Source organism: Hirundo rustica, chromosome 8 (genome assembly GCF_015227805.2).
Source record: "Hirundo rustica isolate bHirRus1 chromosome 8, bHirRus1.pri.v3, whole genome shotgun sequence".
Classification (NCBI taxonomy): Eukaryota; Metazoa; Chordata; class Aves; order Passeriformes; family Hirundinidae; genus Hirundo; species Hirundo rustica.
Window position 1 is genome coordinate 20,243,919 of NC_053457.1, and position 144,179 is coordinate 20,388,097.

At 40.4% G+C, this 144,179-nt stretch overlaps 3 protein-coding genes across 13 annotated transcripts; all 3 read right to left on the bottom strand.

The window, feature by feature from the left end:
• Positions 1-120: 120 nt before the first annotated feature.
• On the bottom strand, positions 121-3,245 carry LOC120755820 (cytochrome P450 26A1). Its single transcript, XM_040071306.1, has 7 exons — positions 2,996-3,245; positions 2,574-2,798; positions 2,196-2,483; positions 1,925-2,074; positions 1,457-1,591; positions 1,107-1,259; positions 121-927 (listed from the first exon to the last, which is right to left on the bottom strand). The coding sequence occupies exons 1-7, from the start codon at positions 3,182-3,184 to the stop codon at positions 586-588; spliced, it is 1,482 nt and encodes a 493-aa protein (XP_039927240.1). The 5' UTR covers positions 3,185-3,245; the 3' UTR covers positions 121-585.
• Positions 3,246-6,163: 2,918 nt separating this feature from the next.
• On the bottom strand, positions 6,164-14,171 carry LOC120755885 (cytochrome P450 26C1). Its single transcript, XM_040071485.1, has 6 exons — positions 13,980-14,171; positions 13,680-13,904; positions 13,275-13,550; positions 11,494-11,649; positions 7,546-8,052; positions 6,164-7,275 (listed from the first exon to the last, which is right to left on the bottom strand). The coding sequence occupies exons 1-6, from the start codon at positions 14,169-14,171 to the stop codon at positions 6,913-6,915; spliced, it is 1,719 nt and encodes a 572-aa protein (XP_039927419.1). The 3' UTR covers positions 6,164-6,912.
• A 717-nt stretch (positions 14,172-14,888) lies between these two features.
• On the bottom strand, positions 14,889-104,321 carry EXOC6 (exocyst complex component 6). 11 transcript variants are annotated; one of them, XM_040070594.2, is made up of 24 exons: positions 104,116-104,321; positions 83,254-83,425; positions 81,917-81,964; positions 81,711-81,801; positions 80,767-80,812; positions 73,395-73,599; positions 72,170-72,325; positions 71,439-71,507; positions 68,015-68,098; positions 67,875-67,921; positions 67,370-67,490; positions 65,399-65,470; positions 64,706-64,803; positions 63,501-63,606; positions 61,531-61,637; positions 60,387-60,498; positions 59,457-59,591; positions 56,245-56,424; positions 53,098-53,127; positions 47,420-47,561; positions 39,432-39,505; positions 16,839-16,951; positions 16,487-16,498; positions 14,889-16,024 (listed from the first exon to the last, which is right to left on the bottom strand). In XM_040070594.2, exons 1-24 carry the CDS (start codon positions 104,235-104,237, stop codon positions 15,892-15,894), a joined length of 2,475 nt encoding a protein of 824 aa, XP_039926528.1. In that variant the 5' UTR covers positions 104,238-104,321; the 3' UTR covers positions 14,889-15,891. The 11 variants fall into 11 exon arrangements, with proteins under 11 accessions (XP_039926528.1, XP_039926527.1, XP_039926532.1 ...); XM_040070593.2 differs by having other exon boundaries at positions 61,531-61,640; positions 104,116-104,320; XM_040070598.2 differs by lacking the exon at positions 104,116-104,321 and adding an exon at positions 101,942-102,073 and having other exon boundaries at positions 61,531-61,640.
• Between the last annotated feature and the right edge of the window lie 39,858 nt (positions 104,322-144,179).

The window sequence follows — 144,179 nt, forward strand, 5'->3', positions numbered from 1 at the left end:
GGAGAGTTATGAACATGAAAATAGGAAATCCACAAAAGCAGATCAGACTTTACATCAAAACCCTAGAGCCACATCCATTCAGTTACTCTCTAACATACACACAGATCTTCATACAGAGAATCATCAAAAATAAACTTTATTATCAAACTTAAAATTCACACATTAAACATACAATCTAGACACAAATAATACTGAAAACATTCTCAAACAATAACCATTTCAGGTAATTTGGATGAGTAGCTAGTTGCCATTGTTTTGATTGCTTTTTGAGTATTTCTTAATACATACGTCATCCTGAAATGTCTTCAAATGCTTAGCTGGCCAGCTCTCAATGATATTTTTAAATAGGGGAAAACTTATTTCTATAGAAATAACATTATCTAATTATGAATCAGAGACCCATAATTGTAGTGCTTGGGGAAAAAAAAAAAAAATATCATAGCCTCTTGAAATATTTAGAAGACATAAATAACTATTGTACATTTACAAGTTTTAAATATTTAAAGGCCTTTGTTACTATAAAAAAGTTACTATGTACATATTAAATGCTATACAGAAATCCAGTCGGAGGCGAGCGTTGAGCTCTCAGATTTGGCCGCTGAAACCTATGAATTTGGTAGGCAGATTGTCCACAGGGTACACGATGGGGCCCGTTTTCATTGTAGGAGGTCCATTCAGCAGCTGCCAGTCACAGCTCCGAGCCAACTCCACCGTAAATATTTTTAGAAGGACTTTTGCAAACTCTTTGCCCACGCAGCTCCTCAAGCCCCCACCAAAAGGAATGAAACTGAACCTAGAGGAATCCTCTGGAGATGGAGACATGAAGCGGTCTGGGTTAAACTCTTCCTTGTTGGTAAAGAGATCTGCCACGTCATGGGTATCACAGATACTGTAAATAACATTCCAGCCTTTAGGGATCTGGTAACCCTATAAAAAAGAACAGAAAGGAGATGTGGAGCACCTTGCTGTGTTAAATAATGCGAAGTGACAAGACACATCAGTGCACCCCACCTCCCCTCCTGGCTTCCTGCAGGTCACTCTAAGGCAGACAGGCTACCTGAACACAAAATACTTTGCAGCTGCAGTTATTCCAAAACCTTGCTTACATTTAGCTCAAGGGTCTTGAGTGCAATCCGAAATCCTCCGGGAACAGGCGGGCTCAGCCTAAGGGTCTCTTTGATGACACAGCCTGTGTACTTCAGCTGCTCCAAGACCTCCATGTCCAGCTGCTTCTCTTGGTTGGAACTGCACAGTAACCCCTAGAAAGGAGAATGCTGCCATGACGTTCATGAACCACACAGCCAGGGCTCCTGGCACTGCAAAGGAGCTACCCCTCAGCTACGAGCAGTATTTTCCTGCCACCCCTAAAAGTAGGGCAACCCCTGGGTTAGCTGTCCTGGGGGTACCTTCCTCCCACTGCCCCCTCCTATGAAATGCCCCTGGGGAAGACACACACCTTCACCTGCAGTTCTTTCCTCACTTTCTGCAGGACTTCATGGTGGAGCCCTAGGAAGGCGATCAGCGACGTGGCAGCACTAGCAGTGGTTTCATGGCCCCCGAAGAGCAGCTCTGTGGCAGACTCCTTCAACTCCTTACACAAAGGAAAGAAGAGGCACAAGCCAGGCTTGAACACAGTAAGTCTGCCAGGCTCACTCTACCGCTGCAATGCTGTGCATTGCTCCCAAACTGGAACAGACACCCAGGGGCCAGGATGGGGGCTTGGTGGTGCTTATGCTCCCTGTGGACACGTCTCCCCATCCAACAGCCTGACTGCAGCCTCGGCACCCTAGTGCTCAACACGAGCTGGTTTATTTCATGGAGAGACAGAGCATCTCCTGCTCTTCCCTTTTGTCCCCACGAGGCAAGTGTAATGCTCTCAGACGGCCTGAGGGAAAGAGATTAATCCAGCCGTGGGGAACCTTACCTGCATATTGAGCTGCTCCCCGTTACCCTGTGTGTGTTCCATCAGCAGCTGCAGCGCATCCTTGTAGCCGCCCTCAGGCTCCTTGCGGGCCATCTTGGCACGGATGTTCTCCTCGATCTTGGCATGGATGATGTTGCGTGCCCGCAAGCCCTGACCAAGCGGGAGGGAGAGCGGCGTGGGTCTTGGGCCGTACTCTCATCCCTCCCCCGCGACTCCCCGGTGCCCCGGCCGCAGGGGCTCCTCTCTCCTCCCGGCCCGCCGTGAGCCTTACCCGGTAGAGCCCGCTGAACGGCACATCGATGGGCAGGGAGAAGAGGTTGCGGATCATCTCCTCGAAGGCCTCGACCAGCTGCCGCTCGCCGTCGGGGCTGGCCTGGCGGGGCTGAAAGCCCAGCAGGATCCTCATGGCAATGCGAAACATGAGGCGCTTCACCTCGGGGTACACGAGCAGGCAGGGCCCGGCGGCGCGCAGCCACCGCGCCAGGCAGGCGCTCACCTCCTCCTGGATGACGGGCACGTAGTGCTGCAGGGCGTCCCGGGAGAAGGCGCGCATGATCACCTGCCCGGGGGGACAGCAGCAACGGGACACAGGCTCAGCCGCCGCGCCCGGGGCGGCCGCGCCCGCTCCCCGCCCGCCTTCGGGCCGTACCTTTTTGCGGTGCTTGTGCTGCCCGTTGTGGAGGTTGGAGAGGCAGCCCGAGCCCAGGATGGTCCGCACCGAGGCGGGCCACTGCACGGAGACGAGCCGGTGCTCGCCCAGCAGGATGTGCCGCACGTTCTCGGCGCCCATCACCCGTACCGTGGGCCGCCCAAAGAGGTGAGTCTTGTAGATGAAGCCGTATTTCCTGCGTTTCATCTGCAGAAATTTCCGCCTCTAGACGGTGGATGAGAGGAGGGAAATGATAAAATAAATTTTAGAAAGGATAAGAGGAAGAGGCAGGGAGAGCAGTTTTTTCCCACCTGGGCACGGGAGCCTGTCAAAGTCACGGCTCATCTCCCTCCCCTGCAGCCGGAGGAGCTCTGGCTCCAGACGGGCGCCTCTCCGCTCCCCGCGCCATCGCCTCGCCTTACCTGCAGCACCAGCTGCAGCGTCTCCCCGAAGAAGGGGAGCCCCATGGTGCCCGGGGGCAGCGGGAGCGGGCAGCTGGGGTCGCGGCTGCTCACGCAGTACAGGTCCCAGAGTTTCACGGCGGCCAGAAAGAGTAGCAGGGGCAGCAAGAAGGTGCACAGGGCGCTGGCGACTAGGGCGGAGAAACCCATGACTGGGGAGCGACTCCCTGCCGGCCCCCCGGGAGCTCTGAGTGCGCGGGCTGGGCTCGCCGCGGGCCGCCTTTTATACCCTTCCCAGGTTGCTGCCCACCCCTACCTTGGTCCGATAAATTAGTTCACCCAAAGTTCATCTTTAATTGCGGATTGCGGCCTAGCTCCTCCCCCCGAAATCTTTAACTATTTGCTTTGCGTAGTGCATCCTACCCGTCGCAGACCTCTGCCGGGGAAGGAAAGGTGCTGTCGGGGGCGGCGGCGGCGGCTCCGGGCTCGCTGACCCTGCTCGGCGAGTGGGCTGCGGGACGTCCCCGACAGCTGACAGCCGATGGTCGGCAGCCACCGCCTCCTCGTCCTCGGATTTACCGCCGATGCTCGTTGGAGACCAGCGGTCGCACGCAGGAATTCCCGCGCCGGTACCCGGCGGCCCGGCTGTCCAGAGACATCTACCCGCGGCGCTCCGGCTCTGCGGAGCTCCTTCGCCTGTCCGCCTCCGCCGTCGGTGGGGAAGGGCGAGGTATTGGCCGGACCCGGGAGACGCCGGGCCGGGACCGTGGGGTGGCCGGAGCGGAGGATGCCCCGTGCTGGGGCAGCCCGGAGACCCTCTGAGCAGAGCCGCAGCTGTGTCCGGCGCATCGGTGGCGCAGCCTCCGCTGTCCCCTGGTTCACCTCGAAAGGCACGGCTTGTATTTCTGCCGGCCGGGGAGGAAGGAGCCGCCGGCAGCAGTCCGTCTCAGCCTCCCGACGCAGGTTCAAGCGCGGGTCACGGAGGGAAAAGGAGGTGAGCGCGGAAAGGGAACACCAAACCCGCCGTGCCCAGCTCCTCTCCCCGGGTTCCGCTGCCCGCCCTGGCCGGAGGCTCTCCGGCATCCCGTCGGGGCTGCCGCCTTCGGGAAGAGGCGCTCGGCTCGGCCGGGCAGCCGCGGCGCAGAGGGGCTCGGCGCTGCGGGGCGGGCGGGCACCGGCGCTGCTCCCCGGGCGGGAGCGGCGGCTGCGGGCAGAGAAGCGGGGCTGCGGGACGGCTGCGCTGGCCGGGGCTGCTGCTGGATGCCGGCGCAGGAGCCGCCGGCCGCTGGGGAAGGGGAAGGGGCGCCCGGGGCTGACCGCGGCCGCGGAGCTCCCTGCCGGCCACGGCTGCTGCCAATGCATGTTTTTTTTTTCTTTACGGTTTTTATCTTTTCCCTAGACGTTACTTTTTCTTGTTACTTTTGCTTTCTTGTTCCCAGACGAGCTCAATAAACGCTGGAAGTTTCGTGTGCGTGTCTGTGTAGGGGAGAGGGAAATGTCACTTTTAATTATTATTTTTCTAACAATCAACGGATCGTACGGAGCGGGGCTGCCCGCCTCCGCAGCCCCTTGCCCAGGAGGGAACCCCCCGGAGGTGCTCCCCCGGCCCCGGGAGCCCCTCGGGGTTCGCCGCGGGCCCGGGCGGCGCTGGCCGGGAGCGGCGGCCGCGTCCTGACCCGGCGCTCTCCCCTTGCCGGGCGCTGACCTGCTTGTGACCTACAACACGGACCGTGACATCTGCGTGAACCCGGCCGGCAACCGCGCCAAGTTCACTGTCTATCAAAATAACGAGATACGGTGGCCTGAGCACCGATAATTGCCACAGGAAGGCTTTATTATCTCCCCAGCTGTGTATTCCCCAGCCATCGGCTTGAAAAGAATCAAATGGTAAAGAGTGAAAGGGATAATTAAAAACATCTTGGAAGGGGGTCAAGAAATTAACAGCCTAATACGAACAAACTTTGATTACAAGTAACAATTATTACACTTCATTTGTAAATGCTCGTGTTTATCTGCAAACAAAATCAGTTTATCAGTTTCTTTTTTTTTTTTTCCCTTTTTTTTTTTTTTTTTTTTTTTTTTTTTTTTTTTTTTTTAACTAGATTCATGTTACATTTTTCAGCGGGCTTGTTGACGCTCAGGGTAATTTTTAAGTGCGCTGCTGGAGGAGCCCTGACCTTCCTGCACCGGGTGCTGGACGCTGCAGGCCCAGCCCTGCCCGAGCCCTGCCCGCGGTGAGACCCTGACTCGCCTGCGGTCTCAGCCAGCCAGTAGCTCCTGCTAATTAAAGTTAGTCATTGCCACTTGCAGCCACCATCTAGTGATTTCACCTCCGATAGGCAAAAAGATTCACCTTTCAGGACAAGGTCAGGAGGGCCAGAGGCGCTGGTTCACCACAGGGTCGACTTGCCAATAGCACTTAACTCAGCCCTGCAGTTCAACTTCTTCCAGATTTGACCTGTCACATTTGGGAGCCAGGTTTCTGCCCGAGGTAGTGAGGTGGTCACTGCACAGCCCTCTGACAGTTAATGCCAGCACATGCCCTGCTGCAGGGCCCCGGCACGACAGGCAAGGGGGACTGGCCAGGGCAAGGCCCTAGCACTGAAGCAGGATGATGATAGTTTCAGGAGACTGGAGAGCTCCCCAGAGCCTTTTCCAAAGGGACACTGTCTTCGTGCCGTGTTTTGGCCCTCACAGGTCAAGCTGGTTCTTCAGACAGAGCACATGACGCCACCAGGCATGGAATGCTCTGGAGGGATGAGGAGGATTATTTTCTCACTGCATTCACACAGAATACATGACAGTGGGGAGCAGAAGTGAAGCTGAAAGAAATGTATAAACACGTCCTTATGGATCAAGGGCCTGAGCCCAGCTCTGTTCTCAGTACACAAACAACAGGACTCACTCCATTTTATTTTATATGGGAGAGAAATACCCTGGGGAGGAACTCAAAAGCCATCTAAAAGGGTGCCCCCAGCACCCACATTTAGCCTCAGGTACCACCTCCTGGACAGACACATGGAGCTGCTGTCCTAACCCTTTCCCTGGCAGAGCTGGGCTGACAGAGGTGACAGAGTCAGTCTGGTCACCCCCAGATACCACGGGGCCTGTGTCGCCTTGCAAATCTCCTCTGCAATGTGAACAGCATCAGGAACAAGGGACTTTCTACATATTCAGAAATGTCTGTTTTCTAAACATTTGCTCTCCAAAGCCCCCTCCCCTGCTTCAGTCCAATCCCATGGGAAGGCTGTGGCTGGGGAGAGTATCCTGGGGGGACCTCAGAGGGGGCTTCATGGCAGTCCCCAAGCACCAGCACAGTGCTTAAGCACAACGTACACAGCTACTACTAGAGGGTGAATGAGAGATATCCTCTTTGTGCCACCTCTAAAGGGAAGTGCATGAATGAGGTTAAATATTTACAATTAAAGCGACTTTACACCCTATTATTCTAGCTAGAGTTGATGCCATGGATTGGGCAACTCTGCCTTGTGTTTTCCTGCAGAGCCCCACAACTTCCCTCTTTTTTCATCTAAAAAGCTACAGTATGCAGGATGTTTGTCCTGCCTCTCCTAAAACACACCTACAGGAGATAACTCTGGGAGTCTTAGCTGTGGGTCTGGGAATTTTGCTCCCCTTCCCTGGTAGCTGTGGGCCTGTATGGGGCAGGGGCTGACTGACTCCCCACGGCACATGCACCCTGCCAGCAGCTCCAGCAGGTTTTGCCCCAGTGCTCCGGAGTGGGACTCTGCAGAACACCCTACTGCAGCACCCTGCACACCCTACCAGCCTGTACACCACGAGGGGAAAAACAGAAAGACCTTCAGGGTTTTGTTGGGCAGTGTCCCAGCAGCACACCCAGCCTGGGGCAGCAGAGTCCTGCTCCCGGCAGCTGCGGAGGGGCATCGGCTCCAGGGCTGGGGAAGCAGCGCGCCCCTGGCTCAGGCCTCGTGGCCTTGGCTGGGCTGCAGCGGGTGGAAGTAGAGCTGCAGCCCGTCATTGACAGGGTGCACGATGGGCACGGTCTGCATGGTGGGGTAGCCAGGGGTGGCCAGCTCCCAGCGGGCCGTGCTGACCAGCTCAATGGCCAGCAGCTTGAGGATGGCCTGCGCCAGCTCCTTCCCGATGCAGCTGCGTGCCCCTCCGCCGAAGGGGATGTAGTGGAACCGGCCCGCAGCCTCCGGCCGGCCGGCGCCGAAGCGGTCTGGGTCAAAGCTGCTGGGGGGGCTCTGGTAGACAGCAGCTGTCTCATGTGTGTCACGGATGCTGTACATGACGCTCCAGCCTTTGGGGATCTGGTAGCCCTGGGGAAGGGAGAGAAGAGGGAGGAGAGGACTGTTACATACCCGTGCCACTGGAGGGGGAGCAGAGGGTGCCTATGGACAGCCCCACTGCACTGTCACCTGCTCTACGTCTCCTTTTCTCCCCAGCCCAGCTGGGACCCACAGGGGTTGCAGGGTGACACTTCCCTCAAGCTACACTGCCAAGCACCACCACTGTGCTGGACACAGGGTGCTTGCACACAACGGCAGGCAGCAGCTCTTTAGTGGCCTGCTGGAGCGCCAGGCACTTACATCGAGCTCAAAGGTCTGCAGCGCCGTCCTGTAGCCTCCGGAGACTGGGGGCAGCACCCGCAGCACCTCCTTAACCACACAGTCCAGGTAGCGCAGGCGGCTCAGCTTCTCCAGGCTGATGTCTGAGATGCAGCGACAGCTTTGCCCCGATGGAGCCGGGAGCTGGGGGCCAGTGCAGGGGCTGCTCCGGGGGACAGTGGACTCCAGCAGGGCACCCGACTGGAGGGAATCTTCCTCCACCGGGGCCAGGGGCTGGCTCTGGTCCTTGTGAATGCCTTTGGCTGTGAAGTGGGAAAGTGATTTCTCTCTGTCCTGGCTCTGGATGGTCAGGGTGTCCAGGCAGGGTCCTGCAGGGCAGCACTCACTCTGCTGGTACAACTCATGGGACATCAACTCCTGCCTTATTTTTTCAATCACTGAGGGGTGCTTCAATAGCAGGAGGATCAGAGAGGTGCTAGCGCTAGCCGTGGTGAAAAAAGCAGCAAATATGAGCTCAATTGCTGATTCCTGGGAGAGGAATGAAAATGACAAGTTTGAATAACATTTCAAAGCGATTGTGTCTCAGACTGTTCTCACCTTTTGCAGGTTTTTCCCCTGTGCAGGGGGCCCTGGCCCCCACTCTGCTCTCCCCAGACCTGCACCCATCCTGGATTGGCAGGGATTAAAGCGTTTCTGTATGAACAGGAAGACATCCACTTGCTAAATGACTGATGCAGAACCACAGCTGGGATGAGTACACATTACCTCCAGTCCAGCTCTTCTAAGATTTCCTCACAAGATTTACCAATTTTAAGGCAGCACTTTAGCATGCATTATAGCACATTGAGTGAAGTCCATTTCAAGTATTATGCTTTTTATCTTCATCTGCCAATTCCCCTTTGCACCCAGCTCTTACTTTTCTGCCCAGGCAGTGGTTACGGGCAGTGGTTTATGCATAAATTCTAGATGTGCTGGCAGCTAAAATGGGTTGCATTTGATCCATCTCCAGTTATGATTGATCTTATCTGGGAAGAGACTCAAGGCAAGAGTCAAAAGCTTAAAGGCCTCTCTGCTAGAGCAGATCAGGCTGGGAAGTGCTGTAGCCAGCAAGGAGCACACAAAGGACTTGCTTGCTTTTCAAGCTGTACGGTCTGAAACACAGCAGAGTTCCCAATAGCTCCATGGCAGGTGTATCCATAACAAGATAGGAAGTTAACCAGACAGATGTATGGACCACAGCATGGTCAAATCTGTAATATGTACCTTGTCCAAGGTCAGGGGCCTCCTCACAGCCTCCCAGCCTTTGTGGGACTGTCTGTAGGTTCTATATGGAACAGCACATACCAGGCTGCTTGGTGTTTGCAGCACCCTCTGATCAACTTTTGCAAGTGATTTTCCAAAAGTTAAGGGTTGCCCCGAGCTGGTTCATGGCATGACACATCTCTGACAGCAAACGTAATGCTCAAACCTACAGCACCATCTGAAGGTGCCAGTGGCTCCATAGCACAGGGCTGGGGGTGCTGAGGCCAGAGACAAATGCCAAGGAGAAACAAGGAGTACCAGGAGCTGCCCCCCTGGGACCTGACTGGTATTACAGAGCACTAATTGCTCCAGCCCCGGGGCAAAGAGGAGCAAAATCCCCCAGGGACACAGAGCAGTTTCCTTTCACATGAGTGTGTCTGGACTTTGAATTGTTCTGACACAACCGGTTCTAGAGAGGTGAAGCCACAAACACAGAGAACACTTGAAGACTGAAGGTACTTGGATTCAAGTCTGATAAAGTTAAGGATAATGTAACGAAGATGACACTTTGCTGCCATCCCTAGTGCCATATATTGGCTGGACTGGATGCTTTGGCAAAGTGCAGCTCTCAAGGGCATCTTTCAGCTGAAATAAAACCCCTGGAACAACAGATCCCTGTCAACCCCTATCACACCTCCTGCAGGCATTAGCAGGAATTTTTACATTCACAAGGTAGATGAAAAGAAACCTCTCAGTTCCACCACATGCAGTTAAACCCCAAGACATTTCAATAGCATGCAAGGAATTTAGGGCAAACTCTTAGGTTTGAAATAACAGCCCTAAAGCTCTTTGCATCAACCTCTGACAGTGCTGCTGCAGAAGTTGTGTCACATCTGCTGTCACAACTTTCCCCTCCTGCTTCTACAAAGCTAACAGAACCAGTGACTGGAAGGCAGGATATTCCCAAGCTTCTTCACCAGTATTGTCCCTGTCCTGGGAGGCAGAACAGGCAGCATTACACCCAGCCAGCGACGGCGTTATTATGCAGGATGGGTTTTTTTAAATCTTCCCAAGGTTTAAAATATTTTAAAACAGTATTGCTGGCAAAGCAATATCTTTTTAATGACATTTCAAGGGCCCTGGTGAGCTTATGGCAGCAGTACAAGCCACAGCGTATTTAGGAAATTTTCTGGGAAAACTGTCTTTCCAGATCATTTGAAAAAAAAGCAGATTAGTGACTAGTTTGTGCCAGTGTCTGGAGGGTCTCTCAAAGACAGATATATCCACAACTCTGAGACAGCTTTGGACTTTTTATCCAATTATACGGTTTCATTAAATGAGACCTCTACTACTGTTTTATTAAGGTAGAAAATATTTCCACAATTGCAAGCATAGGCAGTTCAGTTTGCAAGTAATTTTGTTAAAAACAGACATTTTCTAACCATAAAGGTACAGAACAATACATGAATATATTTTAATTTGAATCAGCTGGCCCAAGGTCGCTGCCATGTCACTCAGTCCACATTACATTTAATATCTCCTTATTCCATTTGTGGTCAGAGCCAGGGACATGATGAGAGAATGTGAAATTATTCTTGCATAATATTAAAGTGACTATTAACAGAGATTAATTAATCTTAATCGCATATTGAATCTGCCAATTATTTTAAAAAGTTAAATTATAACTAAACATTGGTAGAATAAATAATATAATAAATAATTATTTAAAAATGTATTTAGGGATATATGCTGGTTCTAATTATATCTAATAGTTACTCAAATTTTTTCAAATATTTTAGATTTAGAAACTGCATTTTTACGAAATATTTATAAAACATTAGTCTTTTGATAGTTATCCTGAAATATTTAAATAAACAGTAAAACTACCTTTAAACTATATTCAAATACTTTAAAATCATATCCAGCTGCTGTACCCATGTAAAACTGCTTCAAAACTTGTCATATAAATGCAATGTCATCCATCATTCACTGATACTAAGTGACGTGAAACTATGAATGATGCAGTACTAATGGCAATTCTTTTTCCCAAGATCTTTGGCAAAATACTTGTCACATTCACTCGGTGGCTTTGGCTCAGCAATGACTACTGGGCTCATCCCCGTGTCACAGTCCTACATCATATTTCATCATAGCAATCCACCAGCTACATGATCTGATGAATGAGGAGGTGATACGGAATGACCTGGAATCTATCGCTCCATCCCTGGACCATTCTGATTTATCACCTCAGAAATTTCTGGACTCACAGCCGTGATGAGTCCAGTGATGTGATCTACACCCTGCCCTAGGCTGGGAGCAGGGCTGTATTTGAGAAGCACACAAATAGCTCTAAACATTTCCAAGAGAGTGTCCTGGAGGTTACTGAGTGCACAGAAGTGCAGAGCCTTAATGCAGCCTCCTAACCCCACCACATCCTACATCAGGCTGAAGGCTGGTGGCCGTGAAGAGGAAAGGTAGAAGGGGCGTTTATTCCCTTTTAAAAGGGTCCCTTCTAATGCAAAGGGACACAAGACTACAAGAGCAAGAGCGTGCTGAGTGCAGGCTCCCTCGTTCCTGCAGGAGCTGGTGTCCTCACCGCAGGTAAGAGGGGGCAGGAGCCAGCAGCTGGTGCTGGTCCCCACACAAGCCTCCTCCTGGCCCTCAGCCCACGTCTCTCAAGCAGCCACCGAGTCAGGAGCGGCGCTGCAAGGCAGAGGTTCTCCTTACCTTTAGCTCCTGCATGGTGAATTCTTTGCCGTGCTCCTTGGCACTGTTCATTATGAAATCCAGAGCATCACTGTGGTCTTCTGGGTTGTTTCTCTGCAGTTTTTCCTGTATAGCCTTCTCCATAAACTTATGTAGCATGTCCCGTGCTTTGATTCCCTGTGAGAGGCACACAGAGTTCAGGAGAACCTTAGGAACTGCCCCCCTCTCTAGAGAGACCAGGGAACCCAAGTGTAGCAATCCTTAAAACCAGGACCTGTAACAGCAAGAACTGTTTAATCTGCTGCCCAGCCCCAGAGCCTTGCGAGAGGCAGCAGTCTGGGGGGGAAAAGCTGCACATTCTGTTGCCTTGCTGTTGCAAATCAAATGCAACAAGTCCCAAGAAACTCTCTGGGAGGAAAAGACAGCAGTAAACCCATGCTACCAAGTTCAGAGGCATCTGCACTGAGCAAACCTACAGTTGTGTCAGGTCCAAAAGAAGCTTATCCCAAGGGACAAGAAAAGGTAACAATAAAACTGAGTCCAGACAGCGAGGCACAAATGCTTTTACAAGGGTATAGTGGATAAAGACACATTAATCACAGTCAGCTCATCTTCAGGTGTGTTGCACTCCAGGGCAGCAGAATATCCACGTAAGATCTCAGCAAGTCAAGTGATCAGCAATGCCTTTGCAAAGTGGGATGGATGAAGTCACAGTATACAACTCTCTACAAAAATATCTCCTGCAAAATCCAGAAGGGCCAGAAATTTGAAATTAAATAAGGTCATGGCCAGATGTTGGGAAGAAGATACAAAGGCTTAGATTTGAGGTGAGAAGGATTGGACAAAGTAAACAGAGCAGGGAGTGAGGAGAAATGGAACCTAAAGGCAAGTTGAAGATGTTGGTTTGGGACCAGACAGGCTCTGGCTGACATGAAAGAGGGATAGGGCAGGAGGGATGAAAGCTCATACTGGTAACAACCTGCAAAGGGAAACTGGACGGTGAAAACACAAACTTTGATGAAGAATAGCAGGAAGGCGGGGGGACAACTGGGACTGGCTGGGTAAGGTGATCCAACAGGGCAGAGCTCACAGTGGAAATAAGAGATGAGGGAAGACCTGGCTGAAGTGTACAGGAGACTGCAGCTGTGGTAAGGGTGGAGAAACCAAAGCCAGAGGAGGGAGGAATGTGAGAGGAAGAATGGTAGACAGGACCTACACCTAGAGCAGGAGTGTGGAGAAGCAGGCAAAGAGGAGCAGAATAGCAGGAAAGAAACTGTAGGTTGAAAGAGGCAGAGGAGACTGTCCCTCTCCCTGGGTTGTCTCTGGGCTGCTGGGCTACAAGGGACCGAGGACCATAAGAAGGTTTTGAGTTCTCAGCCTGCCTGAGTTGCAGAAGGGGTGCTAAGCTGAGGTGTGCTGTGTCCACCTGCCTTTGTGCTTATGCCCACAGACCCCTCTGCCGTGGGCTGACATGCGTTCAGATGGGATAAGATGCGGCAGGGTCAGACAGGATGGACTCACCAGAGGCAACATACGGGATGGGAAAAAGAGGAGCCCTGTGCTGTACAATGAACTGGATCCAGTGCCCAGAGGTGTTGGAAGCCAGCCAGGAGCAGGTGAGAAGTGCAGAGAGAAGGGGAAATGGCTGGGGTAGGTAAGACACCGAGCCCTCAGATCTAGAACGGGGGTGTTGCAGATGTCTTGGCCCATCAGATATGTCCCTTGTGGGCCTAGGGACAGGGGGTCTGTGCCGCCAGGGCCCAGGCCCACAAGGGCAGAGGAAGCAGCGCAGGCGGCAGTACCTTGCGCAGCCCACTGAAGGGTATGTTGAGGGGCAGGGAGAAGAGGTTCTCCACCAGTTGTTCAAAAGTTTTGGCCAGATCCTTGAATTGCTTTTCCTCCAGGCGGAGCCCCAGCAGAATCCGAGCTGCAATGCGGAAAGTTAAGGTTTTAGCGGAGGAATAAACTGCGATAGAGCCTGGCTCCATGCACCAGCCCCGCAGCTCCCAGCTCACAACCTTCTGGATCCGCGGCAGGTAGCTCTCCAGGGCGGCACGGCTGAAGACTCTGGCCAGGATCTAGGAGGAGAAGGGGGGAAGAGAGGCAGGTAGTTAAAGCAGGTGGTGCACACATGTCACCGATGCCCAGGCCTGGGCTGGAGGTGCCGCCTGGGCTGCGTGCCCCGTCGGGGTGGCTGTGGGGCTCACCTTGCGGCGCTGGCGGTGCAGGTCACCAGAGGAGCTGAGCAGAGTATGGGAGCCCAGGATGATGTGGGTGCTTTGGGGCCACTGAGAGCTGACCAGCGTGTGTTCACCCAGCAGGATCTTGCGGATATTCTCAGCGCCTGTCACCCGCACCACCGGCCGGCCCAGGAGGTGGGTCTTGAAGACGTTTCCGTACCTCTCCCTCCGAGAGCTGTGGAAGCGGTGGCCCTGGGGACGAGCTGCGGGTGAGCCCGTGGCTCCCACCAGCCCCTTCCCACCCCGCCCCGTCCCCCGGCGCCTTACCTGGAGCAGCCAGTGCAGAGTCTCCCCGAAGAAGGGCCAGCCCATGGAGCCCTTGGGCAGGGGCAGGGCGCTGGCGCGGTCCCGGCTGAGGCTCCAGCGCAGCGCCCACAGGTGCCGGCACAGGGCGACCAGCAGAGCCGGGGCCAGCAGCACCAGCGCCGCCGCCTCGGGCCAGGAGAGGCCGGCCGGCATCCTCCCGCGGCGGCGGGGACGGGGCGGGCGGCGGCTGTCGGGCACGGGGGGCCGGCGCCCCGCCACTCGGCTGCGGGCGCTGCGCGACGGGCCCTGCCGGCTGCTGCCCGCCCGGCCCCGCTCGCCTCCTGCTGCCGGTTCGCCCCTCGGCCACATTTATATAGATATTGGCCACTTACGCCCGATCCACCTTCGGAGATGACGTATCCGCTGCATATTTAAGCAGCGCGGCCAAGTGCGGTGATTGGCGCGGCAGGGCCGGGGACAGCGGCCGAGGGGCTCGGGGCGGCGGCGGGGCAGCCCCCCGGCCGGGGGCCCGGCGCCCCCTCCCGCCCCGCTCAGCCCCTCGGGGCGCCCCAGCCGGAGGCGGGACGGCCGCCCCTGGGAGCGGGGGACCCCGCTCTCCGCCCCGCCGGGAGCTCCCGGCGCCCCCTCGGGCCGGCCTGCCCAGGTAGCGAGTCCCGTCCCGGGCTCCCCCGGCCAGAGAGCAACCCAGCCCCGTTCCGCAGCCCCCACCGCCCCCGGCTTCCCGGCCTGCAGCGGCGGTCGGGGCCGGCCCGCAGCGCTGCCGGCCCGCAGCCCGCCGTCGGGGCCGCGCGGATCCCCGGCCGCCTTCCCCGGCGGTAAATTAATTAGCAATGAGTCGCGACCTGCACAGGTCCCGCGAAACCGGCTCCGATGTGCGTTCCGGTGTGTGAAATTAAACAGGAATAGGGGTGAGGTTTACATTACTGTATTTAGACCGTCAATAACTTAAAAATACAGCGAAAATGTACATTATTTTTACACGTTCCATTTGGTTTGAATTTGTTAGACATTCTCTTAAGTGTCTAAAACAGCCAGGGGGGGACGGTGCAAAGAGACCGACAGTCGGACAAAATGCTAATCGCTGGGATGGGGCTGGCAGGAGAAAGCGCAAACTAACAAACAGATGCGGCACGAAACCAACAGCGGCAAACCTATTCCTTACTGCAGCGTGGGATAAAGAACCCGAGATCTTACAAAAGTACAGTTAGAAATAGTAACCCTGAGGAACAAAACCAAAACGAAACAACATGTCACATTATAAAGAACTCAAATGGTTATTTACATTCACAACCTCAAGATTAAATCCTTTTGGAGAACAAAGCCTGCAAGTCCTAATGCTAAATTAGATATCAAGTCTAGTTCTCAGGTAGTTTTCAAAGGTACTAAATATCAGAAGACTTTTTCATACCTCCAGACTACAAAACCTGGTATACAAAATTATGTCCAATCACTTTAAGGCTAATATACATTTAATGCAGGAAAACAATAGGTGGCATCCGAAACACAAGTATCTCAATGCTTCAAAACATTAAATTAAGATTCAACCAGAAAACGGCAACTAAGGGATCATTTCTCAAATAATTCCTACTTGGAGCAAAATTCTGGACACCATATCTGCATATATTTAAATAACATATTTACAGTTTAGCTGTTCCATGTACAATACGATTGCGCTGGTTTTTATTGTACAACCTTATTTTTCACCATTTGTTTACAATATACAAAATAGTATCCGATCCATTAAAAATACATACAAAGAATTGTTTGTTGAAGACTACATGTACAATCCATCTACTGCATTTTTCTGTCTCTCCATCAAACAAAAGTCCTAACTGGTATCACCATTTGCTTAGTAGAAATAGTGGCTAAGAAACACCTCTTGTTGTGATGAGATACTGTCGATTTAAGAGGCCTATGTGTGTTGGGACATACCATTCACTAAACTCCTAAGCTGCTTTACTACAGTCTCTATTAGCTTCTGCTTGTCACGGTCATTCTTCCTGAACTGAGCAAAAATGTTGTTCTTTTTGCTGGAGTCTTTCATTCTAGAGAAATAAAAAAGCAAAGGACAAACACGTTAGAAACATAAACTGAAAAGGAAAAATCCAACTATTCAGATCAGTTTACTACTGTTCCTCTTTTGATCTTTCTGCTAATAAGAACTGAAAGACTACAAAACCTGTTCACTATGTGTTCTTAAACTACTGCAATGTAGAATTCGTTTTAACAAATACTACCTCACAAATAACCTGTAAGTATTAAGCAAATACCCCTTCAGCAGGACCCTGATCCTACCAATTGCCTTAGGAGAGAAGTGAGTCAGAAAACCCGTTAGTATCATCTCCTTCCATGGTAAATTCAGACTCGGCAAATGGGTAAGTTTCGTTCACCGTCAGTAACGGGCATCTATATGGCTGATTTCCCGTATCAACGGATATAAAAACGAAATTCGGGAAATTAAGTAAGTTACAGAAACAATATTTTGTAACAACACAGGCGATACGTACCCTCTGTGAACTCTGCAAAAGACATTTTCATCGCGGGCAGGAGAGGAGAGAAAACATTGTTAGAAAGCGTAATGAAACCGCAACTGTTTTGATGCGGTTTTTACAAGCAGGTTGGTACCGGACCGCCCTGCTCACCCTGCCCGCCCGCCAGGCCGGCCGAAACGCTCGCACGGGCTTCAGCACGGCCACAGCTCAGCCTCTCCTTTCCCTAGAGCAGCAATTCGGGCGGCCGCTGGTTGGGCAGTCGGCTGCTCCCGCGGCCCCGGCCCCGCCGCTCCCGGCAGGGCGGCCCCGGCTCCGGCGCCGCTTCGCATCCCCGCGCCGGCAGCTGCGGCCCCGGCCCCGCACTTACTTCTCCAGGAGCGTGAGGGCCGTGCTGGGGTTGACCCGCAGGTACTTGGAGGTGGCCTGCCCGTAGTCAGCCAGGTAGGTGGACCAGTCCCACACCATGAAGAGGTCCAGGAGCTGCAGGGAAGAGGCGGGTGAGGGAGTGCGGGGCGGCTCTGCGGAGAGAGGCCGGGCGCAGCCCCTCGGCGAGCCCCGCCAACACCCCCCCTTCACCTGCCCATTTCTTTCTTTAACGGCTCTCACCTCCCTCAGTGTGCAGGGAGGCGGCTGCGCAGGTTCGGCCCCAGGAGGGGATGCTAATGGCTTCACGCTTTAGTATTTGGGAACTTGTTTTACCGTGGGGAGCAAGACAGGGATGCTCCTGTCTGCTGCTTCTCACAGCAATTTAAACGAGAGGGTCAGGTAGTCTCAACGAAGCGAATTTAACACCTCCTGGCCGCACTCTCCATTGTGACCGATCCCTGAAATTCAGCACTAAGCCCTGGGCACACTTCTGGCCCAAACGAATCCAAACACTTAAGTGGAGGAACAAAAAGTCTCCAAGCACAGTCCTACGCTTGGCTGCAGTTTCAAATCAGGTCTTTGACTCATGATCTCAGAGCTGCTGTTCAAAAAAAAAAAAAAAAAAAAAAAACCAGCCCGCTTTTACAATCAGATGCAATGCCGAACCTCCAGCAGCCAGCACCATCGTAGCCCTCAAAGCCTAATTCCCCCTCCACCATCACGGGGTGCAGGCCAGGCACCGCTGGGCACCCTGCCCAGGCTGCCAGGGGCCAGGGCACAGGCAGCCCCGCTCGGGGATGCCTTTCCCACGGCTACCTGCGGGCCAGCGGGCCCCACTGCCATTGACGTCAATGGCGGGGCGCCCCAGCTTCCCCCTGCGTCTGGGGCCTGGCCTTGTCCTGCTGCTGAGGGCTAACGAGGGCTCGTTCTCAGGCTGTCCCGTTTAGCCAAACCTACTGTTAAAATAAGCGTTGGGAACCACTAACAACACTTTGCCCCAGCGTGCAGTGCCTGTGGCTGCTCCGCTGAGCCGGGTCCTCAGTGTAACCCAGAGCCCTGCTTCCCTGGAGACCCGCTGAATCAGTAACGTTGGAAAGGTGGGCTGGAACAGGATTTTGTGTAACAAAACCACTTAAAAAATGTAACGGACTACTGCAAGTCACACCATTTTGCTATTTCAAGTAAGAGCCCTGCTCACTTCAAACATTTGCTTCCGCTAAGCCAGACCAGAGCTGTTACAGCTGGGACACAACAGTAGCAGCCCCTGCTCCCACAAGCAGAGCTGCAGCAGGCGCTTGCTCCTCTGACTTCTCAGGCTACATTAAGAGGAGGGCTGCACCCCAGAGAACCTTGCCTTACTCAAACTTCTCAGCCTGATAAACTGTTAGAGGTGTCCAGTAATGCTCATGCCCAAAATCATAACACCAAACTATTTACAGAATAAAAGGATAGATCCAGTCTTCCCAGCTTCAAATTTCTATGCTTTTTTGCAAAATTTTCCACTTCCAAAGCACTCTCTTATGTTACTTTCAAATATAGTGTCTAATTTAAGTACATAATTTTCTAATTAATTACTCCTTCCTTATTTGTAGTATAGTCTTTTAGGACTAGGTAGCAACATTTCCTGGCATTATAATGGACCTCAGACACACCTACTGCTCTGTCATCCCAAAGACCTTCAGGGATTCTTACAAACCTCAGTGACACTTAGATTTTACATTTAACTATCTCATAGGGGTGAAAGGATCTAAAACCCAAGGAGGCTCCGCTGATTAGATTTCCATGATGACCACCAAGGTCAAATTCAAGCAGTTCTTTCCCACAAAGCCCTTTTTCAAGATGGATGCCACCAATTTTACTGAGTTGATGAGAATATGCCTTCAGTCACCAAGCAAACAGACTTGGGAAGGCTTGATAACTCAGAAATTGGCATCAGTTGTCAAACTCACAGCCTCAGTTGCTAGTGCATGTTGTTCACTCGTTATTACCTGTGTTACACAGTTTGTGGTGTCCTCACAGTCCTTACAGAGGTTATTTTAAAGCAAAACCAAAAGAGTGGAAAGATAGGACAGGCAGATGCACAAGACAAGCTGTGAGGATAAAGTTGACAGGAACCCAAACTATATAATTTGGTCATTAATAACTTACTGCTGCTTACAGTGCTATTTGTCATGGGCTCATGGGACATGGTCCTTAAGGATGGACCAAGGTTTCTGCAGTTGTATTCAGTGAGTCAGAGGTGAAAGATTTCATTTCTTATCCCTATTCTACCATTGAAATTGAGGATTCTGGGTAAATCCTAAACAACCTGCTAGTAATGTGCAGACCAAAGCCATTGATGACTGACACAATTACAGTGCTGACAAGTTCAAAGAAACTTCCCTGACAATACTGCATGAGTGAGTTTCATACATGCTTTCAATGGTTGACTCAACTGACTGTGCCACGGCTCTGGGAAATCTCAGTGACAGTGATGGCTGGAAGATTACACCTCATTTGTCACCTGGCCAAACACAGGTATGCTGTAGGGCTCTAAACAGACCATGAAGTCTGTTGTTTTTCAACACGAGGTAAAAAAAAAGTCACACAGAACATGAAGCATATTCTGTGCACTCTAAGGCAGTCCCGGCCCTAAAGAGTGAAGACCCAAAGAGATGACACTATTGTCAAGGGGACTGTACCCAGAGCTTCCTCCCTGCTCCATGCATGACCGAAGAGCTGCATGCAACCAACTTCATGCTAATAAATCTCTGAAGTTCAAGCAGCTGTCATCATATGTGGCAGGTAGCTCAAAGGCCCAGACACACAATCAAATGACACATGCCACTTAGTCACAGCCCCCTTCCCTCCTTTTGTGCATCTGTTCAGTGGCTGCAGTGTGACAATCATGTCCTGGCTCTGGATTAAATATGGCAGGGAGTTGCAGACACTGCTGGAGACCAGACTGCTGCTGTGCACGATTACACACTGAGCATTTTGTCCCATTCACAGCTGCAGTTCTGCACCGTGGCATACTGCTGTATGCAGTGGGCTTTGACAGCAAGTACTGCATGCTGTGGGGTCAAGAGCAAGAGCTGCAAGAGCTCCTGCAGCGAGAGCTGCCTGGTGTGCAGCTCTTGGGACCTGTGTCCTGGCCATTCCTATCACCTGCATCTGCCTTGGCACCCGGGCTCGGTGGATGCCCAGCCCATGCAAGGCGCCGTGTGACGGGAGCAGGTTGGCAAGCAGCCAGTGGCAGAGAGGACAGTCTAGCAGAAATGACTCACTGGCCCCAGGACCACCACATGGGTGGTGGGAAATAACTTCAATCCACTCATGCAAAGCTTCACTTGAGCACAACACCAAATTTACCTTCACTCCCGCAGCAACAAGGCAGAGGTGTTAACTCACCAATCTTTCAATTTTTGCAGCTCTGTTCCTTTCCGATTTTTGTCATCTTTTGCTACACAAATGTGTGCCCTATTTAAATTAATCATTTTAATTCCTCTCCCTGATACAGAAAAAGTGGGACTGTCTTTGCCACAGGCAGATGATGTACATGAAGCGCAGGACAGTTTGCTAGTTCCATAACAGTAGTTTTTACTGCAGCATCTAGGATCAAAAATTATTAAAGGCCAAGTTAAAGCAACTACTACTATTTTATCTATTAAAGCTTTCACCATTACTGAGACAATAACTGAAACTGAGATGTATTGTCTAATAAGGAATGCTCCACACTGGCATACACTGTCAAAAGATAAATATGGGCAAACAGTAGATCCTGGCAATAAGTATTTCCCAGCCTCAAAAATCAGTCAGAGCCTCAGAGTGTATCACATCATACTGGTGCTACTGGCTGCGACTCCTTCAAGGTTAGATTGTGCACAGCTTGCCTCGAAATTACAATAAGAAAAATGTTTATTTTGCACATGCATCTTTCCTAAGTTCACATGTACTTCAGACAGAAAGGCAGTCTCTCCCTCACTGCTCAGAATCTGGAGGCAGCACAGCCTATTTTGGCTGTTAGAAAGCTACTCAGCCCCACCTAAGGAGCCACCCAAGGGTGTTCAGTCAGAAGCAGCTTATCATGCAGCCAAAACACACTGTGAAGCACTGAATAAACTAAATATATGTACTCTGCTACCCAGGAACAATGGCACTGCTGTGCTCTTTATCCCATAATAACCATGAAAAATAAGAATAAGCTCAGACAGGCAATACTACACCCGAGTATTTTATAATGAAGCAGAATACGCTTCCCTAGGAGCAAGGAGCAATTATTCCCTTCTGGCTAGGAACAATTTGCAGAGATGTGTGCGTGTCTGAGTCATTGTGGAAAAAAAAAACAAAAAACAACAAGGAACAAGAGGGGGAAAAAAAAGAACAAGATTTAGCCTTTCCTGTACACCACACGGGAACATCATATTTATTGTACACTTACTTCCATTTACAAAATACAAGAAACAGTCTACACTTCCACCTTATTTGAGGATTTTGCCTCTTCTAAAGGTGTGCTATAAAGGGAACCTTTATCCAACATCTTGGAACCATGAGGGCTGATCATCATAGAACAGCATGTTTCTTATAATGTAGGTGGAACAGTGTTGCTTTCCCAAACCATTATATTATTAGTCACATGTATACTTCTAACATTATAGGTAACTTAAGCCTCTGGTTGCTGTACTGCACTTTTATTTTGAATTACGTTCTACAGCGCTTTGATTTTGTAATTTTCCCTTCATGTGCAGGTATTTTCTAAATGCCTTTTATGACTAACATTAGGTGTCTCTAGAAATAAAAATCACTTGGAAAAGAAAAGTACTTTTGTAAAAGATTATAGTAATTTCTCACATTATACAGATAACACTGCTATTTTTAATTGGAAGACTTCTCTTCTAAAAGATACTAAACTATGTTTTGGTTAAAAGAGGCTGTACTGTTAAGACCTTGCTAGCTAACAGGATCAGTTAACAAAAAAACATTATAATACTGATGCTATGAGGGGAAAAGACCTTAAACCTTTAGGGACAGAATTCTGATTTCAAATAGGGTACTTTTACCTATTCTTCAAAGTTAGTACTCTACCGTTTTCCCAGTATCTAGGTGATATGGCCGTGTTTGAATAGAAATTACTCTTCATCATTGCTCACTAAAGCTTTGTATTGTATTACCAAAAGTTCAGAGCAGCTCAGCCATAGTCCTGTATTTAGGCCATCTTGTAATTACGTGAGAATTTCGTGCACTGGGAACTGCAGAAATCGACCATCCGGCCTTTTCAATGCCATTTGAGCCTCTTGTCACATCCTCAGATATCATACAGATGCCCTTTCCTTTTTACTTTTGGGCAACTGTCAGGAATAATCTTGGAAGAGAATGCAACTTTGGGAACTAGCTATGCACAGAGTGAACACAGCAACAGACAGAAGGAGGAGACATGAGCTTTGCAGCTGGAAATGGGGACAAGTGTCCATTAGACACTGTGCTGGTTATACTACAAAAATCCCAATTGTAAATGATCAAGGTGGCTTAGTGCAAGTTGGAATGGTGCAAGCTGGAATCTCCTCTGAAGCAGCACGAGCATCAGCAAATAGCTTTGGTTGTACAAACGACAGCAGTGATTCAGGAGCTGGAGATAAAACTGAGTTGTACACTTAATTTCCTACCTACCTTTCGGTAAAGTCAAATATTCCACCCAAAGAAAAGTAATTCTTTTAATATATCACTGTCAGTTATGTCACTTCTGGCCCACTCTCCTTGCTCACAATCTGAATATTTCTTATGCTAAACATTTTATTAACCCCTAATCACCCAGTTACTTCTGGACTTGATTGCATATGTAATTACCTTTTGTCAGGTACAATTTGCCTGATAAACATGTCAGAACACTTGCTGCTTAGTCTGTTGAAACAGATAAATGCTGTCTTTCCACAGCCTTGGGGCATAATTAACAGGGAAAAAAAAAAGGCAGTTATAAAAACACACAGAAGCTGATTCAGTGAGGCAGGAGTTCACAGCGTGCAGCCCGCCAAGACCCATTGCCCGGCCCGCTACGCTTGCCTGAGCTCTTATTGAGTTCCAGCCTGCTGTGACAGGGCAAAGGGGGCAGCCCTCAAAAACTGAGATTTAAAGTAGGTTTCCACGTGAACTTCAAAAAGGAGTGGGATGATGCCTGTTTCCAAAAAAACTAAAAAAGAAAAAAAAAAAAAACAACAACAACACAGTGAAGCAGCAGATAATGAAATTGGTAGAGTCCCCGTCATCATTATGCGTTATACGCTCAAGCAGATTCTCTGGGATGGCATCAGGAATGGAAAAACTTAAAGAAGGCAGAGGAAAGGAAAAAAAAAAAAAAATCAGGAAAAGCAAGCCGCTCAGGATTAACTAAAAATGCTTTGTGGCATCCTTGGGCTCAATTGCTTCTGATTTCTGCCCTGTAGTGTTTGCAGGTTATGTACCCATGCGCTACGGGGAGTGCGAAAAAAGAAATCCTTACCTGACCTCTGGATAACCCAAACAGGAGATTAGCCCATTTCCAAGCAAAGCAGGTTGTCACACTGTTAGGCCAATTGCTTCTATTGACACTTTGCATAAACATCTTACACAGGGTGATCAGAAAGGACTGTTATGCCATTAATGCTCTTTTTATTTTTTTATACCTAAGTCTTACAGAATAAAGGCCTTTCTGAGTAAGGGATAACAAAAGGGTCAAAAGGTCACAAACATTCTTTTAAGTAGGCAAAAATCGGGGAAGTTTAGATTCATTGAAAAGTGCAAATTGGAATTTTTTTGCATCTTGAAACATTCCAGCACACCCAGCTTTTTCTAATTTCGCTTCTAGTAAATTCACTATCTACTTAATTGTGCGTTTTTACTTTTACTTTTAAATAAGAAAAATGCTGAAGTCTTCATTTTAGGAAATAGCAAGCCATCTAACCTTCTCAGCTAATCGGTAATCTAAACAGACATTACCACTGAAATCCTTGTGAGGATCAGTGTGAAAATACATACAACTTTTTCTTGAAGTGGGATGACTGAACAGTCTCTCATGTACAGTTTTCACATAATTTACACAGCATGTGGTTTGCACTGTGTACAGCAAAATATTCTATATTTTCTTTTGTTTTGCCTTTGCTTTGATCAGAGATGGAAACAATCTCCCTTTAATAGTATAAAAGCCACCTGCTGGGCATCACAGACTACAGCTAATTGGTAAATTCTTTGAAATTTTGATATAATGGATTTTGACCTCTTTAATTAAAAAAAACCCAAAGCCTAGAATACGGTGAACTCTTCTGGGAAATGAATAGTGCCAAGCATATACAACTGCAAGCTACACCCAATCTTTTCTTACGAAAGAACACAGAAGTAACATTACAATTTTTTTCCTTGAGGATGCGTGGCTTTTGGCCAAGGGGAAAAAAAAAAAAAAAAAAAAAAAAAAAAAAAAGAGGCTCTTGCTAGCTAGGTATCTTTTAAGTCAGTAAGATTAAGAAAGAGCAAACACATGAATATTTCAATTATTACTTTGTTATTGGGCTTTGGGAGCTAAAAAGCACCAAACATGAAGGAGACTTTTTCCTTTTAAACACAGTAAATTCACAAAAGCCACTCACAAATATTCCAGTCCTCAACATTTTCTGCTCCAAGGAGCTCACACTGTACCAACCCATCCCACCTTGTTTTAAGAAGGGCAAATGGGTTTCAGGACCCAAAAGGAAGCCTGTCAACCAAAATCGTTGCTGTTTCATAATCTCTGACATAATGTTAACCTTTCAGTGGAGCTATAATCTCATTGCTTTGGGAATTCTGAGGCAGCACTGTCTTTCTTTTGTTAAAACACTTATTTATATTCTGCCCAGCATAATGGAGCCATGGTCCATGACTGGGACTCATAGGCACTTCAGCAACACAGCTACACAACAAGAACAACACTTTTAAAATCTTTGCTTAGGTTTCATGCACAAGTATACATGAATACATCTTACACAGGTATACACTTATTTCCAATAAAAACCATCTGCATGACTATGAAGATAACACCATCATTATTCACCAAGTTATGCTCCTGTTAATTAAAGCATGCGCACCATGAAAGCACTTACTAAACTGGAAAACAAAACATAAAGGACCAGGATCAAAACCAAAACTGGACAAAGACAAGTCTTGTTTACTCTGAACATTTCTTGGTTGCAAAGGAACAACAGAACTACTTAAAATATAGATACCTAACTCCAGCCTGAAAGACAAAAAGACAGTTTACTAACTGTAGAAGGACACCGTACCAACCAAACACAATTATCACTTAATCAGTAGGTGTTCATTACTGCTGACAAACATCTTGTTAGTCTGGTTAGCAAGTCTGCCTGCCACTTGCCAAAATATTTTATTTAGACCTGGTGACTTATTTTGCGAATGTGGTGAATTTCTGAATCCCCCCTACTGATCACATAACTGGAATACTGCACATTGGTCTTGTATTTCAAAGTGTACATTGATCTCTTGATCTGTGAACGTCTCCCTGTAGTTTATGCTATTTTTCTCAATTGGTACAACAAATGGATTTTCAAAGTGATGTTATGGGGACTTAGCTATGCAATTCCCATTAGTGTCAATGGGGGTCGCAGGCTAAATTCCTAGACAATGCTTTGAAAACTGAGCCCTGGATTTTCAAAGGAAGGACAGTCTGTGTTAGAAAGGCAGTGTCTTTCAGTTTTTAAGCCACTGCATTAAAACTTGCCTTTTCCTTTTAAGCACCATGCATTTAGAAACTGTGTCTAAACTTGGGACATTGAAATGTTCGCAAGAATGAAACCATTTTGTATTTTAATGCTACCATCTGTTTCAAATTTAGAAGTGAAATTGTATCTGTCACTATCTTGAATGTTAGGATACAGTCTTCAACACATTCATAAATGTACAACGTATAATGTTATGACAGCTGAACCACTGGGATTTGTTGCTATGCTAAGAAAAAACAGAAGTTATTTGTATTCATATATATTTTCTAAGAAAAAATCCTTGCAAAGGGCAGAATTCTCTCCTAAAATTTGGACCTTGTGGTACACTTTGAGAGATGCCTGGTCTTGTTACATTCATGATTTTTTTTTTAATTCTTTGGCACTTCAAAATGAACTTAGACCTGCCTATAAAAGAGAATGCTTTCTGTTGAAGTCACGTGAACAAGCTTGTTGCTGTTACCATAACCAGAAAAACACTCACAATGTATAATTTTTACAAATCCCATTAAAACTTCAAGCAGCCCAAGATGCAACATCTGAAGACACAGAAAAGTAGTTTCTGAGACAAATATAAATAACTAGGCCCTATGAAACACACAATATAGCAACAAGTAATACCTCTTCAAAGAAGATTTGTTTAATTACAGTGAAAATGTTTATTATGAAGTGTGTTGTTCTTCATCATTAAAGGATAAGCTGGACTAGTAGCAAAAGAACCATCTTTTGAGTCTAGAAGCAGGGAAGAGTTTGAAAAGCAGGAGCCTGGCAGACAATCAGGCTCCAGAGGGCACGGGCTCGGGCCAAATTGCTCCTGTCAAGCGTGTTAGTCCGTACACAAAGTCCCTTTAGACAAAGCATAAAACTATGTCAATGGCAAAATTTGTGTGGATTAAAATTGTGTATTATGCAATGGTCAGGTCATTCACCTTTTTTTCTGGTTTTGAGCTCCTGACACAGAGGTGTACACACTCAAACCGTACCAGGGGTGACAAGTGCAGCCCCCCAGAACAAGCCATCTGCCCCTCACCTGAACCAGACTTTGAAAACTCAATTTCAACTGTTAAAATTATGAAGCTTTTAATATAGCACAGTTTAATCTCAACTGACATTTTCACTTGGCTTCTGGTTGTTTTTTAAACGTGTTTGCCAGTAGTACTTCAATACTGACATCCACCAAAAACAAATTTTATATTTTAGTTTATTTAATCTTTCAAAATTTCTATAGGCACTTCTTTTTCACTTGCACTAACACAACAGGTTGCTTTAAACTATTCACTCGTCTATGAAATAATGCCATAAACAGCACATGATGAGGCACAGTGTCCTAAAATAAGCTTCTTGGGGATTAAAACTGTCTCTAAATTTGTCTCAATCCTCCCTGTAAAAATCCATCTGAGATGATTCACTATAAAAATGTTGTCAAAAAAGTTCAAAATCTAAAGCTAAATCTGAGCCACCTTCTCTGGTTTAGAGGTGGGTCTAATTTAAATTAATCTAATTTGGTGTAACTAGAAAAAAATTCAAACACAAAACACATTCACTTCCACATCCATACTGTGTTCTGGAATTGAACACTCTTGTCCCATCTGTCACATTTAATATTTAGCACTATTCATAAGAGTAACTCCAGATGCCTGTAGTCTCACAAGCATGTATATACACCATACCACAAGAAGTCATTATCTGACAAAAGCTGGTTTTAACTACCCCAAAACTGTCCTTGTATACACACACATCTAATCTAGACAGTCAGGCTGCTGTACCCTAGAACTAATCACCTGCAGTGGTCTGCCCAAGTATACAACTCCAAGTTTAAATTTCAGTCCAGTTACTTCTAGGATTGAAGGAAGGAGCTCTAGATACACAGCCCTGGTGTGCAAATGCAAACTGATGCCTATGGGAGGACAAGTGAGCAAGGCACAGCTCCACGGCATCAGCTTTGTGCTTACAGGGGAAGAGAAGACTTCAGCTCTTTGTGTGAAGCTGCAGCTCCGGAGCAGACCCAGGACACTGCCAATGAGGGCACTGCTGGGACCTAGGGATTCAGTGAACGGAGTGTTTCCCTCTCCCAACTTTCCAGTCATTTCTTGCCATATTCTGACTTGGACAAAAAAACAGAGAAAATTTTATCTATGAAATATGCTGAAATTACATTGCTACAGAGATTGAGTCAACTTAACAGGAGGATTTACATCAGGTCTGTAAGGCTTATAAGCACTCTTGAATCTGCAGCAATTGGTCTCCACAGAAGTCCATGATCTGCAGTGTGTACTACGAATCATACTATTTCTACTGAGATTACCTGAGGTTCTACAGCAAGTAAGGGGAAATAGCTTGGCTCAACACAACAGAGTATTTATTTTTTAATTGACAACTTTCTTTTGGTTTAGTTTCTTTTAGCATTTGTGCGTTTCTTAAAAGTTGCACATCTAAAATAAAAAATTACAGCCACAATGTGCCATATTCTTCTCTCAGGCAGCCATCAAAACACTTAGAATTTTATATACAAGGTGTCTCTCTGACAAGCTCCTGCAGGAAGCAGATACAGATGCAGCAACTGCCCAATAAAGTATATCAGCTGATCTTGGGTGCTGAGACAGAATACGTGAAAAGCCACTGCAATTCAAGACAGAACAGGCCACAAAACAGCATAATTCTGTTTGCATCCAGAAACAAAAATCCAGTGCAACCCATAAGGCACAGATACTTACAGATGTGGCCATCCTGAGTTTACTGTAAACAGATAGTTACTTCTTTCAAAGTAGTGCACTCAGGGTATGGCTGCACAACCACCCTTTATAGCAGATGAAGTTACATCCCTTAGGGAAAGCTATGCTAGACCTGAGAACCTCTGGACAAGGAATTCCACAATCAGTAGCTCAGGAATGTAAATAGAGACAAGTTAAAAGGAAAGCCAAAATCACTAGGAAAAAACTTTCATATTCTTTCACAGACAACCTTCACTTTCCTCTTCAGCTACAAGAAAATATTTACTTCCCTATTTATATCTGTCAAATGACTCTCAAAACGTTTTAGCAAATACTGTAGCCCATATAAACTCCTGGTTTTGTTTTGTTAACTTGTCTGGAAAACTTGGTTTAACAAAGGCTTCCAAGCTCAGCAAGTTGCAACCTGGATACCTCAGAATTTCCTTTTTAACTGGGTTTTTGCGAAAGATCTTTCTTCTTTGGCTGCTGTTCGCAAACATATTAGGAAAAACCCCATTTTGCTTAAAGGCAATAATCCAATAAAATTTCTTATCCAAGAAATACATCTTCAAGAAATTATTCTGCTTAGAAGATGGTCTTCTCCCCTTACAGTATGCCTTTTCTCCTCAATTCTATAGACTGTATTTTCTTTAAATGTTTTATCTAAAAAATTATTTCTTATGATTTCCCTGGAAGAACAAGTAAATACAAATTATTTTATATGTCATTTGCAATAATTACTCTTCACATTTTAGCTCCAACGGATCCCAGTACACATGGAACTTTTGCCGAGTGATGATGGCAAAATTCAGCCTGTAATGCCTCCTGCAATTTGAAAACATCTTCCCTTGATTTTACTTGCCACTTTGAAATGTTATCCCTTTCTAGCGAGTAATCCTGTGCTAGATTCTTTTGCTTCTTAAATGAACATTATTGTCACCCTTTATTGACTGACCAGATCTATTATCACATGTAAGCAGTGTTAATCCTCTAGTAATTAACACCCTTATTAAAGTAATTTTAACTCAAAGAAGTTTAAATCGCATTATTGGTTTTATTTAATTAAGCTATGAGGGCTGTTTTACAGTGTCATTTGAGTTTTCAGCTTGTGTCTTTTCTACCAGTTTCGCAGGTGCCCCCTGCAGCCGCCACACCCTGACACACACAAGCCACGACCACCACCACCCCACCCCACACAGCTACCAGAGCATTTCTGTCTAGGGGTTATTCAGCACTATTCCGTTGCACTGTGAACTTCTTCAACTATTCTGCAAGACGTAGACACTTTATTAAACATTTCACCATTCCCAGAACTATCATTTGGATGTGGAATGATAGTATCACATTCAATAGGACTCAATATCTTGTTCGTACCTCAAGAGACACTTTTAATGTCCTTTTCATACATCCTAAGCAAGGGCAAACATTTTTCTTTAAACTTCAGACAGGCGAAAAGAAACAGAATCTGAATGCACTGAGTTGTGCCACTTACAACTACCAATTTTTCTGTTACTTTGAAAATAAGTCAGGTTTTAAAATTGTGGTTTCTCGTGTGTGCGTCCCGCATGTTGCTTTCTATGGGAAAATATCTGATTGCCTACATTTTCTTGCAGATCTCAGGTAAGCTACTCAACTGACACATTTGACACAGGGTCAAAGGATGAGAACTGTCTTCTGGTTTAACTGCATCAAGTTACACTGTGCACTCTGGAAGAGTGTGGGCTAATTATGTGTCCTTCTGAACGATTTCCTGGAGGCACACTACTGAAACTGGGAAAGCTTGAGTTCTCCTGGGAATAAGGCAACCTGATGGTCTTACGGACTTTATACACCATTAACTGTGTACTGGAAGTCTTTCTTTTCTTTGAATAGAAACATCTCTTCAAATTTCTACTGTTTAAAAAAGAAATGTTCTTACTGGGTCTCAGCATAAACCATGGAAAATTATAAACACAGAAAGAAAAGGTTAAGAATAATAAAGTACATTTACAGACAAAAATTGCCTTTTTATCTTTTTTCTTCCTCATCCCATATTTTTATGTTCTTCCTTTCTCCCCATCAATTAGTGCTTCCATCTATTCACATTCTGATTTATTTCTACATTTCTATTATTACTCACTCTTTACTCACACTTCTTGTAATCACAAGGTCTTTTAAGCTGCACTGTTCCTTTGCTACTAATGCTCTAGAGAAAATCCTCTGCAACAAGGACACAATCTATATGTGAATCTTCCATGTGAACTTTGTTATTTCAATATTCTTTAAAATAGCACAATTTTTAAAAGGATAAAGTGCTCTGAACCTGACATGTCCATGAGTGCCATACATGTTAACATATATGATAAGATGTGCCTAAGAACATGCTGGTTCAGTCATATTGCTTACAGTACAACTAGTGCACTTCATTCAGAAACCAGTTATAACATACCAGGATGAAATTAAATTATTTCTTTTGCCAGCTATTGGTATCTTTGTATTAACTTTATCTCCCAATTTCACTGATTGGCAGAAGGTGGTCTAGCTAGACAGAGTAATATTTTTTAATTTGTATTTCTGCCGTTCTAAGACAGTTAACTGCAGATCAGTGTCACATTATGGTACATCCTATAAAAAGACTTTTGAACATATGACCTTCTTTCCCAAGATACTATGACCAAATAAATAAATATTCATTAACTACATTTCACCAATTCAAGTCATTGCCTTACTATGTCCATGCAATTCCTTCCTTGTGTTGGTACTGTTCTGAAGCAGAGAAAAAGTCTTGTTTTCCTGATGTAAAAGATTCCTTTGATTTTACTGGATTTTATATTTGCCCTGCAGTGACTTCCAAAAATGAGATGGACTTTCTTTTTCACAGAATAAACTAGCAAAAGGAAAAAAATGGGGGATTCTGTCTGCTGCATGTGATTGACAGATAATTTAGAAAATGAATGGAACCTAAGTATGCTGATTGACGCAACTGAAAAAATACTGCAGGCAAATCTGTAGGGTTAAAGGCTTAGTAGTGCTGCTCAGTACATACTACATACCAGTGGTACTACCAATTTATGTAAGACTGGAGAATGTAAGTGATTTGGGGGCAGAAATTACTTAATACACGAACACAGCTACCAGTTCCATGGCTCCCCAATGGGAGGCCAGATATTAGAAATGTTAAGAGAATACAAATAACATGTAACTTGAAGGAAACCAATAGTTTTCTTCTCTTGTGTTGCTCAGTTAACAATCCTTATACATTACTCACGGGAACCACACATATTGCTCACAGAATTCAGAGGAAGTACTGGAGAGATAGGGACTCCAAAACTGAGCTCCATCCATCAGCTCAGGGCTACAGAAGGACCCAGACACAATGGTGGAGATCTTGCAGCAACTGGCTGGCAGCAGGAAAACAGAAGCTTGATATAATGCATGCACAGACTTTGGGAAGTTGTGCACCCAGATCTTTCTTCCTTGCACACGCATCATTTCTTACATGACAAAGGCAAGGACTGAATGGGAGCAAAACCGCTAGCAGAAGAATAACTCAAGAGAATCTTCACTGCATTGAATAACTTTCACTCAATGGAATGTGTATCAGTGACCCAAAGGGTAAGTAGGATTTTACAAATATAATAGACGCATAGATCAACTTGTAATTCAAGGAAGATATTTGTTAATTGACAAATTATCTGGAAGTGAACTTTCTGAAACTTTCCTACCAACAGATCCTTCTGCAAAAGAATAAAACCTTCTCCAGATAAAGTTTATTTAGTGCCTTCTCTCACAATGTCATTGGAAATGGCTGCTTCACAAAGTGTTCCACAGGATGACAGTTATTAAAGAAATTTAGTGTCATGCCCAAGAAAACGGAAGCCTTTGGGTTCTAACATTTTGTGCACAGTATTCTTGGGATTTCACTTCAATTACCAAGGATAAAATTTAATTCCATTTAGGTCCCAGTTTTATAGGAATTTCCTCTGTAACTATTGGATGAGCTTTCTTGAACGGAAAGGTTTTCCAGAGATATGAAGTTTCCATCATAACAGTTCTGTAGGTTTTGAATTAATTGATTAACTATTTCTAAACTGTGTCTTGCAAAAGTAATGATGACCAAGAAGAGCTTAAAGCTGATTAAATGTGACATTTGGGAGTATTCAGACAGGGATTCAGATATGTCCATCTAAATAGTCTTGACAGCAGCTTTTGCCAACCTTTTTTTTTTTTTTTTTTTTTTCTTCTCTCTCTCTCTCTCTTCATATCTGCTTTGATCAACCTCTCCAGTGAAACTTTTAGTGATTTCCATTATGGTAGCATTTAGAAGATGAAACTTCCCTGCACAGTTCTAAGTCAAGTGTTTCACCTGCACAAATGAGATCAATTAATGTGATTTCCTGTCTCAGTTACCAAAATTCAAAATTCACCTAAAAACAACAAAAAATGCCCTAAGGCTTATGTTCTTATTCAAAGACTGTTATCGGCAAGTCTCTAAGTCAAGCTGAGTCAATGCTCCACAAGTTCTGTGTAGTTTCTAAATACACAGTACAGATTTCTCGTTGGCTCATTTAGTTCTTGTATCTACCTTGTTAAGTAAGAGAACTCAGAATTGTATCCTGTAAATTAACTAGCTTAAAGGAACAAAAAGGAATTTTCTATTTTTCATAACTTCCATGATTTAGGTACCTATGCCATTCTTTACTGTTGATTAAGAGATAGCATTCTGTTTATGCTATACACCTTTACACCTCAAAGCCTTTTGTGTACAATATACTGTATTTTCATTTGCAGAAACTGCTAAGGTTTTTTCCAAAAATAGAATGGGGTATCTTGTGGCCATATGTATATAATTTTTAAGTGAGGTATTGATAGAGCTAGTAAAGTGAAGTAACAGCATTTGTACATTGAGGTTTTCAAGACTGTTTTCAAGAACGCCCCCTCACTGTTAGTACACCATGATCTAGTGCAAAAACCTAGTATATGATCAGCATTATTTACACTTCTCTGCTGAAAAAGGGGCATTTAGATGAATTGGATACAATCTGGTTTGCACTGAATTTAATGAATGATTTAATGTCCCAAAGAATACACAGACACTGAATACCCAGCATGTGTGCTTTTAGTTTCTGGCACTAACAGAGTAGGAATACTTACTACCAGGAAATTACTAACTTGCCATTCTGCTTTGATTCTGCAAATCCTTATCAAGATGGTGAATCCGAAGCCATGCTTGTTTTTGACCCCCTGCTGCTAATTTCTGTGCATTTGTTTCCCAAGTTTCCTAATTCTTACCAGCTGGCAGGAAGATCCCATCCTAGTAATGAGCCAGCTTGCTTCTGTGTACAGAGCACTGATTGAGATCTTCCTCACAAATATCTATACCCACAGCTTGTGATCTGAGCCTACTGTGATTAACTACAGGCCTTGCAGAACCTAGCTGAGAAGGAGAAACCAAAAGGAAGAGATTCCATTGGGGAATATAAGTACTTGCAACAAGTTGCCACATTTGCGTGAAGAATTCCTGTTTACTTAGAAGAATATAGTACTCAGAAGAAATATTTTGTCTTCCCTGCAAGCCAGGTAACACACATTTTGCTTGCAGCCATACTCAAATAGCTGTGTCATTTTAAACCCAGAGATGCATATGTATGTTACCACTGTATGATGCAAATACATGAGATATTGAACCTCGACTTGTGCCTGTTCCGCTAAGAGTGTGTCTCAAGCCTTCCTTAGTGCCAAGTCAACTTATGGAGAAGGGAAAGCCCAGAAAGAATTGCCTTCCTCCTCCAGCAAAGTGAGGATCCATCCTCTGAAATCCAGGAAGATGCAACTCCTGTTTTGTTGCTGTCTGAAACCTGAGCTCCTTTCTTTAGCCAAATAAGCAGCATTGCACTGAAAACTAGAGAAGCACAAATCCCATTACATAGCACCCTGAGGCTGGGCTTCATGTTACAGACGTAACATGCTCCTCTGCTTGTTCACAGAAGCTGGGGAGTGCAAAACAGGGAGAAAGGGATCAGTAGGCATTGTGAAAGAGCCTCTGTGAAGATGAAAGTCTCAGCAACCATTTCCCTCAGGAAGCAAAAGATGAAATGCCCTATACTACTTTCTAATTAAAAATTCAAACTGTTGCCTTATGAAAAAAAGTCTTACTTTTATCTTCAAACTCTTTAGCTTTTAAGACTTATTCCTAAAAATATTGTTGGGGATTTCTCCCTCTTGAAAACTTCTGATGCTTTTTAAGTTCAAGACTCCTTCTCAGAACAGAGGCTGGGGTGGGTATACTCCACTAATTCCAAAGCCTAGGCACTCTGTGGGCTGCCTGCCTGTAAAGGCAGCCAGAGCACAACCTTAGAGCCTTCAGCTTCCAAGAGTTACAACAAACAGGTTTGGCAACAGGCTGCAACTTCTTCTCTGAGGTCTACTGAAGGGCTCAAGAGCATTCTCCACAGGGAATACAGATGGCAAGAGCTTTGGCAGGCTGCACGTTTGGGAATCGGAGACAAGCCAGAGCTGAAATGTAGTTACTACCACAGGAAATTAATTCAAATTAAACACTGCAAATATAACAGTGGGGAAGGCTGAACTGTCACCCTGCCTTCAGTGGCAGAAAATCCTGTGCCTGGGTTTGAAGCCCAATGGTCTGTTACACAGTCCCTACTTACAAGGAGTTACTTCTGAGTTATCAGATGGACAATGCTATGTCCCAGTGATGAATGGGAAGAAAGAAAAGGGCTATGTTAAGTAGTAATAAAAATTTCCTCTTTCAAATAAATTTACACTACATTTGTTGCATGGAACACTACAGTTCACAAAGGCTAGTAATAATTTCTCACCAGAAAACACATTAAAATATAAATGGACAAGCAACCCAATAAACTATCAATTATTCAGAATTAGAAGAAAATGTATTATACCTCTAAATATCAGTTATCAATTTGCAGATGGAATACATATTGTGTACTACCAACAACTTCAGTTCATAGAAGAGACACATGCTTATTTATACACATCATAAACAAGAGTCTGACAAAAAAAAAATCTTCTAATGTTCCTATGATAAATTACTCTCTATATTAGTCATATTGATTGCTTTATGACTTTGTGTCCAATATATCTCTAACACTGAGAAAATACAAACATAAACTGCTGAAAATCTAGAATTTCCCCCCGTGCTTAAGCAGAACTTATGGACACCAGTGATCACAGCCCTTGGTCTCCCATCTGAAGGACACCACCATCAGACTGTAAACTGTTTGCCATGTGAGTGGAGATATTGCTACTGTGCTTGCCTGACTCTGGAGTTACCAACAGCATGTGATTATTTTCACTTGAGACTGCTGCCCTTTGCAGGGCCAACACTGACAGCAGCTGGAGGGTGTTAACAACATGTACTTAAGTGCCAAAAGAACACAGATAAGACACAGTTCTCCTCAACCCAGGAAAATAAGGAAATTCCACAAATCATCAAGCTAGCTGAGCACTTGTTTGAGATGAGACAGTAGAGAAAGAAGCCCCTAAGCAGTGCTGACGGTAGAGAGAAACATCAGGAACAACTTGTCATGTCAAAAGTGAAACAAAGTCAAGCTATGTTGGCAGCTTAGTTATATCTCTGCAGGAAATTATTTGATTTCAAGAACAGGTATTTGTTAGCACCCACTTGGTTAAGAATCAGGACATTTGGCCTAGGACAGCAACTGCTGAACTCTCAGCCTACCACACCGTTATCGTTCTTGTCCACTACATACTACACTGGCTCTTCAAAGAATAACACACAAATTATAATACGTCTTATTCTCACAGTACTTAAGTGTACAGGACACAAAAGAAATTACCTCACATTCCAAAACTCTGTAACCCTAGTCTTTAGGGACTAAAGAACAGATCATAACCAGGAAAAAACTAATTCATGTCAGAGGTTGTGCTTCCTCCTCAGAGACGATTCAAGTAGGACAAACTAAGACCTGTTTACTTTAGAAGGTTAATTCCAATTGACCTAAGATTGGAATTGGTAGCAAAATCCCCAAAGTTTATTCCCCCTCACTTTGGATCACTGCACTATTTACCCAGGTTCCCTGTGCAGACAGTAGCAAGAAACGATTGTCAGAGATCAATGCAAGTTGCAGGAGAGCTGGGTCACCTTCACAAGATGCCAGAGAGCAGTCTCTGTAAAGCAGCACATGCCACTTTGATAATTGGCTTGCTGAGATGGCCCCTCAATGGCTTTAAGTGGGGTCAGAGGGTGCGCATAGGTGTGACCTCAGGTCATATGCTAAGGCAAGTGGCATAAGGCATGACACAATCACTGCAGCTGCACAGAACCATGAATCTGCCCTAATTTTCTACCTGCTAAACTAGTTGGAACTGCAAGTTTCTTTCTAGATGATCAAGTGTGATCAGCTAACCCCACCAAGCCACCTGTGTAAGACGCTGAGCTACAGTGGTTATGGAAGTAGCACAAAAATCTTTAATGACTAGGGTTTCTTCAGATTATAAAGATCTTTAAAGAGCATGGTAAGTATGTCAAAAGCCTAAGTGGAGAATAGTATAAAGAGAGAGAGGTGGCTCAAACAGGATACTGGTAAGTGCTTGCTCCTTTGTGATTTCTGTCCTCTTAGAGCTTCCTGCTACTAACTACTGTTGTCTTCTTAGACACAACTCTCTTTCTCATGCCAGCTGTTTCTGTTTGCTCTTCTATGTCTGCGGAAGGAAGAAGGAAAGTGGGCTTGCTGGGGACAACATGCTGCCTACACATTGTCCTCAGGGAAAGACAGAGGATCAAGAACTATTAGGCTGAAAATACCTATGAAAATTCTTTTCAAAGCTGCTCCTCCCTACATGGTAATCATTCAAGTGTAGCTCCTCTCTGTCTTCCAAGCTGGCTCCCTGTGACTTGACTTCGTTAGTAAAACATGCTATAATATCCTACTGCCCAACCCTCATTAATCTTACACACTGCACTAGTACAGCACAGAGTGAGTAGCTGTTGTTGAGATAACTGGCTTCCATTAGCAACCATGTGATTGGCAGGACGATAAAGTCTTTTCCCTTGCAGGTCAGCTGCTTTTTAAGAAGAGGGCAATCCTGCTGATCCATCTTTTAGCTACAGTCTCTCACTGAGTCCCAAATCTCCTGCCTTTTAGCTTTGATACGGTTCAAGCTTTCCCCCTTGTATCAGCCCCTACCTGTCATCAGCTCCTCTGTACCAAACAGCCAATATCAGGAGTTTGACCTCAGGGCACAGTCCGGGTGGGCAGGTAAAACCTGACCACTGGACCTACTTCCTTATCTTTCATATCCTGCAATTCATGAAGAAGTATCAAATTCAAACTAAAAAACAGAAGCATGACCTTTTATAAGAACCTTCTGAAAAAGGCTCTGTTGCCTTTCTAAGTATTCTTGAAAAGAACTGTCATCTACCCTATCAAGACAGAAATGGATCACAAATAAGGAGAAGAGGGAAAGCACTGAAAATACTAACTAAATGGTAGAAGTTTTTGATGTGTGCCTGCAATACCTTTTGGTGATGCACACAAAAATATAGTAAAAACCAAACAAAAGATGCTAGAACTGTTCTACATCTGCAAGCTCCATTTGCAACCCAGTAAGAGAGTTGCCCAAACTTTTCCTGTTTATAAAAAATACTAAGTCAATTAAATTCACATGACATACAGAGAATCCTCTACAAAGTGCTTGAGAGAATTCTAAATATAAGTTGCTAACGTAAGCTAAGAGCTATCATAAACAACATAATACCTATTTAAGTCACATAATCCCCAGTTAGTGCTCAAAACACACGAAAATCTTTATTTCCTGTAGCAAGTATGTACAAACTCTGCCCTCTTGCATAGCTGGAAATCATGTTTTCCCTTGAAACAAACCTAGGCTCTGCAAGGATTCCACTTAGGTGGATGACAGAAATGGTGTCAAAAAAAATCTCAACATCCTTTCCCTTCAACTGAAATGATCTAAGTAGAAATTGGAAGATATTTAGTCTCTTTTAACACTGACAATAAAAAAAGTGTTTAAAAGAATCCAAACGGGGAAGGCTGATAGTCAAGGCAAGACTTGAGGCATGAACAAATCTCGTAGCCATAATCCTGTGTCCTTCTCACATAGTATACACTTATCCCACTGTAGATATTGTTCATTATTATATTACTGTGAGAACCTAACAGAGAACCCTACCTTTTAATTTTTTCATTCAAAAAGACAGTTAAATCAAGTCCTTTCTAACTACCAGGAAAAATCTAAATACTTTTGCCTCAAGGATCTTCCCCTCTGAAATGCCCTTTAATAATCTTGCAGTAAAAAAACCTACTAAATTATTAAAAGCAAAAATAATCTTAGTATATAGATAATTCGGTATAGAATTCTTTCTACTTCTTCTCATTTTTTAATGACTTTGATAGGCCCATAATGGTGCTGAAAAAATATCACCAATATCTGCAGAAGGCTACAGATCCTCCATGCGCAGTTAATGATTCATTTCACTATTTAAATAATACTTACAATTTTGTGAAATAATAAATCCTTTGTAAAAGCTAACTTCAAGCATGAAAAGGTTTTGAAGACCGTTTGTTACGGTGGTTATCAAGTCCAAATTTACAAAGATTTTAGTAGATTTTAGTCTCGGAAAACCTTCCTTTTGGCAAGATCTGTGGAAAAGTGCTTCCAATATTACAGCATTTAAAATTAAATTAAATTTTATGCAGGATAAAGATCATCTGGTTGGAATAAAGCTGCATTCCAACAGTTTAAAAGAATTCTAGGTAACAAATTCAGGGAAGGAAATCTTAAATAACATGATGCCTGATTCTGCTACCCAGAGAGTAGTTTTGTAGACAGGAGCAAATGCTCAGAATGGAATCAGACCAGCACACACTTGGCTAACACTTCTCTTGCAAAAAGGTGTCACAGGATCTTCACAAAATTGTCAGGACCAAAATTCAAACCAATAGTTCTGTAACATTACTACCAGTAGCACAGTGCCCCCTAACCACACACTGGAGAAACAATTTTATGCTACATTACAGGGAATAGTGCCACTAACAACACTTCAAATAACTGCTTTTCACAACTAATTACGTGGGAATGCAAAAACATGAAAGGTTCTTGAATTTAATAACTTCAGCATTGGTCAGAAGGGGAAATTAGTAGGATAAAAAACACCAACTAGTGTCTTACTTGTCTGAGGTCGATGAAAGCTAACTGCAGGGTGTCTCCCTGGAATCCTGGCACAGGCTCAGAACTAGCAAACACTGCAAAAAAAAAGGTTAAAATATTACCGATGTAGATTTTTTTTTTTTGGTAATCTAACAGAAAAATCAAGCTCTATGCAATATGCAATATAAATGCTAGGTAGCATAGTTTCATAGGAATAGTTTAATAACTCACAGTGATTAAACCCAAACAAACCAACAAATAACCTTTTGATAGTTTTTCCAATAATTCTAAAGAATATTACTTTTAGGAGTATTATTAGAAATTTTGCTTAAAATTCTAACCCAGTAGTAACGTTATGACCACAGAAACCAAGATATCTTTTAGCCTGAGGTGCATGATTAATGAAGAATTTCAAAGTAATACCAATGCCATGGCTGTCAATATATTTTCAAGCATCTGCCTTTGTTACAGCATCCATGCTATAAAACCTCCACCTCCAGCCAAAGAGCATTAAAGAACAAACAGTAAGGAGTTAGCTTTATGGGCAGAAAGCCCTATGTGCCATGGTCAGAGCACAGCTGAAATGTCTGCTCATGTCTTTTAGCCTGCTTATCAGTAATGAACTTCTGCTCATTTTGAACCCAAAATTGGCTGTCAAAATCGGCAGGCAAAAATACATTCGTAATACAAAAAGTGGCAACACGGTAAGTGAAAGAAAGCTATTTATTTAAATCGGGAAAAGATCAGTAGTTGTTAAACTTAAAAATAAATACACTCTTTGTTGTTATTATCCCAGTCACAAGTTAATAACAAAGACAAACAACCACTGCCTCACATCCCCACTCAGATTAGATATCTTATTTCAAAAGAACTTAAGAGTATTTTTCTTATGCCCTTCAGGTAGAGCTCCCAACAAAACAAAGTAGATACTACTGCAACTGCTTTAGAGAAGCACCATCTGAGGCAGTAAAAGGTAGTATTTTTTTCCAAGTTTGAGAAACAGGTCATTCAGTGGTAGAGGAAACAAAACATACGTATCCAATTTCCAGACCCAGTGCTAAACTCTACCGTTCTTAATACTAACATTTAGAAGTAATATTAAATCCTTAATATATTGGTCTAAAGGGCTAGTTAGAAAATGTGGATTATGTGGAGGTAAAATCCAGAAAACCCCTGGTGTCTGAGCTAACACGATGGTAAAATAATGGCCTCGAACATCTACTTCTGAATGTATGGTTTCAATTTAAAGCAGACTAATGAATTCAGATCAACTATTTCACAAGTCTAAAAATGACAGTACGGAACACAATTTTAGATAAAGACTCTTACTTAAGTGGTACAAGAAACTACTAGGACCATCTCAGAATACTTAAAAATAGCTTAGTAATAGATGGATATACTATTAGAGTAGCAGTTTTACCAGCAGAAGCAGAATTTATTACCTGTATTACACTAGTGCAAAAGTTATTTTTTGAGAGTCAGGTAATAGGAGAATGAATTCAACTGTAATACAACATTATTCTTTATCAACTAAAGAAATAAAAAACAGCAATCAAATGCCTTAGGGAGACTTTATAAGTAACACCAACTTTCTAGAGATATTTTCAGGAAATTGTAACTGACCCACAAACATGTCTTTAAAAATGAAAACAAGGAAACAAACAAACGAACAAAAAAACACAGTAGAAAGAAACATACCTTAAACTCAGTATTTTATAGGGAGAGTTTTCTCATAATAAACTCTTTAAATTAGCCTGTACAATCACCAAGCTGCAGAATTATTACAAAGATGCCTAAGCCTAGGAACCTTGGGCACCTTTCTCAACAACCTGGGCTAAAGACCTGTGTCTACATGGCTGTCTTCTGGAGGTATTTCATGGCCACTAGGAACATCATTTTTAGAGGACAGCAAAGCTGGGCTCTGAGGTCAGCCAAACCCAGGGTTTAAAATGGAACACCACACTCCAGCAGGGAACCCTAAGCAAAGCTCCACAGCAAAGAAGAGATACATGAGCTGTGAGCCACGGCAGCACATTAATAAGGAGGGTACACATCACAGTCAGAAGGGGTCTTTTCTACACCCCTTAAACCAGAAATACCCAGCAGATCATCTGATTTGATCCTAACTTTCTGTTTATACACAGTACACCGCAACCAACTTCCCCCACGAGAATCTCAGCTCTTGCAGCCACTGCACAATTGTAGCTAGCACTGGGAGAAAGAAGATCAATGGCAAAAAAAGGGTTACAGAACTGAAAAGCAAATAGAACTGAAAAGTGTGATCTTCAGAAAATCTTTTCAGCTAGCTTTTGGCACTTTATACTTCAGGAGAGATCCTCCTACAGCAGAATACTCTTACATGCCACAGGGCAAATATTTGCATCTTTTCTGTGCTCATCAGGCAAAGAGAGTTTGGAATTTATCCTAATACATTAAATAATGCAGAATAATTTTGTTTCTCCAAGTAATGCCTACTAGTATTGCAGCTATAGAACAAGAAGTACACGATGTACCAAACTTAATTGTTGTATAAGCTTTGTTCTCTTAAACTACAGTTTTATATTATGAATGCATTTACAACATTAGGGACACTCATTATAGCGCATTTATTCTCACATTCAGAACACTCTGACAGGTGACTACAATAGAATTTGTTTCATTATTATAATTTCATGAGTTCAGAGGGCAAAAAGATAATCTACTTATGGTAACAATCAGACAGTTCCCTCTCTGCCCTCAGTGCAGGGCTTTTAAGTTTTGCTAACAATTTTACAAAGCTAATTAAATATTTTCTACTGCACAGCATATTAGGAAGATATAAGAACAGGATTAACATTCTTAATGTCTTTGTCCTAAGGGCCCTTTTCTAGATAGTAATGAAACACTGTCATATATACATCTTTTAAAATATTCACCCCCTGCAATCATTCTGGGCTTAAAGAGGATTTGCAGGGGTAGGGGACTGGTTGGTTGTTTGGCTTAACACACATAAAAGAATTCTGGAATTTTATAATACAGGAGAATTAAATGCAAAGATCACTATTAAACTGTCACTCTTAGGGGCAAACAACTTGCTGTTTGGCAGTTTGAATCAGAAACTCAAATGTTTGGGAAAATCAGTTGTAAATACACATTATATGAATCTGGTATTCGCAAAGTTTTTGTTAACATCTTCTCTTCCTCCGTGTATATAGAACAAGAACAACATAGGTCCTAAGTATGTAAAGTCTCAACATCCTGTAACAAGCAGTTTAGGAATATAAGTAAGATAGGATCGAACGAAACAAATACATAATAATACAAAAACAGGCTGGCAGGTAACACATAAATTATAATGGTGAATACAAATGTTGCAAAGATTACTTCAGTCCATTTTCTTTCGAATATTTTGCTTTGATCTTATAATTACGTTATATACAGGATATATGAGAATTGGCATATATAAAATGTAAGTATTAAAATGAGATCTTAAGATAAAGGCTGTATCTACTAAATGGAATTTAAGACATCTTTAACTGTAAATTGCACTGAATTTCTCCACAATTCTAGATTTATTAACAGGTCTCTTAATTTCGTTATCTCAAAATCCCATCTTTTAGACATCATCTGGTTGTGCCTCTCTGTCGGTCTGGGAATTCAGTACCTAATTCCTGACCAACAGTTTTGCCGCGGAAGAAATTAAAAACCAGAGTCCAGACTTTGAATCAAAAGCTAAATCAGGACAGTTGAACTCCCGTCCTATAGCGCTGATTCTCAGGCAGGACAGCAAAGCTAGAGGAGTATTTTTCAAGGAGGAGCAGAGAATCAGGTGACTATCTCAGCTGCCTCAGCCACTTCGCAGCCCTGCTGGATGCTCCAGCTGTTCAAACACGCCTGCAGGGAGCCTTGCGGAGGGAGCTGCAGCTGGCCAGCAGCAGCCCCAGCGCCAGCGAGGTGAGGGCCGGCCGCTGCCTCTCCCGCCCGTGCTGCCACTGTGACGGGCAGATGAAGGATGGGAAGTTAACCTGACTGCCCAGACCGGAGAGGAGGCAGGTACAGCCAGGGGCCTCCAGAGAAGAACACAGCGCCCTTTCAAGGAGAAACAGGAGCCGGCTTCCTCAGCTTCTGGCACGCGCACCTGGAGACTACTTCTGTGCGTGCTCAGCAGAGAACGCTCGGTCAGGATGGCACCTGCCCTTGGATACTGCCGCTCTCCTCGCAGCGGGATAAAGGAGGCACTGCCAGGAAGCCGTACACAGGGCTGATCAGGAAAATACAGAGCATCCCGCTTCGCATTAACTCTCCACTAAACCTCGCTTGTTCATAGGCAAGGCCCAAAACCTTTTCACCCTTCCACACCCGGGTGAAGAAGGAAGGATGCCTACTCACCCATATTTCATTCTGTTAACTAATCCTGCCTCACAATTCATCTATGTTAAAACACATTAAAAAACGCAAAACATTTTGCTCTTCTGACAATTACAACCTCAGACAAGTTCTAATTCCTTAATCAGAAGCTGATTAAGGAATCAGATCTGGATCTAAGTAGATCTGGATGGTGCACCTGAAAAGCTCATTTTTTATTATGTATATCTTTCTTCCTGTAACGTGAGATACAGTAACCCACATTTGAATTTCATCTTCAAGAAACAGCAAACACCCACTTCCCAACCCATTTCCTTCCTTGGGGAAGCAAAAGATAATACTCAAGCAAAAGACTGCTCTTTGGATTTTATTCAATGGGACTTAGCACATTATATTTTCTGAACAGTGCTTCAGGAATCTCAGTCACCCTAGTGGAAATAACCACTAAGAAAGAATGGTACGAAATACAGGGGTGAAACACTGCTCCAGGTTATAAAATTTGCAGAAAAAGTAGAGAAATACTTTGATTAGAAAAGAACAAACTGAAATCAAACTGAAATCTTCTGGGAATGTTTGGAAGGAAACAAAAAACATGCTAGAAGAAAAGCAAGATGATGATGATTTCTTTTTTTCCCCCTTAAAAATCATGAGATAAGACCACCTTGATGCTAATATTATTGTTGCGCAAAAATATCAGGTATTTCCAGATTTTCTGCTCTGCTTTTTGAAGCTAGCTATTATAGGTACGCCACTGTATGAAAATTTAGTGTAGGACAACAAAAATCACAGCTCACCACTAGACCACTTCCTTCCCTTGCACCTTCCTTTCTTGGAAGTCCACTTATCACTCTATCTATCCTCTGCCACTAAGAAGAGCACTTACAGTTACTGACTTTAACAGATTGCTGGATTCTTGTTTGCACTGTTGATTGTTTTTTAACAGAAAAGAAAAAACCTAGAAATTTGTCATATTTTTTCTGATTTTATTTAGATCTCTCCATATCAGAAAGAATAAAATTAAAATGTTAAAGATCAGGAAAAAAATCTACAATATTGGCAAGAATTTTTAAAAGTTTACCTTCAGATATTACTAACTTTCGACATCTCATCTAAATTCTTAGCTCAAAATTCATCTGAGTATACTCTATTGTAAGTAAAATGTCAAACCCATTAATACAATACAGTACAAAACTCCCAACAGTTGTGAATTATTTGCACACTCTAAGCACTAATTGAAATGTCACTGTCGTATCCATTAATCCCAAAGCATCAAAGAATCAAGCTGGGGGAGGGTGATGAGCAAGAACATAAATCACAGGCATCACAGTGAGGCCTGGAATGTGCCTGTGATGGACCTTATGAATGAAACCACATCAGCAAAGCAGTCTGAGCAAAATCTTGTGTCACTCCTTTATTCCACAGACTGCAAATGTGGTTTGTTGCAACACACTATTCTGACAAGTTTCCATAATCATATCTAAACTACTCAAAGGGTTTCCATGCAAAACCAGGGGTTTTTTTCTAACATGCTTTAAAAGCTTTTTAAAAAGGAAGAAATAAAGTTCATTCTATTAGAACTTGTACAGCCCATGCTAGAAATTACAGTGGTGGAAGAATGCATTTTCAGTTTTTTAAGTTATTTGCTTTCTGAAACTTTCTTATTTTGGCCAAAGTTTTGGTATGCCCTGTCCATATACTCAGAATGACAGCTACTTATGAAAAATCATGTCATCTTACAGTTACATTATTTCATTATTTTAAAATAACAAAATGTTATCATTTTAGATGAAATAAAACTCAACTAAGATTTCTTCACTGATTAAAGTTTCTGCTGTGCATCAACCAAAGATGGTAGACAGAATGGTAATAGGAATTAGGATGACACTACTTAGGGCACGTATCAGCCTCTGCCTGAGAAGAGAAAGGTCTGAAAACAACCCAAAGACCAGATGACAGCTAGAAACAGTGGAACTTCTTCCTTCTTTGCTGTGAAAATACTGTTCATACTGTGAAAGTCACCTGCAAGACATGCCTTTTATCCCCTGTACTGCCAGAGATCCCAGGGTGAAACAGGGCATTGGTAATCTACAGAGAGTAGTGAAGTACTGTGTTGTTCACAGCTGCTATTTTAAATATTAGAAACAGAGTAATACTGTAATGGCCAAGTTCTCATCACTGTTACACTATTTCTTCAGAAGACACATGATGGCTTAGTGGTTGCATTAATTCAGCTTGTTAAGATGATTGATTACAATGTCAGTATTATGAATACTGTATAATTTCTCTTGTAACAACTGGTATCTTTTTTACATCTAGGAAACTACACAAAAGCACAAACACACTCCTACATACCTACCTGAAAAGTACACTATTAAATTTGCAACATCAAGTATACTGAAAGTAAGAAAAGTCCAGCCGTGATCTGTTTGGTTAACTTGTACAATCACAGGATTTTAATGTCACGATCACAAATATTCTATCAGTTCAACCCTGATAGTCCTGTCAGTTTGTTCTGTGCTGAAAGGCTTTAAGGCTGGACAAGTGAGGCTCTGTCAGAAAGATGCCTGCTCTACTTGTTACTGAGTTCAGCTGGAATGTAACAAATGAGGCAGGAGAAGGAGAGACAGGTATATGGTTAAAATGTCAAAAATGCTCCTTAAGTCTGTCTCTGGTCTCTCACAAGAACCTTTGTGATGCTAACCAAATTCCTTGAAATTAAATTTTCAGTTTCCCATAGGTCACTTCTACTGGAGTAATCATCAATTTTTTTCATGTATCCAGACTAAAAGCCTCAGGATATGACATGTATAACTGCCCCATTTTACAGGTGTCACCAAAATCATTGAGATCTATGCCTCAAACACATAACAGGAAAGATATTTTGAAGAAAAAAAACCCAAAACAAAAACAAAACAAACAAAAAACCCCCATCAAAACAGAGCATAGAAACCTGAAAATACACACTGGAAAAAATGCCTAGTGAGCCTTTCCACTGTATCTCAGTCATCAACTATAAAACCAGTCCTTACACCTGTTCATGGAACTTCCTTTCCACAGATTAACAGCACACCCTGAACCACGAGCTCCATGCAAAACATGAGGTAATCAATCCCTCAGTGCTGTACTGAACCACTTTATACAATAATTCTGATACCATGTTTTAAACAGTGACAATAAAACAACAGCTGATGTTTACTAAGTGAGTACTATTATTCTGCACAGTAAGGCAGTAGCAGTTCTAGGAGAGAGGAAATCCTATGTAACAGCATATTTAAAATTTGTATCATAATCGATGAACTCAAGGGGAAACATTAAAATTTCACAGACATTTGACCTTTTTTCTTAACCATTAAAACATAATATTTACGTAATAGTTCTGGGTGATTTTGTACTAAATCTTTACTGGGTATAGTGATTATGATCCCATTAGGAGTAACAACAAAGCATGTTTCAATTTAGATATTTTAGTTAAAAGAAAAGTTTCATTAAAAAATTCCCAGGAATGCCAACACACTCATGAATATTTTACAAGAAGATGCACTGTAAAATTCTTTTTTTAATAAAAGACAAAGTTTTAGTAGATTATGGAAAAGGATCACTATGTAGCTTACACTAAATAAATTTTTTCAATGTTAAGACCAATACAGATGGGAATATATACTTACATTCACACTGTATGACATCTAAATTAAACTGCTGAATTGCTCCCATGCTTATTTGTTTTAATTCACTGTCCAGTAGCATCTGCATTAGGGACATTGAAAGATGCTGGCAGGCTGACATGCAAGCTGTCTGGGCCACTTTTCCCTAGTAGAAAAAGCAACAAGTTTTACAATAGAAACAAATGATACGCCACTAAAGGACTGCTCATCTGATTTGATTTTAATATACATTCCTAGTCTTAAGATTAGAAGAAGAGAGATCACACTTCCTGTTATTTCTTTGAGCTGTTAGATTTGTTTCTATTAGATCAGAGAACTAGATTAAATAGATGTTAAAGCAATTATTGATATTTCTTCCAGCAATACAACAGTCTTCATGAATACAAGGACATTTCCAAAACAGTGACAATTCAATGCTGAAGCATATGAAAAGCTTTGTGGAGTTATTTAAATATTTTTAACCCAAACAGAATGAAAGCAAGAATGTAATGAAAATCAACAGCCTGCATATTTTAACAACAGCGAATTAAAAAAAAAAAAAAAAACCAAACCAACTTTATATAAACCAAAATGACTGTAATTGGTTGGGGCATTTCTCGTAAGAGAAATTGTGCTAATTGTTGGTAGCTTAACTGCTCAGATTCCATCTCAAAGTTTGTTGCTAAATTATTTTAAAAATTCAAGCTTATCCATCATCTCGGGTGCTTAATAAATCAGTGCTGTCAGTAATCAACTACTTACAAAATGAAATGTAGCCCTCTGCTGTACAAAATCGAAATAATTTCCCAATCACAGTCTAGCTGGCAATATTGCTCTGTATCATCTACATGTAATTGAGACATTTTCCCAACATGAGATCAAAAAACAAAACACAGAGTCAGACATGAACCTGAATAAATGCTTTAAAATTTAGTATCGAAAAATTTAAAGATAACAAAATTCTACCTTAAAGTTAAGAAAACCACTTGAGACCAGATACCAAACCAGATGGCACCATTCTATTCACAGCACTGCCGTCTTTGAAAACAGAGTGATCCTAGGTTTCAAATGCAACTATATGCATCTCTGCAGTTTAATGTACTGAAACCACTCTTTTCAACTGACGTGTACGTTACAATGATATTGAAACAAAGGGAGCAACACGTTACACAAAAGAAATCATAACATAACAGAGCTACTGGAGCACACACCACTATTGTTTTACTTCTATCCATCAGTACAGTGATGTCACCTGTTTCTCTAAAGTAATGGTTCCCCAACTGTTTTCCGCAAAGTCAGGTTCATCAGTTTACTCTCGACTCCCAGAAACACACAGAAGTAATGAACAATTACAATGGACAGCTCACCATCCCAAAAAGTTTGGAAAGTTCTGCCCCAGCATCTGAAGGGCCAGATCCTGCCCTTAGCAAGTCAACTTGCTAAGATGATTAAACTTTCATGTGCAGAAAATTTTCATAACAGAAAGCAAATTTGGCCCCAAGTATTTCATGCTTTAAAAATCCATTATTTGTTAAAAGGTAATAAAATATAGTAAATACAATATGGAAAGCCTTCAACTCTCCTCACGTTCACACTGAGACATTAAATGGCTGTTGCTAATTCTTTTTTAGCATAAGGATACCTTGAACTGTAAGGAGCTTTTTATCTAAAATGACATGTCAGTTTCTTAATTGAAAATCTCAGAAAAGCAAATAACATATTTGAGCAAAATAGATGAACTGACAACAAAGAATGTAAGAAACAATGCAAGAACAGCATGCTTAAAAGTCTCCCAAACCCAACAGCAATTATACTGGGAGACATGCAGCTCTATTCCCCAAGCAGAACAATATCAATATGAATGGGGGAACAAGAAGAAAAAAGAATAGGCAAAAAAGGAAGGAAAAAGAGAGGTGAGAAGGGGACTAAATGGGCCACAGTTCATGTAATTACAGTGTAGTGCGTTTGAAATACTTAATGGAAATGTCATTTTGATTTAATGGAACAACTAGTGCATCTCTGTTTAATGTACTGCTCCATCAAATCAGCTCCATGTCCTATTTATGCTGCCACTATAATGTAATAGAAGTTCATCCAGATTAATAGGTTGTCATGAAAAATTTTAACATTCAGTTTATTTCATATAGAAACGTGACTCCTCTGTTATCTTAAATAAATGACAGAATTTTATATTTCTAACAAGCATGTGTATTAATTGTTACAATCTGGCAAATATCAATAGCACTGGAGCACAAGATAATGGTTACAATACAGAAATGACACAGCTAAAGCCACTCGGACTTTAAATAAGTATCAATACATGTACATTTAATGTGGGTTTTAAAGTTTCATAGAATGGAAACATCCTAACATATAAATTATTTCCAACTATGTAACTTGAACTACAGGCTTATTGTTCAAATGACACATCAACAAATACTACAAGTTTACTATGCACAGTTGATACTTAATAAAAATTACTTAATGTTCTCAAATTTAGAGAAAAAATAAAGCTATGCAGTTCTATCAAAACAATGAATTTTAGCTAAGAGACATATGAAATATAGTATTATCCTCTTCAAAATTCAGTGCTTCCCAGTTCAAAATACACTGGATGTATGATACCCAGAAAAGAATGAAATTAACATTTGTGTTTGAAAAATAGGATCTAGTTAAAAATTCATGTCCAAATTTGCAACAGTATCAGCAACTCCTTGCCAATTCTTCACAAAGTATTTTGAAGAGGAAACATAAGGATTCATAAACATAGCAATAACATTTATTTTTCAGGATTGAACAAGTGTCAGTAAATTTTAAAACAGTCTTGATGTTGGTTAATTTTGTTTTTTAAAATTACTATTATTATTTAAGGGAGTGGGGGTGGCCATGGTTATCTAGCAATTAAATACCTATATTCAACAGCAGCAGAGATTCAGCAGGCTTCTCACATTCGCCCCAGTTGCCTCCCATTTGGAGACACTACTATTGTCTCTGCTGTGCCTATGCTAATTGCTCCTATCTACAAAACCTATTCTTCCACTCAATCAGTGTAAAGTTTAGGAAACAAGGACCCTATTCTATACACAAAAACACCTGCTAACAGTGTTAAAGGCAACTGTTTTTTCACCCAGCCTTCACATTTTGCTGAAATACAAGTTTGTAAAAAGAGAAAACCCTTAGACAAACTTCTTATATTTCAAAGGAGCTTGTAAAGAGAATCTGCTGACATATTAAATCCTTTTTTATAGGACCCAAAAGCTTTTCTCCTAAGAACAATTGTAGTAAAGAGACATTTGGCTCCTAGGAAATTCCCAAAGGGTCAGCCATATGCATCCTTCCACGGCACCTTCGCGGTGCTGCTTTCTAAAACCCATGCTAGCTGTCTCAAAAGCAGCTTTCATCATTCACTATGGTGTCAGTCAATATGATTTATGGACTGCATTCAACAAAGTCAAAGCATATAGAATGAGAAATATGACTACAATCTGCTAATTTGTTTTGTATTGAGCCACTTAGGAGTCAAAGACCTGATGTCAGGCTGAGACCAGCAACACAATTAACCAGCCAGTGACAGATTCATCCATCCTCCCTGCCAGGCTGTGCCAATCAAAGACAGCATGAAGCAGCAGTTGCAGAAGTCAGTAAGAAAACCCATTCTCTAAGTAGCCTGTGGAGGCTGTTGATTGACAGTTTTTGAATATAGCTGCAGAAAATCACCACCCCTTCACCCTCACTGCAAGCTGTGAAATGAGGAATTTGCTGCCAATCACGCAAACAATAAAATAACACAAACTGCCGTCCTCAGCATAAAAAGAAAATAACAAAACTTATCCGTTAAATCTAAGATGTTAAGGTGAAGAATTGATTTAGCAATATGAAATAACATCAGGTTATTCTTTCTGAAAATGCAAGTAAGTTAAACATACAGATTTTATCACTCAAAGTTAAAAAGTCCAACTTTTGAACTATTGATAGAATACAAGCATACTAAAAACACGAATGGAATTTTTAAGAATCAATTTTACTTCCAGTCTCTGCCCTAAATGTTAGTGAAACAATTAAAAAGACCTAACTGAAAGTAATTCGCAACAGTCTCTTTTCAATGGCCACTCTTTTCCAACTCTGTTTTGACACATACCTATATATTTTATCAATATCTTGTATAGGCCTATATCTTTGTATGGGCACATATCTAGAATAAAATTTCAGCTAATTCTAAACTTAGATTAAAACCACTTACATATAAACTCACTATAATTTCCAGTTAACTTATCTGAAAATACAAGGTAACATTTCCCCCTAACTGTTCAAATAGAACTAATTTATTTCATGATATTAATACCTTTATAAAGAAATTTTAATTTGCTTTTTGATTCAAAGCATCTAATGGCACTATAAACCTCAAGATTAACCTAAAATCGGACATAAACATAATCTCCAAAGACTAAATTCTTGTGAATTCAGAAAAAGAGCCATTAAAAAAATGCACGGCTTTCCAATTATAACCTTCCAAAAGCCACACAGCTTCTTTGTTCTACAAGCTGAAATTCTGCTAGTCCTCCATCACAAAATAACAGCAGCCTGAGACTTATACATTACTAACAGGAAATATTTCTACACAAAACACAGAGCTCAGGACACCTAATAGCTTGACAGTTCACCAGGATGCTGAGTATTCAAACGATGGAGGTGTCGATTGGAATGAACCAACACTGTCATCTAGTCCAACCTTCTATCTGGAGCACTGTTGCCAAAACTACTTCAGGTCCATTGACCTTTTTTCCTGTGGAACCTTCAAAGTAACTGAGGATGGGAATTCAGCAGCCTCTTTGTGCAATCTCCTTCTACACTGCACCGCTCTCTTCAAGCACACCTTCCTCCTAATATTAAAGCTCCACCTCCCAAGCTTCTACCTGTGACCACAGCCATGTCTGAATTTGTCAGTCCAACCAAGAAGTTTGGCTCCATTAGTTTTGTATTTGTCCTCCAGGAGGTTGTAGGCTGCCACTGGATCTCACCTCAGCCTTCTCTTTAACAGAATAAATACACCTCCCTACACCTCCACTTGTGCTCTAGGCTCCTAACAACTGCTAGATCCATTCTCTAGGTTTTAATAATTTTATTAATATTAAACTCATCATTTTCATTATCACTGCAATGCCAAATCAAAATAAATTCCTCATATGAATAAAATTACAACCTGAATATAATCAGGGGATGGGAGAATTCTTAAATGCAATTCATCAGCTTCTTAAATTTTTTTTTAAAACGCAAATAACACCTGCACACACATTCCCTTGACCCCAGACAAATGTATCAGAGGAACGATGGAACGTTCACTGATTCTTTATTCAGCTCTACCACTCTATCCTAATTCTGTATGCATGTCTCATAGCTGTATTTTGATACCTGACCTCTCTTTCAAGAGGTCTCAGTCTCTAAATTACCTCATTTGGGATGCAAGGCACAGCCCATCAACCTTCTGCAAGGTTTTTAGGACTCCTGCTGTTTGTCCCAGTGTATGAAAGCCCAATGTTAGTCATTAACCTGATCCCTACATGCATCCACACAAGGTACGCAGCAAGTTATCAACAAAAGAGAAAGGCCTTTTTATTAAATGATTAAAAATTGAAGCAATAAGCCTGCAGGCAGTTAATAGTTTTTCTGTTCACATGCTTTTTCTTCATCTTGCATCTACTTACCGACATAGCTGCATGGTCATTGTTGTTATGCTGAGAAGGAAACCAGTAAGGCAATCAAAAAAAAAAAAAATTAAGATGCACTGTAAATTTCAAAAAAAAAAAAAAAAAAAAAAAAAAAAAAAAAAAAAAAAAAAGGAATAAAAAAATTGGTAGCAATAAAAGATAAGAAAAAGCTTACAAAAAGAACTATTACAGCTACACGAGAGTAATTTTTTTAAAAACCTCTTTACTTATATAGTATTTTGATGAAATGTAACAAAGAGATTATAACTTAAATAATACTAATTAGGCAATAATATATTTTTCTGTTATAAGGAACTGTATACCAAAATATCAAAGTAGCAAACTTCAAATGACAGTGTCCATTGAAACACCTTTCCATAAACTTTTCTTTTCAAGAAAGAATATACTCCAAAAGTCTTAGGTTAAAAAAGAAATGCCATGTTTACCATTATGGCTTACAGAGGCTATCTGTATGTTATTAACATACTTTGTTCAAGCAAGACTTAAAATGGCTCAGAATAGAAAGAATCTAAATATAACACGACCCATTAATAAATTTTAACATAAAACTTATAACTGTAGGGTTGAAGAAAGCTGCTTTCTTTTCCAAATTTGCTTTTCAAGTACAGTAAACACAGAGGAGAAAACTAACATGCAAAACTTGAGAGGGAAAAAATACTTTGGAGACACAAGACATTTCCAACGATTCAACAGAGATACTAGACCCCAACTAACTTTGTGTGCAGATTCAGTACCGTTCATGGCCTAGCTGATTTAGAGCTCTAATATTCCAATGAAAATAATACAAATTGCATAAAACAGATGTACAACATAAGATGCATTTTTGAAAAGTTATGCCTACATTGGTACAGAAATACTTCAGTACAGCCTCACGTGAAAGCACAAAGGGAGACACATCCCTGTGCATTTACACAGCATTATACATACAGCGAAAATAAAACAAGAGTCTAACGACAGGAACCCAATGACTGCAACAAAAAAAATCATTAAAGAACATACTGTAACACTTCTACAGGCAGACTAGCGTTTGAAACAATACCAAAGAGAAAGTCAGTGACCCTGGAGTGTGACAACAAAGAACTGCCGCGGCCAACTGCTGTCCCCAGTCGTAGCTCAACGTCCTCTGTAACACAAGTGGGTGTGGGAAGGTAGAAGAGAAGAGACCTCTCTACTTGTCCCACTCCTTTGCTTACTAGAATTGTGGCCAGTGTGCCAGGAAATTGTTCTTTGACTTCTAATTACAGAAAAGGTTATGATAAACTATTTTGAGCAGTGGAGTACTTCTGCCAGTCATACAAAAAATATCATGGAAATTACATTATGACATTAACGGAATAATTCATTAATGAAAGTTAATTCTAAAACTGTTCCAAAGCTTAATTATAGCATGTGAAGATCTAGCTCAGTTTATCACTCCAAAGCACTTACTATTTTAATGAGTTAAAGAACTTGGTTCTGGGCTAACCTTGGAAAATACTTTTACTATAAATTTTCTCTTAATGAAAACAACTTACTAGTACAAATCTAACACCATAGAATCACCGTAGTGTGCACACATTTTCATATAAACTCCACAGCTCACACACAACATTCACAGGACTGTATGTGTCTACAACTGGTCAAGATAGAACAGGGAACGAGACGCAGGATAAGTAAAAAAGTACAAGAAACCTCTTGCCACAGCAGACTACTTGTCTGTACAGTTCTACAGCCTGCCTGTTACCTGACCAGAGTTTGAAATTACAGAATAACCTCTCTACAGAAACTAGCTTTCTCCAAAGGCTGACTTGTACCCCCAGGCACATAATTCTATACCTTCCACTCTTCTTAAATCCTAATGCCACAGCTGCTTCTTTGCATTCCTCTTAACACACTACTTCGTTTTGTCTGTGACTCATTTCTGAACAGCCATTTAGCAGCAGACTTCTGTACATCCTGCTCTACAAATTTCACATCCCTTAACTGCCATATGCATATGGCCACTGAGGACCAGTGCCATTTGTTCACACTGCTTGTATCCCAAGTTACAATGAATTACACCATCTAACGAACTTGCTATTCTTTATCAAAAAACGCTCCACTGATTTGGCACAGAAGCACATGCCTCACATGACACATTCACATCAGTATCACATGATACATTTAGAGTGGGCTTTGTCCTTGAGTCAGCTAAAAGAACAGGGGAACTGAAGAATCACAGTCTCTGTGGAAGATCTGGAAGACAAGATAAGCCCGCTAGCAACTTCAGCATCTTGCGGTGCACATAAAGAATTTTCTTCTTTCAGTATGAAGCCTCAAAACATCCTATGCATTGAAGACTTATTCTTTATATGCATTGCAGGTGGGCAAAGCACTCAGACATCAGTGTGACTGTAACAACCAAGGACAAGCTAATAAAAAGCAGAACGTAGCTTGAATTACTTACTGAAGTAACTCCAGACCTAAAGTTATATGGTGACATCATTTGATATCATCATAATATCATGATATATGATGATATCATTATGATGATAAGCCAAACTAGAAATAGTCTTTTTTATCTGAAAGCAAGGGAAAAATCAGACAACAGAATGTAACAATTCATAGATAAGACAGGTTAACAGTACCCTTTTTCCCGGGACAAAATAACACAGGATATATTTAAATATGAACAAGGATTCATTCAATGAAGCTCTGTTAACTAGAATCAAATAAATTTTTATGATCAAGAATATTTGGCTAAAAATCTTGGAGAACACAAGACCTCTTTAATCTTACACACAAATGCAGGATTTATGCCAATTCTGCATTTTTTGAACCAATGTGCACACAAAACCAAGATGATTAACCAAAAGGCTCTAGAAAGCTGCATGAGTTCTTACACTACTTGTAAATCAGTTGTTGGTAACAATATTTAGACTAAAGTATTTGAAAGTATTTTCTAAGTATTCTGATGGGTAAGTTCCACCAACATACTCATACACATTTGACAATACCTCTGTGCTGTGAAAAACTTAAAAAATACATCTGACAGCGTGTGCACAAATAAAAAAAAAACAGAACAAATGTTTGTTCAAACCTTACTGCTTTAAAATAAAATTCTGTTCAAATAGTTTGAAATTAAACTCAATTTTGAACACTTACAGGTAAATGAGTAAAAACTTGAAACGTGCTTCTCAAAAAGTTAATTAGGTCCATTAAATATCCACTGGCTCTTCCATCTGACTCAGACATTGTCCAATCATAGTCAGCAATCTGAATAAATTCATCTATTTTTTGGTTAAGTTTTGTATATATTTCTCCTTCTGCAGCATGCCTTGCATCCTGAAAAAAAAATTGTGCAATGCTTGTCAGAATTCTAAAATATTATTAAATGCAGATCAAATTATATCCATCCACAAAACTGAAGTCTTGCGTTTTTCTTAGATTAAAAAATATTTTATTGAAATTGGTACTTTAATGTCTGACTTACATCTGAGGCTGTGATTTTTAAAACACTCCCATAATGCATACTTATGACTGTTTGTAACACTACGAGTGTTTACACAATAATCAAAGTTTTCAGACAAGTTAATTTGAAAACAAAGCAATTTATTTTCTTCACAACAACCCCCTTTATTTCAGCCTTACAAATTCATCAACCCTGACACAAAGTTGATTTCTCTTTTACAAAAAAAAATAATAAAATAACCTAATGATTTTGTCTTTTATGGACAGTGGTCAAGCAATCATATGCTTTTTATGTAATTACTGTCTTAAAGTTGCACATCTGAAGAATACTCATGATTTTTGATCCTCCTTTAAATAGCCTGATCATCATATACCATGATGCAGAGCACTCCCCTACTTGCTCCTACTTTTGTTCTGGCACACCCTGGATTCTACTTTTTGGAACAGCAAAATTCTGCATTTACTGTGAACAGAGTCGACACTGCTGTCTCTGCCTCGTTTGTACAGGGGACATCCTCAGAGATGCAACGAGATCTATGTGCAGATGCTTGAGTATGTGTTGCTGGAAAGTTGTGCTTTTGCCAGCCTGGAGTTTAAAGATATTGAGTATCTTTCTAATTTGGGCTCAATATAAAATTTTCTTCACTGACATGGAGAAATAACTCAAGCAAGACATCTGATTTAAACCAAATGGATCAGTTGCTTAAGGTTTTAAGAGGGTAAAAATAGCCTGGATACACTGAAGCAACAAAAAAGCAGAAGAAACTCCCATTGCTATTTTCCTCTAGAAGAAAGCCATCCAAAAAACATGGCATTTGAGAAAAGTGTAAATAACAAAGGCGAAAAGAAAAAATAAAAGTGTTCACATTTATCGATAAAAATAGCATTTTTACTCCTAACTAACTTGAGAAAGCTTCCACTGAACAGCTCTCCAAATCCAACATGCAAGAATCTGGCAACCTGTCATCACGTCAAAGGAGTATGTGGATATCCACAATATTGTAGAAGGCCAGGATTAAGAAAGTTTCAATTAAAGTGAAGTCTACATTTATAGTTTCTATTAACAACAAAACCTCAGTTGCAAAAATTCATAATGATGGGACTTGCAAATATATCTGCCTAGGTTTAGAGCAAAATTGTTTCAATTTTTTTTGTTTGTGTTTGGTTTGGTTTTGGTTTGTTTTGTTTTTTAATCTAAGTGATTTGTGGAGTGGTTGTATCACCTTTAACAGTTAAGAAGATTTTTTGGCAAGAGTAGTCCTTATGGTTTTGTCTTGCATTAAAAAAATACACCATAGATGTATAAGCTCGTCTCATGGAATGTAAACGTGACCAACGCTGCTAATAAAAGGAGATTTTTGACAACTCTGAAAGAATAGAGGTGACACAATTTGCCACCAGGAGATGAATTTAATAACAGTAGAACATACCAAACTCTGTGAGGGCCCAGTTGGGGAACTGTGAGCAGTTTTTCATTACAATAGAGAAGGAAAAAAAGAGGGATTAACAAGAAAAGAATTTTCTACTATAATTGGAGAACGTTGTGCTAACAAGTTCTCCAGGCAAGTAGACAGGAGAGAAACAACACCCTTCTGTTTGTCAGCATTTATCCCGTATTTTTCCAAGGTGCATACATGCTGAACTCGCTAGGAACAGACACAGTACTGAATTCCTCCAACAGAACTTAGTCTGTAGGAGTGTTAAACATAACTGTTAAACACCATAAGTTATCTACAAAAAATATAACACAACTTGCAAATGCACTTGTTAAATCAAAGTCAAGGATAAAGAATATCTGACCTCTTAATGAAATCAAAGACTGTGGCTGTATTAAGTGGTTTTGAATGCACATTTGACTGGCAAAAATATACTGAATTGCCCTTACAGGAAAATAGCTATAGATACACAAATTCCAAGACATACATATTGGTTCACAAGCAAACTAGGCACCTTAGACCAAAATTAGTAAAACTGCTGGGAGGGCAATGGCAACCTTTCTATCTTGCCTTATGTGCTAAATCCTTAGCAAAACAACCACAGCTAATGGGAGAATCATTAGCTATCAACTGGAAATATGAAGTGTCTTGCAATGATGGTATCTTATTCCACCTCACACACCTTTTAAAAGCTATGCCAGAGGGTATATTACAGTAGGATAGGCTACATATTGCATCAAGAGATAAAATGAATTGCAGAAAACAGAACTCTCTCAATAGGATTAATCCTTTTTATACAAAAATACATAAATACATAAGATTTTATGTATAAATACAAGAAATAAATACATACATAAATACAAGAAATTACTCTCCTTTGGTTCAGTGTGCATGGAAAAAATAACAAATACCTAAAGTTCATGTTGTAGCTGCTGTAGAATCCCTGATGACTTTTTAGAATTTAAGCCATAAAACAAAAGTAAAATATCACAGAATAATTTCAGTTCAAGCACTAGTTGTTAATACTTCTTTTATACTAATACTTACACCCTTTGAAAATACATCACATAATAATTCTACTGTAGAATAAAAAATAGATAAAAACATTTTAGATTAAGGTAGCTGTTTTGCTTGATTCCATTCAGAAAAAGTGAGAAGTTACACAAGCTGGAGCTTTTAAAAGCTTCTGGTGAAGTGAAGTGTTGACAGCCATTTCACACCTTCATAAAAAATGCACTTGAAAGCCAATACAGAGGCTTCTTACGTAGTGACATATTCCAGATCATACTAATAACATTAAAAAACATTGTTTATCTGCTCAGTGTTACAACTGGATGCTTAAGAGTTCAGAATTATTTTAGAGACAAAGATGAGACGATATGCAGCTTTCCTCTCACCCTTCTTGTTTTAAAACGCTTCATTAACGTAATGTTTCAGACATAGTCATACAATGGATGAGATATACCATACCTTAAATGTAGAAAGTCCATAAAGTCTTGCAGTGTGGACAGTCAATTGTGAAATATTTGTAATGTTAGATATAAAATCCTCAAGGTATTTACAGGCTTGCTCCAAGTGTGTTGTGTTTATGATAATTTGAACAAGCTACAAGAGACAAAAAATACTTGTAAAAATCTTTTTATATCACCTCTTGTAATTTAATTTTGTAAATGGTTACTTCTTCCAGGAACAATGTTACTGAAAATTCATTTCAGAATTTCAGGTCACCACCTAATTCCTGTTAAGTTTTCAAGTTTTCTTTTAAATACCACTAAGTAGTAATAACGTAGCTTAAATACAAATGATGCCATTTCGAAAACCAAGATTTCAGACACCTACCCAGTGAGATAAATCCGATTGATAGTTTAGAATTTAAAAAAGGGAAATAAAGGAAAATATATTTCTGAAATATAAAATATAATCACTAAATTATGCCATTTGGTTGTTTTTTAAATTTACTGCTCTTAAAAGGTCACAACACTGTCTGCAGAATGATGCATTCAAGTATATCTTATAGCCCACTCCATTCTATTTTTCATAGAAAGAAAAACTCAACATTAGTGGTTTTAACTGCTAGACAGAACACACAAATCATACTCTGCATGTAAACAAAAATGTGAATGTCTCTGGTTTATTTCCTGCAACTCTCTGTTTATCATAAAAACCACAAAACTCTTTCATTGTCATGTTTCTCAAAAGGAATCCCTGGGCCAATTAGACCCAACACTGTATTGTTCTTATGTATGTAACAGATACTGATGCTTTTTATAGTTATTTTCATTTTTAATTTTAAAACAACTACTTGATTTTCTCATACTGTGGTGTCAATATCTGTGTTTCGGCATTTACAAAGATAAATTGGTTTAAAATCCATAATTTTGAATGTGTTTCAAAACTTACCTCTGTTAAACCTATATGAGGTTTTTTAATTAGATTCTGTAAACAACTACTTAGAGTTCTTGTAAGCAGCAAATTTGTAGATTTTCTGAGCATATCATCTATTTCTGTTGAACTGGAAAAAAAAGTTTTTATTTATAATTATGCTGTACATAGCAATACTTTGACAGTAATACTAAATAATTTTCATTTCCTCCCTGCAAAGGGAACTTTTGATGCTAAGAATTCTCTATGTGCATTTAAATTCTGGTTGTTCCAAGTTTTCTGTGATCTAGCAGACAGAACACCTCTTTCACCTACCAAATTATCCATTAACTGAATTTCAGCACTGAAGAAAAAATCTGTTATTTTTAGATTTTGGACATGTTTATTGACACAGCAGTTCATAAAGATTAATTTGTGGGTTTTAATGAGTTACTAAGGAGGTCAACATGTGCTCATTAGTACGTGTAAATTATAAACACTATCAATTAAGAATGTGTGAAAGGGAGTAATTTACATCTTTAACAGTGCAGAAGTGGGTGACAAGGCCACAAATACCTTCCAGATTTCAGACCTCTGAATTCTATTTTATGCAATTAAAACCAAGCTTTTGAAGGCCAGAAGAGTAAAGGAAATGGGTGAATTGTGATGTTTTCCATCAGAAAAAGGTGGGATAGGAGAGGGAGCGAACATGCAGGCAGCACGTTCTGTTGCAGGAGAAATCATTGCTAAGGGAACTCAAAGCACTGAGCAGGGAAACACTAGGAAATTTAGGGATGCTGAACAATTACTTCTGAAATGGTCAGTATCAAAGTATACTTTTCAATCTTTACATGCTTTGTTAAATAAATAAATTCTCTTGATTATTCAAACTCATCAATACTGTTTAAAGAAGCCCAGTAGTGTTTTAAACTGCACACCACACCAAGCAATGCTCACCGATGCACATAATATATAGTATATACATATCCACTTATGTATAAATACATGCTACAACATTGGGAATCAGAGATTAAATATATAGGAAGAATTACATATGTAAATTACAAAACAAGCATAGCAAGCAAGCACACAAGAAAGTGTATTTTCATTTTAGTATATATTTTTAGGTCACCCGAAAGTTACAAGCTACTTTACAGCCACATTCCTGATAGTTCAAGCTTACCTGCGGTGAAGTGACTCTGAAAACTTAAGGCTTGCATAAATAAATTCCTTCACCTGCATATAAATTTGAGGCACTGACTGAGACATTGGAAGCTTCTTTGGAAAGGACTGCTGAGAAAGTAAAAGATAATACTGGCTCACACTTGAAACTCATTCCAAAAAGAGCTTGGTACTAAACACAGCAATTAGAAAGGCACTTAACATTATCAACATTTTAATCCATCTAAACCTTTTCTGATTTTCATCAAATACAAAGCTGCATGTGTAGAGCTGACTTCTACATCTGTTTAAATAGCTTATAAGCAAGATAGAACTTTATCACTTCCTTAAATTACGATAAAGTTTGAAGATTTTATGTAATTCAAGATGCCCCTGCAGAAAGCAATTTACAAACATACGTTAAAAACCAAGTCTCAAACTGCTTTTAATCTGAATGAACAAGAGAGAAGTAATTGGGATAAGAGGTTCAAAAATACAAAGTAATTTTTTTTCCCAAAGAAAGCAGTGCAAAAAAAAAAGTTTGAGAAGTTCAATACTTCTGGGAGTCTCCAAGTATTTTGAGAATGCTTAGACTATTTTTTTAAGGTTCACAAAACCAAAACAGTTTGAATTATTTTCAGGAATTTGAATTAACATGTGGGAAATAGTAATAAGTTTGTAACAATAAAATAATGCTTCTTATTTGATTTTAAAGCTGATACTGTATTTGAGAGAACAAAAGTGGATAAATTCAATTAAATCTACGCAGACTAAATAGGTATTTCTGCACTGAACACATAATTTTTGACGCTTACAAAAAAATAATTTTTCTGTTTATGACTAATGCATGAGAAAAATAATCAACAACTGGTATCATCCATGAATAATTCAATTTCTCTTTAGGAAAAAAGCATCCATCAACAACAGCCAAAGCTTTGTAGTAATCATACATATATGTATAGCAGATAAAACTATTTAGTACAAAATAAAAGTTTCTGCAGTTTATTAGCAAAATATGCCATGCAAAATAGTATCCAGGGTATAGTATACTTCCAACACTGTAAAGGAATTCCATTCTATTTAACTTCTTTTAGTATTATAATGGCTAAGTAAATTAATTTGATGGAGGAATGCATCCAGAAAGCACTCTGGAATCGCATTCAAAAATCAGCATAAAAACCTCCTTTCATTTTTCATCTTCATTGCAACACTGCATTAATGATACACAGCTGTTACAATTGCTGGCAAACCCCTGCTGAACCACAGAATTAAAACAGCTTTTCACTTTTGCAGGTATCTGTAGCAATGGGTCTTGTATAAAACAGCTTCCCCCAAGAGCAGTAACTCCCACTGTCATGTGGTTCTTAGACTTAGTGCCCCTCTACAGACTCCATCATGAGCCTGTTGTCTCTTCACTGGTATTTCTAAAATCATACCTGAATAGCAGAACAGGTTAATCACCTATCTGTGAAGAGAGTCTGTAGTGAAAGAATGGCTGAGGCTACAAAACAACATCTTACTGCAGTGCTATTACAGCAGAATTATTCACAGTCCCTTCACGTTTATTTTGCCCCACATGCTCAAACACAAATATTTAAATTTAAAAGTGAAATACAGAAATTATTGTCTCTACCAATCCATTTTTGCAACACAACAGTGTATACTGAGTAATTAAACACAAGTTGCAACAAAATTTAGCTAAAGACAGATTGCATTATAATTACGTAAGGACTTTATCAATTAAACTCTATTATTAATTTGTTTACAAAACACTGGGTTTCATTATTCACACAAACATCTGAGCAAATGACTCAATCTTTCATTTTCATATTTACTTCTGACTAGATAATTACACACAAAGAAGATGATTTAGCCCTTTAATCGATCTAGCTTTTCAAATTTTAATTGTTTTTTAATTATAGAAATTATTACTGTCCCTAGTGTCTTCAACTAGATTTCCACAAACTTTAATAATATAAAAGTTTCCCTTACCTTATCAAGTTCTGGATCTTGAAAAGGAAATTTGCTTATAACAATTCTGTATTCTTCTTCATTTGCTACTGGGATAGGGCTGTAGTTGTCTGCTTCAAAAATATCCCTGGTGAATAAGTGAAGTGAAAAAAAAAATTGGACATTTAACTTGCAGTATTTTCTGGTGTTAAAATATGTAAATAAATATAAATTTTACCACCACACTTAGGTCTGCATCTTCAAAAAGTTTTAAGAACTTTACACATCCCAAGTATTTCTGATTACTTTGGAAATACTTCATATATGTCAACTCTTTAGAGTATGTCTAATCACAGAGGAAAAAAATAACCCTCAAGTGTTTTCATATGTGCATAATACAGCAAAGGAACCTTAGAGCAACTAATCCACTCCAGAGTAAACCATAATATATCTATTGATTAAGGAAACCTGCACTTTTCCTACACTAAAGCTGATATTCAGAGCGTCTCACTTTGGCACCAGTTCTACATATGGTCAACAGGGATGATTGAGAGAACTTCAAGCAGGATACAGCCACGGCATTGTTTGGGCACCTTCTGCACTTCTGTACTATACAAAGGTCTACAACAGTGGTCAATTTAATCTTAAGGTCATTTTAATATTAATTTAATATAAGGTTTTCCATAATAAAACGTTTTATGGAAAACAATTTCTGCACATTGAGACATCACACCCCACCTACAAATAGGCTTTGGAGTACAGTGTCAGGCTTATGTATTCCTGAGTTCAGATTTTATTCAATCAAATGATCCCAAGGAATTGGTGGAAAACGTCTTTCACTAAAAAATGAAGACATGGTGACAATGTCAGTAGCTTGTCAGGCAAATATGTGTATCAGCCAACAGTAAACGTTAAGACAAACTAAATTAGGAACCTAAAGCCCTATTGCAATAACCTGGAATTATCATGTTCGTAACGAAAGAGAAACAGATGTCTCTACCCTGCATGTTTCTCTGATAATGTCCCTTTGGAGGCCTTCCTCCTTTCCATTAACCATAGAAGCAGTACTTGATGTCTCTCCTTCTAATTAGTAGTTACATGTAATGAATATCTTAGTCCTAACTAACCTGAAATTCATACACAACACTTGAGTTAACAAATTCTTTCTGAATTACATTATAAAAACTTGAGCTCAGACAAAAACAACAGATGCAATACAAAAGGTACAATTATTTTGATATACTAACCTGAACAATCCAGACCACTTTTTAAGAAGTGTTTCATTGTATTGGTCTCTTATTTCAAATAAAAGATCAAATAGTCGGTTCACAGGAAAACCATAGCCCTAAAGAATGAAAATGAAGAGGGCATAGTTCAAGAGCCAATACACTCAATTCCTATCACAACACTTCAGAAGTCTGAGGTGAGACTTACATTCAACCTTATCACTTCTATAACACAAATTATAGTACATGAAGCATACTACTACATGTTGATTTATTAAATTTTTACCAAAGTATTTCTCCTGTGCATTAGGAAATTTGCCCCGTTTCTCCTTGTTCATTAAAACCTGCAAGATTACCTTCCAGTGATGTTCACTTCGTCTTTCAGCTAAAGAGTTAATGATAATCGGAATGCTATTCTTTTTTAAGATGGGAAGCAAAGCATTTTTAAAAGACAAGAGCGTACACAAATTACGAAACAAACACTAATTTTGCACAGATATGAATAACTGATGCATGCTGGATAGCCCAGAATACGTATGTTCTGTTCATAATACTGAAAATTACCTAAGGCAAGAAATACATTTTTTTAGTATTACTGTGCAATCTGGGGTTTGATTTGGACACATGATTCATGAAAACACAAACGTTGCATTCACCTAAAGTTAAAATCTGACTACAAGAACTTTAGTTAAATTAAATAAATACAGTATGTACCTGCAAAGTATCAGCAAATACTACAATGAGATTCTTCAGTTCCAGAACAAGGTCAGGATCACTGCAATATGACTGAAAGTGAGAAATTCTGGTTTTATTAAAAGGATTTAACATTTTCAAAGAATAGTATCACAAGTTAAACTCTCCAGCCTTAGTGAAAAACAATTTAGACTTGTCTTTACTTACTCTAGTAAATAAATACTGGACATAGTTATAAAAGTGGAATACATAAAAGTATTCATTAAATTTTTATATAACTATCAATGGTGTAAAAGTTCAGAAAAAGTCAACTAAAATAAAAGATTCAATAAATACCAGCATGGTGTACTGAGACTGAAAATCAGCAAATTACATTTATTTTCGTGGAACATAAGCACACTTAGCTGAATCAGTATCAGAGTGGTTCCACAGGGCATTCTTTTGATCTCCAAGCCTGGGTCTAACAAATGCTGCGCCACCTCAAACAGGTTTTTTCAGCTGTATGAGTAAAATTCACTAAAATATTTTCTGAACAATTTCAAATTTAAATTGGATGATAAAAAGGTCAAGACATTAAGTTATTTACTAGATGACTGAAACTGAAATTTGATTTTCAGAGGTGCAGAGTCATACAACTAAGGCTTTTGCCTCAGCTTCACTATTTGAAACACTGGATAAAAATTCCATTAAAATAGATTAAAGCTGTATGAGAATATAGTATTGGCTGAAGACAATATACACCTGTTCCACCTTTCCTGAAGTTTTGCTCTTAGCATACTTCATTAAAAGAAAGGGTTTGGTTTATTTGTCTAAACATTAGTCTTCAGTAGGATGATGCTAGAGAGATTCTGATATAATTGGGTTTGATGGGAGTTACACATATAGAGAAGAAATAGTGACCAAGTACACAGCAAGATTGAAGATTTCTTTAGAGATGACATTACTTTCAATCTTCAAATCATCATATTCTCATATAGGTGTATAGATCCACATGGAGACAATTAACTAGCAAAGCATTTAGCTTTTAAACATGCTGGATGAATATATCTCAATAATCCTCTCAAAAGAAGTAAAAAAAGTATGAGAACATCTCAGGTACCCCTTCTTATAAAGGTCCTATGATAACGGTGGTTGCAATCTCAACTTTTTCCCATTTTTCCTCAGTATATATGAAACACAAAAATTTTCTTGAATCAAAGATCAATTTTAATAACAATAAAAATAACATTGCATTAAAAAATGCTGCTAGCACACATTCAAAAGGGAAAGATCAAGTTTTTTTATTTTTTCTGACAGTAAAAGTTACACCAATAGTAAACTCTGAAGCAATTTATTATCAGTCAGTTTGAGTGAACAATGTATATTCCACTGGTTTTTCACAGAGGAATAAGAAGTAGTATCCGGCCTCACTGCAGCTAAGGGAGGAATATAACTTTAGGAGACACACTTGAATGCACCAAAATACCCAAGTGATACAGAATTTTTCTAATACCTTCACTTCAACATAAACATAACACTACTATAGCACAGGGAGAGCTGCAAGGGTTTTGCTGGTGGAGTTTATTTTGGAAACACAGCATTTGGAATGATAATTAGGAACTATTTCCTGGTGGTGCTTTCAGTGCTGAACTATTCAATCTGATCTAATGAAGAGGTCAGTTGAGACTAATGAGGAAGGATTGCAATAATAACAGCAGATTAACTCTGCATATTCTAAACTGCTGGACTAAGAGGAGGTTTGGAAGACCCAGTGAGTTGTAAATCAGTGGAGGATTATGCAAATAGCCCATGGCTGCGGATCACAGCCTGATACTGTTGGGAAAAACAAAAGCTTGGCAGGCTCCCTCCCAAATCTGAGCAATTTTTAATCACAAGAAAAAGAAAACATGAGAGAGGTGTAATTTTTCACTTTGTTACTATCCCAGCTTTAAATACATAGCGCTCTGAAATAAGAGGATTTAAACTGCAATACTGATAAAACTTCTCACTTACTGAATGTGTTCTAAGAACAGCAATGATCTTGGAAAGGGCCATGTTCCAGAGTTCATCAGTGTATGTCCTAGTTACCAGTCCTTGGGTCACATGTAAAATGTGGTCTTCTACTACAAAGAAACTAAAACAAAGTAATACTTAAATTATTACACTGTTTATAATATTAGAGCAAATACTGCCCTTCACACCCAATCATAGCCAAAACCTTCTCCACTGGAGCAGTGACACTTCGGTAGGTTTGGTGCTGCGCTTCACCCAGAATGAAGTAAAAACGTGAAAAGTTTGTTTCATGCCATCTGGAGCCCAGGCTGTTGGAGGGTCATGTAGGGCACCGTGGTGGGAAGATCTGGATGCTCTTTCCGGCTCAGATCCAGCAATAACCACCCACATGATTTGTGCAGAAACTGAATCTTGCAGAAGAAAGTTCTTGGACAATGGACGAATGCAGGTTGAATTAACAATCAACACAGTAAAATGGAAATAAATTTTCATTTAGAAAACTTACCCTACAATTTGACTGAAGTATCTTCTATAGCCTTCTACTGTTTCATGCTTTCAATGAAAAAGAAAACAAGTTTAGGAACAAAAATACCACTAAGCATTAGCTTCAACTCAAATCAATGCAAAACTGAAAGTACTGATTACCATGCTTGACTGTGGTTGCAGAACTAATCTTGCTTGTTTCCTCCTTTGTTTTCTGTAGTAATTTTCAAATATTTCTCCATCACCCTAAAAAAAGACATAAGTAGTCAAAAAAAAGTCTCTGTGTGAAAAAGGCCCTTCTTAATTTAAAGGCAGAATTCTCTTAAACTAGGAACATATTTTGCATTTATTCCACATGTTAGCCTCCAGTTGACGCCAGCAAAGTTTTGCATGCACGAAATACGCAGAACTTACCTTCTTCTGTAGAGCCAGTACTGCAAATAGAAATCCTGCTCACATGCCTACATTTTGCCAAGCAACATTATGCATTTTAAATGGTATGTCCATTTTTAAACTACAACTTCAGAGTATATTAACATTCATAAACAAGGCATATTGTATGTATAATCGTAACTCATTGTCTCCTAAAACATTTCTCTAGGTTATTCAAGAGAGTAACTGGATTATAAAGTTGTTACAAAGATGCTTCTGTGAATATATGACACATCTGAACACTGCCTGCATTAGCTTTGCTGAGGAAAGACACACATGAGATTTATTGAATATTTACTTATTCTCTTTGGATTTACAATGAGTGTGGATTTGGATTTTTTTCCTATCACGATCATCAAAAATACAATACCTATTGTGCCTAAAGATTGTATTTTGAGGAATTCAAGTGACATCCTACTCATCTCATTAAGATGACCATTCAGTAGAAACCATCTGTCCATTTGAAATCAGTGCTACATTGACTCACCTATCTACCAAACCACATGCAATTTGTATGCAAGCAGAATAAAGCAGCTTAGCATTTTTAAGGCTTGTTTTTACTTCATGAGCCTATTATTAGGCCACTGCTATTCAGAATTCCATTACTTGGTGTTCAAAAAAATCTCCAAAACAAATTATTACAGATATTTTATCCTACTAATCCAGCATTACTTACCTAACTCCTTTATAAAATATAAATTTAGTTAATAATGAATATTTAGTTAATAATGACTATTTAGAAATATTGTTAGAAATACTGTTAAAGTCATATTTGGAAATACTGTTAACCTAAGAAAGCCGAAAAGTAAAAGAGAGACTTTGCTTAAAAACAAAAAAAAATTCACTTGAAACCAAGATGTAATTTGGTTTCACATAAATTTATACTATAAATTTACTAACTCTGTTGCAGCACAACTTTATACAGTACGGTTCTATTCATACAAACACATAATGATCACAGATACCAATCATTCATCTCCAGCCCTAATATTCAGTGCAGTTTTCCGATTGTTGACTTCTAACTCCAGCATCAAATCTGTACCCAGTCCTGACAAAAGCCTCTCAAGTGAAAAGGACTAGCTGTTCTTCTCAAATCCACACCACAAGTGGAGATGTCAAACATCTTAGGATTATTTATAGATCACGCTATACTATGCAGTCATAATTAACAATTCAGGCAGAACAACTGTTTGAACCAGATGTGCTGAAGCAATCAGCAGAAAACACCAACAACCCTGATGGTTCACTCACTGAATCAGCAAAGCCTAGGCAAGATAAAATATAACAAAGCAATGCATTTGTTTTGCCCAGCTTTCAAAATTACAATTTTTTCTAGCACCAGAAACAATAAATCAGTTAAAAATTTTAGGAATATTGCTAATATATCAAGTCCTATTTGATACCATAGACGCACTTGTTTCACACTGATACGGTGTTTTACTAAAATGTAACATTACATGCCAAAAGGGCAGGGGTATCCTCTCCAGAATTTATATATACAATATCTCACATAATACACAGGCTAAAAGAAGATATTTATGCATATTTCTCGTCCATTTCTCGTCTAAAGAAAGGTTACTGGTCCATAAATACAGTCCATGTTTGGTATGTACGTATCTCGCCATCACCAGGTTGGAATCACAAGCTGTGTAAAACTCTGAAGTATATCAAAATCGTGCTTTTTTCTTCAAATGAAGAAGCAGAGTAAAAAACTTCTATCCTGTGTGAAATCAGAATATTTTCTACAATTTTGTAGCAGAGACGGAATTTGTTAAGAACGTAACACTTGCTGCAAGATCCTTACTAGAGAAATGTAAAGTCATCTGGTATCAACTGCCCTTCTTTGCAATCATCAAGGTCTCTAAACTCAAAAGAGATGGTTTGCAACACAAGGTAAATGAGAAGGACTCCCAAAAGCAGCTAATGCACAACTCTTGATAACGCTATCATGGTTTATTAAGGAAATTATGCTGGCCGGCAATACAGAAGTCTATGATATCAGGGAGCACTCCAAGTTATTTTGTGTCTCCAGTAAATTTGAAATCTGGAAAACTTTTTGTGTAAACCCTAAGGTGCAACTTCAGGATCCTTGTCAAAGCGGAAAACATAACTGTGTATTACTTTTAACTGCCATCTAGCAATTTTACTTCCTGTTCCTTCAATATACTAAAGAAAGAATTAGCAGCTGTTGTCAAGTGGTATGCTTGATTTTACACACTTTTTTAAAGTGTTATTTCACACCATTCTCTGTTAAAAGAAGCAGTCCACCCTTTCAATGGTTCTGGCAGCCTGTCTTTCCATCCCTCCCAACTTTTCAGTGAGATGAACAATTAATGCTGGTTTTCTTTACTTTTTTTCTTAAAAAGAGTTACAGTGAAATTATATTTTAAACAGTATTTCAATATGCAAGCCTTCATGTAACACAGCTGCAAGGATTCTATAATAAGAAGATAACCCAGCCTGAATGCTTGAAGGCAGGTGCAGCTGAGGAGCTGTAGGATTGCTAATCCTAGTCTTACAAGCACATCATCTATGTGTCACTGATCCTTAGTTCTGGAAATAATCTGACTTCAAAAGCAACTGAGACATAGGAAAGATAATAAAACAACAAATAATTTGATACCATGTTTCCCCCAAAAAAGTTTTCATCCTCGTAAACTTGTGCACTGAATCTGTTCTACAGAAGCTAAAATAGGGTGTTGTGCCCCTGTCACTGAATCCAATCTAATCTGCCTGGGCACACCCTATCAGAATCTACAGGCTTTGCTTCCTACTTTTCGCCACTACTCAGATTTCTACAAGATCCAGACTGAATATTCCTATGTTTTGTCACATTCATCCAAATACCTGGGTAACATGGAACACTTGTGGGAACTGTGAAAGTGTGGATACCACTATTTAGGCAAACATACATATCTTACTTAAAAACACCTAGGTATTACATGCCTTGTGGAGTGTCCTTTATGATGCATACCAAAGAACTCATGGGCTCATGCCCTGAGTACCCATACCCATTTCAGCTGGTTCATCCAGAACTATTAACACTACAAGCAATGCAGGCCTGTTTGGGAACTATTAGGAGTGTGAACAATGTGAAAATGAATATGGGACTTCAAAAATTTAAATCTCTTTTTGAGGTCACCTTAATACATACCAAGACTGAGTAGATGTGCAAACACCTATAGACTGGAGAAAAGTCAACAAGATCTTGGGCAGTTAAAACCTAAAGAAGGAAAGGAAAAAGAAGAGTATATAAAACACAATAAGCATATAATCTGCAAAATGGGATATATTACCAATGGAACTTGTCTACATAATAAGGACTCAAAAATGGATGGTTTCTATTGGACAACAATAAAACAATTGCTCCAATCTCTCCTCCTTTTCCATTAGTCATAAATTTTATTTGTGTTACAATACCACACTCCTTTCTCTGTGTTTCCAGAGCATCAGATTTAAAGATCTAAATACTCACTGTTTTATTCAATTTAGGAATACTGTGTATTTGACAGATGAAAGAGGTCTTACCTAAGCTGAGGTCCTCAACACCAAAATGGAGAATTTAGCAGCACCAGACTATTCTAGTGGGCCACATAACACTAACACTGGGCAGGTAATGTACGACATAAGTTGCAATTGAATTCCAGAATAACTGCGAGTCCTGTCCAACCAAATGTCCTCAAACACAATGCTAAAGCTAGCATTAATACAACTAGTATTTTAGCACTAATTTTTCATCCTGAAATGCTGATCTAGACTGGTACACCTCAAAGGTGTTCTGTGTATTTCTCCAACTAACGTTAACCATCTAAAGACAGTGTGTTTTGTTCAATAAACCCACAAAATTCACTTTAAATAAGATGAACTGATTCAGTACAAAGTTACCTCTTCTTCATGCTCATCTTCATCTTCAAATGTTCGCTTCAATGTGATTTCATTCTTGGATTCCAAAATCCTGTTTCTACCTAAAGGCGTATTCCGACCATAGTTCACATTATGCTGCTTCTGAAGAGCAGTACTAAAGGTTTTCTGCTGCTGTGCCTGTTTTAAGAGTAGAAGGCATGCAATTCAAATTCCATCACTGATGAGTATATGCTAGGATACGAAAAACAGGTGGTGCAATTGAATACACACCAGTATAAACTGCAAGGTGCACGCACACCCTCAGCCTACACCAGTGATTTTGCCTTTAATCAGTTTGGGACGATAAATTAATTCAATAATGAATCCTGGATAACTTTTCCCTAACCCCCAGAATAAAATTTTAAAGGCAGAAAAATTTTAAAAAAGCAGTATGTAATTTTCCTGATCATAACTTGCAGAGAATCAATATTTAAACGAAGTACAGGTATCTGAGCTCCCAAATACTTTTTTGCTGTCTTCAGTTAAGTCTAAGTCAGCAGTCAGCTGCAGAAGTCAAAGGCACTGTATTACCCTTACCATTCAAGGCAGCACAGCATAACCTTGCAATTAAGTTTCATTTATAAAAATCAATGCTGCATTTTACAAGAACCTTAGATGACAAAATGGCAACCCAACCTGAATTCTGTCAATGAGAAGCCAAATGTAAACGGCATTTGCTCTCTGAATAAATTTTCAAAGCATTAACTGCTTTAAACCTTGCCTAGTAGTGGCGCTCTGAAGTGGCAGATTATTGTGCGATGGAGCAGGCAAGGCCTCCAGCTGTCTCAGTCTCCTTCTGGCTCTGCAGGACCTTAGTCTCCTGCAGGAGTAGCATTTTGGAGAGAACTAGGCAGTTATCTCAACACCTCTTCTGTCTAATTCATCCTGGCCAGCTGGGCAGATAGGCTGCTCGTTGTTTTGGAGCAGTAGCTGCTGAGATACAGACTATCTAGGAGCTGACTAGTCAAAGCACTTCATAATTTCTTGAAACCTGAGATATACGGCATCTCTCCTTCCTTTCTCAAGGAAGAAATACTTATTTCCAGGAAAAAAACCACACAACATGTCTGCATTTCACAGCTCTCCATCTTTACTCAGAGGTCTGCGGGATGACTGTAATCTTTGAACAAACCTTCTGGGATAATTTGACACTAATAAAACTGAAATTTTCAGTAAACAACAGGACCATTCTGTTCAGCTGGCTTACCTGTTTCATGGCAGTTTCCCCAATTCTGTCAGAATGCTTTCGAATACTCTCTAAGAAGTCCTTCAGATCTGACATGGATATTTCTTTTATTTCTTCACGCAGTTTTGGAAGATTTTCTATCATTATCTGGCAAAAGCGGTATTGGCTAACTCTAGGAAGATACAGATTTTCTAGCTGCTCCATTGTTTTCAAAGCAGAATAGTATCTACAAAGAGATTAAAATAAAACTATGAAGCTTCTTATAAAAAATTGGTAACATAATTTATCATATATATATATCAATTTTATACACAGAATCAATATGCATCTAATTAATTTAGTCTATTCTTAGAAAAATTAACAATCAAAAGGTCATCCATATAATGTTTTAGTTTGAAAAAAAACCCAGTGAACTGTCAGATTGACTCAACGAAGTCAAAACTTCAAGTAGACTTCTATAGTATTAACTGTTCAGATCAATAGTCCCAGTACCACATGGAGCATCTTGCAGAATGGAGACATTGAAGTCATGACCATTATCTTCCCTTCTAGATGGAACTGATTAGGGTTCTTCTTCTGAAACAGAAACTGCCAATCACCCAACGCTTCAGTGTATGCACCAAACGATGAAAAGAATCTTGCAATAGTATGCCTGCAGCTATCTGCCTTCTTCAGGTATATGTGAACACATACACACGTCTATGCCAACCCTCCTTCTACAATCCTTGGTGGGAAAAGACACAGATACACCTATCCTGACCAATGCTTTTTTCCAGCACTATATCATACTTTGCTGTAAACCACAAACCTATTAACTATTCTGACAAAATACAGTCTATCCCACCCAGAAAACAACTACATTGAATTAACAAAGTACCATAATCAACAAATCTGTGATCTCAACCACAGTTTAAAGAGAGGCACAGGAACCAGGCTAAACATGAGTAGGACAACAGTCAACTGCAGATGTGACAATAATTTCCCTTTATGTAGTATTCTTACCAGCTACTCAGCCCTGAAGGGAGTTGGGAAAATTAATTTAGTTTGTCTGATTAGAACAGAATAAGGTAAAGCGATTCCTTCTGCCTTGGTCTTAAATGGGAAAAGTACAAACACTCATCGATCAGATGGAATTAACTTGTTGCTAGTTCCAACCCTTTCTTTCCACAAATATTGAGTAATAGCCTTAACCCGTATTCAGCTTTTCTTCCATAATTTTAATTCCTTTATCTTACTTAAAGTTCAACGTCATCTATTTTGAAAAATTACCAAATTATTTTGAGGGAAAAAGCTGTATAGGAGGAAAATACCTTCAAATAAGAAAACCTAGAAAAGTGTCCTTTACAGTTCTTTAGTTTCTGGACATTACTTTGTAAATATAGTGAGTAAACACTTTCAAAAAATGTAATTCAAGTTTCTGGTTTCTTTCAGTAGACAAACAATAACAACACTAGACACTACTACAATAACAACACTAACACTAGAGCCACGACTTTTTGTTCAATTCTGAAATTAAGACAGTGTTTTGAATCTTCTTAATCAAGACATTTCTAAGTTAACAACTCAGCATAGCTGGAGGATGGGAAAAATCTTCTCTTTTATTCCAGAACAGAGCTGCTTTCAGAAGACTGCAAATAAAGAGGTTTCAAGTGTAAATTAGGAGCTTTTGTTTGTTATATGCTTGGTTTATATAAAATATACATAAGGTGGCGGGAATGTTGCACATAAGAAAAGGTCTGGGGGGGTATATGTGTGGGGGTTTTGTTTTCCTAAATAGAAAATGCCCAAGAGTGCCACATGGTGAGACTTCTGGGGAATAAAACCATAATAGCATCAAAATCGTATAAAAGGTTTTTATTTAAATTATACAGATCAGCTTATCAGAACACTGTTAGTTCATCTGGAAGGTTTTTGACTGCTGGCTCTAAGATCAGAATCAACATAATCCATTCTAAATCCATTCTAGAGTCCCTTACTAATTATACATATATGGAGCTCAGGACCTTGCCCTTTTAACATCTGTTCTGATAAAACACTGAAGTCTTATTAATTTGAAGGTCATGTGCAGGTCAGGATTTAAACCAGAAAGTTTTGCATATCCTTTCATAGAATTCATGTATTTAGATTTTAAAACTTTCCACAGATTTAACTCAGTGCTGAAGGTTTTGACAATATCATTAGTTCCCATCACGTATTATCAATCATATAAGACGAAGACTGCCCATTTGACTACAAATGAGTTAAAGAATTATCTTCAAAGTTATTTTTTCATATAAATATAGCACTCTTCTGCTTATTCTTCTGAGCTTATCTTATCAGAATATATTCCTTGGTGCAAAATTTGTAATTTTTTCACACTGAAGACACAACTTTGAAACACCAATATGGGTCATATGATAAGACTTTGCAGAACTGATCCATTTCAGCACCAGAACAAGAAAACTGCACAATGGATTTACTAAAATCTCCAAACTGTAAAAATGGAACCTTCTAATACCAGTAAGAACCAGGAAAGAAAAAAACAACACACAACATAAAAGTAAATTAAAAAACCCTCACAACCAAGAAACAGCCACCACCCCCCCCAAAGATTAATATTAATGTTTTGCATCATCTTATTCTTCGCAAAATTCCGCAGGCACAGAATAGTCGCGTCTGTATAGAATATGAAACATCAACACACAAAACCCCCAACATTAAAAGAAAATGACCATTACTTTAGTGTACATGAAGTATTCCTTTATGCTTTAAATGACAAAGAGAACTTCAAAAAAATTATCAGCAGAGAGTTGTTTGGAGGCAGTAAAGAGAAACACCATAACTTACTAAAAAAGCACCATCAAGTTAAACGACAGAAGTAAAGAAATTACACAGATCAGAAGCAAGATGAACTCAGACTGGATTTTACTGAGAATAATTTATTTCCACACAAGCATATTAAGTAAAAAGCCCCATGCAGTTACATTCCAAAATTCCCTGCTGAATAAAAATGAGAGACAAAATCCTCATTTTATTTTAATTAAGGAAACAAACCTAGTTTACAAAGAAAAAATAGCAGTACTCTCCAACTATAGTGCTTCCCTTAGAGGAAATACTGTATATTCTTGCTTACTACATTTCCACTGAGTAAATACCTAAAACTTTGCTATCAAACACATTTAAGGGAGTTCCTTGGGATTTTTCAATAATGCTACAGAAAAACCATATTTGGAGATACCCTGAAGATGACATGTTGAAATCGCAATTTAAATCCTTCTACCACAACTATTTATTTTGTTTTTAAATATAGTTGCCTTACCAACTTTAAACTTAAGTTTTAAACTTTCCCAGCATAAAAATTTTGTCAGTTGCCCAAAGGACCATGAACTGAGACAGAGGCACTACTAACTCTGAAACTTCTGTAAAGCAAATCAAAGGCACAAAAGTATTTCTGAAAATCAGATTAAAGAGATGCTGTGTGGGAAAAAAACAAGATATGTGGGTTTTGTCAATAATGATGTGGCAGGAAAATTTTTTTAGAAAGTGAAATTATCAAACTAATAATGCCTCGAGAATGGTGACAAAGAAAGCAGCTGACATTTCAGTATCAAATAACCATCAAATAAATTCTGATGGGGTTTTTTGCCACATCCACGGTACCTCTGGGAAGTATTGATTTGCTGCTGGTAAAATCCAGTGCTTCATTCTGACACTACTCCAAAACAATGCAGAAAAACAAAATCAAATTACCATGGTTTCAGCTGTTCTGATATCTTCCATACCAACATGGGTAGAACCAAATTATATAAATTATGAATTTTTCATATTTGCATCCTTTAAATCTTAAGGTTTTATCTGGATGCTTGGAAGGTTTATGCAGAGAACAGATGCGGGACTCTCTCAGTGAGTTTTAGTAACCTAAATAACTCATCAACTCTGCCGTTCCCACAGTTTAGAAATAAGCCTATAACAAGGTCAAAAAACAAATCCAAGTCTTTCAGGGCAAAACCCTCACTCTGAAACACTATACTTGTTCTTCAGTCCCTCTCACAGAAGATTTGAGAAGATTCAGCAACAACCTTGGCAGGCTGACTTATTGACTTGTATGATGGGTTTGGGTTTTCTGCAATATTTACTGTCCAGAAAGACTTGCCAAAACCACGGTTCTAACCATTCCCAATTAGGCTGCAATCACTTGAAGCAGCTGGGACCTGCCTCCCAAGATACATATCAAAATCCAAACACCAAGGCCATGGTAACAGAGCTGTGTGAAATGTGTGATGACCTTATCTCTGACTTAAAATTCAAACTCGAATTGTGTAAGTGCATAGCCCCCACTAGGTGGCTGGGAGAGCAGCAAAGAAACCACACCTCTCCTTTGCGCTTCCTCAGTTAAGACTTTAAACCCTCTGTAGCTCTTTCCAGCCAACTGTGTCTGTTCAGAGCAGATTCTGCAGTTACTTCCTCTCACTACTACAGTTCTTGTCAACTTGTGTTATCCATGGCTCAGGAGACAGATAAATAGGATACAGAGCCTTTCACCTTTAGGTCATCAGTTCAAATGTTACCCATGCTGGTAAAGGACCAAAAGTTGCTAACAACAGACGGCTTTTTGGACTTCTCTGTAAACCTCCATTCCACCTGCACAAACCAGTAAGTATTCCAGATTCAAAATCCTGCGTTGTCTTAAAAGAGGTGTGCTACGGAAAAAGAAAATGAAATTCCAATCTTTTTCCTGCAACAACTATCCTCCAAACACATATAATATCCATACTTTTGTTTTCCCTTCCTTTAAATATTAGAATTGAGAGTCTTACTCATGGTGCAAGACTGTAACACAATGGAATAACGAAACTGTGTTCTAAAAGGCCACAAGCAGAGAAAGTCAAGATGGGTTTTTATAAAAAAAAAAGAGCAGTGAAAGCTTTGCTGCATTAACAAACCTCAATGAAGGTTTATGAGAAATTATCTTTGCCTAAAATAAACATTCCTCATTGCTTTGTTATGCCTCAGACTGTGACTGCTACTCTCTCTGACTCTTCCACGAAAAAGCTTCAGAGCAAAACTTAGGAAGATCGATTTTGAAATCCCTTGTATGTGCACACATCAGCTGTCAGGTCTTTGCACTGATACTATGGATGTTCTTGATGTTGCTCAATCTTTTAGTAGTGACAAAAGCCAGAATACATGCACTCTGCTGAGCCACAAGGAAATTACCAGCTGAATTACTTGCAAGTTCCAGGGGATAGCCACCTGTCAGCTGTATTATAGGGAATTGTAAAGTCACAGGCAAAATAGTAACTGTAGCATAGCTAATGAAAGAGTTATCTGAGCTGCAGCAGTAGCCTGCAGCAGAGTCTAAGCCTTCTGCAGTCCAGGTGATTTCAAGGCATGGTACATCAAAGCTATGGCATCTCCCCTCTCCTTTAGATCTCTTTATATGGTATGACAATAACGTGTCCAAACCCCTCAATTCAGGAGTCCTTTGACTTTCAAGACTTCCTGTCTGGCAACAACTTCCATGGGAAAATTATCAGATAGAAGTCTTTAAGATTTGAAGAGTACTGATGGTTTCTAGGAAGGCACATCATCCATCAGTGGACTCTACAAAAGCACTAACAAATACAGAGTCAAAATGTTAAAAACCATCAGCAATTTTATCTCACCTAAATGACCTTTTACATGATGACATTAGGAGCTACAACTTCCCCTGCAATTCTAACACCAGGATGCTGCTTGCCTTGCCTGATAGAGCAAGGGTAGGGCAGAATGCAGGCATTGAACCCAGTGTTTTCAGTACTTTCAGGACACTAAATGTAGCATTGTCCACAGAAGACTTTGTAGAGGGAAGTGGTGTCATTCAGACAGCACATTCTTCAGTCTGATCTTTGACTGGAGTAGCAAGTGGACTGTTCATATCTTTCTGCAGAGCTGCTCCAAGAACACTGCAACACGCCGCTGCTACTACTATGGGCCAGCCTCTCTAAGCAGATGTTGAACCAGTGTCCTGTTCAGAGGTAACACTGTATAGCAGTCAAGCTGATGAGATCTACCACACTGGTTCACATACAAGTTTTTAACTGCCACAGCTGTTAAGGTCATTCTTAAAGCTTTTGTATTTTTGCAGAAGACCTCTCAGAGAGCAAATACGCATAGATATCGTGTAGCACATATACCACTGCAAAGATGTATCAGATTTGCTGCAGTGTTCACACATCTGATGAGTACAGTTAATCTGAAGCATTTTGGACATGTCTGCACACAGGCTCTAGAGCTGACTGCTCACACAGTGGCTGTTGTTGAGTTTTCAGATGTCCAAGAGTATGGTGGGAGCTGTTGGCTACTCAGAAACCGAAATCCAGACAAACGGCCCAAAAGTAAATCTGTATTACATAGCAGCCCTGCAGACAACTGTCTGTGCACAGCTAGTTCCAAATGGAAACAGTCCTGTCCAGACAGACTTGTCAGCAGGAGCTCCCTGAAGCGGTGCCAAGTGCACAAAGAGGCACTGCCAGCGACCAGGAACCCAGAAAGGGCAGGCACAGAGCATCGGTGTGACTGAGGCGCTGTGAAAAGCAGGCAGGGATCGCGGTGGCAGTGACTGTATGGAAATCATGAAGAAGAAAATAGCAGCAGTGCAATTGCTGGGGTGGGTGTGAGAGGTGCAGGCAGCAGCCCCAGTGGAACAGGATGCAGCTAAACAGAGGACAGGGGCAGCCAAGCTGCCATGGAGGGAGGGAGAACTGGGGATACTGGGACTGCAGCAGCAGTGAGTGGCTCCCTGAGAAAATGAAAAGTGGAGACAAAATAGGAAGGAGCAACTGGCCAGGTACCAGTTATAAACTATTACCTAGATTATAGTTTTAATTCTTTTCAACAAGTCAGTTTGTCACAGAGAGAAAAAACAGAAACAACACATTATCTGCACCTCATTCTCGTAGTCCCATTTACACAAAAAGCACAGAGAAACCAGATAGGTCTAAAGAAAGATATAAGGAGTAAAATGTCCTTTCCTCTGGTATTATGTATTTAATTTAAATACATCATGATATATTAATCAGCTATTAATGTACTCTAAAAGACCTTTAGTCCTTAAGGCTCTTATTTTTCTTGCTTCTTAAACTGCTTTAAGTAATAAAAAACAGTAAACTTTATTTCACATTTTATAATCATTATTTCACTACATATCATAGTCATTTAAGTAAGCGTTATTTTTCATGGCAATCACTAAGGTCCTAGAAGTTCTTTAATGCAACATTTTCAAATATTCTTGAAATACAGACCAGAATTAGGAAACAAAGACTACACATATACCAAGCCTCATACTAAGAACACTTATTTGTCTACATAAGTGTTTGCTATTCTGTCGACTTATGAATGCTACGTTTTTTCTCGTAGAAATAAGTTTACTCACCTTTTAACACTCATCTGTTCTTTTAGCTTGCTGTACATTTCCAGCACTGCATAAAAGCAAACAGATTAACTTCTGAGTCTTACTGTGGCTTTAGTTAATAAAAGAGCAAAATATCTACTGTAAAGGACAAAATTAGAAATAAAAAAGGATGTGCTATATTTACCTTATTTAATTCCTACTGTAGCATAAATGTCATAAACCTAGCAAAAAAAAAATTCTAGAATGCAGCTAGCAAAAAGATAACTGAACTCTTAACAGCTTTTCAATTAAAAAGAATTAAGATTAAGAAAACAGTCAACACTATACATATCAAGCATATTCATTCACTTAGTACACGCACAGCCTGATCTGCATTACCAGTCCATGGCCCATCTCCATAAAAAAGCAACAGTACCACCTACTGTACTCCAAACACGTCAACAAGACTTCACAAAGAAAACTTTTCAAATCTACTTAACACCAATATGACAAACAGGATAAAACCCTTATGGAGCTGTGTGCAATCCTACAATATCCTCCTCCTGAAACAACCTTCAGAGCCCTTTTGTTTTATTTCAAAACACCTGACACAGAGAAAAAAGTACAATCTTGAAAGAGCATCATTAGTATTTTCCCCAGTATTCAAACACTAAAACCTACCCTCTCAAGCAACAAATTAATTGTTTACCATATTAAAAATATTACTTCATTCAGAGCGGTATGTGGCTACAATGTTTACATTCAATTGTCTCACTGCCTTCTGACATCATCACAATTGCACTGTGTCAAATATTGCAAAAGACATGGAACCTACATGTTGAGGTATTTTAAAAATGTATTAATTTTTTTTTGTTAAATTGGATGTTACAGGACCAGAACTTAGTAAAAAACAGAACACTTTTCCTTTTGGCTATTGTAACTTACTTTATTTAATTTGCCATCATATTTAGCTATAAGTCACTCACCTGGAAGACACAACTGTAGTTTTTCCACAACGGTTGTAATATTCCGCTGTTGAACCCTACATCGGATGATTTCCTCTGTTTGGGCTATCACCTTAAAGGTTTTTTTTAAAAAAAAAAAGGGAAGAAAATCACACTTAAATTATGCAAATAAATTTATTTTGCCACAAATATTCATAATATCCACATAGGAAGCACCATTTTCTCACCTCTTTCCCAGCATCCTGAAGCCTTCGGTTGGTATCAGTAACTTGGACCTTAAAAATAATTTCACCTTTGTTAGACAAATATGCATATATTGCCCTGATGTGACTGCTCACCCTTGTAATCAGATCATGCTTCCTGAGAAACTTAGAACAAAGAAATGCAAATTCAAATTAACTCTACAGCTTGAACTTGAACTTTTGATCGCAAAGGGCTTTTGTTAAATTCAATTACTTATGACAGTTCTTTCTAACAGATTCTGTGGCAAACTTCTCAAATTTACTTGGGATTTTTGAACTTTCCTTGTTTCTGTAGGTCTGTCAAACAATTCAAATCATTGACCCAATTGACCACTGGTCCCTTTTTGATAACCTCAATGAGCTCTATGGGCCATTCATTGTCTGTAAGAAATGGTGATTGCATTTTATGGTAATTAAACATTCATACTTTGCTGAATGCAAACACTGGGTGGTTGATTAACATCAAACGTGGAAATCTCCAAACCACAGCAACATTTTAATGCTGCAGGTGCAGGCAAAGCTCAACCTCAGATTTTCCCACATAGTAAGTGACTCATTAGGTCATCATAATAAGGAAGCACATTCTAGTTTATTAAAAATCTCATTAATTTCTGAACAAAGATGCTCAATGACCTCATTGATGCTGTATTTGGTCTCTTGTTATCTGAATATCCTTTATATAATGGTCTTCTAATCATAACCTCTGATGAACTATGCTCATTCTGTCTGGTGTGCATATTTTGCTCTCAAAAGTGTAAGGAGAGCTAAAAGGGACGGATCTCATAATTCGCTATTCTGCCTTCTGATCTGCAAGGAATTCTTGGTTCTCATCTCTCATGAAAACTACTAACATCACCTACTCCTCTGCTCATTACATAGTAAAGAACAGGGGTATTTTTCCACGTATAATTGTGGTATTTCTAGTTTTCTAATAAGGACTTTCAATTCTTCTAAGGTCTGACATATAAATGGATGATTAGGAAAAGACCTATTTAAGAAACACTGTGTTTATCATTTGTTGGCCTTCCCCTTCTGAGAAAGCCTTTTTAAAAAGGCAAAATAATTTAGTACCATTTTCTGAAAACATACATTAAAAAAATCAGAATGAGACCTAATAAAATATTCAGCTTTGTAAATATAAATCACTGTATTAGGCAACACGGCTCTAATCGCAAATGCAGTTCAATTAACTTCTAAAAAATTGCTGCAAACATCAGCGTGCATGTGATAAACACTAAATTAATCTTCAGCAGAAGAGTCCAGATCCTTCTTTTAGATTCAAAGAGAAAGATATATGAAACTCTGAAAAACTTGTTCCTTACCTTTAGTTTTTCTGCATCAGCCCTAACTTTAAGAAGTTCTGTAATAGCATCCACAAAGCCCTGATGGTGAAAATTGCACATCTTTTCTATCTCCCTGTCATGGTTACGTATGCAGGCATCAAGTTTTTCCATAAACTTCTGATGTGCATTTGGTTGGTCATCATATACAGACCTATTAAACACAAATAAGAAAATCAAAGTTTACTTTTTACCCCAGCTGAAAACAGTATGCATGCAATGATCTTTATTGAAACCTCTCTCTCTTAACAAGAAAATAAAAGCAAGCAAACTTGATGTTAATGGCATCCTTTGGTCAAAATCAGCATTAAAAAAAAAAAAAAAAAAAAAAAAAAGATGGCACAAAACTGAGAACTGATGGCGCAAAACCCAGCCCTTATGGCATTAATCCAGGTGCTTAACCAGTTACATCATGGTTGACCTGAGCCTCACTGGTCTGTTATTTATGCCCTAATGCTCAAATTTGGGTACAAAAGAATCGGTTTCTCCAACCACCTCAAATAGCATGGATCGCTTTTCCATCAAATTCCACTCTTTGCTAAATATAAAGAAGTGCAAACATACAAATTTGCTTTCCTGGTATTCCTAACAGCAGAGTTATCCAACTAAATCAGGGTCGGATGACTCCAGCCGCAATGACCGGAGCATTGTGCGGCAGCAGCCGGACCCCTGGCAAAGGCAATCCCCAAGGCTCCATCCCTGCCTGCCCATGCCCTACAGCTCCCAGGGCAAAACCATCACATGCACACACCTCAGGCTGCTTCCTCCACGGCACCTAACTGTCAGAAGGGCTAGAATCAGGTCTCTTTGCTTAATTTACTAATTCTTGAACAGTTCACTTAGAAAACTCCAACAGCAAACATGGCTTGGGAGAAATTACTGGTGTAGTTTGTTAAGCAGCTTCAGAAACAGAAATCTGCATGGAGAAATGCTCAAGCATGAGAAGGAGCAAAGGAGGCACAGGGCAATTTAAAGTTTTAGACTTTGGCAGAGTAAGCAAGAGAAGAGGTTTTACATAGAACTGTATCAAAACCAAAGGTACGGAGTCTCCCAACAAAGGCAAAGCACAGACAGTTCCAAAAATTAATAATTTGATACCGCAACAACAATCTTAAGTGGTTTTGAAGTAGCTTTTCATAGAATGAGAGCAGCAATACAAGGATGATTTAATCATACATATACAAACATGTTTGTACTGCAAACTGCAAGTGTTAAAAAAGAAAGTGATCAAAAAATCTTTAAATTGCTTTTTTAGCGTCTAATTTCCTTTCACAATTATAAAGTTTTCTCCAGATATTTATAAGGAGAGGCTGATTTAGAAAAAAATTAAAATTAAAAAATGTTAACATGAGAAAAAGAAAAAGCTGAAATTCCAGGCATTTATTACTTGCAGAAGTATGCTCTTAAGTTCAAGACCCAAGCAACCGTAAGTCAAAGCCTCTAAAATTCTTGAATAGCAAGAAAGTACTTCCTCCCAGTTTTCTTGGAGAAGTGGGATTCCCCATATTCTTCAAGATTCTCTTTTCTAACTGGACATCTGGGCTTTGCTAAGATCTGAGCTCATCATCAGCACAACAAACCTGAGTGTCTGACAGGAACTTAACCTTTCAGTGAAGAAAAGGATGCAGAAAAGACTCTTGTAACAAGATTCTTTATACTTTTTGAGTTTCTTTTGACCTCATACAATATATTCAGAGAACTATCTGAACTTAAGTGACAGAAGAAAGGCAATATGCTGTCTTACATGTCAAAGGAAGAAAGCTTATTCCTTATATTCTGCTTGTTATAGATACTTTTTCAGGGGAAAAATCTATTGAATAAAATTTTCCAAGAATACCTCCTTTTTTCTTGCAATAGGAAAATAAGGCTATAGTACTGAAAGCAGGTTCTTTCCTCCAAAGTGTACCAGAGGAAAAATAAGATTGTTGATCCATTAAGCAGTTCATCTCTCACCGTTTCTACCACCACAGTTTGAAATGATGGATGGAAGGAGCAAACGTGGGCGCAAAGTGTCTCTTCCTGAGGCTCTTGTGAAACTGCCTGAAAGGGCTCCCTCAAGGCTGCCCAGGATGACTGAGCTTTAAAAAACTCTGGTGGATGGTCATAAGTGATCTGCATCACCAGGGGGAAACACCCAATGCAGAACCCAGTGCTGGCTGGAGGGAGAAGCAGCGTCCTGGCCTGGGAGGAAAGAAAGGTGCAAAACACAGCGGGCGTTGAGTGAGGCCCCATCAGGCAGCCTGATGTTCTGCATGAGAAGATACAGGGGCTAGCATGTGAACCATAGCACTGTCACCTGTAAAGAAAGGGATGCAAAAAAGGTTCAACGACAGATGTGGTAGCACTCCAAAACACACATTACAGTTACGTGAGTGCCGCTACATTAAGAAAAGGGTCAGAGAAGATGGAAGCTACAGGGTGGACACAGAGGGGCATCCAACTGTCTTCAGAGTTCCTGAACAAGAAAAAAAAGATTAGGAGGACCAGATGCATCAAAGCACCTTCACAGATATCTGGCAAGCATAAGACTCCTCAAATTGGGCTGGACTCACCACCTACACTACCCTGCATGCTATAAAAAAAACAAGCTAAAAAAAAATGCAAACCCAAACAAACAACCAGGAAAAAAGTTCAATTTATGAGTGCTTTCTTTAGCATTTTTGTTTAAGGGTGGAAGAAGCCTCCAAGTCTAGGTCTCTTCCTAGTGTTCTCAGAGAAGTGAGAAAGAAGCATCATTATCACAAAGATAGGGGACTTCTATCTATCAGCATGTGCCCAAACTGTAAATTCTGTCATGTAAGCATAAATGAAAACAGGAGTAAAACTCAGTAAAGAAAACATAACTACAATGAGAATGAGACTGCAAAAAGATGGTACAAGAGGAACTCCATACTTGAGTTTGTAGCACCAAACTTTCTTTGATGGTAGCAATGCACCGTGTTTCTGGACCTAGTTACTGCCTGATGATTTGGGGGTATCCAACAGCTGCCTTGATAACTTTTTATCCATTTCACATCTGTGCCAACACTTTCAGACAGGCTCTTAAAATACTGACAAAAGGAAATCCTTTGCAATCAGAAGATTTCTCTTTAAAATGTTATCAAAAAATCCAGAAAACACAGCCAGAAGTTCTGGAAGGACATACAATGTAGCATAGAGTTTCACTATTATAAAAATCTGTGTTGATTATGTTTTCCTCAATATTTAGGCCATTTATGCTTAAATTTAATCATAATAAAGTACTGGTTTTTAATCTCACGGGTATTATCACAATATTTAATTGAAAATAAAACAGGAAATAAATGATCAAAATAAGGGGGAAGAAAGCAACACAGCGTACCTCCCAACACTTTAATCACAAGATTACCCTACCTTCTTAAAAGAACAGTTTCTATTTTTGTGCACCCTTGTACATTGTACCCTTTTCTGCAAGGATACTAATAAAATTGTGACCTGTGATTTAAACCAGTATTTTGACTGCCCTCCCTAAGATGCACCAGTAGTATAAATCCCACGTTAATTACATAAGTAAACAGCTCCATCTTGTGGGAACGACAAATCAACGCTCAGTCATCAGCACGTGAGTGAAAAAAACCCCTGAGACAGAACTGCTTGCCTTTACAGAAATAAATAGCCAGAGTATTTGAAAGAAATTCACACTTTTTTATCAAAACTTTCTCACGTGGGTGAGAAGAAGATGAATAAACAGGTTTATTGACTCCCTTAGGACACTGTCCTCTGAGGACACTTTACACACGCAGTTTCAGGGGCTTCAGAACAACACCTGGCTTAAAGCACTAGCCTTTTTGAAAATGTAAGTGTACACTGGAGAGCCAGGCCATTTTTGGCCATGGACAGAAATCAGGCTTTTTCTCAAATCTGCAAACACAACTGAGATGATACACACCCGATTTACCAATTAGGGAACATCACACATCATAGTTTATTTCTGATACTGAAGCTCATTTGCCATACATACACTTATTTCAAAGGTTATCTATGCCTATCTAGATAAAGTAATTGGTATCTCTTAATAATTATCTGAAAGTGCACATTTCAACAGATAATGACACTGCAAGAGATGCTGATAACAATTTTCCACGTTTGAGAGCTAAATTATCAGGCAGACAAATCACCAATACTGCAGTATCTTGGAAAGATATGAAATCCTAAAAGCATCCTACAGATAATTCTTTAAAATTACAAGACAAAATTAACTGAATTTACAACACACACAGAGTTCTGCTGGAAAGCAAGTGAGGAAGTAGTAACTCTTCTAGCTCCATTTCTTCATGAGATGACAATTACACGCAATTATGTCTAACCTAAAAATCTCTCCCTCACTGTAAATTGCTTCACATCCAGCAGTAGGAAGTGCCATAAAAAGGGGCAAACGTGTCTAGGATACCAAAGGAATTTTGATGTGAGCAATACACAGTTCTTTCAGTTTTGCTTACATTTATACACCTCTGAATGAAGAGCCCCAAGGATGTTCATGGGCTTTACGGGCCCCTGAAGTGGATGCTGATGGTCTAAAATACAGCTCAAATCTGAACTGTGTCAAACTGAAAGACATGATCAGTTTTTATTAAAACAACTTTCAACCACTGATCTGCACAACTATAGGAACCTATAGACTACTAGTGGCTGATTCATACCAAGAAACTTTGACAAGAAAGTTTTTTTTCTTGGTATGAGTCTTCAGATGGTATGAAAAAAACTAGAACATCGTTAATGTTGGAGACAGAAGTTTATGTTTGACTTTGGCACCCAAAAAACTCAAACCAACACAACGTTATCACCTTAATTTTCAATCTGGAATGAGAAAACTTTAACTTGAGTGACTACTTAAGGCACCAGTACAACTGATCAGTGACAGGTGCTGATTTCTTTCCTAATCAACAGGGCAAACATGGAACCCATGAAGAGCATAAGCAGTGCTGAACAACTTTCCTGGTAATGTGTAGCAGGTTATCTGTCTATATTCCCAGAACTCTGCATATAAAGAGAGACACTTTTTTTTTTTTTTTTTTTTGACTCATTCCAACAACTGGATGAGTCATATTAATGCCAGTCTAGGTAAAAAGAAGATAGTGTAGAAACTTAAAAAAAGGGGGGAAAAAACCCCAACAAAACTAGGAGCAGTCAGAGACCGGGCTAAAGGAGAAAAATGTCTGAGTGCACTGGAGACATTTTATTGCAATAGGGATATTTTTAGCTTGATCTCTCTTACCAGGTAGGCTGAAGGGAGAATGACGAGCATAAACAGATTTGAATTCAGGTCTCAAGAAATAATGAAGGACGATTTTCAGATATGCAACCATTTTCCAATTGAAAACAATAAAATAAGTTTAATTTATATCGTAAAAAAATTCCCTAAAACTTTTACTTTCAAAACTGAAACACAATATGAAAAGCGTCTATTTAATAGGTCTTACTGAAGACTTTTCGTGTTTACATGCAAAAATATACTGAAGCACCAGAGGGCACCATCCTATGCACAAAAATACCAACGGTTAAGTAAGCAAAAAAGCTTATCTCCAGAGAACTGAAATTCAGACAAAAATTATAAAACTTAACATCCCAAGAATTCCATACAACTCCTCAAAAAAATTTTAATATTCAAAATAAATCATCCTGAAATCATCTACCTATTCCATAATGACAACTCCATAGACATACATTATCACTCAAAGTGAGCATCATAAATGTCCTCACAAATTCTTACAGTCTCACTCCAAAAATATATTTCTGCTATCATTTCATACAAATATTTCTGTGCATGCAATCAGGATATATGTCTTTTAATGCCTGACTGTAGTTGGGAGTAAAAGATGAGAATTTCACCAAGATGGAAGGAAATTAAAAAAAAAAAAAAAAAAATCACATAAGCCCAGAAACTAATTTAATACATTGACTAGACTACTGGAGGGGCAGACAGTGGAAGTGCGTATAGACTATTAAGTGTAAAAGGACAAGAGCCCAAAATAATTTTTTGGAAGTTCAGCAAATACCTCAAATTTGCTTTTTTCCCCTCTTCATCTCCATTCTATCTGCACACCCATGGCCTCTAGACTAGGAAAGTACAATAACCAGACCTAAGCACAACTTCTACTGCAATTGTCTGTTTTTAGCATGGAAAAATAGATTTCAAGAATAATCAGAATGGGAACTAAAGTAATTTTGTCTCTTATCTATAGCAATAGCTGTAACTTTTCAAAGGAGAAAACAACTGCTTGGGAAATCAGGCTTCAAGCCAAAAAAATGAACTTGAAGAGTTTATTTCATTAAAAATAAAATCTCCATACTTTCATAAGAAAATAGTAATTAAGCAAATAATATGAATTCCTGGTCGGTAATAACTCTCTCAACTTAAAAATCATCACTAGAACAGTCTATTAGATAAAGAAAAAAGTAATACTTAACAAATTCCATTGGAGTTTTTAAAAATTATTATTTCTTGAAGGTTTTGGGATGGTTTTATGTGTTCTTTTAAACAGGCAATGAGTCAACTTTTAATTGTAATCCATATTCAGGAAAGACAAATCTGAGCTTATGGAGCATTACTGTAAACTTTTTGATAGAACAATTCCCCTTCTAGTAATCATTTATAATAACAGGCTCTAGCAGCAGCAGAGACTTCTAAAACAGGTCATGTATTCTAAAATAGCCAAAAAACATGTCAGAAAAAAGAGAAAAAAACCAGCAATCTTTTTACAGGACAAAAAAATTCCTTATTAACGACTTGCCACCTTCCACCATTTTCACACCTCCCCCAGCCCATCCTGTTCTGTCCCATTTCTAGGATGAACTGCACGTTTCCCCACCCTTGCCTGTATTGCCACAAAGTCTTTCATTTCCTGATTACACAAGACATATGAAGCAATTAAAAACTGCATGTACACATTCCTTTCAGAATACTGATAACCAGTCAGTAAGTGCCAATCAGTTACAACTCCATGAATGCTGTGACAATGACAGGAATTACACATATCTGTACAACAGTGGTACAGGTTTGACACGGGATTTCAGTCTGACCATGCAACCTCTGACCTTCAACGGAAGCAAGAGAAAAAGATTCATTTGTAGAGCTTCAAATTAAGCACCATGGGGGTAGAAAAATTACTGATTACTTTGATCAATTAAATGAAGGCACAAAAAAAATCCCCTTAAACACGCACTTTTTATTCAAATTTTCAATGTAATACTTTAAACAAAATGCACACACAAATAAACCAACTCTCAAATGAAGAAACTCTGCTTATGGATACTAATGTTTTTATAATTAATATCTTGCTACCAATGCCAATTTTGTCCTGATGCTAAAGATGCTCTCAACTAGTTCCCATACACGGACTGCAAGAAGTGACCCCCTAGATGCTCTCCCTATTTCTCCTTTCATTGAAAAAGATCCCAAAATGAAACAGCAACACAGAACGATACTAAATAAAATTTTAAAATAAAGTATTATCTACAATTCAAATTTGCATGATGAATTTAGTGGGATCAGTACAAGCACAAAACACTAACAATGCAAATTAAGATTCTGCCCTTAAAACAGCCCTGTCACATTGTGACTATAACCATGGCATCCCTAACCATGATACTGTATCACACACTCCATTTAAGCTGCAATTTCACAGGAAACACTGCAGAAACTTCCTTTGTCCTACAATATACAAAGATATTTTCTGTTTACACAAGCTGCAAACTTTGTAGGGATTTTTCCATGGAGCAATTTCATATAGGTGGCTACATACACCCTAAAAAGCTTTATAAAATGATGTCCAGGTGTTTCCTGTAATTCAATTGCAGTTATGGCAATAAGCACTTTTCTTAAAACCTAAGTAGTCTTTCAATGCCAGACGCTACCTATGTTCCAGTTCTGCCATTCTTACTCATAATTACATCTCACCACTCTATTTAAAAGCTCACATTACATGCCAGAACAACACAGCTACGGCCTATTCAGAGAAAAGATTTTATTAATCTTAGTTTAGCTGTTATGCTTTGCTTGCCTGGTTTTCCTGGATGTGCAATTTCTGTGAATTGTTCTCACTAATAGTATCCTGTTTCTATGAGCAGGAAAGGGCCGAGTACAGTTTGTTAGTTAACATTACTTCCTATAAGCAGGGTCCTTATTCTGTAGTAGCAGCACTAGAGCAGTCATTGTTCATGCTGGATAAGCTATGGATCGTGCTGATGGCTGTTAATGGACATCCTCTGCAGCGAAACATGAACTGATAATCAGCACACCCAGATTTGCAATAGACTTCCTCCTTCCTGTTTTTACACTGCTGACCAAGGAGATGCCTCTTCCTGCTAAGCCTTTGTGTGCTACTGATGTATGAAGCAAGAAACTGAAAAACAAGTTCCACGCTACCAGCTTTTTTCCTAATTTTGTGTTGTAATAGTAGACAAAACGGCAGCAAAGGAAACGGCAGCTTCGCTCGCTTTGGTACTGGCTAGCGCCACGGAATGAGGTGCCAAGGTTGGCCATCTGTTTCGTGTACCTAAATGGATACAAGTGGATGTAGTTGGAACCTACGTTGTGCCATAGAATAGAAAGTAAGAAACTGAAGTCTATACTGCACTATTTTTATCTTCCCTTAATATCTCCAGAGACTCTTTGTTACATAAATTTTTATATTTTAGGAGCAACGGATTAATCTGTAAGTCAAACTGTGAACTTCTAAGTTCTTCTAAAAAATTTAATGAGATTTCCATTATGCACACACCAGAAATAATCAGGCATCTATTACAACCTCTAGCTAATCTGTCAACTTTATCTAGAGCACTTGAGACATATTCATCGAGATGAATCCACACCAATTGTTTTGGAAGAAAATAACTTTCCAATTGTTTTGGAAGAAAATAAATTTCACATTTCAACAATGTCATACGTCTCTTCACAAGACATACGAAATAGAACAGAATATTTAATGTCAGGAATGTGTAAGTTACTTATTTCAATAGGCTTCAAATATCAACACTACACAGATGTAAACACATTTTTTCAATTTAAGAAGTTCCAGATAAAATAAAACACCCAGTAATTAAAAAGTTTCAAAGCCAATTGGATTAAGAATGTATTCTATTCAATACACATCAAACCAGACAATTCTTCACTGTGTCACACTCCTCTGCAAGCATATAACCAGAGCATGTATTTTAAAACGATTTTATATTACTCATTTTTGTTAACTCTATGAGCTCATATAGCCTACACATTAAAAATCATCACGTATTTAATTCACGTAAAACAGTCTGTGCTGTATATTCTTTGCATATCTCCCAAGATCACTGAAGAAAATAAAACATGACTTCTAAAAAAAGTCTGTTTTCAATTCAGAAGCTGAAGTGAAACTCAGTGTTTCTCTCAGTTAGGAAGCCATTAAGAGTGTTGATGCAAATGACTAACTCCAGTTTTCTATCTGCTTGATAAACAAACTAAGAAAATATGTTCATTTCTTTCCAGCTTCCTAAGTTTATGAAACATACCAGAACAAATTTACAGTATTAAACAGTATCTACTATGCTACTTTTATGGTGAAATTAACTGAAAACAAAACTTGCAAGAAAACATTGCTTCCATGAACAAACGGGCTAAAAAGCCTTCAAAGTCACTCCATGCCTAAGGAAGTGTGCAAACTGTGAAAGTCTCAAAACTTGATAGTTTAAACATTTCCTTTTGAAGCTGAAATGTCTCAAAAGTATCCCCCAGGTACATATATGACAGTATATGCTTCATTAATTTTGTATTACTCTGATTCACAGGAGAATTGCAAGTTACACTCACTGCAATTTTGCAAGCAAATTACTTTCCCTGAGACAGTGAAAATCCCACTCACAGTATGAGAACTGAACACTTTTCTCATGCTAAATTAAAAAAAAAAAAAAATCCCCAGCGTCTTTTAGGTCTTCTCTGTCCAATCCCACGTCTTTCCATCAAGGCTGATGCACCCTAAAATCTGTTTCCTTCCTTCTTAGTACCTCCATCGGTGATTAAGTTCCGTACTAGTTTGCTATTACTGGCAAAGGTTGAGGTACGGGAAGGGCTTCAGCCAGGCTCCAGGAGAGATCATTAACTCCTTCCTGCACAGGACCCAGTTTGCCAGGAGTACAGATAATTCCATAGTAAACATGTACAAGATGAGGAAGAGACTTTGCTGAAAATAATTCATCAAGCTGAACCTCAAATTGAATTGTTATACCAAGCTCTGTGCTGACAGGGATTAGATTTGGGCATTTCAACCATCACCAGAAAATAGCCAGAAAGACACCCGCGGATAGATTTTACAACTAGCCACAGCAAGCCCTTCAGCAAGATAAAATCTCATGTGATTACTTGATGCTGATGCAAAGCTAGGTCTGTATTTTTGAATGAGTTAGTACTTAATAGTTTACTACAACCCATAAAAATAGCTTCCTATTTGCAAAATCCTTTTCTGGCATTATCCTAAAAGCATTATTTAAGACATATTAATCCTGAATGAGCTCATTTTACTTGTATAATACATAAAATGCAACATGACAAAACTTGCAAATACACCACCACTTAAGTCAAAGCCAGACTTTTTTTAACCGAATTATGCTAAGGCTCCTCAGGTAGATATCTGAATTGAGGAAATTGCAATGTCTCAGAGCAATGGTTCAGCCACATACAAAGCAAGCTGGAGCACAGGCTATGCTGTTCGCATTCCAAAAAAAATCTGCAAGGAAGTAAGCACCCCTGTGACTGGCGTTTGTGAAGGATGTAAAATTATGCACTTCCTGTGCACACAGCAGGTCCAAAATCTGGGTCACCAGCCACTGAATAAAATCAGCTTGAGGAACAAGTCAATGAAGAGATGACAGGAATAAGAACTGGCTTTTCTGGATTTAACTGATGTAAGAGTGCACAAGCATAAACTGTTCATACGAAGAGAAGGCTGAATTTAAACAAGACAATGACACAAACTGCATGAAACATCTATTAAGTACACTATTCTGATGATGATGCATCAGATGATTCCCCTATTTTATAAGCTTTAGTGCATTTTGAAACTTGTTTCCTAAACACTGGGACAATTTCAAACTCTTTGGTAATGCTTGTGAAATTGGAGAGAGCTATTCCAAAACAATTCACACAGGTTACAAGCTAGGTTAAAGCTTCACTTGGCAGTTGCCCATTTGGAAATCACTGCAAGAATTGAGTCAGAAGCTGATGTGTGAACAGTTAAAAGATCAAGATAACCCGATTTGCAGACATATATTTCATTACAAACTTAATCAGCATTGAACCTAAAGATTTTTTCAGAACAACAACAACAAAAAAATGCAGTGCAGAAATTATTACCTGCAAACAGTTTCAGGCTTTACAAAAGCTTGAGAAGTAGTATGTTGAAACTTGCAGTAATATACGTGATTCCTTTTAAAATACTTCTGCTACCAATGGCAAATATGACCAGGCTACAGAAAAATCAGAACTGCGGTTCTGCTGCTGAATGCCAGATTAATCAGTCTACAGCACACACACTTCATATGCCCTTTTGACTCTATATAATGGACTAGCAATAAAAAAAAAAAAAATCACTCCTTCATAGCAATATACATCACACTGACAGTTGCTTTATCTGACTGTTGTGTTTCAACTCAAATACTTGGAATACCATCAAATCCTGCACCAAGTAACAAAATCTACAACTAGCACTACAAGCAATCCTCTAATTTTTTAGGATACACTGGCTCACAGTGAGCAGACCATTCTCCTTACTCCACAACAACCCAGTTACAAAACAGAAGTCAGCTATGATTATAAACTGGTATATAAATATATGTGCTGGGTAGAGTTCATTTTCTTCCCAGTGGCTGGTATGGGGCCGTGTTTTGGATTTGTGCTGAGCACAGGGCTGATAACACAGATGTTGTTGTCATTGCTGAGCAGGGCTCACACACAGCCAGGGCCCCCTCGTGCTGCCAGGCTGGCGAAGAGGCTGGGGGCAGACACAGCCAGGACAGGTCACCCCAGGGACCAAAGGGACGTTCCAGACCAGAGGGCAGCATGCTCAGGACATAAAGTGGGGGAACAAGGAAGAAGGAAGGAGACATTTGGAGTGATGACACTTTGCCACAATAATCCCCTGCAGTACTACAGGCTGGGGATGGTGTGGCTGGACAGTACCCAGGGAAAAAAAGAGAAAAGGACGTGGGGATACTGGTTGACAGCCGGCTGAACATGAGCCAGCAGTGTGCCCTGGCAGCCAAGAAGGCCAACAGCTTCCTGGCCTGTATCAGGAATGGCGAGGAGACGCAGGGAGGTCATTCTTCCCCTGTACTCAGCACTGGTGAGGCCACACCTTGAGTGCTGCAGTTCTGGGCCCCTCAGTTTAGGATGGACACTGAGATGCTTGCGCGCATCCAGAGGAGGCGACGAGGCTGGTGAGCGGCTTGGAACACAAGTCCTGTGAGGAACAGCTGAGGGAGCTGGGGTTGTTTAGCCTGGAGAAAAGGACACTCAGGGTGACCTTATCACTCCCTAGAACTCCCTGAAAGGAGCTTGTAGCCATCTGGGGGTTGGTCTCTTCTCCCAGGCAACAACCAATAGAACAAGAGGACACAGTCTTAAACTGCACCATGGGAAGTTTAGGTTAGAGATCAGGAAAAAATTCTTCACTGAAAGAGTGATCGGGCACTGGAATCGTCTGTCCAGGGAGGTGGTGGAGACATCATCCCCGAGTGTTGTTTAAAAAAAAAAGACTGGATGTGGCACTCAGTGCCAAGGTTAAGTTGATGAGGAGGTGTTAGGTCATAGGTTGGACTCAATGATCTCAAAGGTCTTTTCCAGCCTAGTTCATTCTGTGATTCTGTCTTCCAAAGTAACATCGCTACTTGCGATGGGGTGCTGCTGTCCTGGACATGGCTCAACACCTGTCTGCACCATGGCATGCAGTGAATTCATTCCTTACTTTGCTTCCCCTATTTAAATGTTTTTATGCCAACCCGTAAGTTTTCCAGCTTCTACCCTTCTGATTCTCACCCCCACCCTGCAAGTGGGGGAGTGAATGAGCAGCTAGGTGGGTTTGGCTGCTGGCTGGGGTTAAACCCCAACAATACACATGACAGTCCTGATCCAAAAGAGACCAGGGCTATCACACAAAGAATTTCCAGTTCTTTGGGGCTACTTTCTGTTTGAAAGGGAACCAGGAATGAAGCATATTAACTTGAAAATTGAGAAGGGCTTGAAGAGAGAACATTAATAAAGATAGAATCTACTGATTTTCAAACCAATAGGTTACAATTCTGTAAAATACTATCATACTATTTGAAATAAAAATATATGATCAAACCCTTAAAACTCTAATCTAAAGCACCGGCTGATGATCTCAGAGTACTCTTACGTCTGTTCTATATTTAAAACAAGGCTAAACTATAGACAAAAATGCTAATTGTTGGCTCATGCTCCAAAACCAAAATAATGAAAACACAGAAAAACTACTTTAGACAATCCTACCAGACAAGTAAGACCACAGGAGAAAAATGAAGGCAACCACATTTTGTTATTGGATAACCACATCACAAATCCCAACAGACCATAGGCAGAAAAAGTATTTCCCTGCCTGCAATTGTGTTAATGCTGTAAAATCTTCCCACATTTTGAGATTTCATTCATACTGCCTATGTTACTGCTCACTAACCGTTGTGCTGAAGACACAGAATCACATATTTAAATCATGCCTGCTGGTAACTAATGTACACTTTCAGTAAAACTGAAGTTACGTAACATTTAGGCTCTTCACTCATTTTGTTTTGGACAGGCCTTCTCAATGAATACAATAATATCTCCAAAATACAAATTACAGACAACAGTCTGGGCAAAGCACCTGCAGTTGCAAAGTGTACCACAACACAGTAAAAGCAGCAGAATTAGACTCTGAATTAGACTCTCTGAATTTTCTTAGAGACCTTGATCAGCAAAGGGCAAAATAGTCTTGCTTATTTTTCTAATGATGCCTTACTAAAGTGTAGCTTTTACCTTCAGCTTTTCTGCAACACAAGGACAGAAGTTCAGAATGAGCAGCTATAAGCTGCTTCTAACACTTCAGCCAAACTCATTTAGGATGTCCGACCTCCAAAATCTGTTTAACCTAAATGAGAAAAACATAGCACTATACAGAAATTATTTTGCTTTGCAGTCTCAGCTCAGTGCTGCTTTTACCAGTGCAATGCAGTCCTAGATCAGTGGAAGGTGACTGCAGCATACTGCAGCATCAGACAGAAATGCATCAACTGAACAGCGCTTGTGGGAGTGACTGCTGCAGCCAGAGACAACAGGACAGTGAAATGTCTTCACGGGAGGCTCCCTAAGAACTCTGCAAAGAAGTTTCATGGCCAGCACAACTTAGAGAAACCTAGAAGATGCTCTAACATCTACCAGGCAACAGCTTGGTGATGAGAGATTTCAGGAAGAGAGAATTTGATTAAAAGCATTTTAACACCGACTTTTGAGGAGCACTTTCCAAGCCGTGACTGTGGGTTAAAGCTACAGACTACATTCCACTTATAGACACATCGATAGACATAGCACCTCCTTATCAACTTCACCTTAGCAACAAAATCTCCATTATCAAATCCTCCACAGTTTTTATATTTAATTTTACTTTTGTGGTTTTGTACAATCAAAGGATTGTGGGCATGGAGGTACTCCCCTGACAGGCTATGTACGGGGATCACAGAATACTGCAGACTTACTGACGCAAAGCTCACAAGATGAAGTGTTTCGAGAAAGTCTACCATATGCTTATGAAATATATTGCCAAGCTAGAGTTTGAGAGTTAATTCATTTATTTTTTAAAAACACTTTGAAATACTACACATTACTACAGACACAAAGATACTCATATCTGTAGTACACAGGGCACTGGCAGCACAACTTCTCCTCTGTTGAGTTCCACTTTGACATTTTTCAACCAACCATAAACTAACCATCAAATAGAGCCAACTATTTTCTTCAGAAGAGAACCTGTCTTACCGCAGCACGTCCAACTGACTACTCAAAAAGTGTTAAGACCCCAAGTTCAGTGAGAACCTTAACTTTCTGATTTTTCCGTTGTTGTTGTTGAGAGGATTATGGGAATTGTCTTTCTTTCTTTCTTTTTGTCTTCTTCCATTTCCTTTCTAAAGATTAGAAATGTGATAGCTCTCCCTGAGAGAAACTCAAAAGTATGTATGCAACATGAATTATACAATATTTACATGTTATATAAAAAGGTGATAGTGATGAGCCTTTAACAAGTTCTGTCATTAATCTCGTTTTGTTAGCCGTTAAAGCAAAAAAGGTGCTGATAAAAGCTTCACAGAGTCTGATAAAAAAAAAATAATCCTGGCTTTCTAAATACACAGTCTGCCTATTTAATGAAAGGCATGTTGGCTTAAGTCTCATTTATAATGATTCAGCATGTTACTGAATTTAGAGATGCAAGTAAAATGGCAGCATATTTAAATCAATATATTCTTCCAATTAAAATCAAAACAGAAAATTAAATTAATTTAATCCAATACAATCTCTTCATTTCTTGAGATGCAGAGCAGCCTTTAGTCTTAACTCTTGTAAACAGTAAATAATACCAACTGCACTAGCTGTATGTTGATTCTTCATATAAAGGATCTGCATTTCACATTCCTCTTTATGAGTAGATCTCAGCAGTGGAAAATCACCTGCAGGATCAATCTGTATGTTGCTCCTTACTTGCAAATTATACACAGAACCATTATATATCAATAAATGCTATTATTTTTATACTGTAAGAACAAGTGCTGCCACTCTTGTATCAGGGTAGGAAACAGCACTCTGGCAGGGAGAGCTATACCCAACCAGCAAGCAAAACACACAAGAAAAACAGGAAGAAAAATGTGTTTCCATGGAATCTACATACGGCCCACAAGAAAAAAAGTACACTTTCTTTGTGAAGCATGGATGCACTAGGAAGACATTAATAGCTTGATATTAACAATTAAGGATAAGTCAGATCTTGCATATCCTACAATCTTCATCATTTAATATTACCTCATGCTACTTATCCGAACCACTCACCTCAAGTCCCTTCTTTTGTTCTGGTATTTGAATAGGTATGTTGGTACTTCATTTCACGTGGCAATGCCATAAATATTCTCCTACCATTAGAAGCCAGAGATTACAAAATTATTCCATTTCACATAATGAAATTTATGTAATCTCAGTCATTACGTGAGACAACTGGCTTCAATAGCTTCTGTGACTGGAAATCAATGGATCACTTCATGTTGTAGCCTCATGCAACTGCACACAGAATTACTCAACTCATTTATTTGATTTATATCGTTATCTAGTTAAAACCTAGATCTCATGCAGAAAATAATGCTCCATTTTACATTCATGCTTCTTTCATTGAAACAGATCTTGTAATTTGATGTGGGATTTCAGATTTTTCAGTTTCATACAGCAATTCACAAATTGTAACAGAGCTGAGCAGACAGCTCAAGTTTTGATCTTAAACACGACTGTTCTTAGGGAGTAGAAGCATAATTCTGTGGTATTCACTGAACTTCTTTCAAAACATTCAGCCCGGTGTAACCACTCTTTCACCTTTTTTTTTTTTTTTTTTTAATTTGTAATTGAACACTAGAGGTTAAATCAGACCAAAATGCACTTTTTCCTTAAGAATCCTGAAAGTCAGAAATGCAAAATCCCCTTACTGGAAAGTGAGTGATACGACAGGAACATGAAAAAAAAAAAAAAAGAAAAAAAATTTAGTCTTTACAAAAGCATCAGCACATTTTCAATGCTTAATACATATAAAAGATTCATATAGTCCCTTCCCCATCCATACCTGTGGATGCCTTCTACTGTGTAGGCTAATACTCTGTCCTTTCTACAGGTTACTCTGATATAAGCTTAACACTGAAGATGGTGGCAAAACTGCAATTATATTTAATATTTTCTTGTGGGTTTTTTTGCAGGCATCAGCTTCAACTTGCCTGGTGCTTATTAAGTGAAACATGGTGAAAACGCCTCCAGGGACAACTCAAGTCTGAAAGCTTGACTTTCTCTCAGCCTAAGCCCACAGACTCTCACAGGTGAGGCTCCTTATGATGCTCAGCTTCAGCATCTCCACACTGTATTCCCAAGAGCAGCTGTGTTTAAGGAACATGAGGGGAGATCAGAGTGCAGTTTGCTCAAGCTCACCTCCAAGACCAGACTGAGCCAGCAAGCAGTCCCCATGTGATGTCTAGACGTCCCCTCACACTCCCCATGGAGGCTTTCAGAGGACTGATTAGCCCCAGCCTAAGGCAAACGCCACCTCCCACACAGCCTTGGAGGATCCACTGTAGACACAGGTAGCCAACCTCAAAATCAACTGCTGTGATGTGCAAAATGACCCATCTGGCATGCAACAGAAACTTCTCTTCCACCAGTTCTCAGGACTGGGTTCCTTACCCGGGTAGCCCGCGTTCACCCTTTCCCAGCCGTGTCCACACCCTCCACCAGGCACCATTCCCACGCAGGAAAAGCCAGCAGCACCGTGCTCATTGCTTTGCTGCATGCTGCCACACAAACTGCCTTTTCCAGTTTTCTGCACACAGGCTCACTGTATCTTCTCAAAGAGATAACATTCAAATTCACAGTTCTCCCTTGTCTGGCTAGTGCCTATGCTTTTTAACTTCTTTCAGACATCTTTAATCGGGGAAGCACTTGAAAAGCTCCATGATGAAGATCCCCCTTCCCATGTGTTTGGTCTATAACCCAATTCAATATCCACAGGCTCTGCCCTTACCTCCCCAGCTCTAAGTGAAAGGCACTTCCACATTCGCCTCTAACAGGAAAGGTTATGCAAAACCTTTTCTTCAACATACAGGCTAAGCATTTGGCAGTATGTGGAATCGGAGGAAAAAGCCAGAAAAACAAACCATCGAAGACAGGGCATACCAGAAATGCGCTAAACACTGTCACATTTCCAAGGAAACTGACCAAGGTAGTAGGTTTCAGACCGCACCATCAGAGGTAGCATAGTGGAGCACTACAACACGCACCCATGACACGGTTTCAGCCTCTTTCTCAGCACAGAACCGGGGGTACCGGCACAGCCAGGGACCTGACTCGTGTCCAAGAGCGGGCAGCAAAGGCCGGCACCGGGTTACGGCGGGCGCCCCAAGCGCAGCCACCCTCGCCGGGCGCAGGGCCCAGGGCCGCCGCGTCCCGAGGCCGCACTCCGGCCCCGCCGGAGCCGGGCCGTGCCCGCCCGCTTCCCCGGCAGACAATGGCAGGGAGCGGCCAGCGGGGAGCCGGGCCACGGCCGCCGTGTCCGCTCGGCCCCCCTTCCCTGTAGGCGCCCCGGCACGGCGTGACAGCCCCGCTCCCTGCCCGCGCCGCACCGGCCCCTTCCCTCCGCCCCGCAGCGCCCGGGACGGGCGGCGGCGGTGGAGCCCCACGGAGCGGCATCGGGCGGGGGCTGCGCGACCCCTCCGCACCCGGAGCGGCCGCTCCCGCTCCCGCCGGCGGCGCTGCGGGCGGCCCCGAGCCGTCCCTGGGGAGCAGCTGTCAGAAAGCGCGGCCGGGCCGGGCCGGGCCGGGCCGCGCCTCCCCGGGCCGGCGGGCGGGCAAGGGCGGGGGAGCTTCGCTCGCTAGCGGCGCCGCAGCCCCCGCGCCCCGCACCTCAGGGTGGGTCCCACGCAGGCCGTGTCGGTGCTCTCGATCTCCTGCAGGATCCGATCATGCTCGGGGAGACTCTCCGCCATCTTGGATGGGAGGGACCCGGCGGCCGCGCCGCTGCGGGAGGCGCCGAGGGAGGAGCGGCCGCGGAGCCGGGCGGGGGCCGGCGGGAGCCGCCGGGAAGGGTTTCCCCCTGCGCACGGGGCGCGGGACGGCGGGGACGAAGGAGGGTAGGGACAGGTGAGGGGGCGCAGGTGCCGCCGAGCCGCGCCCCTCGGGTTCGCAGCGGCTCGGCCGTGCTCCGCTGCCCTTGGCAGGGGCAGGGCTAGGCCGGGGACGCCCGGCAAAATCCCTCCGTCCCCATGGCATCTCCGGGTGCTGGTGTCAGGCAGAGACCGCGGGCAGAGACCAGCTGCGTGTGCCCGGCGCCAGCCGCTGCGACCCGCTCGGCGCACTGTGACAAACGAGGGACGCGCGAAATGCGGCCCCTCTCCAGGCCGGAGCGGCTGCGCGCCCCGGTGCGCCGCGCTTATAGGATTCAACATGGCCTTTTCCACTGAGCTAGTTCTGGTTTGTTTCGTCGTTTGGGGTCGTATTATTATTTTATTTTGTTTTGTCTGTTTGTTTTGATTCGGCCGCTCCCGCACACGCGGGCCGTGCCCGTCCCGGCGGGGAGGCACCGACCCCTGAGGCTGAGGCTCTGCGGGGGTTTCTGCACTCAGGTTCTGTCACTGACTTAATTCCTTCCATTTTTTACGTGATAGAAACTTTGGGGTCGGGGTAAAAATAGAACAAAACCAAGCCAAAACAAAAAAGCATACCTCTGTGTGCAGTGGCTTGCCGTGTGTCACTAGAAACTGACATAATGTTTCCTAGTGCTTTGTACGGCCAAGCTTCATGTGTTGATGATGGAGGAATAACCTATTTTCTATTTAAATTTTACACTTTGTGGCTTGTGGCCAGGGATTAACTGATCCTTGGTTTTGCATGCTCAGGAGACAGGATGCACCTGCTCTCTGGGCAAAGTTATCTGCACACAAGTGGGAAGCCCATGTAAAGAAACAGGCCAGATATGTAAAACTTCAGGGTGATGTGTAGCTGCTTTTTCCAGTAAGGAACTGACAGCATTTGACAAATGTGAATGCATCAAGGTCTACAATTGCATTTGGCATCCTTCCAGTTACTGTTGCCAGGCTCATCATCTCTCCTGCCCTGGTGCAACTACACCTGTACACGAGTTAATAAATGGCACTGAAGACAGTGCACATCTTGTCCATGCTTGTGCCTTTATCATATGCAGTGTTGATTCAGATGAATCATTACTCATGACACCTACTAAATTAAAAAAAATTATTCTAATGTACACAAGTGCTTTCAAAGTGCATGATGAAAAAAAACAAAAGGAAAAATCCTACCACTTGTAGTATTTCCTCCAAGAGATCATTCAAATACAGTAACAATCTTCCCACATTCCTTTTTTCCCCATAACTAACATACTGAAATTATAGATTGACACATTTTTCAGGGTAAATTTAATTTTCTTTTTTTAGCCTGATTGTTACTGCAACCTGATGCCTACAGTGCCAGGCAGACTATTTTTAAAACTCTTCTACAAATACTGACAATATACCTAGACAAGTTACATTGCAATCTCATATGTATTACTTTTTTTAAGTAAGGATTTTTTTCAGTTGCACTTTTACCATTAAACAGTTTCCATAAGCTACAAATGAAAAAAAAAAAAAAAAATCTTCAGATATTTAGAAATATCAACAGTAAAATCTTAAGCAGTTGTGTCTTTGATGATTAAAACAAAAGTTGCATTTATTAAAAATTTAAGAATAAGAAGGATTTAATTTTTAAAAAATGCAGCTGTTAACTTTTAACTAGAAACACTGCTACACAAAAGGTAAAATTTCCCCCTGTTTTCATTTTTAAGAGCACTTTATTTTTTTCACAAATCTGCAGCCAGCCATCAGAAACAGATCACTTTGTCCTGGTGAAGAGAAAGAGCAGAGTAGGTGACCTTGGTTTGTATTTTTTCACTTAGGGCCAATCACATTGAAATTAAACTCAACTTTCCTGTAGACTTCAGGTCAGGAAAACAAAGTTTCTAATATATTGTGCTGACTGAAAGAACATCATGAAGATTATAATATTATTAAAAAGAAGCATACCTTAGGGTGGTTCCAAGAGGCAGCTCAAAGGACTGGATCTCAGCGAGGGCATTTTCATATATCTGATCTTTATTTTCTTCTAGATACAATTCTGAGAGATTTGACTTGCTTTTCCTTGCCATAGAGGAGCATAAAATTAATCTAACTTTTGGAGAGGACTTTTATTCTGATTATTATAGTTGACTAAGTGACTGTAGTCAGCAAAACCAGGCATAAAAAAATAGATCCTGTGCTAACCTCGTGACTCCTGAGGACTTTGTGTCCAAGAATGGTGCACAGCTGCTCTTTTCCTGTCTGCTGGTAACAGTTGCCTCGTATGCACTACCCTGTAAAAAAAGAAGGCACAGTCTTTTTTTTTGTACGTATTCCATATATATTTGTCTTAACAACAAATTTCCTGCCAAAATAATACTTTTACATTCTTGAAATAAATATTAAATCTGAAATTTAGTCATTTTGAAAACATAATTTTAAAGGAATTTCAGACACTAGACATCAATGCTTACTTTCTCTGGTAAGTTTTATAAGGTTAAATTTTTTTTTTTTTAGTTCTGTTTTCCTTTTGCTATATAAAAAGTTTGCACACAAGGACTTAGCTGGATTTATGAAAAAGGTTTATGGATTTCCTAAAGCAGATTAGAAAAAGAGAGAAACATTTATGTTCTCATCATTTTCCTTTCCAGCATTAGTAGTTGCTGCTTATAACAACAAATTGCAAAAAATGCTCTGTGATAACTGTGGGGTTTATATGTGTGAGCAGAAAAAAAGCTGTTATTTATTACCTGCATGGGGAAAAAAAATGGATAAACAAATGTTGAGAGCAGTGCTACTGTCACATCATTTTCATGATGATGAACACTTTGCACAACTGCCAGGAATTACTTGAATTGCAGGCACTTATTTCAAATATGAGACTGGAGTTCTACATCTTTAAGTTTAAACAACTTTTTAGAAGGCTAATTCAATATCATTCGGATAATCAATATATTTTATTTTTTAAAGTATTTCAAGGGTTTTAATCAAAATTTAGCTCATAATCTCAGTACTGTTTCTGACAAAATTGATGAATCCAGACACTCATGGTGCAGTCTACAGGTAAATGGAGGGAAACAGAGATTACTGATTTTCGAGCAGAGTGATGAACAGTTTATTCACTTCTCTGTGCCTGGTGGGAACACTGAGGAGCATGAGTTCACATCAGTAGCAGTGGGAAAGAACACTAAAGGCTGCAGTGAGTTAAGGCTACCTACAAATTTGCAATGTGATTCCTTGAATAAGCTGCTTTAAGCACCAGTTTATTTTTGAACCAAAATTAAGCAATTGCTCTGTTAGCATTACTATGCAATATATTTCCTGCTTTCATGTTCTACATGGAGTTGTGAGTAATTTTTACACTTTTCACCAGAAATGGGAGCCTGTGATTGACCCATTCAGCCACTGGATGTCACACAAACGCAGATGAAAGCATGGATATTGAAACTACTCATTCTTATCTTAACAGTCACCAGATTCAGTATTAATTTAACAATTATGAGGCGACACTGTGAATGCAAACTGCAAATAGTATAACAAGCTTAAACGTATTCATGTGATGGAGGAAAGTACATCTACTGCCGCTGTGGAAGAGCAGAGGTGAGGCAGATATGTCAGAGATGCCTCAGACATCTACACCCAGCCATCACACACTGTGGCTGGCAGTAAAGATAGAATGCAGTGATGGAAGCATGACAATTTATACAAAATGCTTTTATGAATATATTTATGTGGTTTTAAATGGGTTCAGTCTTACAGAGGCTTTGGGTAAAATTTCTTCTTCCTCCTTTCCCCAAAATTTAAACAGTATCTTGCTTTAGGAAATCAACAAACCAAAATAAACAGGACTCTGAATCTGTTGTGTAAATGTTCTTGTTGGTATCACAGCTGCCTGGAAATAAATATGTTTAATAACAAAGTGAAACAATGTAAAAAGAAGCAAACATACAAAGGTGAATGACCAAGACATGGGCAAATGTTACAGTCTCCTCGGCTGTGGCATTGGGTGTTGAAGTACCTTGGTTCTCTGGACAGGATCAGACCAAATTGCACCAGGTCCAGCTGCTCAGCTCTCCAGAGTGTTTTACAGCCCCACTGAATCTGTCTAAGGCCATGACATCCAGAGCAGGATCCAAGGTACAGCGGTGGATCTGTGTCTGACCTCAAATCTGTGGGCAGTAGTACATTAACACCTGCCAAAAGCCCTTTGGCTGCAGGTGCCCCTGTTTCTACCCTGTGCCCCCCTTCCCCACCTCTGTCATCTGCTCATCCCCACCATAATTCCAGTGCTTTCAGCCATGCAGGAGCTTCTCCTTTTTCCAGCTGAGCTCAGGGCCACCCTCAAACGGCTTTAGGGAGCTTCCTCATCCAAGGAAATAAAGTATTTTTGTAAAAAAACAAAGGGACAAATTCAGTGTAGGCGCTTGACATCTGCTTCTGGCAGAACAGTATCTTTGCTTCACAACTATACATACCATACTTGGAGGCTACAACCAAACAGTTTGTCAGCAAAGACAATGCTAAGTAATTTTTTTCTTTTTTTCATTTATGGCACTCTCCATACAGAAATGGGCAGTAGACATTATCACTTCTGTGGTATCGTACTGGTTCAGATTTAACCAGGTCAAGAAGCCTGAGAAGGTATTAATCTTCTAGAAGTCACTGACAGAAAATGAGAAGATATTTTCTGTGCTGGTTAAACTCACACTATTTCTGTGAAGGAAGTATTTCATTATCTGGACAGGCGGAAACCTCGGGCCCTGTAAGCTATAAAGAGAGCTGTTGCCATCTTTACAATCATCCTGAGATTTTCCTTTGAAAAAATTATCCAAAGCACCTATTTCTTGCTGAAGGTGGGAAAATGTTTCACAGCTCAGAAGCAGGGAATTGAGGCAAATTATCAACAATATTGTGAAACAGGATGCAGAGGCTTATCTAAAGCAAAACCACTTTCACCACGTCCTTTCTCCCCTTCCTCCCCTAATTCCTATTCTTCCCCAACCCTAATGGGATACCAGAGGGCCAAGAACTGCTGGTTTAAATCTTGCCTGCCTGCGTTGATACTTTAAAAATACGTTCTACCCGCATGACCATTACAAAAAGTGTAATGAGCTGTAGAATAGGGTCCTTACTGGGTATGCAATTCCAGCATAGATTACTTCCTTTTTTTGAAACTGCGAATGCACGATTAGCAGCTTTGAGTCTGTTTAATTTTCTTTCCCAGTTGGATTGGAATCCATTTTGAATGAATCATGGAAAAGAGAGAAGGGGGAAAATGTCCACGCTCAAATGGAATTACTGTAGATAATTTTTACATGCAATGCCATCCATAACAAATTACTTCACTGGTCATTGCCCAGATATCTCCTCTTTACATCCCTCCACAAGGACAACAATGCCATTAGTCATTTCTCTGGCATCTCCTGCTCTGCTACTGCCTTCTTTCCTGGGCTCATCCCCAAACTGGACCCTTGCAAACCAGCTCATTCTCCCTAGAAACTGAACTGGCTGCTCCTGTTCCCCTTGTGCCTGTTTTTCTGATGGCCAGACCCATTTCTGCCTGTCAGATGAAGCATGGTAGCAACAACCCTATCAAATGACTCTTGAGGAAAACAGGCAGATAAGGAGATGATGGAATTGCCACTGCTATTTTTGCCTAATATACAGCCAGTACATTAGGTATCAGCAGGGAAATTACCTTTTTTATTTCAGAGCATTGAAATGAATTATACTTTCTGAATAGTAGTCAAAATAATAAATAAAATTTTGTTTGTTTTGATTACACTAGATTTAATTACACTAGATGTTCACCAAAAAACCAAATGAGCAATGTTCTATTTCACACGGTTTTGTGGGTTTTGGTTTTTTTTTTTAGTGGTAAATTGTCAGAACAGCACACACCTTTCCTCTTAGGAGGGCAGTGCATCACTAACTTTTTTTGATATTTCATTGGCATCTTACAAGTCCCTAAAAATATCTGTAGAGATCCTCAGATAGTGCTGATGTTATCTCTGTAAAAGTCAGTAAAGGCATCAAAACTACTGAACAGAGGCACTGAACAGAGGCACTTCTCTCTGACTGCAGTGGGAAGAAGAGAGTGTCCGTCACTGTCACTTTATATAATGCTTGGTGCCGTTGGAGAACAAGTAGCATTTCATTTTCATTGCAACATACAAACCATACTTTTTAAGCATAGGATTTGAATGATGCTATAAAGTAGCATCTTTATCATTCTACAGAACAAAACATTGATGCATAAAAAATTTCTGCTTACCAGTGGTTTTAAGGAACAGGCATTGACTAAAACCCTGAGTCAAGGACATGCCATGGGAGCCTGAGGGCTCTGCTTCTTTATAGGCAGTGAGGAGCTCTATGGCAGATGTTGCTCTGGAGGACATTACTTTCCTTGAACAGGAGGGCTGGTTTTTCTCTCCACGCTTTTAAGAGCATCCAGTCTTAGATAGCCACAGCATTTATTTTCCTCATGTAACCCAGGAGAACTTTTCTGAGAAAACCAGCCCCTGTTCTAGTTTGGGGTATGAAGGAGTCAGAAATTAAAATACTTTTGAGGTTAGGATGAGTGCATGATGGCCATCTGACTGGTGATGGCCAAGTGATCCCAGCTTGATGAGTTGTTCTGTCAGCTGAGCACAGTGAGAGACAGACATGGTGCCCACTCTGAGTCTATTCTCACTGCAAACCGAAATGCTTTAAATGAAACTGCTATGAACAACCCACGCAGAAGTTTGATCATTTTTATCATGTATTCTTTTAATACTTAAAGTATAAAAAAAAAAGAAAAAAAAAAAAAAACACCACCACCAACCTTGTCTGAATATAGGCTTGAATCACTTTAATAATTAAACTAAATATCTCCATAGGCCTTTTCAGTCTCTCAGGTTCTTATTTTAGTTTAGTTAGAACTTCACCTAATTGTTTTAAGTGAAATAACTCTGTCTTAGAAAGGAATATTATCAGATAGGTTTTTGCACCCGTTCTGTGCAGGTCAGGCTTATGCTTCTGCTACGTTCTCCACTCATGCTTCCCTGAAGTTTTTAAGAGGGAAGAGTTACCATTAGGTTACCACTGTGTGATGGTTGGTATTTCATTGTCCCTGTCAGACCTGGCTAGAGGAAGACTTCAGTATTCATTTTGCTGAAGAGCCCATGCCTATTGAGTAGTGTTAACAGCAATCAGGAAATTTAAAGGAAGTACCTTGACTATCTGCTGCTTAGATAGCTGAGTCTTATTACTATGAAAGAAAAACTGACCAAGCAAGCAACGTTGCCAAATAATACTATACTTCAAGAGAAAATCTCTTTTCCTGTAAATGAGTACAAGAATCATTATTCAAAGTATCACACCACACTAGCTGGTTTTTGTTTTTTTGTAATATTTCCTAGCTATATTCAATTAACATGGCACATTAGACCTTGTAAATCAACACTATTAACTTTGAAATGAACCACTTGTTTTCTGAGAACGTTCCAGGCCACAAACACTTTTTCCAGCAAAAACAATTACAATAAGATTCTGTTTTGGTACGAAAATAGGAAATTATGTTAAACAAAAGGGAATGTTTATTTAGAAATTCCAAGGCCATTAATTTATATTAAGAAACTGTTTGTGCTCAGAGACTATAATCAAAAGGTGATGTGAATCACTGATCACAAAAGGACTTTATAGATAAGGAGCAAGTGCAGTGCTGGCTGATTGTATTATATATTAACAACTTTCATGAACAGCTTTTGCTGATTCATTTGGCAGGAAGTGAGCTGCCAAGAGAGATTTCTAGGGGAGGAACAATCAACAATATTTTCATATAAAATAACCTCCAGTTACTGTATTGTTCTCACAACATTTGATAATGAATGTTTTCCTGTTCAAGAAAAAAAATGCATAAATCACAAAAATAAAGGCAAATCTGGTTTAGTGTTACACTGCTATAAATACACACACAGACAAAGTAAGGGCAGGGTCTGATCAATTAAAAAATTGTAAAACTGGTGAGTATTCCTTGTGAAATTGCTGCACAGTTTGGAATTAAAGATGCAGTAAAGGCTATTCTTTTTGGAGGAAAAAAAAGTCACTCCTTTAACTTTCTTCTTGGTTCCAGAAGCTCACTGGCTATGGCATGCCTGGGATTTTATCCAAAAAACAATGCTTGGTTTCTGTTCAGGAGAGCAGGACCTCCACAGACACCAGTACTGAGCCACACTGCGGGCTGACACTGTGCTGGGGTGCTGCTACAAATGATAGGAGAGCTCCATGCTTTAAAAATTGCAACTGGATCACTGCAGGCAGACCCACCAGTGCGCTCCAGAGCACCCACCCGCGGCCCCACGGGGACAGCTCGGCCCTCCTGAGCAGCACAGCCAGCCAAGGAGGGTCCCCACTGCTGTCCCCACTGCTCCTGCACGGTGGGGACAGCTGGGCACCTGTGCTACATGGGCTGCACCAGGGACAGCCCCAGCCAGGGGACACGGTGAGCCCGGGAGCCTCTGCCACCCGCCCATGCCAAGGATGCTTCGCCCACAATGCCAGCAGGCATCATTCAGCTTTCTTAAACACTTCCATTGCTACCTCTGTTACAAATAGGGAAAAAAAATCCTTCAACTAATCACACTTGATGTGTGATGGCAATGCCCAGATGCAGTGAATTTGAGAACTCGTGGTAGAGGAAAGAGAACAGGAGAGAAAGCATGTACAAAGGATGCTGTTGTGCATCTTATAGACACTGGTAGGTTCTGCTCTATCCGGGTGCTGGTTAGATGTTATTCACAACCAGTTGTGTAGTTCTTTGACACAAACTTTCATATTGTAAGATTTTCTTCGGTACTTGTCCTTAAATGCATGGTAAGTAATCAGAGGCATATTTAGGAAGCTATTTATTACAATGATTAAGAAAAGTTTTTAAAAATTTAAGAAGGAAAATATGAGAAGCCGAATATTTTGGCAGTTGTGGATTTTCATTCAGCACAGACATGGCAGAACTCTGGTTCTTTATCTTCCTTTTTTTTTTTTTTTTCCATTATGAAACATGTAGCTATTCTCCGATTCAGGAAATACTAATTAGGCAACCATGGAAAGGAAAGGCAATTCTTGCTAAGGAAAAGTGCTGTGTAATAAGCTGTCATGCAATTCCACTAATTCCACCACAAATTATCACCAGAGAGAATACTGATTATCAAAAAACTGTCAGTCAAACATATAAAAATATTCTAAAGTAAGGATTTAGAGGGTTTTTTAAATCAGAATATCTTGAAATGTTGTGTTCAGTAAGCAAAATCTATTAGCATAACTGGAGTCTGAAATCAAGATAGAGTTTGCATACAGTTAATGTAAATTCAGACTCTAGAAAATGGTTTAAAATATCACACATTGATGCCAAATAAATACTCACACTCTCACTTCTGCTGGTTGATCTCATCCTGAGAACACAGATAACAATCCATTGTAAGATTTAGGCTGTCCTGATAATGTAGCTCATCTGAGTGACAACTCAACAAGAAACTACAGTCTGCTCATCAGCACTGCAGGAAAGAGAAGATTAAATAATTAATCATGGCAAAACCCAGCTAGTGGGAATATCAGAAATTCCTGACTTACGAATCATTGTTAATAACGTAAAATATTTGAAGCTATTTGCATACTGAAATTTACCAAGACAATGAGGATATTATAAAACAAAATTATAAAATTGTAGAACAACAAATGGCATTCTACAATGTAAGCAGATTTTGGTAATTAAAAAATTTAAAGTCCAAATGATTATTTAAATTGTATTTCCCCCTTTGCATACAGCAATCTACCTGAGATACTAAGATTTCAGGAAATATTATCTATTCAGTGAAATTAATTAATAACAAATTCAGATTTTTAACACATCCTATCTCCAATTACCCAGGAAATATATTAAAGGTAACTGGGTGATGTTAGGAATAAAACTAAAACATTTCTTACATCAGGCTTGACATTAGGGAGCAAGAGGGATGCACTGAAAAGATTAGAAGATATTAATTCCCCTTTTCATTATCCAGAGATAGATTTATAAGATAAATTAATAAAAGACACAGACAAGATGCAATTCACAGAAAACAAGGTAATAATAACCTTCAGCAGTACTGGGAGGACTCAGATTTGCGCTGCAAGAGGGATTCTAACAATGTTAGAAAGCAAATAATTTTCTCAGAAGAATTGCTAATGATAATTTAAAAGGTATTTTTATTTTCTCTTCTCTTACTTTATCACTACTGGATGAAACTCTCCTACAGTTGGATGGTCCTATTATCTATTTCAAAAATTGACAAGCTGAAATAAAGGGGGATTTAATATGTTTATATGCTCATATATACACAGCTTGTATGTCAGCCATTACCTGCCCCCTCCTCCCCCATCTCTCAGCGTAACATAAGCTTTGCATTTACAGTTTCCTTTTCCTCTTAAAGGCAATGTATCCTTTTCAGAGGTTATGAGCCCAACAGTGTAAATTTTGCAACTGGAAATGTAGCATGTAACGTTGTCTCCCATGTCTCCTTCAAAATGTTAGGGGAGATTTTGCCTGATAGAGACAAAAAGCAATTAAGCCTTCAGTTTTATGGGGGTTTTTTTTTGACTACAAACTTTCAAAAGGCACAGAGGTATTTTCCTTGCTCAAGACAAGCAAACGACAGACTTGGAGCCCACCACAGACCACTGCCCAGGCACAATGGGAAGGAGAATCAGCCTTACCTCTGAATTTTCCCGTGTGTTTAAATCAGACACTTAATGATTTTGTTTTAATGTAGGGTTTGAGTTTGAATAGTACTTTAAGCACTGAACTGTCTCCTTAATGTTTGGAGGGGATTAAGTTCAGAGTTCATTGTGTTGTCTGTCATTTTAAAAAGATTAGATAGTTTAGTTCGGCTCCTACTGGCTATGTAAAAGTCTCTCTATTTATTGACTGTCTGGAGTCATTATCAAAGCTTCTAAAACCAATCGACACCTTGTAAACAAAAGCCCCATTATTTTAGCGATCCTGATAAGATTTACATGATATCCACATTTTTGTTATGATCGATTTAATTGTTAGAGATATTCATACTGTAACAGGTTATGTGTGATAAATGATTACCAATTCAATTAGCAAATTAAACTTTACATCCGTTTGGAAAATACAAATGAAGGTTACCCGTCCTAGTCTGTGTCAGATATAACTTATAGTTTGGGGTTTGGATCGGGAAAATTCTGAAAGGTTTCAAGTATTCTTCCAGGAGAAAAAGATCCTTTTGAAGGGAGGAAATTATATTTTAAACTTGGGGATAATTCTGGTGACTATTAGTAAACTGAGAAACAATATCATGTGGAAGAGTGCGATGTCGTGAAAGAGTAGATTTTCTTTCACGTAGTAAGAAAGGTGTGCACCATTAGACTACTACTATACCATTGTTAAATTCTATGAATTCTTTATTTTTTAAGTAGCTGTACAAAAATTAGTTGAATTAGAGACTTCAGATTCATTCTCAAGAAATGACTGAAGGGTTATGGTTGGTTTATAAAGGGGCAAAGCTAAATTACAGGGCTGTCAATTGAACAATCACATTGTAAATATCATTGACAACCAGTCCCACTTCTGGTGCCCCAGGACTTCCATTTGTAACTCTGATGCTCCAAACACAGCAATGGATTGCATTCTTTCTGAAAGAGAATGATGCATTTCACTGTATTTATTTTGAAGATGGGTTTTAAAATCATAAAGCATAACTGAGAGACTGAGCAAGTTCCACTGGATTTTAAAAAAATTGGCATAATGTTTACAACCGTGCTGTCATGGCAATGTTTTTTCACCATTCATGTAAGGAAGTAAGTTAAGGTACTCCAGGAGAAGTAAGAGCATTTTTTAGGCCTGATGATATAGTTGGTTAAAAAAAAAAAAACACCAACTGTTTCTCCATATCCAGCTTAAGCTGCACTCATCATGGCAGGGCTCTCACATAAACTGATTTTACAGAAAGCCTTTCCCTGTTGAACTTCAGCTTACATTGTGCAACAAGTCATTTTTTGTGGTGATCCATCTGCTGAACATTTGTTTGCTGACATTTGATAAATACTTGCTACTTCAGATGTTAATCAAGCGGTGTTAATAAATCAAATCAGTTTGTTAAAACCTGGTATGTTGACAGTGCCAAGGTATCCTGTAATCTATGTCAAAAGGATCAATAGAAGCACACGAAAACATTACCACTGTGGGACAATATTGATTTTTGTCTCAGAAATACTTACTTAGCTCCTGGACTAAATCATTAAAATCAATGAAAAATCTTCCATTGACTTCACTGGCTGTTGGGTCAGGTATTTAGACTGACAATTTTTGGTTCAGGTACTGTTTTTAAGTTTGCAGGTGTAGAGCAGAATGGGGGCCTGATCCTTAATGACAAGTTCCCAGCATGTGAGTGATACAAATTACAAGGAGTAGCTCTGAGAACAGCTCCACTGCACAGTTTCTCAGGAAATACAAATTTAGAGGGCTTGCATGATAGGCAAAACTTTAATCTCCCTCTGTTAGCACTACTTCAGTTTGTGTGGTTTGGTTTTTCAAACTTAAATCAACTTTTTCATCATTTTGAAACACGATGTTTAAGTAATACACCTTCCCATTAGAATTATTTCTCAAAGAATTTATGGCCTTCAATGTAAAGGTCTGTGTAATCAGATTACAACCATAACAACTACACAATAGCATCATTAAGGGTACTTCAGTTGCATTTACTTTCCCAGTGCTTGAATTTATTGCTATACTGTAAAGTCTCTATTCAGAAAAAAAAAAATGTTTAGTTCCATTTACAGAGCTGACTTTGCCTGAGAGAGATTAGAAGTAAAATTATTTGAGATAGAATCAAAGAATTCCATCTTTTTAATTAGTCTGTTAAAGGCAGGAGCACCTAAAACAAATATTTAACTCTGTTGTTGAACACGACTGCCAAAGTCATGAAGAGGAAATTTATAGGGAGTTCTAAAGTCACTTGACAATTATTTCCTTGGGTTATGACTTCTCAAATTGCTGTTTATTGCCAATAGCACTACATTTCAACATAAATAGGATTCATGGGATTAGTGCACTATCCTGGTAAAGATGTTTAGTCTTCACTTTAAATGAAATATGGTAATTGAACCCATTTCTTCTTGTGTAAGAAGTGCCTTTAAACAAGGCTGACTGTTTTTATGCACACTGATGAATCTCTAGCTAAAATACCTTTTTGGTCAGAAGCCAGACTTGCCTTGTTACCTGATGTTCTCTGTAAATATAAAACATGAGGTGAAGAGGAAGGGTAATGTCCTAGTAAGAAAGAAGAATTAACCAATACTACTTAAAATACTTCACCATCATTGGGTTTAAAAATATGAGAGAAAAAACAAACTTTAGCCAATAAACAGCTAGATCAAATCCAGCCAGTTAAGTGTTAAAAAAAAAAAAGTAATTTGAATATTCTTATTTTGTTTTAATAAGTTGATAAACTCCCCCCTCTCTTTCCCCCCCCCCTTTTTTCCTTTTTGGCAGCTGGACGGAAGCCCTTAGCTTAGTTTAGCAGAGAGACAGAGACAGGTTACCTCCCAGTTTTAGGATGGCTCCTTGCAAGCAGAGTTAAAGAAAGCTCATCATTCACAATGGGATTTGCTTTGTCAGAGCTGAAACAGTTCCAAAACGTCCAGAAAAATAAGGGACCCCAGTTCCTTGCCTGCTACTTCAACATTTCTACTGGTTCCAAGATAGCAAGATGGCTTTAAAGTGAGTGCATCACTGAGATGTGTATTGTTGGGGCCTCTTAAAGTCCCATGCCAATGGCAGTCAACATCTTTGAGAGTCTCAGAACGCTTTTTACTGAGCCCTTCAACTCTTCCTTAGCTACAGGGCTCATTGCAGCGCTGTTTGCAGGACCAGCATCCCTCCCCTGGGCATCGCCAGCACAAGGTTTTCACCCAGGCAGGATTCACGGGGGGGCTCTGTGGGCACAACGCGGCTCCATCCGCACATCCAGTCCCCTGCGTCCTGCATGGCCTCGATCCTCCTGACCACTGGGGCCGAGCAGTGCCTTCTGCCATGCCCTGACACACGCCCAGCTTCTGCAGTGAGGAGAACTGCCTGTTACAGGTGACAACTGCCGGTGAAACAAGACAGACACCACAGGTCTGGGCCCTGTCCCGGTGCTCCCCCCACGTGGATGCAGCCAGGCAGATGATCACACACCCAGCTGCACACAGGATACTGGCGTCACCACTGTCACCCACAAGCACGAACTTTCAAAGGATCAGAAAGTCAGAAACCCACCCACAGGCACCTTTACCCCAAGAGTGTACTAGGAAGGATTTGCTAAAGGTCCACCCTTGTAATCCCTGTCCTTAAATATTCCACCAGGTCGAAAACCTTCCCAGGGTCTCAGAACAAATTAACCAGGTTCTCCTCCCTCAAAAACTTTGCTAAGTCGAGTCATGGGGAAAAAAAAAAAATATTTTTTCAGTGTTTAAAACCCCCACACCCAGCTGTGGGAGATGCCTATGAGGAAGGTAAGGAAAGGATCAGGAGAAGCACAGCCCTGCCTTTGCTTCATCGGGAAGCCAAACCTGCAAGGCAGCCCCCACACCACACACCAGCCTGGGCACAGTGTGTCTTGAAGCTGAATTTGGGAATTGTGTGGGTTTCCCAGGCTGAAGGACTCAGTGACAGAGGAAAGTCTCTCCCTGCTGTGCCTCTTCCTAGAAATTCTCATTTTGTACATTAGGACAAGCTCTTATCTTACAAAAAAAAAGAGAATTTTTTGTCACTTGTGTTTTCTATCATGATTCCTTCTGATTTTGTGTGATTACCAGGAAGCTGGTAAATGGCCTTGCACATCTGATGCTCCCAAAAGTTAACATGAAAATTTGTTGATGTTATTAGGACACCAAATGCAAAGAATCATGTTCATCTTCTGCTCCTTCTTTCAGAAAATTATCCCATCTACTTTTGCCTTCTTTTACCTTACCGATTTTGGGACAGTGTAGTTCACGTTTATAGGCCACTGGTTTGTTCTGGTTAATTCTTTTTAATGTTAATTCTTAAATTTCTTAAGAGGGCAGCATGGAAACACTTTGTTGAATTCAGAAAGGCCTGGTTAAGAAAGCAGAAACCTTGCATTTCTCCTGTCCACTCCCTGCATGATCCCTTGTGAGAACCCCAACTACATTAACAGTAGCTGTGATCTTCTCTACCAAAACAGCGTAGTGACATTTCTGTAAACTGGTGAATAATTGTTAAAATCCAGGGAACTTTGAAAATATAGAAATCCTTTCCAGACAAAACCTTCAGATTGCACTACTAATATAATTGGCATCAAAGAATCAAAGGTACTGAAGCACCAGTGAGTGAAATGAAGATGTACTCTCTTCAGGTTAATGGCATTTAACAAACAGGCTGGCTGTGTACATGGAGCTGACATTTTTTGACAAGATCAGAACTGCTCTGCTCTGCTCTAATCCCATACAGGCAGCATATTTTGATTGGATTGTGTTGATGTCATAGTTGCACGCAGCTGTGCAAGGGGACGCTGCTGGTATCTCATAGCTGGAGAGGAGAAAGCAAGCCCTGCACTAAATGTAATGAAGCACAGCCAAAGGACCCTGGGGGTCCTGGCAGATGGCAGATTGGGTAGGAGCCAGCAGTGCCCTGGCAGCCAGGAGGCCAAGCGTGTCCTGGGGGGCACCGGGCACAGCACGGCCGGCTGGGCAAGGGAGGGGATTGTCCCCTCTGCTCTGAGCTGGGGCGGCCTCACCTCCAGTGCCAGGGCAGTTCTGGGTGCCACAATGTAAGAAAGGTATAGAGATACTAGAGAGCACCCAAAGGAGTGCAAGAAAGATGGTGAAGGGCCTTGGGGAAAAGCTGTGTGAGGAGTGGCTTGGGTCGCTTGTTCAGCCTGGAAGAGACTAAAGAGAGACCTCATTGCAGTCTACAGTTTCCTGGTGAGAGGAAGAAGGGAGACAGACACTGATCTCTCCTCTCTGGTGACCAGTGACAGGACCCAAGGGAATGGCCTGAAGTTGTATCAGGGGAGATATATTAGAAAAATGTTCTTCATCTAGAAAGTGTTTGGGCACTGGAACAGCTCCCAGGGAAGCAGTCACAGCACCAGCCCTGACAGAGCTCAAAAAGTGTTTGAACAATGCTCTCAGGCCCATGGTGTGACTCAGGGATGTTCCTGTACAGGGGCAGGTCCAATTCAGGGTATTTTATGTATCTGTGATGATTCTGGCTGGTGTACTTGTATTTACCCTTTGGTAATGGTACAGTACAGCAGACGTGGTGAGATATTCCTCACTGCACTTGCTGATGAATTTAAGAGTAAATCACTCATTGACTAGTGCCAAGAATTCAGAGTTTAGGATTGAGATGGCATTTATGCAGTTAACCGAGTCTATACACACACTCATCCATCAGTTGTTAATCTGCTGGGCACTCCCAATTTCTAGAGGTCTAGACAGGCTGTAAAAAAGGGAGTGTTTAGCAGAGTTCTGGTTTTTATAGGCTTAGAATCATCATACTCACAAAGCAGAAGCAGAAAGGTTTACACAAACAGGAGAACTCTCAAAAACCAAACCAGCCTCCACACTCAATTCCTCAGAACAGCTTTACAAGGCACAAAGAACCTTTGTCACCCACAAAAACTCTTGTCTAGCATAAACCCGCACATTTTCATAAATCAGACTGTTCATAATCATACAGGCACAGGTCTTCTGTACACAAGTCACCAGATGTGAACTTACTTCAACAAGGACTACTGTCAAACTCTTAAAAATTAAGGAACTAACTTTGAACTTCTAATGTTGGTTTATATTCAGTATCAAATCCAATGTTAGGACCTCACCCACTACTGTGATGCAATGCAACTGTCCTGAAACTTATGTGGCCTATGCAACATATCCAATCATAGCCCAAACCTGCTTACTTAGGTTTTCAAAGGTCTTGTGTCAATGATAAAATGTCACAACATCCCAGTAACCAATAATCTTTTTTTTTTGGCAAACATTCATCTAAGAATGATAAGTGTGCCAAGCACTGAAAGCTACATCGTCTTACTCCAGCTTTCTCAGCTCCTGGTTTTCTTAGTGCTTGTGAAGTAGGCAGCAACAATTCCAGGTTCCAGGTTTTGCATCTACAACAGAACTACTTAGTTTTGGATGTCCAATTGGCTTTAAGTTCAAAGTAATCTTTCATTCATTGTTAGAACATACTGCAATGAAAATGCCTTTGACCTCATCTTCAGTCTTTTTATCTAAACTCACATGTGCCTACAGATGTTCTTTCTTGTAGATAATTTTTCAAAGACCACATAATATAAAGTGGACAATACTATGAAAGTATAAAATAGGATAATACAGTAATTGTATGATGGTAATATATTTATACAGGTACATAGCTAAGATTCAAAGGACAGCTTAGTCATTTCCTGATGATGAAGACAAATGACTCAGTGAGTACAGTAGCACCTAATAAAGAGCTTAGTCATTTTCTTGAAAATAATTTAAAAATTCTGTGTTCTTAAGCACAAAGGAGAAATATGTAAACCATTACACAGCGATGTTATAATAAACTGATGCTTGTCTTTTTTTAACTGCTGAGGCAGCTGTGATTAAATTTTTTCTGGGAATCTAATTACTTGTTTCTAATTTACTGGGAATCTAATTACTTGTGAAAAGGCTTTCTTCTGCAATGTGCTTTGCTGAGTAGTTTGCTGCAATCAGGGTTTTTTTTTTTTTTTTTTGGTTTGAATTTCTAACTAATGGCATATCCAGGATTAAATGTTTTAATTTTTTGTATTTATTTAGCCCTTTCAAAAATTTGACTCATGAAATCTAGCAGGATATATTCAAAGTGCTAATTCATGAAAAAAAGTAATGTGTTAATAGTTTGTTATTCATACCTGTAGTAAGTCACACCCTTGCCTCCTAGTATCTTTTGACTGAAGAAAGACCTCAGAATTTGATGTGGTCTTAATGCAATAGCAGAGGATTCTTGTAGTGCTAAAAAATCCTTATCAACACCTGGCTCTGTGCTACACTTATTCTATTAATTTCCATAAACACAAGATCTAAAGAGCAAAACTTTCATTCAAACTGGCAGGTGAATTGATTCACCATTCCCCAAGATAACAAGCACATTCTTCAGATCATTAACTGGAGTCAAGGCTGGTGAGAAGTTGTGGCTACCCTTCAGACATTCATTTATGTCCCACCTTTCAAATGCACCATTCTCCTGTGCAATCTGGGAATATAGCTTTCCACATGGAAAGGACACTCAGATTGGGTCATCAGAAACTGAGTATGTGAGATGACAGGTTGATCTACAGAGCCAGGACCTCTAATCTTGCAGTCAGATCATCCCCTCCCTCTTGAATTCAGAGCCAGACACGTAGCTTATAGATGCACTGCCCAGCAAGTCACACTGCTGAATAAAACCATGAATGAATGCACTCATTGCTCAAGATTTGCTAACTTTTAGATCTTAAAGAAAAAAAACCCTTCAAATGTCTTACTGAAGACAGTCCATCTCCAGTGAGTCCCTGTAAGAGCCCCACTGAAATTGGGCCATGTAGCACATCCCACTGCAGGTCACCTGGCCAGGAGTGACACCGCCACAACACACACACAGAGCAGCTTAGGACTGAGATAATATGTCCCCAGAAACAAATACAACAGCTTGTTCTCCGGCAGGTTGAAACAAGATAAAAATATTTGGGAAACAACAACTAATCCTATGTTTATTTAAGTGTGACAGCATTTTGTTGTTCTTAAAGAGCCTCTCTGTGCTCACAAACAGCTCTGATCACCACAGCAGCATGGAACCACCGATTAACTGCTGGGAGTCACAGAATATTCCGAGTTGGAAGGGGCCCACAAGGATTGAGTCCAGCTCTTTAGCTGGCCGGTACCTGGATTGAATCTGTGATCTTGGCATCATGAGCATCCTGCTCCAACCAACTTACTGCTCCTTCCAGGGAAGGAGATATGAGCTGTTTCACAGACGGGGGCCTGAGGCATAGACTGATTGCATTAAATACCTTATCCAGTATCAAACTGCAAATGAGTGGCAAAGCACAAAATTGAACCCAGATTTCCCAAGTCCTAGCCCAGGATTCTCAATACAAGTTGACCTGTACTTTGCAAAAGTGGGTGCCTCTGACTTATTTTTGGTACTTTCAGGTTCTGATGAGGCTGGAAATATTCCAGCAAAAGAAGGAAGTGGAGATAAGTATGAAAAATGAAACAAATATACATGTAACCAAATTTCTTTGGCAACCTTAAGTTTGGTTTAAACTTAGAAAGATTTTTTTCCAGGACAAATTAATCTCTAAATGAAAGTATATGACTTGTGATATGAATTTCCTTTTTAAAGCAGGTTTTTAACTGTACCTAAAAATACAAAAGAGAAGAAAGCAATTTAGGAAGTGAGATATTCGAGGTTCAATCTTAACTTACTGTTGAGCATAATCTTATGGAGCATTGTTGCCCAAAATATTGGATCTGTTGCCCAAGGCAAAAATTTCCTGACCTCTCCATAAACTGGATCAAGGAAGCAGAACAGCAGAGAATATATTGGATACAACTGCTTTTCTTTTGTTTGTCCCTCCCTTAGCTGGCTGACTGCTGGGTCAGACAGCCATTGCTTCCAGTGCACGAAAAGCAGTAGAAAATTTTGGCACAAAGATAGAAAAGGGGATTGTGCTTTGTCATATCATGTAGCTGCACAAGTAGCTAATCTAACACCAAACTCCATTATGTGAGAAAAATTTGGTCCTGGATTAAGATAGCCATTTTTTATCAGGCTAAGATGAAGAAGGGCTTCTCTCCTTTGCTCTTACATGCCTGAAGTTTTTTTCCAGACTGGTACCACCATGACTGTGCAAACGTCGTGGTCTTCTGAGCAGCTACAGCTTCTGTGGGATAGAGAAGTCCATCTCTGACAGTCATTGAGGAAGAACAGACACAAACTGAGGTTGTGGGTCCAACATCAGACTGTCTTGTAGGATTGTTCAGACCAGGCATGATGGCTTACCACGATCACATACATCTTGGTAAACCCGTTATATTTAATCTGTTAAAAAGAATAAAATATAAGTAACTAACATTTACGGAAAGACTGTGTGCTGCGCTTTATGCTATGGAGCCTACATTTCTAACCAGGTACAAGGTTCCAGAAACTCAGATTTATCTATTGCAACCACAGACAGAAATTTACACACATTGTGTAGAAGCTTGTCTGCATACTCCACAGTAATTACTTCAGCTTCCAGAAGGTAGCAAATTGCTAAGATAGGTGTATTTCAGTTTGGCACCATGCTCCCAACAAGACGAAAACAGCTTGTGGTAAATATAATAGTTAGCAGCCAGAACAATGGCAATTAGGACAACAGCCTAAATCCTGTGTGGCTCTGGAAAATGTGTGAACGGTCTTGCGAGTGTAGTGATAAGAAGTTTAAATTAACATTCATTAGCATCTCTGGGAGTCCTACGGCAGCCCCAAGCCAAGAAATCATTAAGCTGGTGCCTCTAACTCCTGGCTAACCTTGGCTGGATTTAAGCGGAGTTGGCATCACCTAACGTGCTTTTCCAAGCTGAGATATGGGCTCTGAATCAGGACCGAAAAACCCCAAATTGAATGACACTACTGCTCCCACACCCCTCCCCCCAAAAAAAAATTACAACCCCTAAATATAAATAACTCTTAAAAGAACCACCAAAGGATTTCTATTTAAAGGCATCAGCTTAATTAGAAAGATTAATTTGTAATTCAGTTGTTTAGACCTTTTGTACCCACTCGAGGCCACAAGCCATAGACTCTCCAGAGACATGGACTTGCTGTACATCCTCAGTGACACTTAGGGTACCATCACCTAAACATTTAAGACTTTATGAATTTAAAAAAATAAATAAATTAATTTTAAAAAAAAAAATTGAAAAGGGCAGTCGAGTTGTAGAGTGCAGTTGTAGGGCAGTTCGAGATTCCACAAAGCAGAACTACACAAAACTTCCAGTTTCCACTGTGCAAATGTGCGTACGTGAAAAACTATATGGCTGACTAGTAGCTGTAAACTCTTTTTCACAGCACTGATTTTCCATATTGACTAACAAAAGCAGGGTTTTCCTCACCCCCAGTGAAAATGGATATATTCTTCATGAGGCAACAGTGCACATTTACTTCCTGCAAAGTACGGTCATTTTCGAAGTAAAACTATTTTGAAGATCAGGACAAGTTTTTTTGAGGTAGGTTCCTGACTTTCACTTTTGCTATATAATCTAACTGAAAGAAAAGGGGAGAAAAGTTCAACTTCTTTAAAAAAAAAAAAGTCTTTGGTTTTATGCACTTTCCTGTTTTCTGGCCAGCAGTGAAAGTTCATTCCTTACAAAGGACTGACAAGGCTCAAAATTACAGCACGCAGCATCATGTCCTACCTTTTTCAAAAAATTTCCTCAGCTCTACTGAGTGCTAAGGTCCACACCACCCCTTCTGTGGAAAAAGTGGTAGGAGGCAGCAACTAAAGGCAGGGAGACAAAATAAAGTGCCTCTCAGGGTTTCCTTGGCATGGCGAGGCAGACTGGAACACGGTGGAATTAGAACACTCAATTACTCCCTAGCTTGCACTCCAGGATTGACAGGATTCCACCAGCGTGTGCCAGGGGATCGAGTCGCCCCTGCAGGTTCGGGCCTTGGCCTTTGTTCACTTGGGACGGCTCTGCTCTGCTCACACCGCTGGCTGCCTCCCCCATCCTTTGACGGGATTTGGAGTCATCTCCTGGTCATGTTCATCAACTAATACACAGTTAAAATAATTGGGAAAAGGAGAAGGAAAAAGCCCTTAATCACTTTCTGTGTTCACCTTGGAATAATAACAACTTATTTTTGTTTCAGAGGTAAAAAAAGAGACATGAAGAGAAGAGAGACTTTTACTTTGTCTTTTACTGCTGAGTAATTTGAACTATTTTTCCTCCCTTGTATAGTACTAGAAGGTTTTACCGATCGGAGGTCACGTTACGTCACGGACCTGAAAGTGGCTACGATCCTAATTTCACGTTCTCGGGTTTTCATTTATCACACACCAGAAATGTGTGGGAAGGAGCAGAAATGGACCCAAAGCTGCAGTTTCCCAGCCTGGCGGGCTGTGCCGTGCCAGGACATTTATCAGCCAACATGAAGCCGGCTTGTGAGGAGCAGAAGGGCCAATAGAGTTGAGCAAGATACTGCAAGGGGCGTGGGACAGGGTGGTGTTAAACACCAGAGTCAGCGCACAGGAGCTGCTGCTTGGAGCAGAATTATTGCTACACAGTTTGAATAGACTTCCTGTGGCTGCCCTGAGACAACATCTGGCCGTGCAGCCTGCTGTGCTGGAAAGGGAACTCCTCTGGCAAGCCCAGAGAAAATAGGAACGCGACCACGAAGGTGGGAGAGCAGGTTCGTAACCTGCACCCAGCCTCCTGCAGCAACTGCTTGTGTGTTACAGCCTCATGAAGCTTATTTGACACACAGTTGTCTCGATAACCATCCACCGTTTCAGACTTGTGGGAACAATAGCCAGCTGAAAATACAAGGATTCAAAACTTTAGAATTCCTTCTTTTTGTAACATAAGCAGACGCCCTAACAGCGTACACCAAGTAAACCCCATCTGAGTCCGGGCTTTTGGGGTTTCTTTGATTGAAGAAGCAATACTTTTGTTTTCGTTGTAGTTTACATAGTAAAAACAGGCAAACCGTGTCGCTGTTTGAAAAGTGATAAATTTAAAAACAAGAAGTGAAACAGTGCAGATACCTGAAACTACACCAATTCTGCTAGCTTTGCTACCCTACCAACAGAAATAGTCCTGTCCTGTTTAGATAGACTTTGTTTTGCTACATGACTGCATATGCAGTGAAGTGATATCAAGTCCTGAGGGTCCACTCCTTTGATGAGTTAAGCACACAAAGGCCCACATTTTGATGCAATCTGATATCATATATTTAAGTCCTAGACAAACTGCAACTGTGAGGAAGTGATAAACAGAACTTCCTGCACAAAGCTGCCTGAGATAACACTTTCCATGGACTGGAAAAAAAGAGACATGATTGCTACAGAACTAAAAGGGAACTGTTCTGCTCTTAATAAATAACCCTTTCTTTTTCACGTGGCTATTGCAAAAGCCAAAGCACAAGTGACTAAGATTCAGTAAGCTGCGAAGCAGTTCTACTCACACACTGCTGAAAGGATTCTTTGAGGAACTACACTTAGTTCTGAGCTCCAGACCCATGTTTGCCCAAAGGCTTCTGTGCTGCAGCTGCAGCCCCGCAATTCAGAAAGCTCCTAGCTAATATTTTTACTTACATTTTAAAGAAAGTTTTAAGGAAAATTAAACTAAAAACTTTAATCAAATGGAAAAATAAGAAGGGATTGTTTAATGAATAAGGCTAGAGTTGTCTTCTACGAGGGAAAAATCCTGTAGGAAATAGTATTAATTCCTTCCCATGGGATTTCTTCCCAATTCTGCATCAATGTCTCCTCAAACTCCAAGAACTTTAATATATTTATAATTACTTTGAATTCATTTTGTGATTGTTTGAGCAGCCAAGTTTTCTTCATGCAAAGTTGTGGGGGAAATGATCTTCAAATGTGAGTATTTAACATACACCAGAAGTTGTTGGGGGTTTTTATTAGAATTTAGAAAATGTTTGAAATATGGAGGTATTTCCTCATATACAAACTGATTAGAGCACGAAATAAAAACCCGTGGAAGTTAAAGATCCAAAGCACAGGCAATTTCTAATACAAAGTATCAAGAATTCATAATAAATTGTTCAAGGGTGAACCAACACTTACACGTTATCGAAAGCACAGAGAAATCACTGAAGCCTGGCAGATATTCCACAGGTGCTCCCACAACAGGTCGCCTGCTATGCGGACATCTACTCTCACCTCACGTGGGGATGTCCCTGGACCAGCCTTGACATCAAGTCCTTCTTCTGAGGCACCAGAAGGCTCTAGACTCTGACCATTACAACCTGCTCTGCATAAAGTATCTTCACTAACATTCATCAGTTCTGTGCATTTCTTTTTAGCCTTCTGTTTACACTACTTTTCAAGGAGCTCAGATCGTGTTGCAAGAGAGAGAAGCAACTGCAGCATATTAAAAATCAACCAAATGCTACCTATTTTTGAAACATTAAAAAAAAAAATCTTCCACTGCTATTGCAATTTCGAGAAGTAATAAGGGAAACACAGTGATTGATAAAATTAGTGTGACAGCTTTCTGGTGATATTCTCAAGGACTTGCCCTGTACAGTGTTTCTTGACACATAAAGAGCCATAACATCATAATTTCTTCTGGTCCCTTTTGTACCCCCACGCTGCTGGTTGGTCCCACACCTTTCCAGGGTGCATGCAGCCAGCTATGGTCAGAGCGTGCTGAAGGTGCCCACAGCACAACCGTGCCCAGCCCAGGCAAACCTAGGCAGAGCTCTACAGGGCTTTCAGTCTGTGAAACACCAAGTTATTAAAAAAAAACACCTTTCCAGCAGCAGCCTTTTTATTTGTCCTGTTTCAGAAGGCTGGGCTAGAGCAGAGCCGCACCAACGGGGCACAGCCCTGGCACGAATCTGGGCTTCAGGCAGGGAGGGAAACAGCAGAATCAGATTTGACTCTGAAGAAATGCTAAATGAAAGCACAGTCCAGTGGTTGCTGGTAACTCTGCCGCAGAAAATAGCACACCTAGTGATTCTTTTTCTGATATCCTCTTAGCAGCACACTTGAGCGAAGGACCAAATGCTATGGGTGATTAAACGATCATAGAGGCAGCAATAAGTAAAATATTTAAAATAAATAGTAAAATACACAAGTGCTTGTCGATTAAGGCCTTTTTCCATTGTCTCTACATTATATTAGTAATATGGAAACTCGCTCATTTTTAATCAAATCCAAATCTGATTGCTTTCCCTATAACCTTGCATACTTGCTAATTTTATTCTAAGCTCTTGTACATTCTCTTCCCTGGAGAGATTTCTCTTGCAGATGAATTAATGTAATCAGTTAGATAACAAATTATGTGTTTCAGGTGCAAGTTGTTTTTAAATAAAAAAATATTTAAATTACTTTTCTTTGGGAACTCAAGGGCTGCTTATTCACTTGGGGATTGTGGTAAAAATGATTGAACAAACATTTTTATCATTGTCAAAACAAGTTTCATTTTCATTATACTAAGTTATCTTGAAACCAATATTTAGTATAACACTTGAGTGACTTGCTTATTGTTACTTAGATAGCCCAGTGATAGGCACCATAGAAAGAACAAAAAAAGGTAGTACACTAAACTATAAATGGCAAACATTCTCAGTCTCCTCCTCCTTTACTATGAATACAACTGAAAATCTTCACATTGGTGGTAATCTCTTAATGGGCTTCAGCTCCTTATCTTGGCTATGAATTAATTATTGATTTTTCAACTGCAAATACAAGCCTGCCGTGCAGACACTTGTGGCTACAGAAAGAGTGCTCATCTGATGTGAATCAGTGGACAGAGGAATATTGTGCGTCAGCAACTGATCCTTAAAATAAACAAAATGTCACTTAAAGATTGTAAAAACAACAAACAAAAACCCATTTGATTTTTAGTGTTGCAAATGGAACACTGTGCCAACTTTGCTCTGCATAACAAGTCTGAAAAAGCTCTCCTGGGAATGTTTATACTGTGTTTCTATCCAGATTTCATATCTGCTTTGAATTGTGACAACAGTTTGACCGTTTTCATGTTAAAAGTTTCCTGCCTTTGTCATGAAAGGCGCTTTTCATCAATACAGACAAGAGTCAAAACAGGAATCCAGGACTACTGCTGCAAACTTTATGAGCACCTGCCTGGAAGCGCTTGAGCCCCAGCACCAGCCCTACGTTCCCCCTCAGCCCATGTCTTCAGCCTGCATCTGAGTGCAAGGATGGCAGAGAAAGGGCTCTGCTAAAATGCTCCTGGAGATGACTGTCTCACATCCCAGCCCGTTTTGGTCAGCAATCATAATTATGTAGGTGGTTCTTTCAAATATCATCTGACAGAGGATTTCAGAATGGACTGTAACTGTCCTGCTGATCTTAACTGCACATTTCAGAGCTGCTGGGAATGCCACAGACATGCTGAGAACATTAAGCTAGCTATGCTATCAGTTACAAAAGTTAAATGTTTAAAAATTTGGGGGGAAAATTATTAGTTTTCTGTTCTAATACTGTAGAATAAGAACTTTTGCAGGTGTGCTCGGATCCTTCTGCAGCGTGAAAAGCAAGCAGTATAAAACATTTTAAAGAGGCTTTTATGTGTCTCAATACACATACACTTGTATACATAAATGGAAAAATCTTGAAAATTAAGAGCTCACACACATACTTGCATTTCAGTTTGTGTTTTGATTTTTTTACATTGAACACTGCAGAGCAGTTTGCTGTTTCCACACATACCCCCACAAGTCGAGTAAACTACTCATGTCCCAGTATCTTGAAATATATTGATTTCCCCTTATGGAAAATTCTACTTGAAAGATAAAACCACGCATAAGACTGAAATAATACTGATCAGGCAGAAGTCACAGTGTCTTTGACTAGAAGAATTAGTTACCTCAAAATTCCATTGCAATGAAAAGAGGTCAGAAAGTGTGATTGGCCTTTCGGGTTGTTTTAGTTGAGTAACGAATAGACTGAACTTCCTTTTTTTCCAAAGTGTAGTCAAATAGTGATCATGCAAAGTGTACAATTCTAAACAGATAATTAAGCAGCAAACCCAAATCTTTACAGCTGAATAAGCTGCTTGAAAAAAAGGAAAAAAAAAAAAAAAAAAAAAAAAAAAAAGAAAAAAGAAAAAAGCCAGAAAACCTGTGTCTTGTGTACTAGTTTAAAACAAAATCATCACTTTCTCTAACAATTCATCTCTCCACAGAGTTTATCTGTGCAAAAACCAATGATCTACAGGATTCAGTATAGTTTTCTGTCAGAGCACCCTCTGTCCGAAGCTCCCAGGGGAGACACTGTTTCCTAATCAAGAAAGTAAACCATCAAGAAGGTAAAAGAATAATGCAAACCACTGTGATACAACTCAGCTTTCCAGTATCTCTGTTCAGGACAAAAACCCAATTACGTCACAACAAAGAAACGAGAGCATCTCAAACTTTTCCAAAAGTCATTTTAACGCGACCTATGAGTTGGTTGTACTTTCTTTCTGTCATATATGTACAGGAAAAAAGAAAACAATATAAAAATAAGTTTGAATAATAGTCATATACTTTGGGAGGCACGGCAGGATCTCCTAATAACTGCATAGTAAAAGACAATTTTGAACTTTTTCCTTGAAGAAGACTAGACTTCTAGAACCATATAATTCCACTGGGTTTGCAGAACTATTCAGCACAGTGAAAAAGCATACCCCAAAAATGAAGTATTTGTCTATGCTTCCTATGCAGTGACCTTTATAATGTTATCATAGACTTACTCTGGTAAAGCCAAGAGTAGTGGCAGGGTTTGTTTTCCGTGCCTACTTGAAAAGTCCTGGGATTCTCTGGACATTGATCGGTGGAGTGTAATTTCTTTAAACTTCAGCAAAAAGCTACCAACTGTCATCTTGTAGTACTTTTTCTGAAACCTGAAGTGAATCAATTCTTGGTCAAGCACCACATTAGTCCGTCACAGAAGGTTAGCCCCTCAACAGTGTAATTTAATGCCTTTAGCTGCTCAGTATGCGCACTGATGGACACACTCAGCTAGGAGGAAACAGCCATCACTACCCAGGACCCGTTTTGGCAGGAATTGCATTTGCAGTACTTTCTTTTTAATCACATGTGGACTGCTTCTTTCCAGCTACCATTATTGTAGGCAGTTGTGTTCAGAGCTGAATAAAAGCTAGCAAGCTTCACACAAACAGGCACCAAAACCCCTTACCACTCTCTCTTACTTTATGAGGGAACACTTAGTAATGTCTTGTCTGGATTAGGACACTTAGTTACTAAACCCATTTTATCAATTTAATTTTCACAAACCTCCCAGCATTTGTTTAAACCTTTTCTCCACATTTACATTTGTTGAATGGTGCACTATTGTGTGATGCAGGTGATCCATCACTGTTGGGATACATACACTTTTAAACGACAAAAAAAGTAATTCTGAAAAATATTTCTGTAATTAAAAAAAAAAAAAAAAAAAACCTCAATGATTTTCCCATCTTTTATGAGAGAAAAACCGTTATGAATAATGGGCACTATTGCTAGATCTTTACCTTAGCAGCCAGGAATGCTGATTCAAGTACTTTGCTTATATTATCCCGTTATCTGGGAGTGGGGTCTTCAACAGTACAGAAAACTATGTGAGACATTCTTGATACTCTATTTAACTTACTTTACTATGGCTCCGAGGTGTTAAGTGAAGTCTGTCACTGTCCCAGAAAAGTTCCTTAACGCTGTGGCTTTCACAAACTTATATAACCCATTTATCTTCCAATTCACCTGGGGATTACAGAAAACCTCAGCTGAGTTGCAGCTTTTAATGAGCTTACCCAGAGCACAAGGCTGAGATATCGGGATTGTTCCTCCTCTGCGAGGCCATGGCTCAGACAGGGGGACAGAGACAACTGTGGCAGAGCACAAGCCAGACCTGCTTCCCTTCTTCCTCTAGCCAGACAGCCAGGAAAAGGCTGGTTGTTCAATTTGTGTATATCATTTCCTAAACAGGGTGGATCACTGAATGTCAGCTAACTCACAGCATCGAATTTTCACCTGTGCTGAAGGTTAAGATGCACGGTTAACAAGTATTGTGAGGTTACGTGCCTCAAAGGGCATGCTCAGGTTACCTACAGTTACCTGGAGAAACTGATGAAAATTCGAGTTCCCAGCAAATTTAAGTTAACCTGAGTGCCTGCCATGACTGAAGGATGCAGCCCTGTGCCTGCTCAGCTGAGTGTTCTTAGCGTGCCTCTTCTGAGTGTGAGCAGTCAGGAAACTATGCAGCCAGATAGCTCGGGGAACTTCTGCTGAAAATTAACCTGAAGAAATACAAATAAAGTGGTTAGTTCTCACTAGCGGGAGTTTTCACAAAGTGTGGGAACGATGACTGCGGAGAAAAGGGCCACAAAAACTATTTTGGCTGCAACTTCTTAAAGGAATGGTGGTACCATCAGGAAGGGACTGAGAGCTACGCCCGGCCTTAGTGGAAGCTCTTTGCAATGACTTAAAACTGGGTTGTTTTGAAATAGTATGTTTGCCGTATGTTTCTATGCTGCCTCCTGCTGAGGATGCTAAAGAGCTCAGCAAAGCTCACAAACAGCTCCTCGGTAGGTATTATCACTCCTGTTTTACAGGATTGAGGTTGTGGACAGAGCTCGGATCGTTTGCCTGCAGCAAAAAGCAAGTTAGTGGAAGGGAGACAGAGAAACAAAGCCACTGATCCTTGATTCGCACCACTACGTTAATTAATAAATCGATGGTGACCAACACGCAGAACATTAAGAAATGCCCCCTGAGCATTTACTAGCAGGTCAGGCAAATGAGCAGCTGTGAAGCCACGCCAGTGCTCGCTCTGCTGCACAGGCGGAGAGAGCAGAGCACGCGGGGCCGGCGCCCCTGGGGCTCTGCACCCTCCTCAGGAGGCGCCCTGTGCGTCTGGTGAGCACCAACAAGGGTAGGCAACCCAGGAAAGGCACAAGGTAGGATTTAAGGTGGATAGAACCCAGCAGATTCTAGCATCAGGTTCACATCTTGAGGGTGCAGGGTGCTGGCTGGTCTTAACCTTGTCCTGTCCGTGGTGGGGCTCTGCACCCTGCACAGGATCTCGCTGGTCACAAGATACAGGAGGCAGACACTGTTTTGCCATCCCTGACAAGTCAAGAAGAGTGTGCAAAGCCCTGGGTGGCTGTTGTTGAGTTATACCACTCCCAGCTGGGAAAACAACTACAACTATAATGCTATTGAAGGAGGAGGAAGTATTTGATTTTATTCCGTTTTACAAACATATTCTACGTAAGGGTACAAAAATCTTTGTCGTTGCTTTAAAGCCCATATGAAGCCTTGCAAAGATGTATATTGCAACAGAGAAAGCAATACTTTACTGCTCTGTATAGAGTGGCAAAAATTAGATTAACACCCACTTTATCATAGACCCTGCTCCTCTGCCTTTCCTTCACGCCGCTTTGTATTGACATGAAGGATGGCACACACTGTGGGGTAATGGATATTCAGATCTCACCTGCTCAGAAGGGAGTTGCTAGTTGGCTGTTAAGTATTTTCATCTTGTGGTTTTATAGCCTCCCCTACAACAAGTAAACAAGATGTTTCTGCCCTTGGAACCCTGCAGGTTGCAGAGGTAACCTGGCCCTTTGAGGTGGCACCAGAGAAGTAACAAGAGCTGACGTGCACAAAGCAATCTGTGTACACCAAGTAATATTTGGTGTGTACTGACTCGTTTTCACCTGTTTTAAGTATTAATAGTGGTGTTTTTAAGTACTTTTTTTCTTTTTGCAGAAGTCACCTTGACATCCTGTTGTACAAAATTCTCTTTTCATCTCTCAAAAATTTCCGACTGAGAACAGAATGTATGTTATTGATAACATACACTTAAAAAAAAAAAAAATCCAAACTCTTCTTTCAGCTAGTTCCAAATATGCTATACTTCATTCATCCAGACTTTGGGCAATGTCTGCTGTTCATTTTTTGGAAAAAATATCACACACAAGAACGACTTGGGCAGAACTGAGGCATTGAAACTTAAAAGTGTGTGATGCAGCTCCTTCTCCTAACAGGGGGGAGAGATTTGATTTCCCTGGCATTGACCCTTCGCTGTGTGTATGAGCAGGCAGGTCTTTCCCAGTCTGATCACTGTTGCTGGCCTCAACACCTCTTAGATACCTTGTCTCACAAGTTTTCTGTCTGGTGCTAGGGGAAGGCTTATTTTTTTTACTCCTCACAAACATTTCTAACCATTAATAGAAATGCTGGTTTATTGACACAGAAAATTGACTCGTCAGAATCAGGTATTTCTGTGAGAACCTTGCAGCAGGATAACAGTGATGGCAGCCACAGGGGATAGGAACACTACCTAACAAACCTGAGTGACACATTGCTTCAGGGTCTCTTTGTGTCCAGCTCATTCTCAGGGGCTCACACGTCTCTGCAGTTGCTCTGGTTCTGCCTCGGCAGAAGCCCAGGAGTGGGAGTAGTGACAAGGATGGGACAGAAGTTCTTTGGAGGAGAGAGGTAACCTGTGTCCTGGCAGACAGCAGTTCAGCTCTTCATCACTTCCCAGACGCCAGGGGAACACCAGTCTGGAGATCTTAATCAAGGAAGCATCTGGATGTCCCGTTTTACTGCCTTTCCCAACTAGCTAGCATGCCAAGGGATTCCTGTCAGTTCCTACCAGGATGGGCATGAAACTGACCCATGACATTTAGACAAAATGAAGTCATAAAAGGAGAGGAGCAATGTCTGAAACCATTCACTGGGCATGGATTGCCATCAAAAGTGACCTACGTTAGGAGAGCTTTTCTAGACAGGAACGGGAGCTAAAAATGTGGGCTCCAACATCTCATCAGTGGCACAGGGTTCGGCAGATCCTCTTTCTCTAAGTTCCCACTGCATGATACCCGGGCACAGACACTAGCAAACATTGTGGGAGGAGTGACTATAATAAATAATCTGTGTTAATCATGGAACTTTATAAAAGAAAATAAACACCACAGGAGTAATGATTTCCTATGCCATTTTATCCTCTGAACTTTCTGGAGCTGATTGAGCTGACATTTTGCAGATATTCACCACAGCTTGATTTCAGACACATCCGCACTGATTCAGAATAAACAACACAGAAACAGTGCAGGGACTTTGAGCCTCCACTACCATGACCAAGAGCAGAACATAACCCAGAGAAGGACATCCTGAGACTTGGGAAATGCTTAGAAGATCCAACACAACCAAACCCTTTCAGGCAGGAGTGCCATACTATAAACAATATATTAAAGGCAACTTCCTAAAACCTTTCCTGGAAAGAAATTTATGTCATAGTTAAAGGCATTTCCCCGGCATTTTCATCTTTGTTCTTTCGATCTTTGATAGTGTGGGAAGGAAATCAGACAGCTTGTGGATATTGCTGCTACCCTTCAATTCTACTGATAATAGTTGTGGAAACATACACATAAGAATAACTTCCTGAATGAAACAATATTTAGCGCGTATAGAAGCCTTTGTTCTTGCTGTCTAGAGAATATATAGTTATACACAATTACGATGACTTTTACATGACCACTAGGATGTGTGAATGCTCTCTTTGAAAAGTGAAAAGCAGCCAAATCAGGTGGGTTTTTCCACACAGAAGGGACAGATAAGTGCAAGCTCCATTTTTCTTAAGCCAGTTTTATCATAACAGGAAGTATTACTCATTCTAAAATTGAAGCTGAATTATTTTATAAAAAACCTACGATGAACAGTGGACAGAACTTTCCCCTTTTATTTTAGTACCTCGAACAAATTGTTCAAAAGAAGCAGCCAATGTGTCACTAGCTGAAATACATTCAGTCACAGGACTGAAGACATAGGGGTTTGATATTTCTGCCCTCACAATTACAGAAAACTTACATGATTTTTTTTCACTCGGGCATAAAAAGATGAGAAATTTATGACAAATAAATATGTCACAGCAAGATGATAAAAATATGAGGCAATTAATTTTTCGCCAGTGTTTAGATTTTCTAATTTTGTAAATCAGTAATAACTGGGGAATATAAAAATGGCCATATTGGGTCAGACCAAAACTCCACGTAAGGAAGTATCCTCCAGGAGTTACAGCTGTGCTGGATAATTAAGAAAGAGGGCAAGAACAAAACAATGAGAGAAAAATAAAACTAAACAAAACCAAACAAGGTGAAATAACTTCTTACAAATGTACACAATTAGCTACTTATTTCATCAGAAATGCTGAAGGACAAGAAGGACCCAAGCACTAATCCTCATAAAAGGTCTCCAGAGGGAAAACAAGGGAGCAAACTGGACCAGAAGTAAATTAGGAAAAAAGAGACAACAGGTGTTCCTTATTTTTGTTTGGGGCGGGTGAGTAGTAGGATTGTCATTTCCTGAAGCAAAACTCAGGCCCCATAAGAAATCCTGGGGGCTGTAAATTTATTAAGCTTAGCTTTTCCCTCCTCTACACTGGAACATGAAGATCTTATTATATGCTCATGTTTCACCTGTACCCCATATTCAGCAATTTTATTTTCTAGGCTACATGACTTTTGACCTTGCACATGCTAATGCAAAATGCTGTCTTTAATGCCTCTTTAATTTCTAATCAATACAAAATTCTGATGTTACCTAATGGGTTAAACCCCACATAATTTTCCCTTCCCAGGTCAGTATATAACATTTATCCAACACATCTCAACAGGATGACTTGAATCTGACACTGAATGGAAACAAAGCATGCTTATTGCTTTTTCCAAATTTTAGTATATATATGTAGCATTTAAGATTAAGTGCCTTTTTTTTCCTTTAGTAGAACATTTCTTCATTTTAAAGAGGGATTTTATTCACTTTATTTCTCCTCTGACTGGCAAAGTTAAGAGAAGTCTTTGGTTTCTTATACCAGACATGACAAATTTCAAGTACAAGGATTCTAATTCCCCTCACTCTTCACACCTTGCATAGTTATTCACCCTAATCCAAGGTCTGAATTAATTGCATCTGCTATTTATAAAATTAATACAGCAAAAATTAGACCTGCAGATTTAAATCTATACTGTTGTGAGGTGCTTTATGCCATATCAGAGAACCATAATAGACTTCACCAATGGTAACAAAAACAATGTTTTATTTCATTTATTTCAGCCTAAGATGGCAAGGACATAATCATATCTGTTTCTCCATCCTCCCAGTTGCCTGGGTAAACAGTAAGCATTTACAAGATCGAGGCATGTGGGGAACAATGTCTCTCAGTGCTTAATTAGAGAAGCGAAGTAAAAATAACCTCTGCATTAAACACATTAGCTTTAAAGTTTGAACAAACCTAAGTGCTTTTTAAATTGAAGCCTGTAAAACATCCTGCTGACTGCTCGTTTATTCTTTCTGAATATACTTGAGATTATAACCTTAATCTATATTTATAATTTTATTCTAAATCTTAACCTAAGAATGTCTCTTGCTTTGGTTTTCTGACTGGAAGACTGAGCTCTGTTATTATCGGGATAATAACAGACATTGCTGGCAGTCAAATCTCCAGGAGGAGGCCAGGATGGCATTGTCCACCTCATGGGCAGGGAGGGATTTTATTCAGAAATTCACTGGAGGCAGTTAGGCTAAAACCAAACAGTTCTGGAAATCTCATCCTAGTCAGGATGAATAGTCAGGCTATTTAAATCATGTTCTGCTTTGCTCTATTAGGTGAATACACAGAGGTTTGGCACTATCTGACCTGCCCCATCTAAATGGTGGATAGGCAAATAATATACTGGCCAGCCACCATGCTGGCCAATGAGTATGGCACCAGTGCAGGGCTCGTGTGGGAAATCAAAGGAGACAAGAAGTGAAAAAAGAAGTTGTGTGAGTTCTTCCTGCCCTTGGTCTATGTCTTTTTTTTTTTTTTTTGTCTCCACCTACATCGTCGCCCCATTAAAGCTGTGGCCAGGGCAACCCTGAGAACTGTGCATGTGAACGGGAGCATCTTCAGCACATTAGAGGACTTCAAAGCATAACATTCACCTTTTCCAGTAACAATGTTAAAACTGTGAGTTGCTCTGTTCCAGAGAAATCAGAAAATTGAGAAAAGCATATTTGTTTTACACATCACACAGGTTCTTATTTGCATTACGCTACTTTTAATCCCTAGCTGCACTTTCCAATTTCTCTTTGACATTGTTACAGGGTCTTTGCCCTTTTTTTTTTTTTTTTTTTAATGAAAGACCAGATTATCACACGATAGCAAGAAGTGAGACTGAAAATGAGCTCTAAAACCTGGTGCAGTAAAGAGTGCGCTGCGAAGCGCTGGCGACACCTCTGTTGTGTGACCCTGGGCAAGCCTGTGCCTTTTTGCTCCCTTTCCGCTGAGTAAATAGATGCCAGAGGGGCAACTCTCTGTGTACCAAGCTCACACGTGAAAGCTGCTGAGACAGTGAGATCACAGAGACCTTTGCTTTGGTGTCATCATCCTGGAAAGACAGAAGTACTGAATCAAAGGCATCAGGTCTTTCATGTGAATAAAGTGCTGATCCCACAAGCTCGGAGGCCTCTGCTGACTGGCACTGCTGAGCGCGGAGGAGCTGCCTTTCCACCAGGTCAGCAAACAAAAGGTGCTGTTCCAGTGGTCCCAGAGGCTGATGCCGCCTCTGCAGGTTCCCATGAGAATGTCAATCTCCACGCTAGCACAAGTGCTGACCTCAACCCACCACACAGATTGTTTTGGCTTGACGATGATCCAGAAACATACGTTATATTAGAGAATTTGTAGCTCCAGTGGCTGGGCCTGGAGCACAGGAGGAAAGCAGCTACCTGGGCTTGTCAAACACACACCATGAGTTTGGTGTTGGTAGAAGGGAAGCTCTTTATCACTTTTAGCTACACAGATGACTCCATTTCCTAGCTGGAGGAGGTCTCCAGGCCCCGAGAGCGTTTCTGCCCCTCCTCCTGGGCCCTGCAGGGAGGACATGTTCTCTGACACCCCCCGAGTGCTGCCACGGCATCCAGCAGAGGCAAAGCCACCGCGCCCCTGGGGACAGGGCAGGGGGCGGAAGGGTGAGCCCAGGGAAGGAAGGAGTGGGTGGACTGCAAGCATGCACAAATATGCATGACTCTCCTCCCACCTTCTAGCGGGTCTTACTGGAGAAATTGTTTTAATTCCCCATCTTCTGCCCTTCCCAAAGCAGAGGGAGAAACTGAGGCCCTGTTGCCCAAATCCCCACCGATCACAGGGAAGGATTATTGTACCCTTGGGCTGCTCATGGCTGAACACCATCAGCGAGGACAGGACTGGCCAGGAAAAGAGATAAGTAGCACCCGAATTTCCTGAAACAGGTTGTGTCCTCAGATTTCGGACATCTCCACAGGGATGTCCACTGCCAGCTGTCAGCATTGGAGCTATTTTTCCTTCTGTTTTGGTGGGGGCAAAACTAATTTATGCCCGTAAATTGAAAAGCACTGTTTTCAACATCCCGAGTAGCTGACTTCACGTTCTTTCCATACCAAAATCCAGACACTAAAGGTAAATGCTTATTTAGCTCATGCAGCTACTGACATTGGCTTCAATGGGATAAATCAGAAAAAAAAGGAAGGAAAATATGCAGGATGAGTTGTACTCTTCACAAGTCAGTGATTTGACTGTCCTTGCGCTTCTGGAGACAGGGCGAAGTTCAGGCCTGACCTGAAATCTTGCAATTCATTTTGTTTAGGTAAATGTGAAAATGTGAAAATTAGTCCTCCTAAATAGACACAGATATCATATTTCTAATGGCGATACCACACTGACACTGAGACTGTTGTGCAACTCACTCACTAATTATCCAAGAGTGCTTCAGCCAGTCCTGCAGGAAGCCATGCCCTGCCAGTGCAGGGGAGGGACCAGGCACTGCACCTGTGAGGAGCCCTTCTTGCTGGTGCCACTGCTGTCTTTTTATTATTATTTTACCGATTTTGATAGAACTCGTAAAGCTCTAATTCTGTGAGCAGGAAGAAATTTCTGATGAAATGGAAGGTTTCACGGGAGAAACACAACTCCCTGTCTTGTTTTTAACTCCTCAGGCTGTCCCGGCTGTCCCAGCAGTGCTGAAGCCTTCAGCAGGTGGGTGACACAGCATCCACTCCTAAAGCCACAAAAGACGGAGCTGGACCAGGAATAAGTGTTAAATAAAGTGCTTCGTTTATAACAAGACATTCCCAATGCAGATCTTTTGAGCACAGGTACAGCATACAGGATATGCCTGGCACTGACATAGCCACATAATATGTAGGAGCTGGGGTGCAGGGTAACACGCTGCCCATTCTGACAAGCCTGCCTGGGTAAAAACACACACCTGGAGGGGGGTGTAGAGCTAGAGAATTCTCTGGAATCATCTTGTCTGGTCAACAGGGACCATATAATTTTGTCCATTTCTGTTTTTCCATTTTTTGTGGAAAACCTTTTTTCTTGCTAAGAGTGCATAAAGGATTTTTTTTTTTATGCCCAAGCAAGGGAAAAAAAGGCCCTATGAAGAAGAAACTCAAAATAAGGGAAGAAGTAGAAATCCAGAGGTAGTTTTAACTCCAGTTTCAGCTACTTTGACAGAAAGAATGCAGTATTTAGATAACTTTTGGCCACTTAGTCAATTTAAGCTATTTTTGTACCATTAAAACCTGATTTATAGTCTAGAACTTATCTACTGTAATACAGCCAAATGAACTTTAGAGATCAACCTGTTATAAAGTTATCAAAACCAAAGGTTTTAGGCAAAAGACAACAGACTCCTCTCCATAGCAGCACAAGTGCTACAAGAGGCAGCTGTAATGGCATAAATGGACATTTTATCAGCTTTCTGTCAGGGACTGACAAAATCATGTCAAATGAGGCATTAAAGCTCTAGTTTTGAAAAGTGTGATAAATACCAGCTAATCTACTGACATAATATATAATGAGTCAAATATTTAGTTTTGCATTAAATCTAAATCCAACATTAGAGCATTTCCTCTTGATTAAAAAGGATAAAATGTAGATGCTATTTTATGCTCCAGTTCCCACATGTAATTAATGCTCCACATTCAGAGCTGTTTCTGACATTATAAATGTGTTAGTAAACATGTCAAGGAAAGGGGGGAGGCACAAAGGAAACAAGTGCAAAATCTATATGCTTAATTCATATTCCTCCATTTGCAGTGGCTAATATGTTATTGCAGAGACTATTTGCAGACACTTGCCCTGCCAGTGAGCAGCTAACTTCCCTGATTGCTTGTATAAACAGTCTTCCAGATCAGGAGACAGACGTTGTAAGGGAGTTCATAGCTAATTTAATTTTAGTATCATTAGGAATTAAAAGCAGGGCATTAATAGATTCACAATACATGTTGGCTAGGCAATATAAGCATTGCATGATGTGACTATTAAAAGCCTTAGTATTTGTGAGTTGTCACATGGAAAGGTTTTTCAGAAAGTTTATCGTCTTGGGAAGAAGATGTACCTGCTTAGAGAAAAGATAGTGCTGAGATACGATGAAACATTTCAGTGTTTTTGTATCATATATTACTGATCTTAGTGGGCAAGGGAAAATTCATACCTACTCATATCTAGAAGTAGAATGAGACAAATCCTCATGATTCACTGAAATACCTATATTCATTATACATTATATTCTCAGCATTATCCTTTAGCTGATTTTTGGGAGACAGAAGTTTGAGAAATGTGTTTTATAGGCAAGTACTATGACTTCCAACTTTGTAGTTTCAGAATACACTGCACTGTAGTTGCTTCTTTTCTAGAGAATATGTTTTAGAAAACTTAAATGCAATCCAACACTGTATAAGCTGGCATGAGCTCAAGTCAACTGAAAAACGAATGAAAAACACGAAGTAATAAACCCCTGCCACCTTCATTTTAGGAAACGTGTTGATCTATTTGTTAGAGAAAAGGTCTCTTTAGGCTGACACTCCTTGCTAAGTTTGACACGTAAATCAACATTAAGTGCAACCTGCAGGATTTGGTATAGCTCATGATACCAGAGAAATAGTTCTTCCTACTCCGAAGAACATGAAAAATCACTGGAAATAAAAACAGAATAAAAATAAATAAACACACAAACACAACAACAACAAAAAAGAAAAATACCAACTAAGGAGACCTTAAAAGGTGGATCCTTCTATTTTACTTCCAAAATAGATATTACATGGATGTCTGTGTATCAGCACGTAATCTTCAGGGCGCAGGTTACACGATATTTGGCATCTAAGAAGCTGCATGAACTTTAATACCAGTCAAACACCTCCAAAGTTGTTTACCAAGAGTAGCAAGGCAGCCTCTGCCGGTGCACAGGTCTGCAAGTGGGAGGAGATGGCACATAGAAGTGATACCCTCTTACAATTCACCCTTTTGGTGAGTAGTTGTTTTTACTCAGTTTCCTCATGTTCTTATCTCAAAACCACAAAGACCCTAAGCAGAATGATAGTTCAGAACAGTTCTGCAAATATTTGGCCCCAGGCACTTTCCTGAGCTGGCTACTCCTATAGCTTCTCTCTGCAGGATCTCCTGGGCTCTGCTCACAGGAAACCTTCCAGGCTCTCCTTTCCACCAGGATGGCTTTCCTGCCTCACCAAGTAGGAAGTCAACCCACTGCTGATATCAGCTATCACCAAGAATTACCTTCGAATTGGTGCTTTAAATGGTTTAATTGTTCCTGTAAAAAATCACAGCCAAATTTGCTATCATTCCAAAACCTGCAATGGTAAACCAAGTTACACAGGCTCTACCCCGTCCAAAAGTGGGTTTGTGCTATTTTTACCTGAGAAAGGTTGCAGCGCCACTTTGGACAGACCGGTTGATCATAATAACACTGGCACAACAAACTTCTCTGGCTTGATACTATGAGTGAATCTTGGGCTCTACACAGCTTCTACTCCTTCTGCCCAAATTTACAGACAATAAAGAACAGTGCAGGGTCAAAACATCCCCCTCTCCACACCTTAAAAAGGCAATACCCAAAGAAAATGAACCCAAACTCCACACCCTGAGTAGTTTTCCTGTCCTTTAGAAAGACCTAAATCTATGTTTTTTTATTAAAAACTGGGTTTTCTCCTTTTCATGCCCACTGTCTTGTGTTACAACACAAAATACTTTCTGGCACCTACCTAATATTAAGGAAGACTCCCTGTGAATGTCCTCAAATTTGGGCTGTTCTCATAATCTGTATCACTGCCTCGTGCAGAATACAGTTGCCAATTTACATAACATCAAAATGCAACATTAGCAGTTTTATCTGCCTCGCACTTTGCACTTTAATTCAAGTATGTAAAAACCCAAGTAACAGCCATAGCAGTAGTTTAGGAGCTACTGATGTACAGGAACTTCAAGCAATAATAGGTAATTATAGGAAGATAATTATATTTCCTAAGAAGTTTGTAGACGTGTGCTCTAAGACTGGAGAACTGGCACTTTTCCTTGTCCATGCTGTGTGCTTTTGTCCCCTTTTCATATTTTGACAGGTATTTTTCACTCCAAAGAGATTTAAAGTAGCATGTGGACTGGCACAGAACCAGAACCAGACATTGGTGGGAATATCCCCAAAAACCAGGAATTCTTGGTGTTGCTGAATTTCTTCTAGATTATTTCTCGACTGCTACTATGTCTCATTAACCCTTTGTGAAGGGGAAAAATATCAACCCAGGTCTTCCTTCATCTCTCATTCTGGGAGTCGTTCATAACCTCGTTACATCTTTGCACTGAGAGAAAAACATCTAGCTCCCTTTTGAGAGTTCAAGTTCATGTCACTGTAGTCACATGGTTTGCAGGAATGAAGAAATTCATCCCAGATTCCTTCTGCATGGAAACCACCTTTCTCTGAACTGATTTAAAAGCCAAGCAAAGTACACAAGGACAGAACCCTTGCCACACAGGTTTTGATAAAGACTTCCTACATAACTGCAGGATCACTGACTGATCACTTACCTTTTCTAGGGCAGGCATCCTGCAAAATGAAAATGTGTTAACCTGAAAGAATGTGTTCCTATGATGTTTGAAAATACAAAAAGCGCCACTGACTGCCAGCAGTGCCCACATCAGGGCAGTGCCCCCATCAGTGCAGTGCCCACTGTGGCACACAGAATCCGGGAGGTGCTGTACAAAGTCCTCTGCCAGCAACTTCCACAGTAACAAGGCGAGGCCCAGGATGAGTTTTCCTTGCTGCTCTGGAGTCCTCAGAGCATCATTGCCTTGTGCTGCCATGCTGGCATCTTCAGCATCTTCACAGCATGGGGTTTCTTCCTCCATAGGGATGCCAAATGCTGTTTTAGTTTACATTTATCCTACAAACAACTTCTGTTACATGACAGGCACTGAATACTTTCCTCATTTATATTTGAAACAGCTTTAATATTAAAAAAAAAATAATTTTCTACTTCTATTTTCCACCCTGTTGATAAGGTTCAAAGAGAAAAAAAACTTAAAATATTTAGAAGTTTAAGGTTAATTTAAGCAAACAAACCCCATATCCTTCTTTGCTCTTACATACCTGGTGCATGGTAGTGCTCAAAATCTCTCACATGGAGAAAGCTTATTCAGATGCTAAAAATATCACATGTTTACACTTGTAAATCGCCATTAGCAAATGATTTTCCTAATGCTTTAGACAATATAGTAGCAAAGTGCAGCTGCTTCAGCCAGAATGGTATTTTAGTGATTTTTAAGAACTTAATGAGATCAGGTAATTGACTAGTGAAGCTAAAAATTTTACCTTCAATTAAACAATCAACAGCTCAGTACATCAACATAATCATCTTTGCCCCTCCACCTCTCTGTTATTAAATCAATATGTGGGTAGCAGTTGTCTAAGAAACCACTTCCTCTGTGTTTCTAAACCAGTGTTCAGGACCCATTTTAAAGCATTTATTCAATCTGTCTGGTGTAATTTGCAAATAATGGAAAGTATGTAGTAATGCAGATTCCGTAATCAACTAAGAAAAAATAAGGCCTTAATCCATTTGTTATTTAATGGCATTATTTATCCTACATTTGTTCTGGTGCAACCAACAAATAATAATTTACACGCATTTTAAGGTATCATCATGTGTGCCTCGTTTGCCAGTGAGAGATTATTCCTCATATGTATAAGAAATCAGATTGTACAGGTTACATTAATGAATCCTGTGACTGATCGCTCATGAGACAAAAGTATCATCTTTGAAAAAAAATACAAAGTAACAGAAAATAATTTTGTCAGGAAACCCCTTCCAAGGGTTATATTACAACACAGCAATCTCATTTTGGAGTGGTTGATGATGAATCAATATAAACCGCCCTCCTCAACCACAACTGTGCATGTAAGATATTCATTAC

What these genes read in the sequence shown, in the direction of transcription:
- LOC120755820 (XM_040071306.1), bottom strand. Translation starts at nt 3,184, where the DNA reads ATGGGTTTCTCCGCCCTAGTCGCCAGCGCCCTGTGCACCTTCTTGCTG. An exon ending in CGTTCAGCGGGCTCTACCGG is followed by an intron (nt 2,075 to 2,195) that starts GTAAGGCTCACG and finishes CCGCTTGGTCAG; the next exon opens with GGCTTGCGGGCACGCAACAT. An exon ending in TCAAGACCCTTGAGCTAAAT is followed by an intron (nt 928 to 1,106) that starts GTAAGCAAGGTT and finishes TCTTTTTTATAG; the next exon opens with GGTTACCAGATCCCTAAAGG.
- EXOC6 (XM_040070593.2), bottom strand. Translation starts at nt 104,237, where the DNA reads ATGGCAAGGAAAAGCAAGTCAAATCTCTCAGAATTGTATCTAGAAGAA. An exon ending in TGCAACCACAGTCAAGCATG is followed by an intron (nt 67,922 to 68,014) that starts GTAATCAGTACT and finishes TTTCATTGAAAG; the next exon opens with CATGAAACAGTAGAAGGCTA. An exon ending in TACTTCAGTCAAATTGTAGG is followed by an intron (nt 67,491 to 67,874) that starts GTAAGTTTTCTA and finishes ACTTTGTTTTAG; the next exon opens with TTTCTTTGTAGTAGAAGACC.
- LOC120755885 (XM_040071485.1), bottom strand. Translation starts at nt 14,171, where the DNA reads ATGCCGGCCGGCCTCTCCTGGCCCGAGGCGGCGGCGCTGGTGCTGCTG. An exon ending in CTCTGCACTGGCTGCTCCAG is followed by an intron (nt 13,905 to 13,979) that starts GTAAGGCGCCGG and finishes GCTCGTCCCCAG; the next exon opens with GGCCACCGCTTCCACAGCTC. An exon ending in TGCACCGCCAGCGCCGCAAG is followed by an intron (nt 13,551 to 13,679) that starts GTGAGCCCCACA and finishes TTCTCCTCCTAG; the next exon opens with ATCCTGGCCAGAGTCTTCAG.